The sequence below is a fragment of the Ptychodera flava genome, chromosome 19, assembly GCF_041260155.1.
Source record: "Ptychodera flava strain L36383 chromosome 19, AS_Pfla_20210202, whole genome shotgun sequence".
In the NCBI taxonomy this organism is placed as follows: Eukaryota; Metazoa; Hemichordata; class Enteropneusta; family Ptychoderidae; genus Ptychodera; species Ptychodera flava.
The window spans coordinates 28,044,867-28,189,045 of record NC_091946.1 but is presented as its reverse complement, the minus strand read 5'-3'; the positions used below and the strand labels follow the sequence as shown (position 1 = coordinate 28,189,045).

General features: G+C 37.9%; 12 protein-coding genes across 15 annotated transcripts in view; 8 read left to right on the top strand and 4 right to left on the bottom strand.

The window, feature by feature from the left end:
• Nucleotides 1–5,980, top strand: part of LOC139119151 (dynein assembly factor with WD repeat domains 1-like) — a 22,517-nt gene extending 16,537 nt beyond the window's left edge. The window contains exons 6-10 of the mRNA XM_070682807.1: nucleotides 685–899; nucleotides 1,655–1,872; nucleotides 2,381–2,457; nucleotides 3,034–3,196; nucleotides 3,847–5,980. Of these exons, the coding sequence (XP_070538908.1) occupies nucleotides 685–899; nucleotides 1,655–1,872; nucleotides 2,381–2,457; nucleotides 3,034–3,196; nucleotides 3,847–3,881 (708 nt within the window). The 3' untranslated portion in view covers nucleotides 3,882–5,980. The remainder of the gene's footprint in view (nucleotides 1–684; nucleotides 900–1,654; nucleotides 1,873–2,380; nucleotides 2,458–3,033; nucleotides 3,197–3,846) is intronic.
• LOC139119150 (dynein assembly factor with WD repeat domains 1-like) lies at nucleotides 5,969–24,913 on the bottom strand. Of its 2 annotated transcripts, XM_070682805.1 has the most exons (11): nucleotides 24,783–24,913; nucleotides 20,167–20,242; nucleotides 19,267–19,405; nucleotides 17,593–17,771; nucleotides 16,703–16,802; nucleotides 15,926–16,033; nucleotides 13,653–13,759; nucleotides 13,081–13,295; nucleotides 9,582–9,658; nucleotides 9,011–9,173; nucleotides 5,969–7,477 (listed from the first exon to the last, which is right to left on the bottom strand). In XM_070682805.1, exons 1-11 carry the CDS (start codon nucleotides 24,862–24,864, stop codon nucleotides 7,437–7,439), a joined length of 1,287 nt encoding a protein of 428 aa, XP_070538906.1. In that variant the 5' UTR covers nucleotides 24,865–24,913; the 3' UTR covers nucleotides 5,969–7,436. The 2 variants fall into 2 exon arrangements, with proteins under 2 accessions (XP_070538906.1, XP_070538907.1); XM_070682806.1 differs by lacking the exons at nucleotides 16,703–16,802; nucleotides 17,593–17,771 and having other exon boundaries at nucleotides 5,974–7,477; nucleotides 24,783–24,907.
• A 5,862-nt stretch (nucleotides 24,914–30,775) lies between these two features.
• LOC139118132 (uncharacterized) lies at nucleotides 30,776–39,191 on the top strand. Its single transcript, XM_070681427.1, has 3 exons — nucleotides 30,776–30,895; nucleotides 35,980–36,663; nucleotides 38,554–39,191. Exons 1-3 carry the CDS (start codon nucleotides 30,892–30,894, stop codon nucleotides 39,189–39,191), a joined length of 1,326 nt encoding a protein of 441 aa, XP_070537528.1. The 5' UTR covers nucleotides 30,776–30,891.
• Nucleotides 39,192–41,575, top strand: LOC139118131 (uncharacterized). Its single transcript, XM_070681426.1, has 3 exons — nucleotides 39,192–39,552; nucleotides 39,979–40,159; nucleotides 41,221–41,575. Exons 1-3 carry the CDS (start codon nucleotides 39,192–39,194, stop codon nucleotides 41,417–41,419), a joined length of 741 nt encoding a protein of 246 aa, XP_070537527.1. The 3' UTR covers nucleotides 41,420–41,575.
• A 7,957-nt stretch (nucleotides 41,576–49,532) lies between these two features.
• Nucleotides 49,533–51,280, top strand: LOC139118130 (neuronal pentraxin-1-like). Its single transcript, XM_070681425.1, has 2 exons — nucleotides 49,533–49,620; nucleotides 50,604–51,280. The coding sequence occupies exons 1-2, from the start codon at nucleotides 49,533–49,535 to the stop codon at nucleotides 51,278–51,280; spliced, it is 765 nt and encodes a 254-aa protein (XP_070537526.1).
• Nucleotides 51,281–53,907: 2,627 nt separating this feature from the next.
• Nucleotides 53,908–58,145, top strand: LOC139119149 (uncharacterized). The gene is made up of 4 exons (XM_070682804.1): nucleotides 53,908–54,022; nucleotides 55,047–55,377; nucleotides 56,319–56,466; nucleotides 57,741–58,145. Exons 1-4 carry the CDS (start codon nucleotides 53,924–53,926, stop codon nucleotides 58,141–58,143), a joined length of 981 nt encoding a protein of 326 aa, XP_070538905.1. The 5' UTR covers nucleotides 53,908–53,923; the 3' UTR covers nucleotides 58,144–58,145.
• Nucleotides 58,146–58,226: 81 nt separating this feature from the next.
• Nucleotides 58,227–58,721, top strand: LOC139118129 (uncharacterized). Its single transcript, XM_070681424.1, has one exon. The coding sequence runs from the start codon at nucleotides 58,227–58,229 to the stop codon at nucleotides 58,719–58,721; it is 495 nt and encodes a 164-aa protein (XP_070537525.1).
• Nucleotides 58,722–59,573: 852 nt separating this feature from the next.
• On the bottom strand, nucleotides 59,574–76,000 carry LOC139119148 (low-density lipoprotein receptor-related protein 8-like). 3 transcript variants are annotated; one of them, XM_070682802.1, is made up of 13 exons: nucleotides 74,428–74,515; nucleotides 74,160–74,314; nucleotides 73,400–73,513; nucleotides 72,637–72,747; nucleotides 71,998–72,114; nucleotides 71,231–71,347; nucleotides 69,628–69,744; nucleotides 66,585–66,692; nucleotides 65,582–65,698; nucleotides 63,737–63,862; nucleotides 61,754–61,879; nucleotides 61,139–61,319; nucleotides 59,574–60,179 (listed from the first exon to the last, which is right to left on the bottom strand). In XM_070682802.1, exons 2-13 carry the CDS (start codon nucleotides 74,257–74,259, stop codon nucleotides 60,077–60,079), a joined length of 1,437 nt encoding a protein of 478 aa, XP_070538903.1. In that variant the 5' UTR covers nucleotides 74,260–74,314; nucleotides 74,428–74,515; the 3' UTR covers nucleotides 59,574–60,076. The 3 variants fall into 3 exon arrangements, with proteins under 3 accessions (XP_070538903.1, XP_070538902.1, XP_070538904.1); XM_070682801.1 differs by lacking the exon at nucleotides 74,428–74,515 and adding an exon at nucleotides 75,781–76,000 and having other exon boundaries at nucleotides 59,575–60,179; XM_070682803.1 differs by lacking the exons at nucleotides 61,754–61,879; nucleotides 74,428–74,515 and adding an exon at nucleotides 75,781–76,000 and having other exon boundaries at nucleotides 59,576–60,179.
• A 1,457-nt stretch (nucleotides 76,001–77,457) lies between these two features.
• Nucleotides 77,458–83,712, bottom strand: LOC139119147 (low-density lipoprotein receptor-related protein 8-like). Its single transcript, XM_070682799.1, has 5 exons — nucleotides 83,248–83,712; nucleotides 81,511–81,591; nucleotides 80,149–80,259; nucleotides 79,087–79,236; nucleotides 77,458–78,341 (listed from the first exon to the last, which is right to left on the bottom strand). Exons 2-5 carry the CDS (start codon nucleotides 81,584–81,586, stop codon nucleotides 78,274–78,276), a joined length of 405 nt encoding a protein of 134 aa, XP_070538900.1. The 5' UTR covers nucleotides 81,587–81,591; nucleotides 83,248–83,712; the 3' UTR covers nucleotides 77,458–78,273.
• LOC139119146 (zinc metalloproteinase nas-39-like) lies at nucleotides 83,614–92,860 on the top strand. Its single transcript, XM_070682798.1, has 8 exons — nucleotides 83,614–83,755; nucleotides 84,423–84,663; nucleotides 85,621–85,872; nucleotides 86,660–86,802; nucleotides 87,752–88,013; nucleotides 90,079–90,201; nucleotides 90,654–90,771; nucleotides 92,534–92,860. The coding sequence occupies exons 2-8, from the start codon at nucleotides 84,462–84,464 to the stop codon at nucleotides 92,670–92,672; spliced, it is 1,239 nt and encodes a 412-aa protein (XP_070538899.1). The 5' UTR covers nucleotides 83,614–83,755; nucleotides 84,423–84,461; the 3' UTR covers nucleotides 92,673–92,860.
• A 1,870-nt stretch (nucleotides 92,861–94,730) lies between these two features.
• Nucleotides 94,731–103,076, bottom strand: LOC139119145 (treacle protein-like). Its single transcript, XM_070682797.1, has one exon. It carries the CDS (start codon nucleotides 103,074–103,076, stop codon nucleotides 98,244–98,246), a length of 4,833 nt encoding a protein of 1,610 aa, XP_070538898.1. The 3' UTR covers nucleotides 94,731–98,243.
• A 21,198-nt stretch (nucleotides 103,077–124,274) lies between these two features.
• LOC139118128 (GATA zinc finger domain-containing protein 10-like) lies at nucleotides 124,275–129,710 on the top strand. The gene is made up of 2 exons (XM_070681423.1): nucleotides 124,275–124,424; nucleotides 129,510–129,710. Exons 1-2 carry the CDS (start codon nucleotides 124,275–124,277, stop codon nucleotides 129,708–129,710), a joined length of 351 nt encoding a protein of 116 aa, XP_070537524.1.
• The last annotated feature ends 14,469 nt before the right edge of the window (nucleotides 129,711–144,179 follow it).

Genomic DNA, 144,179 nt, shown 5'->3' with positions numbered 1-144,179 from the left:
CACAATATTTGGACTGCCAAGGATACACACATATGTGTTCCTACATTACCGTCAGGAGGAATATGAACAAACAGACCTTTGCACCAGAAATGTTTTATTTGGAAGAGCATTTCAGACTTTCAGATATTTAAGAAAAGTATATATGTAAAAATGAAAGTGAATATGTAGTGCATATGTGTACATACATTGTGTACACATTGACTGTAGTACCAGACACATAATCAAAATCTGGTCAGCTGTTTTGTGATTTTCCTCACTTTCCAATGTCATCCATGACGTATCAATGTACAATTCAAATCATGTGTGTAATAAAACTCTGGGGTTTCATTTAGAGGAGGCATGAGGCGAACATGACCAGTAACTGTAACAATTTCTACTTTTATAGAAAATGGACACTCTTTGATAGCTGAAATGTTTCGTTTCCTTCAAGAAAGCCGCTTACTTTTGTTTAATGGGCCCTCTACTTCACAATTTAGTGGAACCCCAGAAAAATACTGAAAAGTACTCTTATACAGATTCAGAATACATGTATATACAATGTTCAGCACATACATGTATCCTGTTTGTGAAATGGAAATTTTATGACGTCACAAGAGCATTTCACCAATCCTCACTGATACATCAACTGGATACAATGTGCATGTATGTAGTATTCAAGTATTTTTCATATGTTTTGCTTTTTAGGTTTGTTTATCGTTTAATCCACAAAGCACATTAGTAGCAACGGGCAGCATGGACACCACTGCCAAGCTGTGGGACGTGCAGACAGGGGCTGAAGTCAGTACCCTGTCTGGTCACTCCGCTGAGATCATCTCCTTGTCGTTCAACACCACTGGAGACCAGATCATCACTGGGTCGTTTGATCACACTGTGTCAGTGTGGGACGTCAGAAGTGGAAGGTAGGCAGGGTAACACGCTTTGCGTCACATATTGAAATATCTTGAAATCTTCCCATTGTGACAGCCCACATGTACTAAATTTTTTCAACACCAAAGATGAATACTTAGCTTATAAATGTCATAATCATCATCACTGGCATCTCTTGAAGTCAATCGCTTCATTTGTCCCTCTAATTATCGGTTTATGAATAGCATGGGATACATACATACATACCATGCCTGATTATGGCACACGGCTCGGTCTCCAAGATACATGTACAGGTTGATGTTCATGATGTAGCTCTGCCTGAATGAGTCATGTTGAAATTTTCGTTGGCTAGGGTCCTTTCACAGTCAAATGAGCAGTTTTATGGCTTTGATGAAAAATCAAAGCATGAAGCTAGATGTAGGTTTTGGGTGTCAAAATTACACAGAGGTCTCAGATTGGAAAGTCCTCAGTAATTGTTGAAAATGAAAGTGAGTTCTGGAAAGTTTGAAAATTTGATAAGCCACCCACAAGTATCAAAAATTATGAAGTGATCGATCATGATATTGTAAAATGATATGTAGAAATGGTAAATTGTGAAAATACATGTAGCATCTTAAAAAGGTACTTTTGGACATAAAAAGTCCTTTGAAATTGCTGAAAAAACAGTTTTTGAAACTTCTTAAATTTTAAGTTAGTTTTAGTGTATGGACCCTGATTTTCGTGTGAAAATGGAGAATCTTTCAAAATGGGTTCCTGACGCTTTCCAAAATGTTCATCGCATTTACAGGCGTATCCACACACTGATTGGCCACCGCGGTGAAATCAGTAGCGCCCAGTTCAACTACGACTGTTCACTGATCGCCACTGGTTCCATGGATAAAACCTGTAAGATATGGGACACCAACCAAGGCCAGTGTATCGGTACACTCCGTGGACATGACGATGAGATCTTGGACGTCGTCTTTGATTACACAGGGCAGTATATTGCAACTGCCTCAGCAGATAGTAAGTCAAGGATTGTGTATTTCTCTGTAATTATTTGTCTTTGACCATGTAATATGAAAACTACACGTATGTATATATCTTCTGGACCTTTAGTTGGTAAAAGGAAAGCAACCCCACACATCATTCATATATTGGATTTTTGCATCTAATGTATGGTAGTTAGTATTTTTTGTTTCACTGTCTTGTGCATAAAACCGATTAGGCACGGGATTGTTAGGGGTTGGCCACCCGTCAGTGTTTGGAGCAATCTATTCATATGTTAATAACCATACAAAAGAATATACTTTCATGACAAAAGAATATGCAAATTATGCATTTTTATGTAAATTTATCATCCCTCTGATTTTCCAGGCTTTAGAGAACACTGACATAATTTTGTCTCGTGCATGAGAACGTCATCAGCCTCAGGCCTTACTGTTTACACATCCATAACCTGTCCAAAACCACCAAGCATAACATATACCAGTCATTCTCAAAATCAATTGTCATGTTTTCGGTTTTTTTACAGGTACAGCCCGAGTTTACAATGCTGTTACTCACAATTGTATAGCTAAACTAGAGGGCCATGAAGGAGAAATTTCAAAAGTAAGTTGTGATATGTCTCTCAGGGGAACAATTTGCAGCAAATAAATTGGTGAGGGACAGCCATGTTGGGGGGTTAGGATTTCATTAGTATAGTACATGCTGTCTTGCACAAAGTGTGCCTGACATGAGAGTGAAGAAATCAAAGTCTACAGACAATATTGTCATAGCGAGAGAGTAAACATTTTCAGTCGTAAATATGTGTTGACAAGGTACACATGTAATAGTAATAACCACATCCTGTCATAGCTCTGCCGTAGCCTTACAATGTTGTCGTTCTTCCCCACACATACTGGGATGCCTTCAATAATAACACTCAGAGCTGCCTAGCCAAGAAAAATGGTGCGATACATGTTGCTGAACAATGTCAGTTTTGCTATGTGAGCTTTGCTTGGCTAGACCATTGGTGCATATCAGTATGTGACAGACAGTTGGAGCTACAAAAGTCAACATTTCCTCAGAAGATGAGACAGACAAAATACCTATATTCTGCAGCTTCTTTAAACTCAATATCAGCTAGCTGATTAAGGTTTAATTATTAATATCTGATAATTCCTGTCCCATTTCTATCCATGACAGCTCACATTTAACCCACAAGGGAGTAAGTTACTCACAGCCAGTGCAGATAAGACAGCCAGGCTATGGAATCCACTCACAGGGGAGTGTCTACAAGTGTTGGAAGGCCATACAGATGAAATTTTCAGTTGCGCGTTCAATTACGAAGGAAAAACGATCATCACAGGTAACAAGCTGGTTTTAAAATGTTTCATAGTATGCTTTTTACTGGTGCACAGAAAATTGAAGGGCTTCAAAATAAGACCAAATAGCATTCTGCTGCAAATATTTACTGATATTAATAAGATGTGTTGACAGAAGAAACAAAGAATATTTTGATGACTCTGTTGTCAATAATTAAATGTTTTGCTCTGTGGTTCTCTTTCCTTTAGTTGACTTTCAATCGTTAAAGAGCCAGTAACTCTAACTTTTGATGATTTTGTCATCGTTTTTATTTTGTATGCTTAATCGCAAGTTTTCATTCTTCTCCAAAAGAATGTTGAACACCCATTATTTAGCTTGTCAACATAGCGTCTACATGTGTAAAATGCACTGTTATTGTCCAAATTTGAATTGTGGTCTGGCCCAGAATTCACTTGCCAACAGTAATGACACAGTTTATAGATGTACAGACTGAGTTGACAAACTGAATACTGTGCATATCAACATGCTTTGGGGAGTAGGACAAGAAATTATTGTCGACATTAAAAACAAAAAATATTCCCAAAAACCATCAAAAGTGTGCATTACTTGCCCCTGAATTAGGATAGTAGATTTACCCAGATTTTTCCCAACTTCTACTCAGTTTTAAAATTTTCATTTTTTTTTCGGCTATAGGAAGTAAAGATAACACATGCAGAATTTGGCAGTAAAAAGACTACAAGCATCAAGAAATCTCATGGCAAGACCACGCATCCAGTTGTATGAATCCATCCATCCGCGACAGTCCCAGAGTTAATCTTCTGTTTTCCAAGTTGAATTTCATTGAACGTCCATTTTCTGCTCACAGCATTGTATGACAAACTCAAGTTCAAAATTGGCAATAGCAAGTTCAATTTAGCTTTGGCATAACACATTACAAATACAAAGTTTTTGAGATCATTTTAACTGCAAGGTAGAAGTTCAAGTATATTGGGTTTACTGTTCAGCGAAATTCAACTTGCTGATATGAACTGTAAATTCATTGGACAAAGAAAATTAACCCTTTGAGTGCTGTAATTTTTCCCACCAAAACTTTAGTGCAACATTTTACCAATTTTCATTAATTTTTCTGTAAGTTTTTCCATAATTTTGGACCAAATGGACATCACATGTCATTGATTACAGTTTCTTATCAAAATTTTGGCAAAATTCTGAAAAAAATGACTTGGGTATATTTTGTAAAGGTGGCAAAAATTGACTTTGGCGCTCAAAGGGTTAAGGTGCCATATCAGCAAGGTAGTATACCGATATATGATGAAGAAGTGAACAGTGCAAGATTGGACAGACCAGAAACATTTGTTGTAGAGTCCGACGCTTTATCATGTTGAAATGAATACAGCATCATCCCTGCAGAATTCAACTCTGTCCAATAGGAGACCTGTGTAAATAGCCAGGTGTTGTTTTTTGGTTTAACATGCAAATAGGATATTTGTGAATTGATGTGTGTTTATTTTGAGTTGCTAAGTTATTGTCGACGGTTTTACGGGAGAGTATCAGAAATTTCAAACTCTTGTTTTCTTTGTCCTTTGGATATAGTCATATGAGTGTCAAAGAATTAATGTAGGGTCTCTGACAATTTTCTTATTAATTGCAAAACACGTGATCATTTGACACGAGCAACCAAAGAAATTATGCAATATTTGCTTGAAGGGACCATGATTTCTGGCTAGTTGCAAGGAGTCTGTTAAATGGCTGCATGCAGGGTAAAAGAATTGTCTGCCAATGAAAACCAGTGTTACATACATCCAGTATGGCATAGTAAGTTTACAGCGAGTCAACCAATTACAATATGTGTCTCATATTTTGTACTTTGTGATGTTCCGGTGACCAAAATGGTACACTCCTTTGGATTTTCTAGCAGCATGCAAACCTAGTAGGTTCAAATTGGCAACATACAGACACTATGAGCTTGTTTCATGTGGACATATTTAGTATAATAGGGCATGTGTCCATCTCTTAAACTAAATGCCCTCTGTTACCTATCTCGCTGATTGCAATAATTTCATTATTTTCTATAATATGATTAAGGACAGCATATTTTTTTCCTACTTAGTTTTGAGTGTTTTGTGAAGTACTTTTGTTCTAAAGAATATTTGCAAATTTCATTTACAATGTTTATTTTTTTCCAAACATTTTACTTGCTTCTCTCTCTGGTGTGTTTCCTGTACAACAAGATGTCTACAATAGAGTATTTGGCCAGGAACAAACTTCCTACAACAAATGGAACTGTAACTCTGAGAAGTGGTGTTGATTCAGCTGTACTGTAAAGCGCCCTCTGGAGGCGAACTGTGAAAGTGTGTAATGTGACGTGATTTGATATTTAAGATTTTTTTACATTTTATTTTTGTGAGAAAATGCTGAAGATTTTTGTCAATTTGCTGCCAATGTTCCATGAAGTGAAATGGAACTCTTTAAAACCTAAAATGTAATAGCAATATTTCTTTATGGTATCTCACTGGCAGTGTCACAGCCGTCCCTATCAATACTGGTGTTTTTGTGTGTGAAGTGCTTCATATCTTGTATGTCTTTGTCCACGATCCACACCTTCTTTCCAAAATATGGACCAGTCTGGTTGTTTTTTTATTTCAATAATGGAACATACCAAGTCCACAAGTATTGGTGAATGTGTTTGTTGTTGCAGCACACACAAGATTTTTACTGTCACAGTGCGGTCTCTTCACACTTCGCTACTTAAAATAATTCTAGGTCCTTATTTGTATAAAAATGTAAGAAACATGAAATAAAAAGACAAAATTTTCATTTGTGTAAATATTCTTTTGTCCTATTTATTCAAGATTGAATTGCCATACACACTGTACCAATCACGCTTGGTGAGTCAGAAAAGTAAAATAATTTTATTTGAATAATATTTCATCTCTACATACAGGGGGATATGTTGATGATGATGTAAATATTGATGAAAGAATGCTGTCAGTGTCTGCATTCCATATTTACTGAAAAATGATATGCTTACAACGCTTTAATAAATCGAGAATTGAGATAATCATATAATTCTGCAAGTACACACACTTGCTTATATGGACACCTATCTTATGTGGAATCAACAAAAAATTTCAGCTGTTGAATCTGGATATTTTAAGTGTCCCTGTAGTGTTCATTGTTGACAGGTTTCTCAACACTGTATAAAAAAGTATTGGGAAATGCTGTCAAACGGTCTGTTAAATGTAGATTTGTTCAGTCCATTTTGCACTTTCCACCACAGTACAGTCTTGTCTGGTGTTCTAGTGTCATGGTATTGGTACACGCTTTGATACAAAGTGGCACAGGGCCTTTGGAGCCTTATAGTAACAGGATTAATGGTTCTATGCTGTTTAAGATTGAATATACCATGAGAACAGATATTCAGACCTAAATTTTTAACAACTGTCTTGGCTTATCTACTGTCCATGTATTCAGTTTGCAAGCCTACCAAACAAATGAAATTCTGTGTTAGGCCTTTTCTTCAGGAATCCACAAAATTTAAATTATTCCTTCCATAGTATGAATATAAAAAGCAGTTGCCATTTCAAATATCTGTATGTATCTTTGAGTTCAACGTAATTAGAGCATCAAATCCTACAATTTGCACTGGGAACTGTGGGTTTATTTTCGACTATGAGGCAAATTGAGCAGCTAAGGTAGAATGCAACTTTGAGACAGATTTCAGACTCAAAATTTCACAATATGCTTTTGGCCTACCACTTAGTGGGCTCATTTAGAAGCTTATGCAGTTTATAAAGTTTTCACTGGCTTAGTTTTGTGAGAATTTGGAATCTTATTTTCTCCCCATATCAGCTATCATGGGGATATGGTGGCCATTTTGAATTTCAAAATATCTGTTAATATTTGGCAATATCTTGAGTACCTAAATGTGCAAAGTGACCCTCAATTTTTATTCTTGATTTTGAAGGAGAATGGTTGAAAATAGTTGAGGAAAGTTTGTCAATGAGCAAAAATTTATATGCAAATCTCGTTTTCGAAGTGCAAACTATCTTGAAGCTCAAACCTTTTACTTTCAAGGTTCACAACACCGAAAAATAAATCATACACCATGACAAACTGAAGATTGAACCAAATATAAGTTTACTTTTTTGGGGCTGAGAGAGAAAGTTCCAAGGTTCTGAAATTCTTGTCTCTTGGAAATATTTGTGCATGTCAACATGTTGAGCTGTTAACGATCCGACTTCTATTTTCGTCCCGTTTCCAAACGGCACAATATCAGATCTTTAAATCTGTTGCCATATGACGCAGCTTCCATCCTTGCAGCCTGGAAGACAGGAATATGTTACAGAAAGTTAGGAACGGCAATACATGTAATATGTAAATAATCAACTGGCACACTCTGCATGGAATATCCCATGATTCATTATGATGTGTATCCTCGGAGGTTCCTCACTGATGTCTGGAAAATCTCCATGTGCAGAGAAACTTGTAGACAAGTAATAAAAATTTGGAAAACCGTACTTTTGAGGACATGGCTGTGCTCAATGTCCGGTTTGAATGATTTGAAAAATAATACTTGATTGAGAGAGGAGATATCAATTTTGTGAAATTGTCAAACAATTTTAGAGCCAGTGATACACAATAATTTCATGGAAAGTAAGGAGTCTTTTGGCACCTGTTTTGTCAAACAAAAGGATATTGATTTCTTTCAAATAGATCTACAAAAGAAATTTGTATGTTACTTTTGCACTGAAAGTGACTACCTCAGTTGGTCATTACAAACTTCCCAAAAGTGTGTTATTTGTAGTCCCTGTAAACCATCAATTTTGTGGCCGTTTAATGGTGATGTTGAAATTTCTACTAAAAATCGGACTGTACATTTATTAGATATTATCAAATGGTCATTGTAATGACAAATGTTACTCTCAATATGCAAACTGGAAAACTTATAATTACATGAACCTTCGAGTGTACACATCATACAGACTTGTGGGTAATTTACTGTATTGAGTGGCACTTGAGTTGAAATCTTGAAAGTATCAAAATCAAGAAGTTGAAGTGTCACTGAGTGGATTATAACTGATGATGAGTGTAAACCCAGGTGGTCACAGACAGAATTTCACATAAAGATAGATTTGCGCATAGCCTTGGGGACAGAATTATTCAAATTAATAGCGGTTTGGTTTACCACATGTGTGGGCTCATTTTGCAGCTCATGGATAAATAGGATTAAATAAAGGTTTCAAAAGTCTATTTTTGTAAAACCAAAAATTTATCTTTTATTTCCCATAGAGAACAGGGATGGGCAGTCATTTTGAATTTCAAGTCATGATAAATTAATATTTTGTAATTTGTCTCTCAAGTACCAAAATTTTTATCTTCATTTCCTAAGGGAACAATATAAAGTTTCCATATAGAAACATAGGGTAGGCCAGTCCGGACCTTCTTTAATTTTCATTTCAATATGACCCATCAAAAGGAAATTTAGAAAGTCATGCATGATTATTGAAAATGAGAAAAAAGTTTTGGGTCGAAAGGTATTACATAGGTAAGGTTGGGGTAACTGAAAACACATATTTTTATTTGGCCTATATATTGTTGGGTACACATCATCAGAGCAATAGAATTTGGGATAAAGTTTAACATAGAAGAATTTGGGATATAGTTTAATATAGAGTCATCCATCTTTTAACGGCGACAGCAGTATACATTTGCCATGGTTAACCCTTTGAAGAAGCCACAATTTGATTGAATGCCACTTTTTTATAAGGAGTGTGGTCAGACTATATTTTTTACACAGATAAATACCATGAAGTAATATTTTTCATTTCATGTAAAAAGGATCAGCTATACCCACCTGTCACAATGGAATTCCCGATGTAGTCAAACTGACAACAGGTTATCTCATCTGGATGCCCTTCCAACACCTGGAGTGACTCCCCAGTCTGTGGATTCCACAGCCTGGCTGTCCTGTCTAGACTTGCTGTCAGTATTTTGTCACCTTGGGGGTTGAAGACAATCTGTGGAATGGAAACAACATAAAAAAACACAAATACTGAAAATAAACACGGCCAAATAAGCATTTGTACGGCATTGTGTAAAATCGCAAGAACTCAAAGTTTTGTTGTGTGTGGAATTACACCGCTAAGTCATTTAAAATTTTGAAATATAAATGAAAGATATTTCACTAGTTTTGAATATTGAAACCACTCACAAAATTGTGATGCCACACAAATATCAAACTACACTATTTGAGAAATGATAACTTTGCACTAGAATCTTTTTGATTGCATTTCTGTTTTACCATGATTTTTTATGAGCACCAAAAATGTCTTGTTTCTTCATCTTTAAAAGCAGAGAATTTCAATTTAAATTTAATGTTAAAAACCAAAAAAAATTCCTCATTCAAAGATCTTCAAAGACGTTACCTTTGAAATTGCTTGCTTATGTCCTGAAAGCTCAGCAACAATCTCTTGAGTTTCAATCTTGAAGACTTTAGCAGTCCCTGGAGGGTACATGTATTTTGGAAAAACATTTATGAAGTGTCAATTTTTGATACATTTATTGTACACATGATATTATGTTTAAAGTACCAAGATGTTTGTCAGGAAGTCAATGACAACAATAGTTGGGATATGTTCACAATTTGTCCATATTTATATCATGGTTTATGGAAATTTCTATAATTCTATATAATTCAATTTGAAATTTTGCACCACAAAAATGTAGTATCTACCGGTACAGACTACACTATAAAATTTGTAATTTTGCCAATTAAAAGATAGGAAAAGTGAAGTTTGAATGGTGATACTCAGTGGAATTAACTTTCAGATCATAAACAAAGGCTCTTACAAAATTAAATCTATACCACTTGGAACTGAGTTTTTACAAGGTCATTATCAATGTGAGCTAGTTTTTTAGCCCCCATAGCCATATGTATATATGGCAATGGAAGCTATTCTTATAGGCTAGGAAAATGTCTGTATGTCTGTATGTCTGTATGTCTGTATGTCTGTATGTCTGTCCGTCAACATCAAAAACTCCAAAACCGCTGTACATTTCATCTTGATATTTGGTGTGTACATGGATGATGGGCTGTAGATGAGATTTTGTTCAAATGAAGTTGTCATTGCCAAAAATATGCAAATTAAGTGAAAAAATGTAAAAACAGTCAAAATTGAAAAAACTCAATAACCACAGAGCAGATTACATGAAAAATTAGCATGTAAGTACTTTGGCTGACATGAAATGATTGTGCACATCTTGGGTCAGTATCTTGGACTTGCTATTTTTCATGAATTTTTTGTAATTTTCTCCCATTTTTGGTCAAAAAATCTCCTGCTCTGAAACCACAAGTCCGATTGATTTGAAACTTGGTATGGAAGTGCATAGGAGTGACCTTTCCCAAATTTGGGCAAATCGTGGTGAAATTTGCATATTTTTAGTTTACACGTCCATAGACTCCCATGTATAAGGCAGATCTCCATAGACTCCCATGTATAAGGCCACAAAAAATAAAAATTTAGTTTCTCATCGTATTCATATTGCAAAAAGGATGCAGTGACACAATTTTTAGTCCCCACGGATGAAGTCCAGTGAGCTTATAGATTGGGTCATGTCCGTCTGTTCGTCCATCCGTGAGTCCATCCGTTCACGCAGATATCTCGGATATTTTGACAAAATGTCATGTGACCTTGATGACCTTTGATCTCACATATATTTGTCCATAACTCAGTAACCACAAGTGCTACCACCCTTCATATATGGTATGATGGGACAGCTTATGACGCCACATATTGTACCTCATTAATTATGCACATATCTAATTTTGAGCGAGCCAATAGAGCTAGAGGTCTGATTTTTGGTATATAGGGATAACTGAGCAAAACAATTTTTTTGACAAAATGTCATGTGACCTCGGTGACCTTTGACCTCAAATATACATATTTGTCCATAACTCAGTAACCACAAGTGCTACAGCCTTCATGTATGGTGATGGGACACCTTATGACGCCACATATTGTACCTCATTAATTATGCGCATATCTAATTTTGAGCGAGCCAATAGAGCTAGAGGTCTGATTTTTGGTATATAGGGATAACTTAGCAAAACAATTTTTTTGACAAAATGTCACGTGACCTCGGTGACCTTTGACCTCAAATGTACATATTTGTCCATAACTCAGTAACCACAAGTGCTACTCCCTTCATGTATGGTATGATGGGACAGCTTATGACGCCACATATTGCACCTCCGACTGATGCCGTATGTTGTGGGTTCGAATCCGATTGAAACTTCCGAATGTACGCATTTATTATGCGCATATCTAATTTGAGCGAGCCAATAGAGCTAGAGGTCTGATTTTTGGTATATAGGGATAACTTAGCAATACAATTTTTTTGACAAAATGTCACGTGACCTCGGTGACCTTTGACCTCAAATATACATATTTGTCCATAACTCAGTAACCACAAGTGCTACTCCCTTCATATATGGTATGATGGGACAGCTTATGACGCCACATATTGTACCTCATTAATTATGCACATATCTAATTTTGAGCGAGCCAATAGAGCTAGAGGTCTGATTTTTGGTATATAGGGATAACTGAGCAAAACAATTTTTTTGACAAAATGTCATGTGACCTCGGTGACCTTTGACCTCAAATATACATATTTGTCCATAACTCAGTAACCACAAGTGCTACAGCCTTCATGTATGGTATGATGGGACACCTTATGACGCCACATATTGTACCTCATTAATTATGCGCATATCTAATTTTGAGCGAGCCAATAGAGCTAGAGGTCTGATTTTTGGTATATAGGGATAACTTAGCAAAACAATTTTTTTGACAAAATGTCACGTGACCTCGGTGACCTTTGACCTCAAATATACATATTTTTCCATAACTCGGTAACCACAAGTGCTACACCCTTCATGTTTGGTATGATTGGACACCTTATGACGCCACATACTCTACCTCAATAATTATGTGCATATCTCATTCTGAGCGAGCCAATAGAGCTGGATGTCTGATTTTTGGTATATAGGGATAACTGTAGGAGAGAAATTTTTTGACAAATGTCATGTGATCTTGATGACCTTTTATCTAAAATATATGTTTATGTCAATAAATAAGTAACCACAAGTGCTATGTCCTTTGTATTTAGTAGGATGGGAGACCTTATGACAACACACGCTTTACCTCATTAATTATGTACACATCTAATTCTGGGCAAGCGAATAGAGCTAGAGATCTGATTTTTTGGCATATAGGGATTAATTAGCAATATAATTTTTTTTTTCAAAATGTCATGTGACCTCGATGACCTTTGACCTTGATTATACATATATATGCATATTTCAGTAACCACAAGTTCTATACCCTGCAATTTTGATAGGTATTAGACCTTAAGATGTCACATCTTGTACCTCATTTATAATGCACATATGTATTTCTTGGCTGGCCAATACTGCTAGAGGTCTGATCTTTTTTCCCGATTTAGAACCATAACTTAGACATGCCTCATGTGTTTCAAATTGGGAACAACGACATAGACCTATGTGCCCATAGATCTCAACATATACACTCCAGTGATACTTCTTAATGACCACATTTTCCTGCCCCATCAAGACTAATACTCCTATTACAAGTGGGGACTATGTCATTGTAAATGACTTGTTGAGTTAATGGTTGTATCACAGTATTCGATATATCTAATTCTGTATTTTTTCCATTTTATATTCTGAATAATTACATTAAACATATTTCACTGTCTCCAGTACATTTCATTTAAGTATTTTCACTTCATGCACTTTATCCCTTTCACACATGTTCAAATATCTGACCAGAGAACAAACACTAAATAGTCCAGGATGGGAGCTACAGTGTCATTGACGCTATTTTTTTATACTTGACTCACCATCTGTGAACGCAACAGCCAAATGTTGACCTTTAGGGTCAAAGTTCATGTCAGTGACCTCGCCATCAGTTTGAACAGTAGCAATACATTGTTCAGAGGAGCTATCCCATAATTTCACTGTCTTGTCTTTGGATGCGCTGATAATTTGTTTACCGTCTGGACTGTACAGTACTTTTGTCACCTCAGCCTCATGACCAGAAAGCTTGTGAACACAACTTTTTTAAAAAACAGACAGACCAAAAAAAATACAAATAGCATGAAAATATAGCATAATATTTTATCCTTTTGAGTGTAATGTGAGCATAAAGTCTTTCATTCCACTGAAACCATTAACCTTCTTCTGCCACTGTAAAATACCAACGGTTGGTGTGTAAAATAGAATATCTGTCACTAATAATATTTTGAAATTTTCACGATTTTAATCCAAAAAGAAAACTGTAAGTTGAAGACACAGCAACGCTAACGATGCAGTGTTCTTTATATCTGAGGACAAATGTATCAAGAAATGTTATCAAGTTTACTAGGTTTTAGATAATATGTGAAAAAAGTGAAAGATGATTTTAATCACAAACCTGCCTTCCTTCAACTCAAATACTAAAAGATTCTTGTCATGTGATCCCGTGACAAGGTGTTTACCATCTGGGTCAAAGGTCAAAGTAACCACATGATCTGTGTGATCCTGCAAGGTCAACATGGATGAAATGTATTGAAACAACTGAACTTTACATGTCATACAAATTTTAACATCAAAGTTAATAATTTCAGTCTTTGTCAAGTGACATCAGTCTTTTTGGGGTTTTTTGGGTATAAATTTTTTCTGTGCAAAGCTACAGAAATGTATCACAGATAATCTATTTTATTTCTCAATTAAAAACTAGTACTGGCCATTCATTTTCTGATTTGAATAAGGTAGAATAAATTAGGATATGATTATATGAAATTATTAGTCAAAATATACAGCAAACATGTTTATAAGACAATTTCTAACAAATTTAACAGTTTCATTACACACGTTTATGATACATGACAGCTTTTGCCATACAAATTTCTGTGAGAGCGTTTGCCAGCTTAATGAGTTAGTGGGTGTGTGTGTCAATATGTACTAACTGATAACAATGAATTTTAAATTTGACGCCTAAACCAAGCATTGCCAGTGATAGGACAGAAACGCCGTTCCACTTATCACGAACAACCCCACCAAGTTTTGTTTATCGGGTCCTAAACGCTATTTTTAGTGCAACTTTCAGACATGAGCTGAGCAAAATCACAAAGTTTTCCAGACAAAGCATAAAGAAAATTTTCACTGGCGCTTGTCGCATGACTATGCTTTCTCAGAGAAGCAGGTCTTTAGTCAAGATTTCAAAACTTCAGTACTTGATGCTGACCGAATATGACTAGAAAGTCTATTCATCTGTGCAGTCGTAGCTCACGTTTTGCCGAACGAATATGGATTGCAACGGGAAAAAGTTTTTCCGTGCAACGTACGAGAGCTATGGCTGCTGCTACAGCAACATATGAGAAAGAACGATCATCATAATTCGAGTCTAGTTGGTTGAGTATTAAGAGAAACTTCGTCTCTTGAACGGAGAGATCTGAAGTCTGGTTTATGAAATCGAAAACTTTAGTGTACACAGTCCATCATAACAAACTGGTTTGTAACAGTGTAAAATACTGTCAGTAAAATGTCTCGGGTTTATTGGAAGAGAATGGAGAAAATTGAGACATGATTCTTGAAGTTGGCCGGCAATATTAGCCGTACAGCCGTACGAGTTGCGTACAGCCTACGTGTGTTCTCGGCGTTACATGGGCCACCGGCATGTGAGCATTTTTTCTGTTTGTCTGTGATATAGTGAATAAGTCAGCAATTAATTAGACTAAATTGGACCATATATATATCTCACATGGCTACACTAGGCTTACATTAGATGCAAGATAAAAACAGTTAACCGCCGGCTAAGTACAAAGCTGGGATCGAGGTACGGGCCCGGGTACGGGCGGAACGAATCCTTAATTTGTCACGGGAACGCTGGCGCTTACAAAAGGCGAAGTTGGCCAGTTTTGTTTTAGTGTTATGTCCCCTTGACCGAAATGTTCTGCACCTGTGAGTGCCGGACTCTTGTCCATAACAGAGGAAACATCTAAACAGTTTTGTTTATAGTCATGGACCATTGATTCATGTCATATCGTCGTACCGATCGACACGATCGCAAGCGTAGCACTCGTCGCTGACGTGTAATGCATACCATACAATGTCAGATTAGAGCGTACGGACATATGCGAGCGCGTTCATGTATGGCCGTGGTTTGAGGGACTGTGGGGCTTCAATACTCGAAATTATCGTGTGTCGGAACGAATTTCCTTTCATTTTCGACCAAACATGGTGACTTTGGTATTTTAACATGCACTTTTAATAGTTTCCTAGTATCCGTTTCAACTCAATGGACAATGGACACATCGTTTGGTGTCTCGTTCTCAACTATCGAAAAATCCAAGCCTTGTGGACTGACCAGACGGGAGTGCAGAGAAATACTTAGAAGAGCCAAGTGTAGAATTTGGGACTTGGAGGAGATAATTTGTTTGCGTTCCTGCCAGCCTTATCCGAAGCATTCTTTGTAGTTTTATCGCCCTCGTTCACGCTGAATATTCATAGACGTGGGCACTATACGGTTCTCAGGGCCTGAACCGGATAGTGCCCACGTCAAAATTTGTATGGCCAAAAGCTGGAATGTAGACTGAAAGATCTGTTGCTCGAGAGCACTCTCTGCGCAGAGAGCGCCCTCGAGCGACAGATCTTTCAGTCTAGTTTATGACATACAACCAGTAACTTTAATTACACCAAACTCACTGAAAATGTGAAAACTTCTCTTCCTGAGTGTATGTTCCATATTTTGGCTGTGCTGTCTGAACTCCCAGTGGCTAATAACACATTGGAGGAATTAAATGACAAGCAAAGCTGAAAAAAAGAAAGAAAACAATCGCTTAAGTCTTTATTATTTAACAGCATTACACAAGCGTTCAAAGTCATCATTATTTAGTATTTTAGCTATAATTTTGTTACATCATGAAGTATATGTATGTAGCTCAATGCTGGAGTGCTATGCTGTGCTGTACTCCACATACGATAATAACGGTATTTGCTGCCAGGGCAAGAGGAATTGACAAATCACAGGAGAAATGACTTGACATAAACCTCTGTCAAATTTCAAAAGTTTAGGCAAAAAAAGAATGTGCATCAATCTAGACTAGACTAGCTGCTATGGTCTTTTCTGCACATTCTATATATAGGAAAAAGTCAATGCTTGCTACAATGTCAATAATTAGCAAAAAATGTTAACATCTTTAGGATCTCAATCTTAGCACGCCTTAATTTTATTTCAGACAGTGAAGTTATTGCAATCACTTTTATTTTGTTGCTGTATGTTGCCATGGAAACATTCCTGTTTCAATCATTTTAATATTGGTAGTTGGATCTCGTGGGCTAAAAGGAAATAATCTAAAATAAAGAACTGGGTCACTGCATCATATTTTATACAAGTTCAAGGATGGCTAACAAATCTACACTTTTTGGGGCCCCAAAGTTTGCTCTCACAAACGTCCTGGCTAACAATAACAGTATACTTACAATATGGTCGTTATGTCCCTCCAGTGTGTGGACACACTCAGCTGTCTCTGTCTTCCAAAGTTTACATGTGTTGTCATGGGAACCACTAGCTATTACGTCCCTGTTTCAAAGTAATAGCTGTCAATTATCTTTATAAGTAGTCTTCACTTATATAAACAGTTTATAAGATATATATATTTTCACTAAAACTTAAGATGAGAATTTTACATGACTTAAATAAAGCTTGGATGAACACGAAAATTATATTGGTACTGTGTTCATCGAAATTATTTCAAGGAATTCAATGGAGAATCTAACAATAAATTGTTGCATTGTCATAATGTTGGGTAAGAAATTTAAATTGTCAAGTTTTACCTCAAACTTTAGCTTTAGCTTGTATCAAACCTAAAAACTACAAGTTTTGCCCTTTTTTATGGATATGTCAATTTTTTGAAATGTAAAACTTCATAAATTTTGATAATTTGCATATTTAGCAAACCCCTAAATCACGAATACATTAAATTTTTCGATTTTTGAAGTAGAAACTGTCTTATGTATATATATATATATATATATATATATATATATATATATAATATATATATATATATATATATATATATATATATATATATATATATATATATATATATAATAACACAAATTAGTTCAAGTACACAGTAATAATATCTGTTCTGTGTAACAGATATCATTACTTGGTACTTAAAGTAATTTGTTTATTATTTATAACGCTCTGCTTTAGCATGAAGCACTGTAATTTCCCACGAGCACATCTGTATACTTCGATATATAGATATACATATCTATATATATTTACATTTGATAACTGAAGATAACATTGTAATTGTCGAAATACTAGTTTTCGAAAAATTCATATCATGAAAACATACCCATTTTCACTAATTGCAAGTGCAGATATGATGTCTTCATGACCTTCTAAGGTTTGAGTTAGTTCCCCGGTTTCCAAATCCCATATTTTGCAAGTTTTATCTTGACTTGAGCTGATAAAGTATTTGCTTGATCTCCCTAGCACGACTGAAGTCACCACATCACTGTGCTCCTTAACTTCCTGATAATAAAGTCACACAGGAAATCATCACATCTCATTGTCTAGCATCTGTTCAATAGTTGCTCATGAAAGTTATTACGAGGCTGAATCAAGACTGAGCTTTCATTTCATTCTGAAATTTCCATTATATATATTATTGACATTCTATCATATTTTATTTTGATGAATCTTTCAACCCATCTGTCCTATTTGTGATTGAGCATGGTAGACAATGTCACATGAAAACAAAAGTTTTTACCAAATTTCAACAGGATATTGTGCTAGCAACTTGAATGCATCAGCAAACTGTCGAAATGTTGTATCTTCAAACAGTGTACGTTTGTTTCCATTCAAAGGTATCATAACATGTCATTTGTCATTCTTTACGATAATAATACTTCTCCCTGTAAGTTCATCCTTAGATAAGCTTTTCATAACTAGTATGAGAAAAGTATTAAACCTTTGAGTGCTGCAATTTTTCCCACCAAAATTTAAGTACAACATTTTACCAATTTTCATGAATTTTTCCTCTCATTTTTTTATAATTTTTGACCAAATGGACAATACATTATAATGGCTACAGTTTTTTATCAAAATTTTTCACAAAAAATCTGAAAAAAATTGACTGAGTTATATTTAATATAGGTGACAAAAACTGACTTTGGCACTCAAAGGGTTAATACTGATAGTGAATGTCTTGATGTTTTAAAATTTTTCTTCAATGAATGTGCATGAACACGTCCATTGGTAATGTAGCTCTATCTTCTTTCTAGAATTGACTTTTTGTAGTGGTTTTAACAATTTTTCCTCAGCATTAAATGTAATTTGTTCTGTCATAGCAAATTAATGTTACTATGTGATAGTACTTGTAAGTACATTATCATCTGCTTTATTTTTACGTTGATCCATATACAGAAATTTTCAACGTAGCCTTTAATTTGTTTTCCTACAGGGCACCCAGAATGGATGGATGAATGGATGAATAATGAATAAATAAATAAACATAACTGGACAAATTTTGAGTCAAAGTGGTTTAAGGCATGGTTCAGGCGTCAGATTGTCTTACCAGGAAATTTACTTACTAGATTACAATTTCAATGGAAACAACAGGCTATGACATCTTCATAATCCTCTTACAGACTAGAACAAACTCGATCCCTGGGATCGAGTCCCCTACCTTTAAGCCTTTGAGTGCCAAACTCAATTTTGGCCAAATTTATAAAATATAGCCCAGTCAATTCTTTTCGGATTTTAACCAAAATTCTGTCAAAAACTGCAGCCGATGAAATATATGATGTCCTTTAGGTCCAAAATCATCAAACTAATTGTAATAAAATTAATAAAATTCACAAAAAGTTGCACTAAAATTTTGAAGGGAAAAATTACAGCACTCAAAGGGCGAACAATACGTACAGGTGTTGACTACCTTAGGAGATCAATTTTAGAACCACTTGTGATTTATCAAATATTCGATGAAAGTAGCCTCAGAATGAAGCCCAACATTGACTGTACCTACCTTCAATAAACTGAAACTCTTATCAGTGTCCCTGGCAACTTGAAGTCTTTGAAGGAGAAATGTCAGTTCAACTTTCTTTGCTGGTGTTATCAATTTACTCTGTTGAGCCAGCTCATCTGCGATTTTAGAAACATCAGTCCTGCGTAGGCAAGAATTAATGTCGACAATATGAATGAAATATCTGGCTGTAGTAAATACTGTACATGTAAAGAAAAAGCTTATGGAAATTTGTGAACTGCAAAAGAATCTGCATGCCACACTTAATCAGGCAACTCGTAACCCTTTGAGCACCAAAGTGAAGTTTATACAATATATATAAAATATGCCAAGAAAATGTTTTCAGATTTTTACAAAAATGTTGATAAAAAAATGTAGCCAATGAAAATTTATGTCCATTTGGTCTAAAATTATCATAAAAATCAAAGAAAAATTCATAAAACTTGGTAAAATGTTGCATTAAAATTATGGAGGGAAAAATTTCAGCACTCAAAGGTTAGTGTCAAGAAGTGAGAACGTTGTTTTTACAAATGGCAAGACAAAAGACTCAATAAACAATTGTTACATAAATTAGTTTGACAATCTGGGTTGCAACAAAAGTGTCAAGCAAAGGAGCTGAACAACCAACATTACTTTAAACTCATCAAGAAGACACATAATAGTAAGTCCTAGGAAAGTTTAAAAAATTTTGAAAATACTGTAAATATGCACTGAACATACACGTGATGCAGTTTCTTTTTGTGGGCAAAATTTTCCCTTATAGGTGCGTGTTTTTTTTCTGATGGGAAAGAAATATGACAAAAAGCAATTGCAAATTTTGTTAATAAAATTTAACTGCAAGCGTTTTAAGACTTAAAACAAAAAGAATTTTAAGAATATTTATCGATGAAAATTTGAACTTACTCGTGGGTAATCTCTGGGATTTGAAGATCTTTACATTTGTCACCCAAGTTACTGTCAAAGTATTCCAATTTTATACCTGTCAGAATTCAAGAAGAAAGCAATGATTAATAATTAATGAGGAAATTATCCTTTTTGATTAAATGGTTCAATATATGTTAAAGGGGATCATACTATAATGACTGTATTTATTCAGAATACTAAGTGGGAAGTTTGCTGTAATTTTCTTGTTATCAGACCTTTAACTTGTAACTTTTACCAAAATTGACTCATAAATTCTTTAGTAAAATACAGTAACGCCATTTAAAGAAAATTCTTAATTTACATATACCATCCTTGAATTTCTGAAAAACCTACCACCCAGCCAGCCAGTGGAAAAAACAAACACAGACAAAAGACACAAGTGCATTAACATTATACGCTAAATTTTTATTTGGTTTCCTTTGGGAAAATGATATTTTTACTTGTAATAGTGTTAACATTGTGTTTGTTTCCTTAATTTTCTCTGAAAACCTACCAGCACGTGGACGGCAAACAAAAAATTTTATTTACAGTGCCTTAGTCTATGCAAAAATTGCATGTGCCAACATTTCTTTATGGTGAATTATTTGTCTATCCTGTAACGTGACTCAACAAAGTCTGTTTGCATCCAATGATCAAATTGCTTTTTAATTTACTCGTATCTGACTATTTCATGAATGCTTGTAACCCTTTCACCACCATGGTTCAGCCCAAACCCATTGTTATCGAGAGAGATGGTGGACTGGGTATACAAGGAATGGGTGAACACTGAGGTTAGTTCCTAAAGCAGATCTCTTTACAGTAAAAAAATAATAAATGAGTGAAAGTACTTTTAAGAACCATAATATGGGCTGAAAGTATAAAAAAATAAATAATAAATGAATAAATAAATACATACATACATACATGATGAAAACAACCAAAATACTAAATTTTTCTCATTGATTACCACAGGTTTTGTGATGACCACAAGTACATGTATTATATGGAATATAATTGAAAACAGATGATGAATTGCTTTGCTATTCTCAAATGTGATTTTTTCCAATTCCCATCTCCGCCCTATTACATTATTTCCCTATCTAGAGGATGAACTGTATTAATTAATATTAGCATGTTGTCCAATCCACACAGCTGGCTTGGTAAAAGTCAGGATATTTATGGTTATGAGGAGGATCCAACCTGAATAAATGCCCTTTAAACTGGCAAGTTGAAATAATGGTTGTACAAGAAGGTTACCAATAAAAAGGATTTACAAATTTTCCTTTTGATTTGCCGGAATAGACTACAGCAAAATAAAAACCAAATTCAGTAATTTATTTATTTAATTCATTGAAATAATATTATACCATCACAAAGTCAATACCCAGGATATTCATTAAGGTAGTATGCGCCTCAAAAGTGAAAGACTTAAACTTTTGCTCAAACTTTCCTTAAAGAATATTTCAATCATTCTCTTTCAAATCAAGAATAAAAATCAGGCGTCACCGTGCAAATTTTGGAACTAGAGAAACAAATTACTAAAGATTTACCCTTATTTGAAATTCAAAATGGCCGCCATCCTTGTGTTAACTCTATGGAGAAAAAATAAAATTTTTGGTTTTTGAAAAACTAAGCCAGTGAAAAGTTTTCTTATGCAAAGAGCTTTAAAGTGAACCTCCACAAGTGGTAGATCAGAAAAGAAATGAAACAGTTTGAGAGTCCAAATAGCTGCCCCCGAGGTGCGTTCTACCTTAATTAACCTCTAAAAAAATTTACAGATAGCAAAATTTTCACTGACTATAGTACTGTACTACAGTACCTATACACACAACACACAGAGTGGTAAATACAGTGCACTTAACAGAACAATGTAATGCTGTGCTTTGCAAATATACATCAAGTTCCCATAGAATAGTTCAAAAGAAGGCGACACTATACCATTGAGAAATTCCAGGTACTTTAGCACTGTGGCCACTGCGCTTGGTCAAATGTTTGCAAATTGCCACAAATTATTCTCATGGCAAAAAGAAGCAAAAGATTCCATGTGTAGACTTATCAAGAATTCTTGTTGTTATGCCATTATGAATTTTCCTGACGACTTCATGGTGTTTTCAAAAAAAAATTCCAAATAGTAAAAAAAATCCTGAAAAAGGGTATTTGCAAAATCAGGTAGTTGGGACTATCATCATAAAAGTTAACATATTGCTGTTATTAAGATTAATATTTTCAAACAAGAGGCAAATGTAACTTATAAAGGGAAATACTTCATTAATCTTTAGACAGTGCTGACATTTTTCCCACCAAAATTTTTGCGCAACATTTTACAAAGTTTTATTAATTTTTCTGCAATTATTTTGATAATTTTGGACCAAATGGTCATAACTTTTCATTGGCTACAGATTTTGACCAAAAGAATGTCTGGAACTGAAAAAAAATTTACGCTATTTAATAAAAATAACAAATATCGATTTTGGCACTCAAAGGGTTTGTGTACTGACTTTAGTTATAAATACCCACACATGCCAGGCTACCTTATCAAAATTTGTAAAATTGACTGCACAGTTGGAAGAGGGAACTATTGATTTTTTTCCCCACATGATTATGAAACAGTCTCAGTATTTGGTTTCAAAAGTGCAAGATTTACCGTCTGCACTATACGTTAAGATATACGGGAGAAGAAAATATAAAAGAGATACAGCTGACTGTAACTCTCAAAATTTGCCAGCCCTGCATTTTTACACATAAGAGAAAAAACAAGACACAGATTTGTATTTTGGAATGCCTTCTCTGTCTGTATATGGGAAGTCAAAAAGACCAACAGTGTGTGATATTTGTACTGATCCAGCCACTGAAACATGAACTGACCGTGCGTAAAACATCTCCCCTTACAAAGGTGGATCTTCACAGAACACAATACAATATGTAATAGGAACTGAGCAAGTTTGTCTCTGAAAATAATTAATCATATATGTATCAATTTAGGTTTATATTATTCTGATTTGAATCATGCATAAATTTGTAAAAAATTTTAACGTTAAATTTCAAAAAAAATATCTGACTAAAAAGGTTGGAAAACATATGTTGACCTCATGCAGGCACCAAATGACAGTCACATTGTGAAAGAAAGTTCTAAAATTACACACGAAAAACTAACTCTGAGAGCTAACATATTGTCAATACAGTTGGGCATGAAGTTGGGCAAAACTAAAGAATTCTTTCTCAACCATAATGTATGTTGATCTAGACTAGTCTCATCTGCTTATTTCATTTTTGTTCATAAAATGTGTATAAAAACCAACAGTGGATGTGCAATTGTTAATAATATGTTAACAAACATGTATGTTACTGTTTTAATTTTAATAAATTTCTTGTCCAGTCTAAATTTAGATGTCAACAATATTCCATTGGACATTATACATACGTAGACTGCATTCGGATATGAGGAGTTGAACTAAAAACTGTATTTTACAGATAGAATGACATGTCACTGGAATTTGCCACAAACATTACCTGGTAGTTTAAATGGAGCAAAAGCACAAACATGGCTTGATCAACAATGTGGGGGACACTGTATTGTGTTGCTCTCTAGGAGAGCTATAGTTGCCATAACAACTGATACCCTATATAAAGCCATGGAATCTCCATAGACAGAGCAACTATCAGTGGAGGCGTGCATTGTGCAAACAAATATTTAGACTTTGCAGTGTTTAGACAAAATGTCTGGACTCATATTTCAATAGAGTGAATGAACTATTAGCTTATCAGTTAGGCACGGAGATCACATTTGCCGGATCAATAATGTACCTTACCTAATGCGTAACGTATAAATCAGTGTCTAAAACGGTGGCATACCAAACACATAGTTTGACCAAACTCAGATGCACAGGAAAAAAGTATAAAATGCACACAAAAAATAAACAAGGATAGATTTATCTGGCATATGCTTTGTAATACATCGTGAAATGTTGCAAATTTAGTCAACAATTAGTTGTGCATGGAATCAACAGTGACTTGTAGAGCAGTCATGTTTTGAAAGAGTATTTGGGAGCGATTTTTCTATTTTAGGGCACTGAAGAGGGGCATGCACAAAAATATTTGAAATGCACTTTTGTATTATGTATTTTATTTGATCTTCTAATTGACGATGCACACTATTCCTGTAGAAATATTTTGGGAAACTGTAAAGCTAGTCACATTAACATTGTTTTATAAAATGAATTTACGTTTTACTTGTTTCGGTTTTTGATAACATGTGCTGGTATGTGCCACGAACTCCGCAGCAGATCCGGAACACAGTTACGGAAAGACAACCACGCCCCCACTGTCATGGCGGGCATGTCCACACTGTTCATTCACAGTTAGCAAATTTAATAAGTCGAGCCTCGCGCCTCCGTTTCCAGCTCCATGGTCGAGCGTTCACCGTAGTTTCTACTTTATCACCAAGAGACCCACTTGGTGTTGCCATGACAACAAACACCATCGCGACATTGATCTGTACGCTGCACTGCTGTGTTATCATCCATGCGATTGATACACACATACCTGTTTTGTTTACTTCGGTCGGTTGTCAAGCTATGTACAAAATCTCTAACACAGAAAGTCTTCATTTTGCTTACCTTGTGGGTCGTAATCAACCACGAACCTCTTAATTTTCCTGAAACCTCTGTGTTTTGCTGTGTTTTTGTCAGTCGAGGACATCTTTCTCCCGGTTTGAACGTCTCCACAGCAGCTAAGCAAACAGGTGGTCCTGTTTACTCCCTAGCTTGATAGCAATTCTTGTGACTTTTATTAAGTGTGTCACAGAAAGCAATAGTACTGAGTGTTGCGTTGAACACACGACAAAAAGTACGCTGAGCTGCGGTCTTTGCCGAGGGAGCGAGCTTTTCAGGGGCATGCAATGACTGAAGTTTTTAGAAAAAATGTGTTCGCAGACGGTCGGTAGCGGAAGAGGGCATTTATTTTATTCTATCCATAGATGGGGAACGGCATCTCTTTTTCATATAGTAGGGAGCCGTTATTATCTACGGCCGTTGGGAGGGGGGGGGAGGAATTTATCGGAAACTCTAAAATTTCGAGTAACCTCCCTCAAACCATGATGAATTTGGGGTTCGATTATCTCATGACGGTTTGAAAAGGTGAAACCAACAAAATGAAATTCAAGGTCACAACAAAATATAGATATAAAAGGTCACATTATAACCAGTATACAACTATAGGCCTATAGAACGGTTTAATATGGATGGGTGTCATGACAGGGTCCTCACCAGGATATCTGACAGGGTAGATTTTGAAAGTACAGAGGGGAGAACATTCGGGAGGTCGAGAGGAAAGTGTCAGAGAGGGTTGTCCCCTCTCTTCCTTAGAAAATTTTGAGAAATTGAAGTGAGCAATGGTGCAGTCTGGTGCAATCTAAGATGTGTTTTAAAAGGGTATTTTTACTAAGTAAAACTGTTAGAATACCCCATGGGGAGAGCGCGAGATGGGGCTTTCCCCCTCTGGCATTGGAAATTTATAGAAATTGATGTAGGAAATGGAGAAATCTGAGAGGTGTTTCTATTCATTTTGCACCAAAAATTTAGTACCGCCCTTCTTTCTCTACACATTTTGAGTAGTTTTCAATTTTTTGAGTGAACCCCCCCCCCCTCACATTCCTCCGACCCCCGGCCGTAAATAATGACGGCTCCCTTAGTGGGCGAGGAAATGTTTTTTAACAAACCAAACAGATCGCACACTTTAGTGGGAAGATAAAAATCATGTATTGATGAGAGGACGGAGGGGAAAGATTGCTATGAGAACTCTGAGAAGAGGAAACTAGAGAGTTCTTGTGGTGGGGTGAAGGGCATTGGGGATTTTAGTGCTGAGGGAGAGAAGGGACAATTGTGGGTTGGCGGGGAAGCTTTTGAAACCGTTTATATGGGGGAGCAGTTGTGAACAGCTTTTGCTTTCTCCTCCAAAATTGTAAGATGCACCAATGATTGAATGAATGAAACTATGGACGAGAGGGGCGCGACTGCTGTAGGACGGGATCGAAGTCACGGATCACCATATGTTTACCTTAAAACACTGAAAAGCAGGCTGGCTATACTGGTTGGCTGCACTGTATGTTATCGTTACATGGCACGCTTTTCAAAGACATTTTGTCAATAAACGTAACAACTAAACCAACAAACGATGCCGTACAAATATCTGGAGGTTGGTGGAAAAGGTGTAATTTTTCGTTGAACAGTCTTGTTGTCACCACAATGCACAAATAATGTTTTGAAAATATTCATACCTTATACTTAAACCAATATTATTTGCATTATACCGTCTGTGGTTCAAGCAAAGACTTTAGAGTTGACCAAATGTCTGCAGACCCCATCTTTCAATTCTCCTGAAAGCCTTTCTTTGATAGCATTTTGATATTCTCTTTTTCTGTTACGGCAAGTTTCTTTGAAAATTTTCTTAGCTTACATATATTCCCAAAAAAAGTCATGTTTGTATTTGTTTTTCTGAACTCTTTGTTTTTTTGAACTCTTTTAACTTATCATACATGGAGTAGTATACACAGGAGTTACGTAAGCATCCGTGTCGTGAAAACGAAGATTTCGGCACAGTCACCTGTGGTCTATTCCGCTCTGCGTCTATATATGTGCCCCATAGATGTGTGTACATATGCCTTCTCAGGCACATGTACACATCTTTATGGCTCGGCACATATATAGGCGCAGAGCGGAATAGACCACAGGTGACTGTGATTTCAGCGTTCCCTCATCCAGGCGATATTTCAACATTAAAATTTGTGTTACAATTTTAAAAGATACCATTGAGACTGGTAAAGGTACAGAGAGGTGGACTGTACAGGGTGTGGACGGATCTACTTCCACGTCTTCTGTTTTCCCATAGAAGGAAGTTAAAGTTTCTCTCAGCATACTTATGGAAAGGCGAAAAAAAGCAAACGATGAACTTTCCTGGTGAAATCGGGTGACAGCGTCTGCGCGAAAGCTGGTGAGTGTGTGTATTTGCGCGAGCGCGGGGAATCGTGGTTCGATAGATTTCGAAACGCGTATTCGTTTTCGAACATATCGAATGTCCATGGAAATTCTGTACTTACCGCATACTCATGGATTTAGCAAAGAAAAGAAGTGAATCACGTGGGTAAGTTACCGACTGTGAATGCATTTATACTGGCAAAGGTACATCACTTACATATTCTTGCTAAAATAGGTAAACATTTTGAGACCAGTGCCTCGTGTAATGAAGGAAAGGGTCTTGAAAATAATCTTGCGCAAATCAGCATCTACAATTTCGGAGGAAATATCACTTTATAGCGGCATTGATTACAAAATTGTATTCACCGACATGCGTGTGCCGCAGCGACCACCTCTATCGCCATCAAATTCATCTAACAGTCCAAATTGCCTTGTTGGTCAAATCGGGTATTCACTGAATGCGCTTTACAAACGTACGAGTGAGGTGATTGCGCATGAACTTTTGCAAGAAGCCGATATGAAGTTTGCGTTCGTTGAAAAGCATATGTAGGCCTATGTATGTATGACCGAAAGGTAATTTGAGTGTCTGGGTTTTTTTCTTTGTAGGGCTCACGTGTACACTCTTTGAGAAAATTTACAATGTTAGTACCTGGCGGGATGGAATAGACGGGAGACATATCCTTCCTTCTTACAGTCTGTTATCATGGAAAAATGAAGCTGCCGGATTGGTATAAGAGTTTGCTCATTATCACTCCGCTCTTGCTGAAAAGCCTGCAGAGTGTTTCTTCTCGTAAGTATGCGATATTTCAAGACTATTCACAACCAGAGTCCTGCGTACATCAGTGATCTACTCCAGCCCTATATTCCAACTCGTACACCCCGTTCTCCTACCAAGAAACTTTTAACATGTACAACCTAACCATCACCTATGGTGGCCGTGCGTTTTCATACGCTGCACCTGAACTATAATTAGAACGCGCTACCACTCGACATCAGCGAATCCCCCAACTGGGAAACTTTCAAAAGAAAAGTGAAAACGCACATGTTCTCCAGAGCATACAGAGTGGTTAAGTTATTGAACGTCATCAAAACACTTTTTTGGATTTTGGCGCTATATAAACTTTGCCGATTGACTGTCGCCCGATTTGATCATCGTGCCCTTACCCTACATGCACTGCGCTCTTATTTGTTGCAACACTGATTGAGATCGACATGGCGTGAAAGAGAGGTGAACTCTGAAAGTCACTGAGGAGTTGACATTATGGATCTTAAAAAGGGATGGTCTAAAATTTGGGTGGAAAAATCTGCAGAACAAATGCTCCGTCAGCAATTATGCAGTCATACCTTTGAAAGTGATTTCTGACGGAACGTTGTTAGTATTCCACACTGAAACTGGAAATGACTGTACTTAAGTCAAGATCAGCTCGACGAACACTTATGTTACACCAGCAAATTAGGGTATAGCATCATTTAGCTGACATATTCCCTCTGCATTTTCCCGTATGGCTTGGTAGTTAACGGCACCCAGCTTCCACCGGAAAGGTCGACGCCCATACCAACGGAAGAACGTGAGTAATTTTTGGGGGTTTTTTTATCTAACAAGATTAATAATAATTTTGGATATTAATTGGATAGTGAAGTAATGTCGGTTTAATCTGCAAATGTAAGCTCATCTGCTTTACTTTTTCAGTTATACCTTTTCTATCATGTCAAGTAATTTGTAATATTGCAACATTTATCTATAGCGCATCTAACACTTTTGAGAAATTTAAACAATATGAAGATTCAATTCTCCATAATTAGTTCCAATCGTGTTATTTCGAATACTGTGCTCGACAAACATTTTCAGAAATGTCGTGACATGTTTAACCAGCATTTTCGAAATTTTGCTGACATTTTCCCTCTGCATTTTCCCCACTAAATAGTTGACGGCAGTCAGCATGCCTCGAATAGGTCGACGCCCCTACCAACGGAAGTATCGAAATATTTCCCGCGTACATGTATCGGATAGAAACTTTGAAACAGTGTATTATATGAGAAGGAGAAATCTTCATATATTAATAATTGTTATTTCGCTGGAAATATTCCCCTGGTGGCATTTCGAAGGTGCACAAGTCACGTCCATCTCCCCCATCTCTCTCTCTCTCTCTCTCTCTCTCTCTCTCTCTCTCTCTCGTTTCTTACGATCACCAATTATTCGTCATTAACAGTGTTAACGACCGCCGCAACAAAAGATAAGTCGAGCTACGATTTTGTAGTCTCTAAAGAGCGTGAATGAAAATAAAGAATGCCACTTTAAATCCCAACATCTCTCTGGTTTACATACCTTTACAAGGTTAAGCCACACTACTCTCTCATCACGTTTTGCCTGATACCTACTTTAACGCTGCGCATATGACTTCCCAGTGAAACGTTTGAACAGCTAGACATGCATCACAGACACACACCCACCCATTCATCCACACACACAGACACACACAATACAAACAAATACGCATACATAGATACATAGATACATAGATACATACATACATACATACATAGATACATACATACATACATACATACATACATACATACATACATACATACATACATACATACATACATACATACATACATACAGACATACATACATACGACCCACTAATTCATTCTCTTTCTTTTCTTTCGACAGTTCAGACAACAGGTAAGTAAATGAAATGAAAAGACAAGTTTCGATGAAAAATAGGATTTAATGACATTGGTTGTATGACTGAGGAGCTAGCTTTTAAAAATGTAATCCGGACATGCGGTAACAGGTGGATTACGACAATAACAAAGAAGGCTAACTGATTTGGCCGACAAGTACTGTAATAAGAATTTCTAAATGAATAAGTTTGTGTTTTCAATTTTACTTTAAAAATATGGCGGACTATGCATTTTTTGCTATAGGTAATTTAGTCTACATCCGTCAAATGAATAGTTGTAACTTATACATAAGTATTGATTTATTATGATTTAATTACAATTATTTGGTCTAGTCCGCCACATTCTAAGGCTGTCGCTACTCAATACACATGGTAGCTCCTTGTTAAAAGTTGACGTGCATTATTCCATATACTTTCTATCGTGGGTAATGTGGGCGCGTCGAAGTGATCGTGGCTTAGAAAACGCTCCGAGTCGCAATACGGTCGGACAGCGCAGATAGGAAAAATATGACAGTGGAGAGTGGATGTGTAGTTGAGGTAGTATGTGCGTCGAAAGTGAAATACTTAAAGCTTACATACAAGCTTTCCACAACCTTTCTCTTACCAAATCAGGAATAAAAGGCAGGGGTCACCGTGTAAAGTTCCAAGAGAAAAAAAGTTTTGCGACATTTTAATACCGATATTCCAAATTAAAAGTGGCCACCTTCTCTGTGTCAACTGTATGGGGGGGGGGGGGTACCGGTATTTTTTTGGATTTTCGGAAAACTATGACATTGAGATTTTTGTTACTTCAAGACCTTTAAAATCAGCCCCTACAAGCGGTAGATCTGAAAAGCATTGTAAACATTTGTTAGTCCGAATATCTGTCCTCGAGGCGCATTCTACGAGGTTACCAAACTCTTCAATGTAACTTTTATTTTACTGAGGTCATACACCAATAACTTTGGCCACCATTCTTCCATTTTTCACCGGTAGCTTTTATACCAACGACCGAGAAGACCACGACAGAGACAACCACGCTTTTTGACAACACGACTATCGATCCCAGGTTTGAAATAGGATCCATGCGTAAGTACTTCCTGTTTATTAGAATTCCGAGCAGCGACGGCTTTGAGGTAATATGCGCCTCGAACAGCTCGAAAATGAAAGACTTTTGCTCTAACTTTCGAATGAATCTTTCGACAACTCTCTTACCAAAGCAACAATAAAACTTAGAGGTCGCCGTGCAAAATTTGGTACTAGAAAGATAAATTATCAAAGGTTCCCGATATTTTGAAATTCAAAATGGCCGCCACCTCTGTGTTAATTCTATGGGGAAGAAATAAAAATTTCGATTTTTGAAAAACTAAGACGGTGAAAAATTTTCTTTCATCAAGAGATTTAAAATGAGGCCCCACAAGTGGTAGATCTGAAGAGAATTGCTGAAATTCAAAAGCCCGAATTTCTGTCCCCGAGGCGTGTTCTACCCTAATAACAGGCCACTGAGCTTTCAGCAAAGGGTATTGCCGCAGCATGTCGAAATGTTTTCACGTCTGAAAACTTAAATATTAAAGGTGCACAGTGTTTGACAAATCGTAGTATATACCGAGACAAACATATCTTTTGGAATTAGTCCGTGATTTTGGATACAAGCTCAGTCGTCTTGTATAATGTTGAATTTCCATATAAGCTTACTCTCCAAGTCTTCTCTGTTTTACGAAAACATGATCAATCATCACGTCTTTTATTTACTTATTTACTTATTAATGAACCAACAGGTTGTCCCAATTACAGGTTCATTTCATAAAGAAAAGATACAAGATAAAAACGACAAAGAAAAACAAGAAAATAAAACCACTGCTGATGTAAATCGCGTCTAAAAGTAATAAATTACGAAAGATGTCTTAATTTTATCCATTAAAGGGACATAAGTTGTAACTTTTGACTAATTCTTCACTACTCTGTTTCAATGTATCAGCTACAGAATTTTACTATAATCCGATCATCATGACCAATGCCCGGTGTCCTGCTTGCCAACACAGCCTGTATATGTGAAATGACCATTGTTATTGTTGATAAATGTATTCTAGTCCGGACCTGAATACAAAATTTAAACAATAAAAATGCAGATTATACTCATATAGGGTATATTTATAAGCTAAATATTAGGAATTTCTCCATGGTTCAGGGATTCAAACCAGAAACTGCAGATGATACACAGAACAAACAAAATTAAAAAATGACCAAAGTTACAGCTAATGGATCTTTAAAAAAGTTTTCAAGTTGTCTACGTGATAAAAAGGAAAATTTTAAATATTCTTACGATGAGAAGCAGGTCTAAAAAGAAGTGTACGACGCAGAGCTATAGGGGGAGTATAAACATTAATCTGTGCAAGTACATCAGATATGTTGTAATAAGAATTTACAATTTTGTACAGGAATCTAATATCTAGAATGCCCGTCTACTCTCTAATGAGGGCAAACCATATTCTGCACGAATAACATTGTCCTTAGTACTATATTGCAGTGAAAATACTGTCCTTCGGCATATTCTGCTGTAACATTGTCAACCTTCACCCCACTGTATAGTGAAAATACTGGCCTGGAATCCATTTTGTACGGACAACACAGTCCATCACCCTACTTCCCTTGATAGGCCCGCGCTGTCCTTCACACAATCCTGGACTGAAATTACTGTCCTCGTCAGAAATATCGTCCTTCGTACCTTCACTGCCCTTCGTTTTAGTCTCTTTACATGAGGGAGCCGTCATATATTAAAACCCAGAAATTTCAACTGAGCAATAATGTACCCTCTCGCGTTTCTGTTATTTTGTGGAACGTTCAGAAAACGACGCCAAGAGATTCCACCCTGAAAAAAACCCACTTATGTCAGCTTAAGCGTTTCTGCACGTAAGATCGAGAGGTACGACGTACTACTGTATTAAAGTTGTAGGCAGTGACAATGAATTAGTCGTTGATCGTTGGATGAATAACGTTTTATGTCATGGTTTGACAGTATGTAGTAAATCGTAGGTCTAAAGCTTTTTTAATGGAAAGCAAAATACGATGTACCACATTGCGGCCGATGTCATCGTGTAGTTAGCGTTGAAGCAAGGAAGTGCCTCCATGGTTGAAGGAAGTTTGCAAATATTACGCTCATGATTAGATTGACATCGCTTTCGCATTATAACTTTGGCAAGATCTTAGAAAAAAGAAAAACACTGTAGTCTCGATTATACATTTTACGTTGTTGCATACTCCTACTGGCCGACTATATATATCAGTTGTCCCATGTTTTTATAAAATTGTACCACTTTTTTAATCTGGAGTGTTTTTCATTCTTTTCTGTTACCTGTGTATCATTTCATACTTTCACTAAACGCTTCAGTACAGTTCCCCCAAAAAACCGAGTATCCGCCCCCTTCTTCCTCTCAACATTTTGAGCAACGCCCTTCTAGCTTCCCATTTTTGAGTGACCCCCGGGCCGTAAATAATGACGGCTCCCTGATAGGGCTTTGCAACGGCGCAAGAGCATCATTATGCCCTGGTTTTTCGGAGATGGTACTGCGTGTTGTTTTTAGATTGCTCTCCTTGTAAACAAGTTCAACGGTATCCATTGCAAATATCACTATACGGTACGGAAAGGTTATTGTTATCACAATCATTCGAAGCTGAAAATTACGATTTCAAAGTCACTTGTCAAAACTGAATGTTGAATTTTCTTTTCCCCTTTTCTAAAAGGTTAAATTTACAGGCAAACACGCAGTACCAGTACACTCACTGTGGTCCATACATACCGTACTGCTTTGTTTGTACTTGCAGTTTCAGTTACAGGAAGTCAGCGCATTTCTCTGATGTGGCAGTGCAGGGTGGTTTCCCGGTTGAGGGTATGAAAGCGAAACTCTTCCCGCACTTCTGTGTGTTAGAAATTTCCCTTATCATCGATATCAATTTGCGATAGGATGAACTCTTTTCCCCAGGGAATCATGTCCGCGAGTGATTCGGCGATTTCATATTGAAATACGGAGAGCGACTCCGCAATTGCGTGTGTGCTGCTCAAAGTTTTCAACAAAAATGAGCCACTCCAACCGATCGTCGATCTGCAGAAACCTGTTCACTTCATTCAACCTATCAAACGTTATTCATAATCAAACCAAGTGCTCAACCACGTCATGGCGGTACAATAGCAACACATGACAATTTTGTAAATCCAATCATGGATTATTTTTTGTACTTTCGTTCAAAAAGGTGACAAAACACAATTTTTTTCCTGCCAACGCTTGAAATTAAAGTGCACTAAAGCTACGAATCCAACTTTTCCACTGGCAAACAAGGCTCTAAAACTCTGCAAATTCGTGGTATAACTTTGGTTAACTTGCATTAAGGGAGCGTTCAGTTATTATGGCCGGGGTTGGGCCGGCAAATTCTTCCTGCGCATCAGTCAAAATAAGTGAACCCCCCTACCGATTGTACTAAAAAATTGATGACCCCCCCTTTCAAGATGACAAAAATTTCATGACCCCCCCCCTTGCTTGAGTAAAGTTGCACACACAAACACCTCGGGGGTATGGAGCGATAGAATCCACTAAAAAAGAGCTTAGATTTTTTCAAATGACCTTCCTTACAAACTCAAAAGGTGTTGATGCTCAGATTTCCCCTTCTGACTTGCTTATATTTTTGAAATTACCCCTCAAAGGGGTTGGACAGAAATAACTGGTGGAACACAATATTTTTGCGCAAGTGTGTGTGTACAAAATTTTGATATTTGGATTTAATTAAAAATCAGCTGTTGATAATGTTGATTCACTATACATGGTATACATATATTTTCTCATACATGTATGAGAAATCTATGTAGTACTTTTTCAATGCAAAACTATATCTATGCATTTATAGATATTTGATAATTTACATAAATGTACTTAAATGAAATAGGGTTGTTACAACTGGCATGTGGACAAAAAGTTTGACCTTAGAATTTCACCAAAAATGTTCATCCACTATACATGGGAGTCAATGATAAAATTGTGAATAATTTTTTTTCCCATGAAAAACTTGGTATACTTGTGCATATACAGACGTTCAATAATTAACATAATTGTACTTGATTAGAATATGATGGTATTATGCGTACAAGAAATCTGATTACTGAATTTCACTGAAAATGTTCATCTACTATACATGGGAGTTTTTGAGGAAAGTATGAATAATTTTTTTCCAATACAAAAATAGGTAAACCAATGTATTTATGTACTCTCGATTATTGATATCAATGTACTAGATTAGATTAGGGTGGTAACAAATGGATGTGTTTGCCAGAAATTGGATTTTGGAATTATACCAAAATGTAGATTCACTGTACATGGGAGTCTATGAGGAAAATATGAATAATTTTTTCCAATACAAAACTATCAAAATCTGTATATTTAGAGACATTTGATAATTCATTTTAAAGTACTTAGTTAGCCTAGGATGGTTAAAGGTTGATATATGTGCAAGAAATTGGATTTTGGAATTTCACCGAAATGTTGATGCACTATACATTGGAGTCTATGAAAAAACTAGGAATAATTTTTTTACAATGCTAAACTAAATTAATTTGTGCTTTTATAGGTGTTTGATAATTGATACAAATGTACTTGCTTCAAATAGGGTATTTAAAAGTTCAGATGTGGACAACAATTATGATATTGGAATTTCACCTAAAAGTATTATTTAACTTTCCATCTTACTAGTAGTCTCAGTACAGGTTAAATAATTTCCCTGACAAAACTTGCTATATCTCTAATATGTAAGTAATAGGAATTGTTCATTGCCCTCAGTTCAGTGAGCTTGATTTACAATAAGACAAGCCTCAGAGTTGTCAAGTCAAGATGTTCATGTGACAGATAATTATACTTTTGTTCAGATTTACAGGTGAATAACTGCAGAGGATGAAATCATGCAACGAATCATTTTTATCTCCCAGAATATTTATGAACACTGAAACTGCTTTTTGATGGGACGGATACTTATGAAAATTAAGTGACCCCCCTCTGAGCTGTTTGAAAAACACATGACCCCCCCCCCCCCTGCAGTTTTCAAATTTGAGGTGACCCCCTGGATTTTGCCGGCCCACCCCCGGCCATAATAACTGAATGCTCTCTCTCTCTCTCTCTCTCTCTCTCTCTCAGACACTTGTGAACGCGAACGCTTGACCTATGTCAAAACCGGGATCATCCTTGGTGGAAATATATGGTCCTACATCAAAATGCCAGTGGTTTTCCCACCACTTACAGGGTATAGTCTGTGTTTCTGGATAAAGACTACAAGCATTCAAACCTACTTTCTTGACTACTCCGTACCAAATCGCCGCCATGAGTTCAGCATCTACCAAGACAAAAGAAGTAAACTTTTCACTATGTTCAGGGCAGGAAGTCGGAATAAGTACAGGTTTTCAACTGGACGGGGCGAAGTCAATGACGGTAAATGGCACCATTTCTGCACGTCGTGGTCCAGTGACTCAGGTATATGTCACACTTACAGGGAACTCTACAGATGGGGTACTTTCGTCTCTGCTAAGGACTACACCATTGAGGGCGGTGGCATTATGGTCCTCGGCCAATCGATGTCCTCCCACGGCGGAGGTTTCAGCTCCAGTCTCGCCTTAAAAGGCTCGATTACAGATATCAATATGTGGGATCGCCAGCTGACTCACGCCGAGGTGACTGGCGTCGTTTGCTACAAATTTGTATTCTGTGGCAATTTAGTGCCCTTTTCGGCGTTCATGAGCAAGCATCTCCGCATAGTGAAGTTTGAGCCGTTTCACCTTGAGCGAGATGCAATGGCCGAATACCTCGAGATGCCATCTTGTTCAGGTATGAAACTCAATGACAAACGCAGACAGCACACATGAGATCATTCTAATTTTACTGTTCTACACTCATTCACCGACGACACAGAATTTCGTCCAAACCAATGAACGAAATACATGACGATATTGGAAGCCTTAAGTTAATTAATTTGCGTACCGATCAATTTATTTGCATATGGCTTGATAAAAAACACCAGATCATCACGCAACTGTATTAATTCGATATACTACGGTTTTGATCACTTTGTAAGTAAATATTGCAATGAATTTGATATCAAAAGTCCCCTTTAACGATATTTGTGTTTAATGGGGGAAACATGTCAGAGATAAGATTTATGTAAGTAAAGAATAAAAGATGACTTTTGTTTTAGCTAATTTGCATATGAGCTTGTGATCAATACGGGGTTTATTTTTTCACGTGCAACATGGAATACTATGAAAGCCCATAAGGGACATTCTGTAAAGAAAAAATAATTTATCTCGTGCGCACGGAATAACATCTTGTGCCCACGAGATGTTATTCCGTGCGCACGAGAAACTTTCTCGTGCGCACGAGGTGTGTTTCCGTGTGCACGAGACATTTTTCCGTGCGCACGGAATACTTTAGACTAATATTTCAGCGCAAACATAAGGAGTCAGAATTACTGACCCAAAAATTCCTTGGTGGCCACATCAGTTACCTATTATGTATCAAGTATGTATGAGCATAAGTCGAGGTAAATAATTGTGAAATACTGGTATATCAACTTAGTTATTCAGTATCCGACTGAGAGAGATCTATAAACTAACAGACAGCATAACTTTCCTACACAGGACAAAGCCAGTACGCCTAGAATACACTATGGACTACAAGCCGAACTTGTAATTTTCTACATTTGATAGATTACTATCACACTGAAAACATAACTTTTTCAAACTCACACGTCATATACAATAAATTATTTCCGTTCAATGTCGATGATTTACTCTCATGTAATCACTGTTACGACCTTGTCTGAAAAATGAAGTAGTGAATAAACACGGGATATTAATTCACACATTTTTAAATATGAAAAGGTAGCATTTTTCAGTAAATTATTGCGTAGCCGAGCTATGTTGTAAGTAGAGGTAATATGACCAATGTGATTTTAATATCCATATATGCCTTCTTGTCACATCAGATCTCTTGGTCCGAAAACCAGTCGTGAAATGTTATACATTTTCGACGGAATATCATGACAACAACATATATAACAACTTATCAAATCAAAATATTCAACTAAAGAATTTGGCCTTCATTTCAGCATTTTTGGACAATGGAGGTTGCACTATGACTGTAAATTCTGAACTGTTGTACAATAATAACTTCTCCGGCAACTTCCGACAGCTGGCATAATTTAAATCTTCATTGATGTTGATGCCATGCAAATACCATTTCCAAATAGACATGATTAAGATAAGTTGCCGCTATATAAAAAATATCCCGATTAATAGATAAGATACATAATAGGTAAATGATGTGGTCACCAAGGAATTGTCGGGTCTGTAATTCTGACTCCTTATGTTTGGGCTGAAATATTAGTCTAAAGTATTCCGTGCGCACGGAATAACATCTCGTGCGCACGAGAAAGTTTCTCAACACCGTTACTGCTGCAACAACCAAAAACAAGTCACAGAATTTGAATCCTGGAACATTCACACTGACTTAGTGTTCCTTTCAAAAGCAGTGCCACGAACTGCACCCACGTGACGCTAATGTGAGGGGAATTTCGTTTTGATCAAAATGACCGCAATTTCTTACTTGTACAAAAAGTAAACAAAGGACTTAAACATTTTTACCGCCCAATTTGTAACAGGCCTCTGTAAATACAACAACAGCAGTTAAACATTTATGTTTAAAATTATTCTCCTATAGTCTGGACAACCGCAGAACCAACCACGACCGCGCCTCGTACAACATTGAATGTGACGATGGCTCCGACTACTACGCATACAACAATAGCTCCGACGACAACCCAGGGCGCTACTCATCGTGTAACGACCGTAAGTCAAGGCGGGTCATTAGCAAGTGCTTCTCAATCAAGTTATATTAGTACACCACAAAGTGGAGATGGCGGTGGCAGCGCAGGAACCACAGATGGTGGCATCACAGGAGGAAATGGCGGTGGTGATAGTGGGGGCACATCTGGAGGAGATGGTACATCTGGAGGTGACGGTGGCACTGGTGGTGACACATCTGGAGGAGGAGATGGAGGAACATCAGGGGGAGACGGGGGTACACCTGGAGATGGCAGTGGCACTGATGGAGGTGGTGGTGGCACCAGTGGAGGTGATGGTGGTACAAGTGGAGGCACATCAGGAGGAGACGGGGGTACATCTGAAGGTGGCGGTGGCACTGATGGAGGCACGTCTGGAGGTGATGGTGGCACTGATGGTGGCACATCTGGAAGTGATGGTGGCACTGATGGAGGCGGTGGTGGCACTGATGGAGGTGGTGGCGGCACTGGTGGAGGTGATGGTGGCATAGTACTGATGGAGGCAATCAGGAGGTAGATGGGGGTACATCGGGAGGTGACGGGGGTACACCAGGGGGTGGTGGTGGTGGTGGTGGCACTGATGGAGGCACATCTGGAGGTGGAGGTGATGGTGGCTGATGGAGGCATATCTGGAGAAGATGGGGGTACATCGGGAGGTGGCAGTGGCGCTGATGGAGGTGGTGGCGGCACTGGTGGAGGTGATGGTGGCACTGATGGAGGCACATCTGGAGGAGATGGGGGTACATCTGGAGGTGATGGTGGCGTTGATGGTGGCACCGGTGGAGGTGAGGTAGCTACCACTGCACGTGATGACGGGCAAGGTCATGTTACCCATGACAGGACAACAGTATCTGGAGGCTATTCAACAGAAGTGACAGGTAAATTACAGTGACGTTTCCAAAGCTATGTTGAGATGGGGGATATACAATCTCAGACCGCATTGTTATCAAAACATTTCATGTCTAAACATGACTTCATGGGTGCACTCTTCTTCTCATTCGTACCCTGATAATTAAATGGCCATCAGAGTTACGCAGAAATCTCGTTAACCTTTAATCTATGATGCAATATTTGGTACACGTAGAGTGTCAGAGGTGTTAAAGGTATACAGTCACCTGTAATCTAAATATGCCCATATATGGTCAAAGGGGTGTTCCTTGGTATTCGAAATGCCCATGAGAGGGCGCTGTTTTTAAAAAACGGCCACCCGCTTAAAATCTGTGATTGGTTAGATTTTCTCATTCCATGGTAACTGTAGCAAAATTGGAATAGGTGACAGTATAAGGGTTTACCACTTTCTTTAGATAAAGAAGATGCAGGTGGGCTGGACATCATTCCGATCGCAGCGGGCGGTGGAGGCGGTCTCCTCGTTCTGATCATCATCATAGTAGTTGTCGTCGTGATAAAGAAGAAGAAGAAGAAGAAACAGCGTGTAGCCGAGGAGGAAGGAGAGGAAGAGTTGGTGACCATCCAAACAAGCACAGTGTAAGTATGACAATTTGAACAACTTGAACACCTCGGCGTCGACAATTCTTGATTCAATGCGTTAGAAAAAAAAACAAGAAAAAGCTTTTCACAGGTCAAGTCGACTTGAAAAATATATCTAATTCGATATAAGGCCTTGTTGTGGAATCTTTAATAGGCTATGTTCGAATTTTTGGAAAGGGTGAGCGGAAAAGGAGGGTGGGGTGGAGGAACGCTGATACCGCATAATACAGGAAATGTTGACTTTGTTTACCGTTTCTTTATATCAATCTCAGTCATTTATTTCCGACAAATGACATAGGTAATAAGGCCGAATAAAACTTTCTTCAAGGAATATTTCAAGCATTCTCTTTCAAAATCAAGAATAAAAATCGGTGTCACCCTGCAAAGTTTGGTACTAGACAAACGAATAGCCCAAGATTTACCGATATTTCAAATTCAATATGGCCGCCATACCTGTGTTAACCCTATGGAGAAGAATGAAATTTTGGATTTTCGAAAAACCAATACACAGTGAAAAGTTTGTTTTTTTCACACCAAGAGCTTTAAAATGAACCCCCACAAGCGGTAGATCAGAAAAGAATTGTAAAAGTTTGAGATTCAGAATATCTATCATCGAGACGCATCCTACTCAATTCCCTTACGTTTGTAAAATATTGGTAGGACATAATTCAGCAGAGACAGATATTTGGACTATCTCACTTTTAAAATTGTGTTTTATAGTTTACCACTTGTGTGGTCTATTTTAAAGCTCTTAGAGTAAATGAAATTTTCAGCGGCTTGGTTTTGTGGAAATTTATTTTTTCCCCTAGAGATAACACGGGTATGGCGGCCATTTTGAATTCGGTAAATATTGGGTGATCTGTCTCTTTAGTACCAAAATTTGCACTGTGACCCCCCATTTTTATTCTTGGTATACAAAGAGAATGGCTAATTAAAGTTTGCCGGAGGAAGATTGGAGCAAAATTTTAAGTTTTATCGTTTTTCGAGGTGAGAACTACCTTAATGCATAGTTAGTGAATTCATTCATTTGTTAATGCAGGTCATTTCTATCTTTGCAGGATCACTACAACGACTACGATCTCTCACGCTGCGCCGAAGAATTTCCCCATCAAGCCAAAACTCGACATAAGCAGCGTCCAGAGCCCACCAGTTGCCGTCGCCCCAGAAAAGTTGGCGCCAATCAGGGGACCTCGTCGAGGCACGGTCAAAGCTGGCATAGCCGGCGGCGATTTTCCACAACTTCCGTCGATAGAGTAAGAGCAAGCCTGCAAAGAACGCTCTAATATCATATTCCTCTAAAAATCAGAGATATCGCAAACTTATTTTCATTCAATCGAGTCTTAAATATGATATTTTTCACAATTATTAAAAACAATAAATCGCAATTATGAAATATTGATATCACATACCCGAGTTAGTATTTCATCAGGATTGAGTTTCCCTTCTGCAGAGCAGCACTTGATATACAATCGCTGTATGTGTACGAGTTATGTATGCTATTGTCTTTTTATATACTAGTGTATTTGATGCCCCGGTCGGCCTCCCATATTACACATGACATGAAAAACAATCATAGTGAAAAAAAAATAATCAAAAGTAAGCATTACTGGCCCTTTAAGATAATACGCGTCTCCAAATTGAAAGACTTGACCCTACCCTAAAACTGTTCGTAAAGATACTTTTTAACCATTCCCCCTAGCCTGGTGAAAATTTTATTTACCCAGATGGCATCAAAATGAGCACCCCACAAGTGGTAGACCAAAATCGTATTTTAAAAGTTTGAGAGTCTGGATATTTGTCCCCGTGTGCGTCCTTTTCTAGAACATCCAACAGATTGTTGACGATCATTAAATTTTGGAGTTTTGTTTCACATTTGGAACGTAAGGATATCGAACGGCGAAGAGTGTCGGTACAACGTTCTGAGACAGTTTATCCTGGTTGACCAGTTCACACCAAGAGGTCAACACTCTCCATATAGAAACAATTAGGTTTGGGTCAAAAATGCAGTGTCGCTCGGTTTTAATGACAAGTCATTACCTCAGCCGACAACCCCACTAAAAGAGCCTTGCCAAGATCGAGCGCGTAACCTCAGAGAGATCAGGATATATAATCTTTATACATCATTTTCTTTTTCGTTATCGTGTGGCGTTTTTACTGCTTTCGTAGCAATATTCAACCACAGCATTGTGGAAAAGATCAAACCACGTGCGTTTCAATAATCACATTCGAGATCAGCACCTGTTCATATTTATCAGATCACACATATCATATTTTATCTTAATTTAGGTGGGTGACCAAGCAAAAGTAACAATATTGCCATTCTCCTGATACCAACAATATAATATATTGTTGGTATCATAGAGTAAACAAGATATATGAAGAGAAAAAGTAGTGTTCTTATTTTACTTCATGAAATACATAGTATAGGAGTACGCCATGCTCTTTGATTTTCTTCAGCTCGCACTGCCTTTCGACAAATTTCAGTCGAGCCGGAGCGACATGGAGGCAGATGATTAAGCTATTTCCTACAAGCGTAGAGTTCTGGAACATTTCTTTATAAAGGAATTTGAGACCGTATGAAGAAAGACTTGTGCTCTTAACCAGGCAATGAAGGCACATAATGATGTATCATCAAAGGCGCTGAACCGAAAAACCTGCGGAGTTAGTGCTTTTCGTAGTATTAAATTCTTTTGGAAAAACAAAGGAATAACCTTGACATCATTAATTGTGAAATCTAACGTATTGCCACCACTTTTTGAATATATTTTTGATGATAACTTCTCATTCTTAGTCCTTCGTGAAAGTTTCAAGAAATTGAAAATAATACAGTGATGCCCTTTTTGCACTTCTACAGAATTCAAACAAATTGGTCCGCACTCCAATAGAAGGGCCATGTCAGAAGCTGTAATTGTTGGTGATTTTTTTCCCCATTTGTGTTTTCACGTCCCAACCACAGTTTCTTTTTCTACACCCTTAAGCATGTTGAGATACACAATATTCAGCCTGTCAACTCAGCCTGTACATGTGTAGACTGCATTAGTTTTGTTAACAGGTGAATTCTGGTCCGGACTAGAATTCACATGTGAAGAATAACAGTGCATTATACATGACATATATAGACGCTGTGTTCACAAGCTTAACCCTTTGAGCGCTGTAATATTTCCCATCAAACTTTTTTTGAAACATTTTACCAATTTTCATGAATTCTTCTGTAATCTTTAGATCATTTTGAACCAAATGGACATAACACTTTATAGGCTACAGTTTGATATCAATTTTTTGTCAAAAATCTTTAAAAAAATGACTAGGGTATATTTTATAAAATTAAAAAAAAAAGACTTTGGCGCTCAAAGAGTTAGTAGTCGAGTCGGGCTTTGAACATGCTTTGTGTGGTAGAACAAGAGCTTGCAACTGACATTAAAAAAAAATCAAGAAAAATGAAAACAGGATTCATCAAAAGCTACAACATCCTACCTTCAAGTGTCAGAAATCCAAGAAGACATCTGGAAAACCGATATCAGCATCAGCGATAATCATCACAAACATATCGTTCGACCAAAGCATACTCTCGAGGATAATTCTGTCTATTAATCTGATGCTCGTCATGAGAAAGGAGTCAACTCGCCAACACCAACTCTTGGTATAAAATTTATTGTGCATCACACTGCAAAATTTAGGGAAATGCGCGCAATAACCTTCAATCAACGCCCATTTGAATTTAACATACAACATATTTTTTTTACACGAAGATTTCCAAGCTTCCACGGCACGGCGCGACGGGTCGAGCAGTGGCATGCAGAAAGAGTCCGTCCAACCTGGGACGAATATACGGCCAGGTCCAAGGTAACACAACATACTATATGACGTCATGCAGCCTCTGGTCGACCCAGGGCATGTGGGAGATAATCGAACGCATCCCCACAAGCACATGTACATAGCCTTCCAGCGCGCACGCGCGGACGTTCGAGCGATGATGGAACGTTACATTCTGAAGAGTGCGCGGTCTGTAGAGGCAAGCACGGAAAGAGTTTGAATTTTTTTTTTAAACAACCCTCAAAATTCGAATGTAGCTAGAAATGTTCAACCGTCAAAAAGGTTTAAAAATCCCAGGCTATTCCTTTTCAATGTTTACGAAAACGATTTAACAGATGAAGGTGAGTGCCAAACCGTGGAATTACCCGCTAACAGAACGGAGACAAAGGTGAAAGTAAGTGATATATTCTACTCTCATGGTTTTGTCACAACGTGTTAACGTTGATTTTAATTCTTTCTCAACTGTTCCAGTGTATGTTAATTCTCTGACAGTTGAAAATTTTCTTGGTTGTTTAAGACATGTTAATGTATTGGCAAATGGGCCCTCTGTGCATTATCCTCCAGAATGAGGTAACTAGTCTCGTCGACTTTCGACATGGCAGTCCGACTATAGGAAGAGTGTCCAAAGCATGGCTTCTCCACAGAAGACGATAACTTGATGAAAAAGTATACACGCGATTGTGCAATACCTTAGCCCAAGCTTAGTCAAAGCTTATATGAAGCTTGGCGCCGAAGCTTAGAACAATGTTTTGCGTGCCAACCTTAAATTAAGACTGGGACGCCCAAGATTAGCTGAAGCTTATCCTTGCACACCTTTGTTGAAGCTTAGGGCAAACTAACCTTTATAAAAGCTTAAACTTCCAAATCTTGTTCCAAGCTTGGGCAGTAAAGCTTGGGCCGAACTTTACGGATAAGCTTTTTATCATCCTCGTTTCTACTGTAGCTTTTGGGTCCCTTGACCCAGCATTTGACCTAAGGGTTATTTTTTGCTCAGTTTAGGGAGCCGATTTTGCTGCAGAGTCTTGCCAAATTATTGGTTTGAAAGTTATGATCCACATTTAAGTAAAAATATAGACCAGTAGGCGGGCTTTGGATAAAATAACCACGAACGCGTTGAAATATGTTTGCGTTGAGACTGACATCGCGACAGGAACACCTCTTGTCATCACTGTCCAGTACGCCCGGTACTCATGTCGTCTGCACAGCTGAAGAGTGCGGCTTCATGCTTGATCGACTGCATCACGACTTTTATGAATTAACCGCTATATGGCAAGTTTCTTGTTGACAAGGTTTAATACCAATGTACTGAATTATATCGAGTATAGCCAAAATGAGCCACAAAAATCCGTCTACACTTCTGAAAATACACGACAGCGAAGAGATGCACACACCACACTTTACGATTTGTAGTGACTCAGAAAGTTCGTGATCCTGTTCCTTGTAAGTTTTTGACACAAATCATATTACGTAGTAAAGATACTCCCACGAAAAACAAACTTTAATGTAGGTCGTTTAAACAAGTTTAGTCATATTTAGGCAAGCCAGTGACAAAAATATACGATCAGACGATGTAAATACCTTGAAATGGTTTATTCGTATATTGCAACAAAATGTACACAGTAATCAGTACAAGTTACGAAGCTGTACTCACTTCAGGTATTCCCTAATCCGCTCACAAATTCCTTTCTAAGATGATAAATTCGGCATATTGGACGTGTTAGGAAGGACATGGATAATTCTTGAAGATGAACTGACTGGCACAACTATACTATTAAATGTACATCCACGTTGCATTCGTACAACTTCAAGCGAGGCCGTACAGATATCTTTAGGTTTTCCTCCGGGAGCTGCGCGAGGTCGATTTTGACCGGATTTTGGTGGGCCTCGTAACTTTCATGAAGGGCTTTGAGTATTTTTCAGAGCTGAAAAATTACTCACTTTACACACTCCAGCCTATGTTTCACATTTAATTCGGTATTTCATATAAATATCAACATCCTTCAAATTATGGAAACCCGGATTGACATCTTAATAATTAAATCGTTTAATTGAAATTTTACTACAACCACCCAGTGAAGTGGAATGGCCCAAAAGCGGAATAATATCAACAAGTGAAACGGTTGCCATCACTCCTTCGCAACCAACTTCTATATGAGTACGGCGCGAATAAGGGGTGGACCATTTGATATCCTGGGGGGGGCTTGGAAGATTTGGGGAAAAAAAAGATGCCAGGTGGAGTTGCTCGAAAAAAAAAATCTGGCTTTAAGTGGCTGATGGAAAAACAATTATGGACCATTGCGACTCGGAAAAAAAAATCTTGGCAATTTTTCGATGCACACTGCAGCATCAATAAAAATCAAGCAGTAGCTCTGGAGTTTTATAAAGCATAAACCATTTCAAGCTTGAGGAACAATAACTTAGAATTTATTAAACGAGGAACTGAAATAAATACACAAACAAAAACACTGAAAAATTGTCAAAAGTTACAGCTACTATCACTGTAGCTTTCAGCAACTGAAAACAAGAACTGAAATTGCTCACCAGTGTTTTCCAGAAATGTGTAAATCTGAATGTATGGATTTTGTCAAAATACCACAAGAAGAGAGACAGCCTGCCATGAACTGGGTCAAGTGGACTCAGTCAGTCAAGTGGACTGTTCAACTTGCTAATATCACTCAAACCAGGACACTTGTCAGACAATGACATATTTTTTTCAAGCACAAGTAAATGCCATAAATGTACATGATTTTACAAATATATGTAGGATACCATCATCTCTTCTGATGACACCAGTGATGTTCTCAGAAAAGTTTTCACTGTAAGTTTGTTCAATGCTTATGGAGCCGTATTATTTATGGCCCTGGGGGGGGGGGGTCGGAGGAATCTGAGGGGGGGGGGTCACTCAAAAATTGAAAGCTACAAGGGGGGTTGCTCAAAAAGTAGAGAACAAGAAGGGAGGGGCTACTCAATTTTGTTGATATGTACTGAAGCATTTAGTGAAGTTATGAATTAATAGAACAATAATAGTAAAGAACAGCAATATATATGCTTGAAATATGTATGTTCATACCCGGTATTGTACACACACACAAACACAATATATATATATATATATATATATATATATATATATATATATATATATATATATATATATATATCATAATACATGTGGTTTCAAGTAGAAACTAAAATCTCATTACACTATGTGTTTCACATTATTGTGATCTTCAGACGAGAATGATCAGCTATTCGACGTGGCAAGCCTTATGTTAGAGGCTAGTACTGAGTACATTTTTCAGTATTTCCTGATTATTGATATACTTGCCTGATCATTCATGAGAAACATCTGCTTTCTATATTCTACATTGTATAGGTTACCGATAGGGGAAAATGTGTAAAGCAAGCTAATTCTGATTCTATAAAGTTTAAAACCAGTGGAATGCCTTGATAACAAACCCATCTTTTATTGCAGGAAAATAATAATAAATAATAAATGTGAATAAATGTATGTCTGTTGCTATTTTTTGATTTTCAAAAAATGTAATCTTCATTGAAATCAGTGAACTGGAATATAAGTTTTGGAATACTGTCTCAGATTTCTGTTCCTTTGAGTTTTTCATACAAAAAAAATCTGAAAAAAATACTCCCCAAGTGCCACCAAATAACACCATTTTAATCTCAATTTTTCAAAAGCTCCAACGGCAGGAGGGGGGACACCCCCCTCCTGACCTCCCCCCCCCCGATTGCGCGGTCGCGAGTGGTGCTTTTGCACCACATTTCCCCCCCCCCTCTTGAAAAAATCCTACAGAAAACACTGCATGTCATCAGAACACTGGATACAGACCTGTACATCAGCCCTGTCACGGCAATGGAACCTCTTCCGACACTGCAGACCTGTACACCACAGGGTTTAATCAAGGTCTGTACAGGGTCTATCACAGCAGCAATCCATTTTACTGTATTTATATTTAACTTTCCCAATTTTTTTTGGGGGGGTCCCTCAAAATTTCTGTAGCAGAGAGGGGGGGGTTACTCAAACGCGTCATGGTTGGCAGGGGGGGGGGGTTACTCGAAATTTTGGAGTTTCTAAAGCAATTCCTCCGACCCCCCTAGGCCGTAAATAATGACGGCTCCCTTAATGTAGAACTCAGTAATCAGGTTGTTTGATTTGTATTTTCAGTGTGTTACCCATGGTATAAATAAGATCTATAAACTGATACTTTTGTAAAGGGAATCAAAAATGTACATGTATTTACATATCTTTATTTATAGTTTCTTGATATAGTCTGTGTGCGATAGAACAGCATCTTGTTACTGGGTGTGAAAACCAAGCAAACAATCATTGCACCGAAATTTGGTAAAAAAAAAATATATCTCGAAGAAGGAAAGTGAAAAAAAAAAGTTGCCAGCATATGCCCTGTAGAAAAAAAAAATTCATGGTGAAGCAGGTGGGAAAAAAAATAATGGCTCCAATCTTCCAAGCCCCCCCCCCCCCAGGATATCAAATGGTCCACCCCTAATGAATAAAGAAGGGCCTATTTCTGTCGATTTCGTATCGAGTATCGAAATGCCGCCAGGGAAATGATCAAAACCAATGTATGCATGTATGATAAAGGGGTTATTATACATAATGCGTTTGCATTTTGGACACATCACTCGAATACAATACGATATCGACCAAAACTGCGTATCTGCGTTTTCCGGCGTACGTAACAGCTCCGTTGTTTGTCCTTAGGTGAAGGTTAAATGCCAAGCTTCACTGAAGCTTAATCCAGCTAGGCTTGATTTAAGATTTGGTAATAACCCTGTTCCAAGCTTTGGACACAATCCTTATTTCAAGATTTGCAAACAAGATTGGATTAATCTTTATCGACGACAAGCTTGGCCGAAGAGCACTGGCAAACCTTCACCCAAGCTTAGAGTACCGCCAAGCTTGGACTAAGGTTCTGCACAATCGCGTGTGTATGGCTTGTCGGGTACCGCGCATTAGAAGCGCTGGTGACGCTCCTTAACCTGTTTACTCAAATTCCCTTTAAAACAACCCGACAGGGAAGATTTTAAACTTTTGTCGCATTGTCCATGCTTTCGCCACGGAATATTCAAACTATTAGATTTCATAATCAAGAACAAAATCAGGGGTCACTGCGCAAAAGGTATGGATTTGAGAATAAAATACATAAAGTAAATTTAATACGAAACGGTCACTATTTCACTGTATGAGTAGACTTTAAAACGGGCTGCGAAAACTAAAAATCGTGATGGTGCCGGAGCTATCGTGTGTTATTCATTTTATCTGAACAAAACTTCTGTGTATAAACCTCTGCGTAGAAATCTGGCTACGATAAGAATTATAGACGATTAAAATCCGTCCTCGAGCTGCATGCTTCTATAGTAGGCCTAGACATATTCGAATTACACTGGCATTTTTGTTGCACATTGTTCTGAAGGGTATTTTTAGCAAAGTCTGCTTTTATTTTTTTAGTACAGAGAAGCCGCAAAAACCTTAATTGGATAAACATGACTGCTGAAGATGTTCAATTCTCATCTTAAGACGATGGGAGATTCTCCATTGCCCTGGAGGCTGATATCGTTCTCCGCGCTGACAATCTTTGTCATCATCGTCCATGCAAAGACTACGGAGGGTAAGTCGATATATCATGGCAAGTGTGGGTTTTCCAAATGGTTATGAGAGAGAGAGAGAGAGAGAGAGAGAGAGAGAGAGAGAGAGAGAGAGAGAGGAGAGAGAGAGGGAGAGAGGAGAGAGAGAGAGAGAGAGAGAGAGAGAGAGAGAGAGAGAAGTACATACACTATCATAACCAACCATATACTCGTATCTTTTACAAAAACCGTGTCAGTTTGAAGCCTAGGATAACTACCCAGTCCGAACAATGCATTTTAATGCGCCTCGAGAGTGAAAGGCTTAAATTAGCTTTTGCTCAAACTTTCCTCAGCGAAACTGTCAACGATTCTCTCACCAAGTCACTGGAAGAACAAAAACCCCTCCCGTCACAAGGGTTGGAAATAGGGGAAAATAGCCTAACATTTACCAATATTTGAATTTCAAAATGGCCGCTGATCCATGTGTTAACTCTATAAAGAAAAAAATAAAATTTTCTTTTGTCGAAACACTAAGACGTTAACACTTTTTCTTAACCTAAGAGCTTTAAAATGAGCCCCCAAAAAGTGGTAGATCAGAAAAGAATTGTAAAAATTTGAGGGTCAGAATATCTGTCCCTGAGCTAGGTGCATTTCACCTTAAAGGTATACAGTCACCTGTAATCTAAATATGCCCATACATGGTAAAAGGGGCGTTTCTTGGTATTCAAAATGTCCATGTGAGGGCGCTCTTTTTTAAAAAGTGGCCACTCGCCTAAAATCCGAGATTGGTTAGATTTTCTCTTTCCATGGTAACTGTGGCAAAATAGGTACAGGTGACAGTATACCTTTAATGAGAACGACAATCGGCATTCGTAGTTCTGCCAGCTGTATAAGCTTATTATGTACATAAAACTCGAAACGTAAAGCAGTCTATCTGTTGTTTACCAGGATGACGATTTCGGGGACTCAGGCTCCACACTAGTACCGCAGGATCGTTTGGTCATGTGTGCCGTCTTTGAATTTACAGGTTCCTGCGATAGGGGTGAATTCACTGGCAAATCATGGGAATTCCACGGGACCACAGAGTCCTACATTGTGGCACCAGGCTCGTTCCCGGACATGTCCGACTTCAGTGTGTGTTTTTGGGTGAAGACGTCGGACCAGCTGCAGCAACAGTTCGCGTTCTTCACCTACTCAGTTCCCGGGTACCCAAACGAGATCGCGCTGGCAGTTGTGAGCAATGACGTACTCTACCTGATGATGAATCATTCGCCTGATGATTTTGGCAGCCGCCTGTCAATATACGACTTTGTAGGAAAGTATAACATGACAGACGGACAGTGGCATCACCTTTGCATGGTTCTTACGCAAAGTGCACATTTCTTCGCGGACGGCCATCAAGAAAACTTTATCCTGGATGCTTTGGACACACCATTCTCAGGTGGGGGTATTCTGGTGATCGGACAACTATTGAACAGTCACAGCTCCACTGATTTCAAGTCCTCGTTCCCGTTCGCCGGGAGAATGTCCGACTTCAACATTTGGTCCTACACCATTTCACAAACAGAAGTTACAATGCTGAACAACCAGGGTCAGACGAGCCTGTGCGGGAACGTGTTAGCATACGCGAACTTTGTTACTGGTGACTTGTTCAACGTGTATGTTGAGGCCGAACCAAGTTTCGGTGGGTGTCTATGGGAGTGAATCCGACATTGATACCCGGATTTTATACGTATCCTATCGTATCATAGTATAGCTAAATTTGCATACTATGATTCCTCTTATTGGTACTACATGTTATCACGGTTACCTACCCCACCGTGACGTCACAGTTCGAAAAGAGGGAGTGTGAGAAAGTTTGAAAGACACGGTTAAATTATGCAAACGTCAAAGTCAAATTGACAAACTCGATGAATAATGAATGAACGAACGAATGAATGGATGAATGACTGAATTGACGAATGAATGGACCGGGATGATGAATGGGTTGACATTACACACGATGACAAGGGACTATGTGCACGAGGGCAGGTGACAGAGGCGTCAGAAGAGCAATTGTCTCCTATCTCGAGGGTACCATAGTTCCTTGTCTAGATTATGTCTTTATTACACACTGAGTCCATTTCTTTTATTTTCAAATGATATTCACATGCTTAATTTCAATGTTAGACGAAAATTCGTTAACAAACAGAACGATTTTCATCATTGAATGGCGCATTGCTATTCGAATTTTTGATGCATATATTTCTAAAAACCGGATTTCCCTATGTAAGTAATTTGATCAGTTTTAAGGTAGAACGCGCCTCAGGGACAGATATTCGGACTCGCAAACTTTTACAATTTTTTCTGATATACCACTTGTGGGGATTCATTTTAAAGCTCTTGGTGTCAGAAAACTTTTCACCGGCTTAGTTTTTCGAAATTCGAAAATTTTGTTTTTCTCCGTAGAGTTAACACAGGGATGGCGGCCATTTTGAGTTTTATATGCCGGTAAATCTTGGGTTATTTGTTTCTCTAGTTCCAAAATTTGCATGGTGACCCCCGATTTTTATTCTTGATTTTGTGAAAGAGAATGGTTTAACGATTCTTTGTGGAAAGTTTGAGCAAAAGTTTAAGTCTATCACTTTCGAGGTGTATACTACCTTAAAATAGCGAAGCTGAAAATAGTTCCGGGACTCTTTCAGTCAAATCAATGGCTGTGCAGCCCGCTACAACTTACAATCGAATCCTATGAGTCGCGCGACGTTTGCTATATGGAGCATGTAATAGTGATGATGAATAAATTTGGATGGATGAGTGGATGGACATTGATGGATAGATGGAAGGACTAATTGATAAATGAACGGAACAGCTTCTTCACCCGTAATGTGTTGCCACAACGGCAGTGTTATCAAAAACAGGCATTCACAACTAAAATACACACCCTAGTGATATAGCATTCAAATTGACCGAAACTTTAATCATTGTCGATGGGCAACCACATTAGATGAACGAAAGTTGCCAACGAAGCAGGGTATATGCCATAAATCAATTAAATATTTCATAACCATGAACAGGGGAATGGCGGAAAATCATCCTCTTTAGCAATCGCATATTTCCATATGGCCACTAATACAATATGTAGTGCTACTGCCGTTCCACGATTGGGGCTAAATAATCTTCGGAGCCGCTGCACATTGCCAGAAAAATTGCTTGTCCGCCTCTGAAGAAGGATAGATGCAAACTTCATTAGTACCGATACGCAATTCCTTCATGGGGGGGGGGGGGGGGGGGGCAGACTGTGGTTATTGTTACTGGCAGTAGGCAGAAACTGATAATGGCGGCTGTCAGATCAGAACGAACATAAAGACGAGTTTGATGTAATTGTTTTTCAGCGCCACCGTCGACTGCATTGACTACTGCGGTGACATCTGCATCTTCCAGCACAGAGTCACAGTCCACAGTGAGTCAACATGCGCCAGCAACGTTGACGGACGGTGAGTAAATAGCACAACTTTGATTACGGAAAAGTCGACAACTCTCTTACAGAGTAGACAGTCGTCAAATTTCACTGGCGTAAGTTTGGAATCGGAGGATGGGATATTAAAAGCCCATATCGGTGATATCAATATCGAGAGATACACAACACCATAAATGGAGTGTTTTTGCAAATTGTCCCATTCATACAATGTACATCTTCCTGGGGAGAAGGCGTGCGCTTTTGCTCTGCGACGGGTAAGACAAGAGAAATGAAATTGTCAAGACAGTGGTTTACCAAACGCTTACGATAGTTATATACACAAACATCCTTGCACCAACTGACTGCCAGTCATGCTCAAGCTCACAACTAACAAGCACAAAAACTTGAGAACTGTATTAAATACTGGTTGTTGGACAAAACGAAGACTACCTTAAATATGTCTGTGCACCCACAATATCGGGACAGGAAGTAATGTCAAGCGATTGGAAACAACCAGCCGTACTAATCCGTATTTAGCACAGGGAAGGCAGTCAGAAACGTTTAGTTTTTCAGTAGTTGGTGGAAACCCTTAAACTTTCAATTTCAAAAAATGGTAGCAATGGTCAGAAACGCTAGAGTTTCCAAAAAAAACTTCTTTGAAATTCGAGACACCTATACAAGTCGACCGGTCTGCTAACTCTGTTGGAACGGTAGATTGTTGACGCCCTATTTTCAGTTTTCAGCATGACTCTGGACCTAAACTGTCATATTTATACCGTGAAATTTGAGTACCCTCATTGCACTGTAATTCTTACCACACGTCAAATTAAAATGTTAATGATGTGCAGTTATAATAGACTTTTGCCCCTACTTTCTTAGCATTCACCTGTGGCGGCTCTTATGAGGGTATGGAGGGCGCTATCGCATCGCCAGGATATCCAGCGGCTTATCCAAATGACGTCGACTGCGAGTATCAGATACAGGTACCAGAAGGCTACATTGTACAGGTGGGTGAGCGGCAGGTTGTGAATTTGCACAAGTTTTGTAGAGTTATATGTACAAAGCATGGTGTGAAGGCTTGATTTTTTTCAAATTGATCTTTTACCCGAACAAGTCTGATTTTGGAGATAAAGACCAGTCCTGGTCGATATCTTTTAAACCAAGTTGTATAAGTGTAAGGATTGTAAGCTCGCTCATGTACATAGTTACCATTTTCCAAAGGCAAGAAGAGTCCGTTTATCTTTAAGAAAGCACAGTGTACAAGTATTTTGGAAAATGGCAAGGTTGTGCTGCATAGCTCCCCTTTTTAGACTTTCACCTATTCTTGACGCTCATTACTGTAATACTTTGTGATTCTTGCAATCATCTTAAAAGTAGACTGGTACCAGAGTCTCTTTGTATGTCATTTCGCCTGAATTAGCTGTTCAAATCCCGCTTCTTCGCTCATGGTTGAAAATTGGCCATGATCCACAAAAGATGTGTTCACGGTGTTGCCGTCATTGTACTTGTGACAATGAGATGGCAGTGTAGCGGGTAAATCAAATCTTTCCTCTTTTGCTGCCGCCGTTAAATGCCTCTTGGTCCTTTTTTTGTTTAAATAAAAATGAAAGAAAGTGATGATCATCCACCAACCTCTTGAAAACAGAAGAGAATTATGACCAATATACATTCAATCATCAGTTCAGGAGTTTGGTCTATTCTGAGGACTGTACTATATCTTCTTCCATTATATGTTTGATTTTACACACCACGTACATTTTGACAAAGATAACAATTATTATAGTTTAAAGCTGCCTTGAAAGTCAAATATAAGTACTTCACTTTGCAAAATGATTAGTTTACGACTAAAATTTTTCATGCAACTTCTTCGTGTGAACGTTAACCTAATATATCTATTTTCGAGCAGGTTTATCATGTGATAGTGATAAATGGCATTTCTAATGAAATGGTATACTACGTCAGTTTACATTAATCTATGTTTGTGTCACAAATGTTTAAAATGCGACTGTCTGAATTTCTTATACAAAAAAGCTCACCTTTGAAGATATTGAGGTAGAATATTCCAGTGATTGTGCTTACGACTACATAGCTGTTTACGATGGCCCGGACAGCTCCTCAGAACTGATGGGTATATACTGCGGAGTTGCCAACAAGATTGACAAGCTTCCTTCGGGGATTTTAAGATCGTCGTCCCGGAGCATGTGCGTGAAGTTTACCAGCGATGCGGGGATCCAGTATCGAGGGTTTAAAGCTACCTTTCTGGCAGGCGCTGTCATGGCATACACAGAAGGACGGTCCACATTTGCTCATCAGGTCTTCGAGAATAGCACATCCATTGACACAGCTATAACTGACAACACAGGTAACTTAGGAATCAGCCTTAACACTGTCTTATGATAAGAATCTACAAAAGGCAGTGATACTTGCTGTCACAGCAAAGTCGCAGACTGGCACACATTAAATAATTTTACACATATACTTTTGGGAAAAATATCATTTTGTTTGATGTTAGGCACAGAATATGTGCAGGGGGGGGGGGGCAAGGTATTGCAAGCGAAATGTTTAGATACTGAACCGGTATATGTGTTCAAACTGCTGTTCCAACCAAAACATAATTAGAGCTACCGATTTTACCACTGCCTTCATGGGTTAACCATTACATGGTACATTAGTTCAGATGAAGTATGTATGATGGTTCACGTTGCTTTAACAGCCATCTCGCTTTTTATCGATTGAAATGCACTTGTCCCTAAAGTACCAAAGATCTTCTCCTCACTTGGTTCTGCATTCCTTACATTACTAGGACCACAACGGTATAGTATTCTCATCTTTGCCGTTCATCTTTACTTGTTACTCATCAGCCCAATTGTTATCTGTACGGTGCACAACTTATTCTCCGCTGGTACTTATTTGTAGCATCCGAACTATGAATCAGCCTTTCGATAAAGCTTCATTTCTTCCGACTGCAAAATAGCTATTTCTATGAACTTTTCGAGGGAACACGATTGGAACTAATTTGGGATAATTGGATTTTCATATTTTTCAAATTTCTCAAAAATGTTACGTGCCCTATAGCTGAAGGTTGCGATATAACAAATTACTCACAAAAACAAGTGTGTAACTTAAAAAGAAAAGCAGATGAGCTTACATTTGCAGATGAAATGGACATTACTTCACCATCCAATTGACATTACTTCACCATCCAATTATCCAAAATTAGTTCCAATCGTGTTAGGGGGATGTCTATCTTTGATAAACGTCTCTAGGATTGTGATGTATTTTTCCTTTTCTTTGCAAATACAGGATTTGATATTAGTGGAGAAACAGATGTCACACCAATAATTGCTGGTTCCGTTGTTGGCATCCTGTTTTTATCAGTTGTGACTTTGTCTGTGTGGTACATGAAAAAGGTTTATCAGAAGAAACGCATTGCTGCTGCACTAGAATCAGAGTAGGTTGAAAGAATGTCTCGAGTCACCTTACCTCTTTTGCTACCAGAATTTGGTATATCCGCAATGTTTTTCAAAGGATATTTGGACCTCTAAACAGGAAAATAGGGGTGAATTATTGTTAACCTTCTAAACCCACATGACATATTGCCCATAACCTATAGTTACATCAGTAATGACACAAGTTCAAATGTTGGCTACATCACATATTTCGGACGCAAACTAATTGGTAGTTTGTACTATTTTCAACAGTGAAGTTCAAAAAAGAAATAAAAATAAACATCACAGAAGGTAGCCATCATTAAAGAAGAATTGTCAGAAGTTTGAAAGAACATTACGAAAATGAATACCCCTATTACATATAGAGACAGAGGAACAACAAATGGTTAATTACCATTGATGTACATTAAGGTAGCTACATACCTTTTAGACACTTTCAGATTTTTATTTTTTTCTCAATGAACACGTCCCAAACCCAATAAAGTATACATTTCCTGAAAGCCCGATATAGAGCTATCCGACCAAGCACAGTACACAGTCTTTATTTGCATAAGAGTCACGTGACAAGCGTTTTGCTGAACCTTCCAAAAACCGGTTTTTCCCGCCTTATGCAAAACACGCTGCAAGATTTCCGGTTGGAATTTCTTCATTGACAAGCCTTGACAATATCCTTCAAAACGGTGTCTGGGATTTTCTTTATATGCCTTTGTTTTTTTTAATGCGCTCTTAAAGGTGTTAGGTGCTTTTCAAGGAATTTTAATTATCACGCCATATTATTTGAATGGAGCCTCGGGAAAAAATCGCAGACACGGTTTTGAAGGATATTGTCAAGGCTTGTCAATGAAGAAATTCTAACCGGAAATCTTGCAGCGTGTTCGCATAAGGCGGGGAAAAACCAGTTTTTGGAAGGTTCAGCTAAACGCTTGTCACGTGGCTCTAATGCAAATAATGACCTTGTACTGTACTTGGTCGGATAGCTCTATATCAGGGCTTTCAGAAAATGTATACTTTATTGGGGTTTGGGACGTGTTCAATTGAGAAAAAAATAAAAATCTGAAAGTGTCTAAAAGGTATGTAGCTACCTTAAAATTCTAAATGTTTGAAACTTTCTTTATATTACTAGACTGAGTTGCGCATGTACTCAACAGCCTTCTGTTTATGGGTTCTCTTTCTTTAATATTGAAAAGTTAATGCATCAATAGAATGGATGACAACAATGTTAAGCTGTCTGGTAACTAAACTGTCTGAACCTTTATCTTTGTTTTTCGATATTTAGGGAAGCACAAGAAGGTGAAGGGGCTGAAGGAGCTTTGCCTGAAGAGGAGGAAACTGAGGACACGTATCTCTTCATGAAAGAATCTGCAGAGGGTATCCAGATCCCTACTGATCTCCTGACTGCCAAAGAATCAGCTGAGGGAATCGAAATAGGAGCAGAAGGTCATGTCCAGAAAGCGCCTCTACCGCAAGCACAGCCTCTGACAGTTCCTGCAGCCATTCCACAGCCACCACCTCTTCAGCGACGTGGCTTGCCTCCACTCGGTAGGCCAACTCAGGTTGCCCCTGAGATGTCTGTGGAAGGTTTCTGCCACCTCTTCAGCAGGCTCCACTTCCACAGATCCAGCCAGCTGCACAGCAAGGAATGGTGTCACCAGGGCTTCCTGCTCAACAACAAGCCTTGATTGGCCAGCAACTCTTGTTGCAAGGACTACAACAGGGGGTTCAGGACGAGGCTTCTGCGCAGACTGCAGCAGCTCTTGGCATGATGCCATCTCCCTACGGCATGCAGGACCAAAATCAATTGCTGCTGCAGATGCAGCTCCAGGCAATGAACCAGCTGCGGCGACAGTCCGTAGCCTCTGCGGGACTGCCACTGCAACAGCAGCCACTACCACAGGTTGGTCAAGCCATGGGACAATCTCCGGGCATTGCACCGCTGATGGCAATGCAGCCGACACCAGTGAGCCCTGTAGGGATGGCTGGCCTTCCTTTGCAGCCACAGCTGCCCCTTCCGCAGATTCAGCCACAACTTACTCAAAGCCAGCTCACACAGGAGGCAGTCCAACAGGCAGGAAATCCACAGACTCCTCAGCAACATGCGACTCCTGACCAATCACTCCAGCAGCAGACGGAAGGTCGGGTACAGGGTCAAAGTCCACAGCAACAGCAGCAGACACAAGAGACAAATTCATCCGAGCCATCAACAAAAACTGATACGCCAGCAGTCAGGACAAGAGGAAGGAGGAAACCAAAGCAATAGACTAAAGAGAGATGAGAAGCTCATCATTTATTATTAAATGCCCTATGGTTCTGAACCGGGTGGAGAATCATGGTTCTGTAGAAAATTGTAGTGGGAAAAAGGCAAACAACTTACTTAAAACAAAAAACCTGTTATTAAATTATTGGTCTATCATACTGTGAAAAACATATGTGTTGATCTCATCTGTAGGTTTTTTACGTTTTACTGTGAACACATTATGAATATTAAGATAGAACATGCCTCGCGGACAGATATTTGACTCTCAAATTTCTACAATCCTTTTTTCATCTATCACTTGTGTGGGCTCATTTTAAAGCGCTTGGAGAAAAATTTTCCCCATTTTAGCTTTTCGAAAATCCAAAATTTATTTTTTCCCATAGAGTTAACACAGGGATGGCAGTCGTTTTGAATTTCAAATATTGCAAAGTGTTTGGTGATTTCTTTTACTAGTTCTAAACTTAGCATGGTGACTGAAACATAATTTTTCAGAAAAAAAATACATCAACACCTACATCTTTCATACTAACTGAACTTGAAAATGATTGTCTGCATCAGGGAGCACAGGTGGTGGTAAAATTCTCGACCCGTGACTTATTTTGATATGACTACATTTGCCTGCTTTTCTACACTACCAATGCACAGTAACTTGTTATGCACATAAAAGATGTGCACATAACACAGTCAAGATCATCTCAACGAGCGGGCAAGTCTCCTAAACCTGGTTTTATCTTTTTTTTTCAATATGCCACATGACTACATCTAAGCCAATCATAATGATCAAATGATATGCTACATGTAATTATATGTAGTATGGCCATCTCAATAGCCCTATAGAGACTTTTTGGTCCTTGGAAACAATAAAATATTGAATGCCAGGCTACTATAATTTTGCAAGCTTTTGCCTTACTGTGACCATATGGAGTACAGTACAATAGTTAAACTCTTATTTTTTTAAATTTCATACCCTTGAATTTTGTGCTATACCTGTGATCCCAATTCATTTGCTGTGCTTTTAAGTGAATTTGTGTTAATCCTTTTCCTCAATGTTCAAAAATAAACATTACTTGACAAAAAATATATCAACCGTATGTGTTTTCATTTCGATTGCCTGCCAATTTCAATATGATGATGGTACTTGTAGTTTAAGTCAAGTAATGGGCATATGATGGTTTTGCGACATGCTATGTCGTCAACTAGCTTCCAAACAAAGCAATACAGACTGACACATTCAATACACAAATTACAATTACTGCAATGGTGTATTATTTTATTTCAGCACAATTTTCTCCTTAATATTCATGCATGGATTGTTTGTGTGTGGAAGTGATGTCTTTTATCAGCGTCTTCAGATTCATCTAACTGTAGATGCTTCCTCTTGGAGGAGGGGGCTCATACACGGCAGGGCCTGGAACGCCTGCAGTTGTCATTGGATAGCTGATGGGTGCTTGTACTGGATGCCTAACAGGGGGATGAAAAAGAAAAAATGTTGTAGGTTGGGTTAGAGGCGAATCATCTCTGTAACCAGTTGGAGGATACAGTCAAGTGTAACAGGCAAGGTCTGTGGTTTCCTGTTGTGAGGACACGAAATGTCTATAATTTCATTTATTACATGGCTCACCAGTCAATAATAGATTTATTATATGGCTTGTGTATTGAATGTTCTACACCAAATAGAATTCAACAGTGACTTGTTATGACATAGCTGGCCGCTTAGTTGTCATTTCTATAAGTGACCTGACACCATTTTCAACTTGAGAACATCCACATTTAAAAATGTTCAAATTACATGTTTAGGTGATAGTATAGGAAATATACAAAATTATGCATAAACATTTACCATGAAAAAAACAAAACACAAAAGTAGTTTAGTGAGGAAATGTTTTGATGAAGTACACATATATATGAAAAATTCTACATTTTGAGCTAATTTGCACAAACTGAACCAAGACTTCCCTAGCATACTACATTGTTAATTTGAAAATTGTCGAAACAGCAATATCAGAAAAGTCATGTTTGGCCAATAACCATGAGCAAATTAGCAGAAAAAATTCCAGATGGAGAATTTCATCAGCACTTGAACAATGTTGAATGAGGTCATCCCAGGCGACCTAAAAACCAGATATTATTGCTACTAGGTGGGCAATTTAAGAGATGAAGATTTTCAAAGAAATATGAGCAAAAAATCCAAAATAATAACATAATGCAAAATTTATGCTAACTTTTACAAAACTGAGTGATGGCATTCTCGGTAATTTACATATCAATGTCCCTACTTGTAGTCATACATCAAAGTATTAGAGATTGTGAGAAACACTCTTGGAACACTGATTCACCGAGCCATTGTTGATTATGACCTGTGGCTGGTACCTTTACTGGAAACTTTCAGACCCCTTCTTGATCTACGGCTGTATACTTACCCCATGCCAGTAGTGATGTTGACAGCTGGGGCATGATGAGCAGCCACTGCAGTGTGTGTGGCAATCACGGTTCTCTGTTTGGCCTTTTGCTGGGCACAGCATACACAGGCCACTACACAGGTGATGAAAACGATAGCTCCTATTACTGAACTGATGATTATGATGGTCACCACTGCCCCGACTTCATAATTAAAGAACACACAAACAGAGAAAGCTATCAGATATCTAAATGCATCTTTAAATTGTCTACCTATCTATCATTTTATTTACTTTATTGTTACCTTGATGGAATGCCACAGCAAGCCATGGGTGTGTGTTTGTGTGTGGGACATGTATACTACATATGCTTGCCACTTTTTCATCCACAGTACAATTATTATAAGCGCACACACACACACACACACACACACACACATATATATATATATATATATATATATATATATATATATATATATATATATATATATATATATATATATGTTGTTTGGACAGGAAAAAAAACATCAGAAGTACCAAACTTACAAATGACTGAAAATGCAAGAACAGAAAAAAATTTATTGACACTGTCAGATAAACCTTCAAAAATATGATCTCTGTTGGTATTGCCCTTACTTGCATCATCAACAAAACACATGCTTTCATCACTACCATCAAAACAGTCATAGTCGCCATCACACACGTAGTAGAATGGTATGCAGTCCTGTGATGTACAGCTGAACTCATTGAAGTCGCAGTTCTCTGTAAAAAATTAGAGGTCCATGTTAACTACATAGACTCTGGATAATTTTGTGGACAATTTGCATAGATTCTGAGAGTTGCAAAATGATTATTAAATGCATTAACGCTAATTTATTGTGCAAGATTGGGAAGGCGATTCATTGGAGATACATCTTACAAGGGTAAAATGAACAACTTTCCCATCTGCAAATGTGGCAGGATGGTTTGGCAGCTTCGTACGTACTATCAAACAACAAACAACATTGTCATGCTGCAATGTACTCTGGCTCATGAATGTTAATTTGTTGACACTGCAAAGACTGTCTGATTAACAATAAACACAGATACACACCAACATAAAAACACACAAACGTACATACATATGTACCGGTACATACATACACACAAATGTACACACAAACATGCATACATACATGTGTACATACATGTATGTACATACATACATGTACCAGTGTTCATTCTAGGATGTAAAAACAAGGGGCCACTATGGGCCCCTACTCCTGTCCCAAGGGGGCCATTTTAGAAAATCGGGGGCCATCATCATCATCACACATGTAAAACCCTTGAAATTTCTGCAGAAAATACTTCAGTCTATCAAGTCAAGAAAAGAAGAAGAATAGAGATCGGGCCCCCCGTAACCAAGCAAGCCTATTGCACAGTTGTCCCGCGTACTTACCGTACACAACAGGCCCAACAATGGCAACAGCAAACTAACCATTTGGTTTGATTCAATTGTTTACGTAACTTATGTGATGAATTATTGATATGTCGGACTTGAACAACTGTACAAATTGCTAAGGACTTATAGCTCTGCATGGCAGGGCTGTGTGTTAATGGCGTTATACGGCCTCCAAGCACAGTGGTGGGAGGCCGTATAACGCCGGTAACACACAGCCCTGCCATGCAGAGCTACTAAGGACTGTGATTTTGACTGTGGAAAAGATCATGATCAAAGCTTAGCGCACCGGTAGGATTTCTCCGAGAGTGGCCCCCGATTTGCACTCATCGACAATTATCATACACTGATACAGCACGACAGTGTAACCCGTATGACCTAAATAAAGTGATCGATACATCAACTTTTACACATAACTTGTATGTAAATTTACGATCATTGGTTCTGACCAAAGGGTTTTACACTGTGTTGTTCTATGCATAGACCTGGCTACTCTGGAAAACGAGATATGTTCGACCTAAAATGTGTTGCTCTTCAAAACGATCACCTGGCCGAGCATGGATGCTTTCCTTGCAGTGTTCAACGTTTCGTTTGTATGTATGGTAGACGTTGCAAACGCTTCAATTTAAGGAACTGCCTGATCATCCTGGGTTCATCAACTATGCTGGCGTTAAAAATCTGAGTGGCGACTAGCTTTTCACCATTGTGCAGCAGCTAGTGCTGTTGTTTACAGTCACCAGCCATGCCACATGCCCACGGCTCCAATACACCGTTGCCCCTACATCAGTCCTTTCTACCCAGCTTCCTATGCACCACCATATATGTTGTACTGGGTATTGAATTACAAAAGTCGATGGGTAACTGAATCGTTTTACATTTCACACTATGACTGAGGCGATAACTTTCGGGGAGCCCATACACGAATGTATGAACTACGTGAACTCTGCGTGATCGATCCATTCATATAATGTTGCGCCCCTAGTGGCGCATCAAACGTTGAAATGAGGGCCATTAGAGATTTTATTGCGCGAATTGCGCAATGGTGTGTCCTAGAATTAACTCTGACATACATGTGCCTGCATGTGCCCATGCATACACACACTTACACACATTCATATGTGTATGCAGATACAGACATACACACATGAACAAACAGATACACAGGAACACACATAACTCACCAGAACATCCAAAGCCCATCTCATCAGAGCCATCACTACAATCGTCATAAGCATCGCACACCCAGTCACCCGGAATACATTCACCATCACTGAGACATGAAAACTCATCTTGAGATTCACAATATCCTGTAAGAAAATGAAAACAAACTCACAGATTATCTGCCTTCCTTGCTGTAGCCTTCATTCAAGTTCAACAGTTTGCTCACACTATATAATCTGTGAAATGGTTATTTCAAAAACATGGCTGCACATGGATGTTACCTCAGAAGATGGCAATGGGAAGACAGATATACAGCACCTGCTACATGTGGTTCAGGATGTGCTTTCTCTTTTTGAAACACTTGACATAACTTTATTGGTTTTGACTCTGTTATCTTGTGATTTGTACTTCATCCATTGTGTTTTATATTTGATACATACATAGTTTGTGGATGTTGAGTATGCTAATGTAAGGTAAGCTTTCAGACTTTGGATTGGTATATGCCTGCTTCCTTTTCCAGATATGTAAATTAAACATTATTCATTCACTAAGTTTTGCTTTCAAATAAATTTACATAATCATTTGCCTTTCTTGATCAACAAATGTGGGACACTGACAAATATGACATTACCAGCGATGGGAATATGTTATTGGATAATCGATCATTCAACATTTATAAATATTGATGAGCAGAGGAACATCACGATTTTGACCTTCAATATACAGGACCTACTTTTTGCACATCCACAAATTTTTGTTGATTCTCCTATCAATGAATGGGAACTGATTGGGTTCTACCCTTTTACTGCCAAATTTTGGTTATACCCCATTGTTTCCCTCATGAAAGTTGGCCTGCCATAGGAAAAACAGGGAGGACAGGGTGAATATTGAGACTTAAACACAGAACTCTTTGCAAAGACTTACACAACAGATGTTGTCAGTGATACATGAGACAAAAAGTGTTGTTGCTTTTCAGAATGCTAGTATATGATCTGAAAACAGTGATACCATGTCTTGTCTCAAAACTAAATTATTACATTTACGGTGAGCCCACTTAACGGTCTACGACATCCTCGAAAGATCATCTCACATCCCGATGAAAAACTCTGATTTGTAATTGGATGGTGAACTACTTTGATTTGGATCAAGGATATGAAAGGAGTGGAACCTCCTTCGGATATGAAAACTCAAACTTAACGCATATGTACTGGTACCTCTGACTATAATGGCAGGAAATGTGGATTAGTCTAAAGATCTGCTCACGTACTACTGGTATTATAGCTTTGTCAATATCGGTGATGTTTGTGACGCCATTCGTATGATTATTACTGATAATGTATCTGATTATCCAGCATTGTGGCCCTAGGTGTTTTCTTTATCTGCAAATTTCCTGGCATTTCCAAACTTATAAAATGATAGCAATAATGTACCCCCTCTCGGCCCATAATGGACTCAGGTAAACTTTGCACTCTATAATGTACCGGTACTTGGCTTGCTTAATTATGTCGTGCAAAGTTTGCTTTTGCCCCATATTGACCAGGAGGGGGTACATTGTTGTTTAACCCTTTCAGGCCTGACTGTCTAGTAACTTACCAGAGCTACCCCTATATAAGGGGGCTTAGGCCTGAGCGGGTTAAATATCACTAATATCTTTTATCTTTTAGGGTTTTCTCTTGTACGCACATGACCTTCTGACATAATGTACCGACAGACATCCTGGCACTTCTGTCATAGTCTGCCATTAAATGTAATAGAAAATGATAATGCATGGGATACACATGTTACCAACAATCTAAAGACTCTAGGTTGACCCAAGCCAGGTGATGAGATATCTCAATCGCCATGATATGGTCACTGCAACTCACCACACATGTCCGGAGCTTCATCGGAATTATCTGAGCAATCCATCATGTGGTCACATACCCAGCCTTCAGGGATGCAGCTGCCATCACTACATGGGAATTCATCCGGAGTGCACATTCCTGCAAAAAACAACAACAAAATATCACTACAACCGCCGTCAACATGGCAGGAAAAAAAAGAGTCATCGTTGTGATAGACTAAATGTATATGCAGTCCTAATGAAAAAGTAGTGGTAGAGTTCACAAAGATTATACAGTGCTGGAAAAATGTTCAGATTTAATTCTATACAGTTCCAGGTACACACGTGTGTGACAACTAGGGTCTAAATTTTATGCTTGTTATCAATACCTGATGTAACTGACAGGTGCAGTTTTGTATATACCAGGACAGAGACTTCTTAGGGTATGAAATTTTTAAATCCTTTTTTTTGTGCCATATACATGTATAACCAGTACATGTACTATGAAAGCATTACCTGTCACTGGGATTTAATATCACTATTTTAATGTTGTTTTACAGTTTCACAGGTGTTTAAATTCACTAAATTATCAGCTACATGCATATGTGTGTGTGTGTGTGTGTGTGTTTGTGTGTGGGTAGGTACACGTATGTCATGTATGTACCAGTATGTATGTACATGTATATGTATATATTATACCTACTGTACTTATCTGTCCATCAATCTGTAGATGGATACAGTATGAGCATTAATTATTCACCAGGATTATATATATATATATATATATATATATATATATATATATATATATATATATATATATATATATATATATATATATATATATATATATATATATATATAGACATGACATAAGAAGAGAAAAAATCACCAAACTTTATGAAAACACGGAGCGTTTGCTCTCCCTTCATTTCACTATACATAACAAAAAGTGACTAAAATATTGTCAAAAGTTACAGCTGATATCTCTTTAAATAGATAAGGAAGAGGCAGAAATATTCTGATTTACATTTCTTGTTACTCACCTGTACAGGTTTCATCCCCTCCATCAGAGCAATCATGGCCTCCATCACAAACCCAGTCATCTGGTATGCAAGCTCCACTTGTGCATTCATACTCATTGCTGTGGCACGCTGATGAATTGAGAGAATATGGTTTTTACTCCCATAGCCATATGTATATATGGCAATGGAAGCTATTCTTATAGGCTAGGAAAATGTCTGTATGTCTGTATGTCTGTATGTCTGTCCGTCAACATCAAAAACTCCAAAACCGCTGCACATTTCATCTTGATATTTGGTGTGTACATGGATGATGGGCTGTAGATGAGATTTTGTTCAAATGAAGTTGTCATTGCCAAAAATATGCAAATTAGTGCCAAAAAAGGCGTTTTTGGTAAAAAATCTCCTTCTTCATAACCGCTGGTCAGACAGCTTTGATATTTGGTATACAGGTCCCTAGGGATACCCAACTTTGATTTGTTCAAATTGTGATGAAATATGCAAATCTGTATTTTTAAGGAATTTTTTTGTCATTTTTGGTCAAAAATTTATTTCATCAAAACCGCTTGTCTGACAGCTTTGATATTTGGTATACAGGTCCCTAGGGATAGCCCAACTTTGATTTGTTCAAATTGTGATGAAATAAGCAAATCTGTATTTTTAAGGAATTTTTTTGTCATTTTTGGTCAAAAATTTATTTCATCAAAACCGCTCGTCTGACAGCTTTGATATTTGGTATACAGGTCCCTAGGGATAGCCCAACTTGGATTTATTCAAATTGTAATGAAATAAGCCAATCTGTATTTTTAAGGAATTTTTTTGTCATTTTTGGTTCAAAACTTTATTTCATCAAAACCGCTCGTCTGACAGCTTTGATATTTGGTATACAGGTCCCTAGGGATAGCCCAACTTGGATTTGTTCAAATTATGATGAAATAAGCAAATCTGTATTTTTAAGGAATTTTTTTGTCATTTTTGGTCAAAAATTTATTTCATCAAAACCGCTCGTCTGACAGCTTTGATATTTGGTATACAGGTTCCTACAGATAAACTAAATATGATATACAGAATATATGATGAAATCTGCAATTTTGTATTTTTGGTGCAATTTTTGCCATTTTTGGTCAAAAAATGTGTTTCTCAAAAACTACTTGTCTGATGCCTTTGATATTTGGTATACAGGTTCCTGGGGGTTCTCTTAGTGTGATATAGTGAAATTTGATGAAATCTTCAATTTTTGTATTTTTGGTCAGTTTTTGCCGTTTTTGGTCAAAATATTTGTTTCTCAAAAGTTACTCATGTGATAGCTTTGATATTTGGTATACATTTTTATACATAATTATGATGAAATCATCAATTTTGTATTTTTGCAGCTAATTTTGCCATTTTAGGTCAGGCCATCCTGAAATGAGCTATCAAAGATCTCAACCTTCTTCATCAATACATATGTCACAAAATGTTGCTCTCTTCATAACACAGCAGAGCTCTGTCGACCATTGGGTCGTTTGTTAGCTCCCATAGCCATATGTATATATGTTTACAAGTTTACATTTTATTGAAAATCTCAATAGCCACTGAGCAGATTAGATGAAAAATTAGCATGTAAGTACTTTGGGCTGACCTGAAATGATTGTGCACATCTTGGGTCAGTATCTTGGACTTGCTATTTTTCATGAATTTTTTTGTAATTTTCTCCCATTTTTGGTCAAAAAATCTTCTTCTCTGAAACCACAAGTCTGATTGATTTGAAACTTGGTATGGAAGTGCATAGGAGTGACCTTTCTCAAATCTGGGCAAATCGTGGTGAAATTTGCATATTTGCATTTTTTGGCTATTTTTTTCATTTTTGATCAAAAATTTTTTTTAACTCTGAAACCACACGTCCGATTGAGTTGAAACTTAGTGTAGAGGTTTTTACGGGTGACGTCAGTAAGATTTGATCAAATTCTGGTGAAATTTGTATAATTTTATTTTATTTGGGGAATTGTTTCTATTTGTGATCCAAAAAATCTTTTAGCTTGATATTAGCTTGTTTTGATAACTATATGGGAGCGACCAGTGACATTGTCACTATTTTTATATTACAATACCTCTTGTATTATTCAGCGATCGTGATTGGCTGAGAATCACTTACATGATATGCACAACTATAGCCTGATACCGTATTCTGGCACAATTTGTGTGTCATTTGTACATCAAATTGTCATGTTGGTTGGATTTCTGTATAGCTATAGCGTCAAAAACGGTACACTGAGTTAAATCAAGCTGTACTCCCAACAAGGTACAAATCCATACTTTCTCCATTTTTTAGACATTTAAATTTGACCATCAGCTTCAGCTATGGTGACCAAGAAATGAACAGTTCACTACTGCAACTCTTGATTACATTCTGCATAAAAGTTAAGGTTTGGAAACTGAAGTGTTCCTTCGGTTTATTATTGATAACTTATGATAGCACGGGCACAATCACAGTTTTAGGCTGGTGGTCAGTAGTACCTGGCATCCCTCTGGTGGGCAACAAGTGATGATTTGTCTTTGCTATCAAGCATTATCATTGAACTATTGCATACAAATGGGAGTTTTTGGTCAATAGTGCTAGTTATAGATGAGCTGGTTCCACCAAAAAAACCCTCAGTATGAGTTGCGGTTGGCTTGCCTATTCATGTGGAAAGAAACTGTATGTAGACTGATTTTTATGTGGAATGCACTTTAGGGACGGATATTTGGACTCTCATATTTTTCACAATTTTTTCCTGTCTTCTCCTTATGGGGCTCATTTTGCAGCTCTTGCAGAGAGTTAAGTTTTCAACGTCTTAGTTTGTGAAAATCAAAATTTTTTTCTCCCGATAGACTTAACATAAGGACAGTTACCATTCTGTGGTTAAAAGATCAGTAAATAATGAGTAATTTGTTTCTCCAGTGCTAAAGTCTGCATGGTTGACCCCTGGTTTTTGTTCTTCCTTTGTGAAGAGAATGGTTGAAAGTTTCATTGAGGAAAGTTTGAGCAAAAGTGTAACGTTTTCAATTTTGAGGTGCTTCAGCCAAAAATTGTTACAATTCTACTCACAAGATCCTGAACAGAACAATTCATCTTCGCCAAAGGAGCAGTCGTCTGCTTCATCGCATTGCCAATTTTCCGGTATACAAGTGCCATCAAGACACTGATACTGATCTGCCAGACAAGCTGAAAATCAACGGGAAATAACGTTTACTTTTGTCCCAATAATCATTGTTGCACCTATTTTTGCATGTAAATTCATCTGTGTTGGTAGCTAATTACTGTCAATTGAACTTTTGATCTCAACACGCTATAATTTTTAGTACCTGAAATTTTCGGTTGCAGCTCTACAACCTTGGTCAGCAGAATAACTGATCTCAATGTCGTGACCTTTCGGACATGTGACATCAAAATATCTGTGTTCAGCCATCACTTAATAGAGACAGTGGAAGGTATAAATTACCAAAAGTCTATGACCCAATTTTGATAACACGTGTCCGAAAGGTCACGACATTGAGATCAGGTTATTCTGCTTACGAAGGTTGTAGTGCTGCAACCAAAAATTTCAGGTAATAAAAAATCTAGCATGTTGAGATCAAATTCACAGTAATTGTTGCACCTATTTTGCACAGAAACTGTTATATGTTGAAACTGAAGTTACTTTCATATATTGCATAACATTTCACTACATTTAATTGAGTGTGATTGAATAATGTTTTTGTTCCAATATTTAACACATACTGGTATGGTGACTCAGGATATTGCGGCTGTTTGTCTGCGCAAGACAATTATATTTCAAAGTTAATGGCAATTTTGTTTCGAAGTTATAAGTCACTATTTGAACTTGAAATTATGTGTGTAAGTCAGATTTTACTGCCATGTTTTGAGTGTTTATCACTGGCTCTTGCAATCTATGCTAGAGTTTGGTTATATCAGAAAACAAGCAAGCATAATGGTTTGATGCTGAGTGGTGGGTGTGCATCACTGCCTTGCTTCAAGTGAAATATCTACCGGTAGAAGAATGTCTATCAGAATAGTTATAAACTTTCAGAGAGGATTTGCTTAAAATCAGAAACAGCAGTGAAATGTCACACTCTGAGGGTTGCACCCACAAACTATCCATCAATTTCTTGATTTCACCATATATTCACACATGACCACAAAGTCAAGTATTGACCATTTTTGGCATCATTTTTGGACATTTAAGCTGTTCAACCCACACTTCCCTGTAAACAGGTCCAAAATCACCAGTGATAACAATGGCTTTGGGCTAAACCATGGTGGTGGTGAAATGGTTGACATAAACACAATGGCATTTAACCCTTTCACCCCCAGTTCCCTGTATACAGGTCCAACTTTTCCATAGAAAACAATGGATTTGGGACAAACCATGGTGGTGAAAGGGTTGACATAAAGCACCGTTGCCACCATGTAACATTCAAGGAGTAGATGATATTTGAAAAGTGAGAAGAACTGATAGCTTTTTATGAGTATTGCTTTCATAACCAACAGAAATGTAATCCACTGTAAAACCTCTGCTCCCATACAAACACATTCTAATGAAGTCAAGTTAGTTCGAATGACAGATGAATCTAACAGTCATCATATTTTTTTGACTGTTATACTTTTGCCTGAAAACTAATTTATACTTTCAAAAAACAGGACTGACTACCATCAGTATCACAGTTGAGCTCATCTTCACCACGGGGGCAATCACTAAAATAATCACATCTGTTGTCCGCTGGAATGCACGATCCGTCCAGACATTGATATTCGATTTCTGTACATTCTGATGAAAAGACAAAACAAAGCAATACTGTAATTAAATATAGTGTCAATAGCACAGTGCTCCCATTTGATCAGGGCTGATTACTGTACCTATAGATAAGACACTAATCGGTGATGGTAGTTTTGCCATCTGTCAGTGCAGAAACTCTGTGCAGAAATGACTACAGTGATTGTTCTCTGTCATTTCTACTCCCATTTAATCAGTTTCAAGTAAATTTTACATATTTGATGAAGTTAAAAAGGTTTTTCTGTTCCTGAAATTTACGTTCTCATGAAGCACAAATCACAAAACGTGGTAGACGATGTGAAGTTCAGTTGTAACACTTGCACCATCAGATCATACACCAAAGTTCCAATGTAACAATATGCAGCAAAAAAAGAGCAAGGGTTTGGATATCATGCTGTTTCTTTGTAGATTACCCATCAAAATATGTATCACAAGGACATTACAGAAATACGTCTGACTTATGGCTTCAATAGGCTGGCTTGGCCGTCCCCCAGTTAGTTGGTACTGCACACAGAAACAATGACTTTGCTGAACAACCGTCAGATAACCAAACAGAAATATTACAATATACTCTGGTGGTTCCCAGATACATATCAACTTGCATGTATAATCAGTAAGTACATTTGCAATAAGCTTTGACTCACCTTGGTAACAGTCAAGTTCATCCTCACCATAGATATGGCAGTCAACCACGCCATCACAGACCCTACTGTCTGATATACATGAATCATCTGCACATTGAAATTCACTTGGTGAACATGCTGTGATGAGTGAAAGGCAGATGAAATAACATTAACGTGACTTCAATCAAAGATAAACTTGTAAGTCTGGTAAATTGTTTAGAATTTGGCTATGATGATACTGTTGAATTGTCACACACGGTGGGTTCAAGCATGGACTGTGCTCCCAAGGATCTAATAGGTGGTTCAAGTATTTACAAAGGGAAGGATGTTTCTTAACAATTTTTTTGGCCCTCATGAAATTTGTGAAATTTCTTAATGTAGTTTCCATTTTTACAGTTTCAGTTTTCTTGAAGCAAGAAATGTATAAACAATTACGTTGGCTGAAACTTCAAAGGAAAGCAAGCATTTGCTAATGATGGCCAACAAATCACATATTGCTTCGGGGTGTAGAACAAGGACTTGCGATGGATATACAAACCAAACACTGTGAAAATATCATCAAAAGTTCTGGGTTTTGCTCACAGCATCCGACAGAATACAATGCAGGACTTTGTGACAGCATGCTTGAAGACAGTCCTGGTAACCAACTGTTATTTATACCTGGTACACAGTGTTCGTCTTCCCCATGAGGGCAGTCGTCTACGTAGTCACACTCCCATGATTCAGGTATACACGATTCATCATAGCACTGAAATTCATCACTCCCACAGTCTGTCAACAACAAAAATCATATTTAAAACTCAGGTACTTAACAACTGATTGGCTTAGCTCTTATCATATTATTAATATCTGAGGGCTGCAAAATGGTTAATCAGTATATTAACCTTGTGCAAAGTTAATGTGTAATGTAGATCACTCTAAGCATGTCTCAGGAACATTTCTAAAATTCTTAACCTGTAAACGTTGTTATCATGCTGGAGTGACAGGCAGCCATACTGGATCACATCACAAAATCACTCAACAGGTACTCTGTGTTTGCGTTATTGGACATTGTAAGGAACTTGATAGGTGCATATAATTCATCATGTCCATATGCATACTCTGTCGCCAAACTTCAAAAATACTTTTTGTATTACCGGTATGTTCATTTCAAGTTGTACCATGTCATCAGTAAATAATTACACAGTATAACTAGCAAGTGGGCATGCCCATGGAGCTAGTGGTCAACTTTTTTTCATTGGCAGGATCATTTGAACCATATCAGTATAATACTGAACAGGAAAGATTTTGATACAAAATGGCCATGTGGCTATGAACATTTTTTCCGCACAAAACATTGGATTCTTTGCCATGCATGTCTGCATTATGTAGATTATGTACAAGATGCCTGTAAATGTAGTATTTTACTTTCATCCGCATTTACCTGCTCTGCAATTCAGTTCGTCTTCCCAATAGGAGCAGTCATTCCAGCCATCACAAATCCAAGTTTCTGGTATGCAGTTTCCATCAAGGCATGCAATTGTACCACCGGAACAAGCTGTGAGAAGCAATTTAAAGATCACTTACCACAACGATGGTAACCGGAGAAGTCGGCCAGTTGCGAACTTGGCCAGCACCGGCGCCGATCAACTCGGCCAGTGGGAGAAGTCGGCCACTCGCAACAAAGCAATATGTTTGCATACGCATTCTCTTCACAGTTAAATACTTAACATGCCAATTTTTAACTTTTTACTACCATAATTTTTGTTATTTTGTCGGTTAAATACTACTAGGAACATTCAGAAAACAACACGAAGAGGTCCCCCGTCCACCCTGCAAAACATGTACGCTTCCTTAGTGTTTCTGAACATCCGCGCGTACCGTATTAAAGGTCAGGCAAACATTATGCCATTTCTTCAGTAAAATTTACAGCTAGATCGCGTTCGCATTTAACTTTGGTGGGACTTCAAAAAAAGAAACACTCTTGTAGATCATATATTCTAATTGGGTGCATACTGTACTGGCCGAGTTCGCCCACTGGCCGACTTCTCCAACTGGCCGAGTTCTCCCACTGGCCAAGCTCGCAACTGGCCGACTTCTCTTGTATTCATTTTTCAACTGAATTTAACCTATTGATTTACACTATCTATATTTTTGTACATACTGTAACATGAATGAGTGCAGAAAATCAACATTTGTCATACCTGATGCTGTGACTGTTGCCAGGCTGACTGCTGTAAGTATCAAACCCATGGCAGCAAAGAAATGGCACATGGTCTTCACAGTTTGGCTGGATCTAGACATGGTTCTAGCGTCGGTTGGTCAGAACATTACCTCAGTGACTGATATGGCAGTTTAGCTGTTATGAAATTGCCAATATAATAATCATTAGAAAAGATTACATTTGGACAAACATGCAAATAGGAAACCTCAAACACATATCTCAGGATATGCACAGTACGTGGTACATACCAAAACATACTGTAATGATGCTCAGATGCTGCAGTCATTCAACCATGGATGTACAAAAATAGATTCAACCAACGCGACGTCAAATCTTCTTGTGTGTTAATTGTTGTTATCATATACCTACATTCACGTGCCTGTGTAAACCTATGGGAAAAGGCGCTCTTACAGGTTTGTAATAAGTTGCCGTATCACGCCCAGGCACACTTTGCCCAAATAAGGTAGTGTGCGCGCTTTTTCAAACTTTTTCGTTGTGGTTGCTACGCGCGTTGCTATCCACGTACATTCCATTCGAAAGCACGTCAGCGCGAGATTCAACCCGTTTCCATGTGCTTCGCTCATAGTTTTGAAGCAAATTGTAGACAGTTCGAATCTTATTCCGATCAAAATTGGTTTAAAACAAGTGCTTGATAGTCTCCTCTCAATGTTTTGCTGAGAAAGTGTATTTTAACGAGCAGGATCAACTACTCATCTGTGTTCATTCTGTAGTGACATTGGCGTTCGCATAGAACAAGCTCGTGACGCGTTCCATAACAGAACAAATGACAACATCGTACATATTAATCCGCAAAGTTGCGTGGCTCATGTTTTTTTTTAATTTACGCCCATAACTTTAACAAAACTTTATTGGTAAATACTGAAACATATCACAACCGTTCAATAAGGTATATGATAAAACATTTACAGCCCAGATACGGGTTTTGCGGACCTCGGTCGTACGGCGTACGGGCCCTCGCACGCTCGGGCCCTTCCGCCATACAACCTCGGTCCGCAAAACCCGTATCAGGGCCATAAAGATTATTTATCCATATCAAGACCTGTCATGGAGAAACAAGCCGCGTTTCCAGACAGATTATGGAAGGACTGTGCTAGTAGTGTAGTACTGAGCACTACACTTCAATCGTGGACGTAGCATTTCATGATAGTATTTAAAGCCGGTGCACGGCCCGAGGGCTACAATTACTGCAACCACGACAGGGAGGGCAGATTTAGCCCCAGCTATGGCAGAGAGAGACCTTCGACTCTTGCACTGTACCGGTAGTGACAGTGTACCTGTATGCCCGGCTCGGCCCAGGTAGTGCAGCGTGTGCATGATACCGGGAAGAGCGTCCATGTAAATGTGAGCTGTGCATGTGACAGGTACCTGTTATTACGTGTTGATGCACAGTCACTTGTGATCGGTCTATTCCGCTCGGCGTCTGTGCCCCCATAGACGTGTGTACATATGTCTCAGAAATCCCTCAGACATATTTACACACGTCTATGAGGGCATAGACGCCGAGCGGAATAGACCGATCACAAGTGACTGTAGTTGATGCTATCAGTATCATGTGTTGTGTACAACAAAAATACACTTGCCTGGTAATTTCAAAAAGCGCGAATTTTGTCAAGCCATCGGAGTCGTTTTTATCAAACAAACCTTGATCCAGTAGATGACCGATTCGCTCGCGATCTAGTGACCGTGGATTCAGTACACTGTCACAACATATCAGATTCATTGTCGATTGTCGAGAAAGATTTTCGGAACCAGTGACAATCGACACACTCACAAACTTTTCTTGCTGCTAGTGGGCCTGGTGAAGACCCCCTAGCTCGGGGCACAGTCAAAAGAAACCAAATAGCGCCATCACACATCCAAAATAAATGTGAAAATTCATGACAACAGTACATAACAGCACTGCCAGTAAACGCAGAACAACAATTCATTTCCGGGAGAATGTAATCCGCCGAAAAAAAACAATTGCACTGAACAAACAGGTGATGCAATACAACAAATGAAGAAATAAAGCCAACACAACTGTTTTCGTAAACCGTGACATTTTTTGCATCATGATTTTAGCAATGAGTGAAACGAAAGGCCATTCTGACTTTTTGGCAATTAGGCATATTTGATCTGCCCAATTGATATTTGCTTTTTTTAATGCTGTCCACAACCAGGTATGTTTTTTCAGAGTTAGACCCTTTCTGAACTTTTACCATTCCCTTCCAATTCTACCACACAGAACGTTTTTCAAGGTTGCTTTTGACCCAAGGACAATTTCCAAGTACTTGATATACTGATACCTCCCTATTATGAACAATACTTTGACATTGATAAAATCTGTGATTTGTCTACTCAATGGGGGGACAGTGAGTAAATAACATTAACAACATACATATACATAATATCATAAATAATGCATAACCATTAAGGCGATACCAAAGGATTCAAATTGCTAAGCAACGGTTGCTCAGGGTGTAATTTCCAAAATCAATCAAAATGCAAAGTTTTCATGGTTTTCTTTGCATAATAAAGATTTACAGAACTATACGATTCCAAAGATGCAGGTTTGTCGCGTGATTGGTCAGTGACGTCACACATTTACAAATTTTCACAGCTCTACTTTTCAGCTCCTACAAATTTACACCAAATTTTCCAAACTTTCAGAATGTAACACATGAGATACCTGTTTAGAGCCCCTAGCATGGATAAGGTTATCTGGTCAAGCACAATTTTTTAACAGAAAAATATCTACTGTATCATTTGTGACATTTTGAAGGGTTTTACGGCGATATCTCATAAATGGTCCGGAATTTTTAGAAACTCATGCTTATCTATATTCTCATGTATGACTTTAATATTCCTACCAAAAGTCAGCTAAATTGGTTTACAATTGAGAGAGTTGAAAGATTTTGAGCATTTTCAAAACACCAGGAGACAAACACCCATAGAAAACAACGGAACAGTAAGATTTTGCACGTGCAAAAGTGCGCATTTGGAACGTTGCCAGCGATAGCAACCAAAGCGCGCTTTGAATCCTTCGGTATCACCTTAAACCTTTCAACCACATTCGAGAGAAATGTCCACAGTGATTTTCGGTTAATTAATATGCTGCAGCATGCCAATAAAATGGGAAGTCAGGACAAAATGAAATTGAGTGTTGACCTTTTTTAAAATAAAACAAAGAGTCAGACACTTGTGTAAATCTGTCTCCTGCCAAAGAGCAATAACCTTACAATCACAATATTTATGAAAACAATTCATTTTATTGCCTTGATGTTGAAAACAGTAAAATACAATATCAATGACCAAGTGCACAAGCAGGGTAAATGTATTTTCAGTTGACGAGCAAATCTGACCATTTACAATTCATAGAGAAACATTAAAAATATAATCACATATAGAGACAATTTATTCTAGAAAATTATATCAGTTTTGTCCACTGCTGTAGCAAAATAGCACACTATAAAACATGGAATTACAGATAAAATATGGCTATGTGTTGCTGCTTCTTCGTGTTAAAATCACATGAGTACATTTGTGTTACATATTGTCATTTTTAACTTTAAAGTCAAAACATAAACTTCTTTGGTGCTTTTAAATATGTAAAAAGATGATTTCACAGGCATAAAATTAATAACTGCATCTTTTCATGTTAATAAAGTAGACATTATGTACTTTACAAGTTTAATGAAAAATTTAAAACATTGACAAAGTTATTCCAGTTCAAGTTCCTTGTAAGTATGATAAAACTATCAATTTGTCATTCAAATGCTCTAAATGGGTAATCAATCGAAAATGCAACAACATCTCACTAAATGTCTCTGACCATCCACTTGCAATTTATATTTGTTTTGCAGAGTCTCGAATGTGTGACAAGGAGAAACTTCCTGACAAATTCTAATTTCAGTCTTTTTATGCAAGACTTCATCAAAAACGAAGAACTCAACTCTTAAAAATCTGAAAAATTCATAAATATACTGGCCTTTGACCTAACAAACTAATCACAGGCATTTGTATACTACAAATCAAACTTTCAATGCCTTTAAAAGGACCAACAATATATGCCATATGGTGGACAAGTGAAGTCTCTATACAAAGATTACAGTTACCATTGCAACAAGGAAAGAAAGTCCAAACCCTGCAGCTTTGATGGAATCTGTGGGTAAAAAAAGAATGTAAAATTAGCACCATTCTTTCCTTTGCTAAGTAAATTCAGCTCCTTCCCTTAATGATTATTTGCATAGAGTATCATGATATGAAAATTCAAACTCTAAAAAGTGAAGAGAAAACACTAAAGAGTTGCATAAACATGTATGGGAAGTAAATGGGTGGATGTTAGGTCCAACAAAAGTTCAGAGAAAATTTTTCTTTGTTATCCTGTATTGCAGCTTGTGTTTAGCAATTTTGACAATGAGATGCTCAATAAGGTGTCTGGTATCCCATTTTTTTAAGAAATCTTCTATTCATTTTTTCTGGTAGTGTCAGTCAATTAATACAAGTGTCATGTAACTTTTGAAAGATGTATATTGAAAGCAATCGCATTCTGTGCAACTGTCCACTTGTTTATTCTGAATTGTTTAAACAGTTGAATGGTTTATACAGTTGAATGGTTTATTGATCAATAGACAATGATTGAACAGAAAGAATGAGTAAAATTGAAATATTCATGTTTGAGATACACAAATGATATTAAACTTCTTGTGCAATCTTAATCAATGACAGCCAATATTTCAAATATGTTCTGGTCAGAATTTCTAGAGGAGGTTTTCATTCTTTCCATACAAAAAATGAATGTATGGTGTATTTTTTCATTTAGTTGAGCGTTCTACCTGGGATGAGTATGAAATCTCACTCATTCACTCTTTATATTGTTCTTTTTTCTCACACTTTTTGATACATACTTGCCCCATCCCCATCTTCATCTCCTCCGCCATCACCACCATCACAGCCAGCCTCATCCTCAGCAGAATCACAATCATCCCAGGTATCACAAAGCCAGGAGAGAGGGATGCAGGTACCATCATCACAGTAGTAATCATCAGGGCTGCAATCTGAAGGAAATGGCAATAATGGTATACAGTTTCAAAAAAATTTCACTCTCTTTTATTGCAACAAAGGATAATGCATGCCCAGAACATTTTCACTTTCTGAGTATAATTCATAGCCAGTAATGCCACTGTGCTAGCTTTTGTACAAAAGACTAATAAAACATCAGTATCATAAAGCAAGCAAGCAATGTCCATGATATAACAGTAAGTTGAACAAGAAAATGTGGAATCAGTCAAAGCAATCAAATATTTCATAAATACATGCATATCGCAATGTTGGGGGAACATTACAGTTGCTCATGGGCAAATGATTTTCCACCGAGTGTCTAGACTATCAACTCCTATCTATTGAAAAAAATATTGATTTATAATATTAACAGTTGTAATTTAAAGAAGAATAAAAAATAAACATATCTAAAATTTCAATACAGAATCCAGACTTTTCTGCTGCATCAATAATGCTAGATTAATTTTGTCGAATTTCTCCAGTTAAGTCTGCAGTAATATGTACTTGATGAAGAAGCGCTTTTGATTTTCAATTTCACAATGGAAGCAGCTGTGAGACTACTCATCATGTATTGATATACTTGTCTTTAGTAATAGATGTAAAGTAGCTTTTTTAGCTGCTAATATTTTCCATGTTAGTCCAGGCAAATTCAATTTCGGTACAATGCTTATTCCCTTTGTCAATATGGATATAAAAATCAGGATTGGTGAGTAGGTATACAGCTGCATTGTATACTGGCGGAGAGTCTAAGCAGACAGTAGTGCGCTTAACTTTCACTTCGAGTGAATCATTGCTTGATTTATTTATTCAGACTTGCAGCCTTATGGGTCTGAAAACTCCTAATGATCAGCGATAGCTTCAAATTTTAACTTCAAGTATCATGTGCGATCATAAGATGTTGAACTTACCACAATCTGCTTCATCTTCAGCACCAACACAATCTTCGAAGTAATCACACTCCCAGCTAGCAGCAATACATGTCCCATCATCACACACAAAATCATCAGCAGGACATGTTGCTATTGATGAATTAAAAACAAGGAGAGGGTTCATCTGAGAGCAGTACTAGCACCAACAGTAGTTGTATGAGCAACAGATTTGAAATATTCAAGAACTTTGTTTGAATTGCCTCAATGACAAATAGGATATTGCTTTTAGCTTTTTCCCTGAGGAAATAGCGATATGGAAAATTTCCAGATCTTACAGTACCACATAGAGTGACCAAGGATAGAAATAGTGAATTTCAAAAACAAAAGCGACCAACCATAAGCAAATATATGTGAGACTTTGGTTCAATACCCTATGGAGAGAATTATATCTAAATCAATAGTGCACTACACATTATACTTAGTGAAAAGATTATATTGATGTCAAATGTATGTTAATATAGAAATACCAAAAGGTGAAAGCGGATTTCAAAATCAGCAGAGCACTATTGAATGAAAAATCAAAGTTTTAGACTGGTATTGTAAATAATTAACAGGGATATGAAATGCAATTTTAAATATTGACAGTGCTTTTTTAATGATATCAATAATTTAATTATTTCATTTGTTCAAATCTCAAATTTCCCCTGTCATCTGAACGCCTTTAATTTCGGTGTTATTGTCAATTTCAATGCATGTTGAGGTATTGGCTTTCTTTACATGTTGATCTATGGTTTCAATGTTTACAAGCAATATTTGGCTGTCTTTTTTTGAAGATATATTCCCTTTATGACAAGTTTTACCACGTATATTCTTTAATTTGGAATACACTCTTCATGTCTTTGTGGAAATTTTGAAATATCTACACTTTATAGTATCTTGTAAGTCTGTCATGTGTATGTACATGTAGTTGTAAATGAAAGAGTTGGGCACCTGTTTCCAGAATGAATTAAATGTAACTTCTGCACAAACTTAATTGTTGCATGAACTTTTGTGTTTAAAACTGTATACTCCTGTCTTCTTACGCTTGCATTCAGAAGAATAATATTTACTTTCTCTGGGAATTTACAAAATGAGTCATTTCTTTATAGTATTGAAAGAAACCCATATATTATACATATTCAAAAGAAACTTAGATACATCAATGCAACTTAGCCCATGGTTAGCGATGATCTTCTCACTGAAATATTTTTTTATAGTATAAATACAATCATTTAAACTGTGATACTTGATTTAACAGTAGACTACACAATTTATGGCAATCAAATTCATCGGTCACATACTTTGGCACCAATAATTCAACTGTGAAATGTAAAACAAGTACTTAGTATAGTTTCTTATTACCTGTTACAATATTGATTTGATATAGTAGGAAAATCACAGCAAACAGCCAGAGGACACCTGATCCTATCCTAGCCATGGCTCCTATGTTGTGATAAAATGAGTAAAAATGGGTTCTTAACATATCATTAGTAATCTATCTGGCATGTTTGATGATATCATCACACATACTGTATCTTCTGGAAAGAAAAGTTGGATGACCTTTTGTTATAATCTGTGCTCAGACTTAGCAGCCTCAATGGTGTATACTCAAAATGAAAGTGTTGAATGCTTTTTAAATTAACCACCATACAGATTTGATTGATGATTCTGATAGTAATTCAAGTGAGCTAATTCCTATTGAGAATTGAGAGAGAGAGAGAGAGAGAGAGAGAGAGAGAGAGAGAGAGAGACTTTCTGAAGCAATGGTGAAGAACAATAACACCATGCATTACTGATATTTTATTTGTAAACATCCTAGATGTGTCATTAGGTATTCATCAAAACAGCCTCCTTTACTTCTGCTAATCATCAAAATATTCCTTACAGCAGACAAAACACTTGTATCAAACAGCTGTGGTAAAACTTTAAATGGAAGCTCTTATCATGTAAGAGCAAACTGTTTTGGTAATGGATTTTCAACTTTCCTTCAACAATAGATTGGTGACGGCAAGAAGTTTTTAAAAAAAACCAGGCAAACTACTTGCAGCCTCAAGACAAAGCCTGGTGCACCGGTGGAGTCTACCAGTGTCATAGCTTCATGTATCAAATATAATTTTGACTTTATCATACATAACTTTCATAAGCTCGATTGCATCGCAAATTATTATAGAGTAAAGTATAAGATTATTGAGTGAAGTATAGGAAATATTATTAGCTTCAGTGTCCACTTTCTTTGATCCCTCGCCTTTTAATTAGTCACTGCTATCATGATTCAATGACGGAGAGTATGCAAGAAGGGAATCGGAAATTCATATAAACATTTTTATTTACGGTACCAACCAAATACAATATTAATTGAATAGTCACAAACATTGAAGTAAGAAATGTAGAAAGGGGATACAACATTAGGTATTTCTTATACATTTTTTTTCTTTTCAGTACTAATATTTTATAATAACATAATGTCATTAACTGTAAATAATGTCATTGACTTGAAACCGTCGCGCAGCCAAACATTCGAAAGGTCGCATCCGTGATCCGAACTGTCACGTTGTCCAACATCAACACTTCACACTATTTAACTTTCATTTTATATACTGAAGGAAGGAGGACAAGGAACAAATTTCGTTTCTGAACGTATGCGATAATCTGAGACAGTCTCTCCTCGCAAAAATTGTTAATTTCTCGCCCAAAAGTGACTCTAGTGCGCGCGTACGTAAGCCCTTCGCAGCTGCACTGCGTATCGAAAGTGATTCTGAGAACACCGGCGGCCGTCGTGTATCGAACCACAAGCGATTGTGGTTCTACATGCCAACTTTCACCGAACAAAAATGTCTCATACATGAAGAAGGAAAATGTCTGCAACCTTTATACAACAAAAATCTTGCAAAATTTATGTTTGTTGTTCACGATGTTACATATTCAGCCTCAGAAAATTAAGGTGATACACATTCAATGGATTCATTTTAAATTTTTGTGTATCGATTTTGGACGAAACAAATACTGTTTTATTACATTTCCGTCTGTATGGTCCAAAAATGTGGAGCTATAAACGAACGATGATAAAGATGAAATAATTTCGGACTAAATATACCTTACCTGTTATTTTAGTGTCACCTGTGCAGAAATATTGTAAAATTTGTCTATGAATGTGCACCGGTGGAATATTGTCGTCTGCAACAGTCTGGCCGGCCGCGCCGCTCACTGAATTTGAGCTGTTCACGTGATATGACGTCACATCGATATTAGACGCTGAAGAACTTGTTAATTTTTGCGAGATAAACCCACATTGTTACTGTTTCACAGGTTTTATATTAATTACTTAAGCGGTCACACGTTACAGGTATAGTTACAGAGAATTTCAACAGTATTTCTTCTTGTGCTATAAATGTGGGTCAAAAGTTGAACTCTTCTATTCTCGCACTTTCTCGGCAGCGAGAGTGTGAACCACATGATCCTTCGTGCGGTCACATGTTACAGTGACCTACATATGAACAAACGCAACTATTAGATACGCTTGTGCTCGTCTTACCTACCTATCGGTAGTCAATAGGAAATTAGGATTACGAAATAATGGCAAACAGGTTAACAAAAACATGTGATCAAGGTAAGCATACATCACTGCAGAGGTTAATTTACAGTCAGAAACTATTCGGCCAGGCAATTGCAGCCTTTGCCACTTCAATCATGTACAGTTTATGTTACATGTATCTAGATACTCAGGTGTCAATACGTAGTTTTTGAAAACAAAGGTGAAACATAGGGACCGTGGTGAAACTTCGATATGAACTAACTTCGGTAACTTAGTGTCCCTCTCTATACCGTGTTAAAAGTACTTTCAAGGTCACTGTAGTGATCAGATGTAGAATTATTTCCATGTCCACTGTATTTTTTCTCGCACATCTATGATTTAAGCGTGTGTGTACCGAAAACAAACTTTACATAAAGTTTTTGTGGTAACGACGATATGCAAACAGTTTGTAAAGGTTAATACGCCATTTCATGCCGAGTGTGATGTTCTCCTTGTTCAGCATGAATTTCAAACAATGGTATGTTTAGCTCTATGTGAAGAATGGTTCGTTGTGGCCCGCGTTAAATTTCAGAAATGTTCAGGTGTGCGTATACGTAGTGTAATAAAACAATACCACAACATTACAGTCAGTGAATCTGTATCTGGAGATAAACTGGTAACGAGGTTGTTTTGTTTGAGTGGCATATATGTTGTTTGTTGAAATGCATGGTCTATTACAATTGGTAATTTTATTTTGATTTAGATGATATTGCCAAGTGTCACCAGCCAATGAAATCCAACCATGCACCACAGCATCTCCCGCCACATAGGATCAGCATGCCTCCTCATTGCTATTTTGCTGGTTTCCATGGTAATCACTGCCTGCCCGCCAACAACTGATTCGTTTATAGATGATGGAGAAAATTACATATTTTTCTCTCCAAGATGGCCCAGAAGTTACCTCAGTGGTGAATATTGCAGCTATCATATAAGCACCATACCTGGTAAGTATTCCCATAAAACTGTTTGTCCCTATTGTAATATAGGCATAATAGATGCACTTTCTTGGCCTATTTTTAGGAAATTAGTGAACAGATATGGTCATGCTGTTGCATTAAAGTTAAACAAGCATTTCTTTAAGCTCTCATTAACATCTTCAGACAAAAAATATGTTTAGCAATTAAGTTACAGTACCATAATTTTTCCCACCAAAATTTTAGTGCAACATTTTACCATTTTTTGTGAATTTTCCTGTAATTGTTTTGATAATTTTGAACAAAATTGACATCACATATCATTGGCTACTGTTTTTAATCAAAAATTTGGCAAAACTCTGAAAAAATTGACTGGGGTATATTTTGTAAAGGTGACAAAAATTGACTTTGGCACTCAAAGGATTATGGAGTTAGAAAGTAAGTTTCACATTTTGCAGTGTTCTTATGTAGCAGTCTGTGTAATCTCCAAGGGACCCCACCTCCGGCAATACGGGACAAATGGTCGGGATTAGACTGTGTTTATCATGAAATTATGCCCAACGGGGTGGGGCAATTGCCTCATTTTGATCCCCCTGGTCACTTTCACGGACAAGTGCAGAATTTATGAATACCCCATCCATTTGGGGTTGGGAAATGTGGAAATTTACTTGTTTTAGGCGGGGTTGCCCCAGGGGGTGGGGCATTTGACAATTTTTATCAGACTAATTTCCAAATCCTCCACTGTGTCCTGAGGTGAGGGGAGTGGGGATTTGACATTGACTGCTACATTATTTGAAACGGTACCTCTGTACTTGAGTTGACCATTTCTGCACTCATTTCAAATAAAGCATATTGTGTCAAACTGTGTTTGCAAGTTCAAAGAATAAAACATGCCGAGTTTGATTTTAGATGTTTGATTTGTAACTACGACTGTAGTCCTGTCATTAAAAAAAAATCAATTGATATAAGGTAAAAATTATATTTCAGGGAATAACATCTACTTAGAGTTCCTAGAGTTCAAAGTGGAACCCCACTCAGCATGCATATACGACAATGTCAAAATCTTTGATGGTGCCTACTTGACAAACACATCACTGGGTACGTACTGTGACCATGAAGCTCCTCAGGGTATACTGAGTTCCCACAATCATATCTTGGTGACGTTTGAAAGTGATGAAACGGCAAACGATGATGGTTTTAGAGCAATCGCTGTCAGTGTTGCTCCTGGAACTAATGAAAGTAAGCATATTTTATACGATTCTTTTCTCTTGCAATACCTTATTCACACGTTTGATTATTTTACCCCTTGTGTATACCATTGTTGCAGATGTCTAGTATTGAAAATTTCATGTATTATTTTTTTTGTAGCATATGCTTGAATTTAGTAAATGTAAAGGTTTAGCCAAGCAGTCATTTTAACTAGCTTTTAATCCTAAGGTAGTTTGTGCCTCATAAATGAAGCAAACTTTCATAATTCTCTTTCAAAATCAAGAATAAGAATTGATGGTCAGCATGCAAATTTTGGTACTAGGGAATCAAATCAACCCAATGTTTAGTGATATTTGAAATTCAAAAGGGCTGACATTCCTGTTTTCTGTCTACGATGGGAAATAAAATTCCTGATTTTCACAAAACAAAGCTGGTGAAATCGTTATTACGTCATGAGCTTCAAAGTAAGAATCCACAAGTAGTAGGCCAAAAGAATATTGTAAAGGTTTGTGAGTCTCACAATATCTGTCCCCAAGGTCCATTCTACCTTAAAGACGGTGACCAACATGACACAGACATTCGATTTCTAGATGAATATTATACTTTATAGTGACAGAGCAAGATACATAGAACACTTCCAAAGGCAGAGGAGAATGGTTCTTATCATGACCATCATTTTTGAGCCCGTAACCACTGATATCAATGGCTATTGTGGATCTGTGGACCTGTATACTTTGTTTCTGTGTGGGGGGGGGGGATGGAGTGTGAATGGGTTAAATTTATTCAGTTTTTAATTCCCCTACCTTTTGCTCTTCAGGTCAAAACACCAACGGAATTAGTCTAACTACTTTGAATGCAGAGAAAGGAACTATAACATCAGCTGGCTATCCGTACAAGTATAGAGCTTCACAGAATGAACAGTTTGTAATTACAACGACAGAAGATTCTAGTGTGCTTCGGGTAATATTTGCGTCCTTAAGCTTTGATGATGAATGTTTTTGCATGTTTCTCTCTGCCCTCTGTTAAAATAGGCACAGTATTGTCCATGGTTATTTGAGTGTGTTAACGAAAATTTTTAGTTTTGGTCATTTTTGCCACAAAAATTTCAATTTAGAGAAGATTGCAGATTGGGCCAAATAAAGTCACAGCATTAACAAATAGCTTTCACTCTGCTTTCACATTTACTGTACTAGTTATTTTAACATTTCAGCAGCAAAATACATTTTATAAAAAAAGTGAAGTTTCCTGACAGACACGCAAAAGATGGCCTTCCCTTTCAAAAAAGACAGAGAAATTACACTTAGCTATGTTAACTTTATTAGCATTTAAAACCAACAGCATTTTCCACGGGAGCCAAAATTAATATGGCTTTATAATGTGTAATAAATGTGTAGTTACAGAGTTGCAGCAATATTTTGCTTTGCTCCCAAATGAAATTTTCTGCCACTACAGGTAATCATTGCATGAAGTAAAGGTGATAGGGTGCCATGCACTTGCCTATTGCCTAATGCCAAGAATAGCATGCACAACAGTATACTTTTTCCACTGGTATGATTACCTCTCTATGCAGCTGTATGGACATGATTTCTCTCTGATGTTGTGTTGGTTTACATCATTTTTCATATTGATTGTTAATCCTTTGAATTTACCTTTTCAATGTAATTTTGTCAAAACTTATCTCACAACTGCTGTGCTTGCTAAGCCTTTTATCAGCAAATCTGGTACATGTTCATCCACTTTTTTGCAATTCAAACTTTGAACTTTGTTGAGGAGAATGTTGTAAAATACAATTTTGTATTTTGTCTATTGCAGTTTCAAATACGATTGGGTTATAAGCTTACCAACTAATGCTTTAATACAAAATTCCACTCCTGGTTTTGTCACAAAGCTATATTTTTTGTCTCTTCAGCTGTTCTTCCTTGATTTTGATGTGGAGCCAGCCTTTGGCTGTAGATTTGACTATGTGGCCGTGTACAATGGCAACTCAACCAGTGAGCCAATGATCGGAAAATACTGTGGAGAAAAGATCAACAGACCCCCAAAAGTCATTCAGTCTTCGTCTGAGTCTCTGTGCATAGAGTTCATAACAGATGGCTCTGATGAGTATGGGGGATTTCTGGCAGATTTTAAGTCAGTAGCTGTCGGATCTGTGATAACCAATATTGACAATGGTAAGTTGGTATTATTGCCGTGGTGCACATCACCTCTCTATTTAGTAGAAATAATTGTATTAATGGCAGGATTTAATTAAAATATTGAATTCAAAAGTACTTCTCTCATGTGTGCTGCATGTAGTCGGAGGCTAATGAAAATTTATCTTTTGTCGGTCCACTTATTGCTGGTTGCTCTGATGTTTGAAGGTATCAAGCCCAGTATCTCTAAGAACTGATATTTCAGTTGCTTTGAAGCCTGTCATCGTTAACGTTCACTACAAACAAACACTGCATAACATCAACAGGGTAATCTATTAGAGTCATCTAACCAGTTCTATAACAAAAGATTGCAAGCACAGTGAATGGTCACATACGTTGTATTTTTACAAAGGTTTTTTAACCTTCAAGGTTGCTGAACAAAACCTAGGGGAAAGAAAATCACATGAAATCCTATTCCCTGTAATGATTACATCATATACCTTCCTCAAGAGGACTATAATCAATAAACCACATCAGTTTCTTTTTTCGGAAAAATAAAGGGTAGAATGTGCCTCGAAGACAGATATTCGGACTTTCAAACTTTTTACAATTCTTTTCTGATATACCACTTGTGGGGGTTCATTTTAAAGCTCTTGGTGTAAGAAAACTTTTCACCAGCTTAGTTTTTTGAAATTTGAAAATTGTATTTTTCTCCATATAGTTAACATAATAGAATGGCGGCCATTTTGAATTTTAAATATCGGTAAATCTTGGGTTATCTGTAGCTCTAGTACCAAAATTACACAGTGACCCCAGATTTTTATTTTTGATTTTGAAAGAGAATGGTTGAAAGATTCCTAAAGGAATGTTTGAGCAAAAGTTTAAGTCTTTCACTTTCGAGACGCATATTACCTTAAACACAGCAGAAATGCTTTTACAGCACATACTGGTAGACTGTAATAGCTCATGTATGCAGTGTTATTTGCTAAGGTTTTAGAACATGAGTAAAGACGATGTGAATGGTTGTAACAATTGTGTGTTGGCATCATTCGAATGACTACTTTTAGGTTACAAGAAGGTTTACAATGGTAGTGGAAATCCGATGGTGTTTCTTGGCTAACATGCATTCAACAAAACACATGATTACACGTAGTTATTATTAGAATACATGTTACATACTAAATGAGTACGTAGCACGTGTTGTAACAATTTCTAAATGCTTTCAATGAAACTCCTTGATTACACATACCGGTAGTAATTGTAATAATAAGTGCTATATATATACATGTACAGTACGCAACACGTATTATTATACACCTACGACTGAAACCCATGAATTCTTGTTGTAAAATAAGTTTCAGTATCAGAGGACGCTGAGTTTATAAATAACATTGACGTGAAGTATACAGTAACTTTTGGTGTTATTGGATGCTATTTGACCTTTAACTTCATCAGAGCTTTACTCCAGTGCAGGCAAAATCAGAGAAGATTTCAGATCTTTTTCAAAAAGTTTACATCTATTTAAATGATCATTAGTGAACAATGGTCAGTCCAAAGCCTGTAAATTTCTGTGAAAATATGCTTCTGAACTGCAGTTTCTAGTGTGTGCACCCTGCTTTGCTTGTTGAATTTTCTTTCAGTGTGCTTTAGCGGACACGCTGAAAGAGTTCTAAGTCTGCTTGCAATCACCTGACACAGTGTACAACAGCATTCTCAAACCGCTTAATATTCAACTTTCCTGGTACAAGTTGACTAAAAAGATGTACAATAATAGAATATTCACAAAATACAGGGGATTTATTCTGAGTACATTGTACAGTGGAGGTGTTGGTTTGTGACAATATCTCCAATATACTATTTACTCGGACATATTGCTGGTGTTTTGTGAATTACCTAATACATGCATTTGGGAGGGGGCTGTATATAATATTACATGTTGCCTAACTGATATCATGCTCTCTGAATCATGAATGGACAAGGAGCTAGATGCTTGTCCATGTGCTTGAAATCTGTATTTTATCTGATTCGTGAATGAAGATGATATAATTATGCTTAAATCCTCTCATTCCACTCCTCTGTTTCTGTTTATTGCCGACACTTTCAGATGATGGTAGCTGTGATTTCTATCAGTTTCCCTGTCTGAACGGTTTCTGTGTTCACGAAGGTGTGATCTGTGACGGCATCGATGATTGCGGAGACAAGTCTGATGAGTTTTGTCAGGCACCACGTAAGTCAAAGATTTTGCTTGATATGTTACTCAACTACAGGTAGATGATTCTTTGCACGCTCTCCCTTAACCTGTTCACCCCCAATTCCCTGTAAACAGGTCCACACTCACCATTGATAACAATGGGATTGGGTCAAACCATGGCGGTGAAAGGGTTTTAATTTACCCTTTTGATGGCCTGAACTCTTAGATGTGCAGCGTGCTCGAAAGGCTATATCTGGTCTGTTGATTGTCACTATTCACAGCAACTTAGGGAGACGCTGTACATTAATAGCCCCCTGAATTTGATACTGCCATGCACATACCCCAATCTGATTAAAGTCCGACGTAGAGATGGGTCAGTCTTTTATACTATCGGACTACGGTCTTTATTTTTCTACAGTCCTTCCTTCACTTCATCTGAACCAGCGCCATCCATCATTTGGTTAGTGTATTTGTTTGTCTTGTTTCAGGGATTGAGTCATCAGATGCAGGGGCCGCTGTCTTTGTTGGATGTTTCATCGGAGGAGCTGTGATCTGCATCCTTGTGGCCACCGTTATGTTCTTCATCAACGCTAAAAAACAAAACAGGTAAGCTGGTGGCAGGGTCAGGTGAATATTTTGTGGCTCAGACGGGAAGTGCACACTGATGCAGCTTTTCTCTGAGTTCACAACTCTTTCATCTGTGTCTTCTCTGCATTAATTTCTCAAAATTTTGACAATAGTGTTGTAAAACCAAAGTTGTCCGTAATTAATGAATGAGGTACCATTGAGGCTATTGGTATTTCTTTTTACTTGGATTTTTTAGACTCAATACCATGGCAAAGTTAGGGTCACCTGGGTGCAGCTTGCTTATCAGCTTTATCTCAAAACAAATTTGCTAACTTTATAATACAGTCAATTGAAAACTGTAGACAGATACCACATCATTTAATCATTATCAACAAGGAGTAATCTGACAAGCAGAGGTTGTGGACTCTGACTTTCAGAAAAACAAGTGTTTTGTGTTGTGGATGAATGGAAAATTGTTGGGCCAACAACACGTCATGGGGAAGGTTTTCTATTCACAAAAATGTTTCAATGGATTTTATGTCAAACTTTGGTACAGAGACAGACAAGTTAATGTTGGCTTTGAATTTCTAGATTCTTTAATTACAGTTTCAGGAGTGTGACGTTTTGGTTTCTTGCAATGGTCTGTATGAACGTGTGATACAATTGCACCAGGCAATGTTTACCATAACACATCAATGCTTTACTTGAAACCTTTCATAGTAACACAAAATTGTCAATGTGTTGTCTTTCAAGCACAGAGAATTTGACTATGTTCGTCATTCAATCATACATATCCTATGCATGTCCATGACACAAGTACATGTACCATTGCAATGATTAGTTGTGTGCAGATACCTTTTTATGTTCTTTCGGTATTAGAATTAGGGTGTAGAGTTTTGTCCTCCAAAAATGCTGCAGTCAGTAATGACAACTGCATAATATTTGCACTGTAAAACATATGCTATTTCAAGTTGTAATTGCTTTCTTGTACAGCAATATATGACTGAATTACACAAAGTTTAGACAGACAGACAAAAAAAGTTGTGATAAATTGATCAAAGTTGGTAGTAACTTGTGCAAGTCACAGAAAATTGAAATACTGCGTATGGATTCTTTCTGTTGAAACAAAGTTCTGAAGATTTTTTAACCTTCAATATTTTTCATTCATAATGTTGGCAATGTCAATGACAATATTAACCCTTTGAGTGCCTTTATGAAATGTAACCCCGACAATTTTCTTTCAGATTAAGGTAGAACGCACCTCGGGGACAGATATTTGGACTCAAACTTTTTCAATTCTTTTCTGATCTATCACTTGTGGGGGTTTATTTTGAATCCCTTTGAGTAAGAAACACTTAAACTGTCAAAGCTTTTTGAAAATTAAAATACTATTTTTCTCCATAGAATTAACACAGGTGTGATGGCCATTTTGAATTTCAAATATTGGTAAATTTGGGGCAGCTTGTTTTTCTTGTGCCAAACTTTGCATGGTGACCCCTGATTTTATTCTTGATTTTAAAAGAGAATGAATGAAAGTAATGATTAATTGAGGAAAATTTTAGAGAAAGTTTAAGTCTTTTACTTTCAAGGTGCATACTACCTTAATAAAAATTTTGATCAAAAACATAGCCAATGAAAAGTGATGTCCATTCGGTCCAAAATTGTCAAAAAAAATTACAAGGAAAAAAATCATAGAATTTGGTAAAATTTTGCACAAAAATCTTGCTTGGAAAATTGTAATTCCGCACTCAAAGGTTAAAAGTGTAACATTCTCTGTCATCAATATATTTCTGTTTTTCAGGGCCAGGGCTCACACTAACAACTTCACAGAAGCTGGTGTAACAACCAGCTCAGTTCACACAGCAATGCCATTGGCACCAGGCCAGCACATAGAGAAAGGAACTGCACTGTCATACATTACATATGCTAAACCCAGATGAATTATGACTGACATGTGCCAGAAATGAAGTAAATCACAGCAAATGTGCCTTCTTTCAAAAATATTTGTGTTGTTATGATATGTAGTGTTAGGATCGAGCTCACAACTTGACACAATGTTTGAATATCTGATTACATCCCCAGTGCTCTCTTATGGGATTTTCTGGGTAGACAGTCCACCCTTCCATTGCCATGGTTTGGCCCAAACCCATACTTATCATAAGTAATTAGGGACCAGTTTACTGGGAATAGGGGTGAAAGGGGCGGGTTGCCCCTTTTTTTCAGTGGCAGTCTTGCCATACTTCTATAATCATGGCAGTTCATTCTCTTCATCACTCTGGATATTGGGCGTCCTATAAGTTGATATTTACTGTGGGTGAGGCAGAAATTTTATGATATTCAGTGGGCGGGGAGAACATTTTTTATACTAACAGTGGGTACCAGAAAATATGTAAAGGGAGGGGAAGACATGATGGTTGATAGAACTTGAAGGAGATTTAGCACCTAACTTTGAGGGGAGCAATGTTCTAAGGGTGTACTGCTACAAGGTATACTGTATACTGCTCACACAGTTTGGCGTTGATCTGGGTTGCCTAGTGTGGCATCTTGTGGGCAATGGGGCATTTCAGTAGTGGGTAGAGGGCAGTGGGGAGTTGGCATTGTTGTGGGGAGAGGGGAGTGGGGATAAAAATTCAGTGGGAGGGCACACTTTCCGTGTATGCCAGTGGGAGGGCAATTATGAACAGCTCTACTTTCCCTTCCAAATTTTATATCAAGGTCAAAAATAAGTAAAATCAGTATATTAGTCTTCAAAACATGTTTTGTGATGATTTTACAAAATCAATGAAATTTGCCAGGTGGCGGCACCTGTTAACTACAGTAAATAAACAGAATGACCATGGTTAAAGGTTACCCTGCATCTTTTCAGCCAAACTGTAATGATGGATGGATTGGACAGAAAACTTTCAGGAAAGAAAAAAATGCAAATGTGTTGTACTTCAAGCAATGTAATAGGCCAAGAAAGTGTTCTACGAAACCTTCATTCATTACGTAATGTGTTGACCCATTTAGGGCTGAAGGTTAAGTTGCGAAGAGGAATCTGTTGATGTTTTGAATTGTGAGAGTAACCCATTGTGAAGTGGATATGTATTTCCAGTGGAGTGGAAGTTGACAACAAGCTGTTTGATAATTGCATGTTTCTTTTCACAGCTGTGTTCAATCACAAGCTCCAGCTACATTCAAACTACGAAACTAGTTTTTTGACAGCACCATCAATGGTTTGGGAGTGTTTTTTTAGCCATACCTCGCAGTCAATGGTGATTCTATACAAGGTGACTTACATCACTGCCACATGTAACATAAAAAATCATGCATGACAATTTATTTCTGCCTCAAGATACTTAAATATTAGAAAAACTTGTCCACAATTTTTTTGCCAGAAAATGTATCTAATATTCGTTTTTCATTGTTCTTTGATTTTAAATACAAGCACAGTCATCCAGTAGGTACCATCATACAATCTTAGTAGTCTTTGTTTTAAGAAAATGAGGCACATTACATTTAGCAAGTTGAGGTAGTGGTATAATCATTTATATATTATTGCCACAGTAGGTGCACTCTTATGGTTGTTGACACTTTCGCTAAGGTCTGCACACATTTTCTGTACCTATGTCTATGATATCACCTAGGCAACCGACAATGTATATAACATTTTTTTCACCTCTAACAGTACTTTTATTGCCTGATGGCGTTATCCAGCTCCCCTGCCTAAAGCTGGGTGGGGGAAATTACAATAAAAACAAAAGCAGATTCAAGTCTGTCGTAGAGGGCGCCACGTCAGAGGATCATCTTTGGCTGTTGTAAACAGGTTGACTGTGCACAAGGCTATGAGACAGTGCCAATTGTAACTATCAGACATGCAAAATAAGGTGTGTAAAAGTCATTACTTTTCACTCATAGGTGTCTACTTGTGTGTTCTATGCTACATGCATGCCTTTAAGGACACTGATTTTCAGGAGTTGATCACACGATGAAAAAGAAAGAAACGGAGCACACAGTAGTCTAGCAGCCAACTAATATTTATTTCAAAATATCCTGGAAAATATAGTCTTATTATAATAAGCCAAGCAAAGAACTGTGTCAATATTTTCAACAGTAGATGATACCAGTGTTTGCAAACACAACTTTCAGGCTATGAAGTTACAGATATTATTATTAAAGTAGTCTTAACACAGTGCACAGTGACCATGGAAACACCAAACACTGAGTTCAAAAAAGATCAAAAGACAAAATTGATTTATAGAAAAATTTGTTTACAGATTATGAACAACTAGGAATTGAAAAACTTATGGTTGATGGGAGCTTTGCTTATCTGAACTCTTAACTACATAAAACAGACTGAGTTGAGTTGAACATTAGTTCTCTGGCAAAAAAAAAATAAACATGGTTACAGAGGCAGAGTTGAACCCCTGATAATTTTGTGATGAGAGTTAAATTGGAAACCAAAAGAGTCTACAATGACAACACTGGCGATAACTTCAATTGATACTTTCATAGCTTGCCCTATGCAAGGACGTCTATTTTGCTTTCTAATGTATTCATCAGAGTTGAGTATTGTCTCCAGTTGATAAGATTGCAGAAATGCAGATTATATCGTTTTATTCTTCTTTGAACAAATCAAATACTGTAAATAGCTTACTTCCTTTGGTCAAAAATCATTGACATGTGCATGTATACTATAGGTGCAATCGCCGAGTGAATGTAGTGTACCACCAGGAGCAGAACAATAAACTGATATATAGAATATATATACTCAAAACAAAATTCATTAATGGTTAAGGCTACAGTTCCTTCACATACAACATTACTATCCAACCCAATGATATAGATACAATGCAGCAATGATAAGCAAACAGTGCAACTAGCAACTTTTAAATTTTTTTTGTGTTTTTTTGTTGTACTTGTAATCCAGTTACATAAGAAGTCAGTACTATAGAAAATATGGAGAAATAATTGTTAAAATACAACTTTTACCGACTCATGCCAATTAAAACCAATTCCCAGGCTCATATGCATCTACATCTACATATAATTTTAACGAAACAATGTTTTTTCAAGACTTTGAATAAAAAAATAAAACCTGGTTTTCAAACAGTCATAAAAATTTGACAACACTTATAGCAACTTGATGTTTTCTACTTTTCAAAGTATTTTGGATGACCCAGTGTATTGCCATCACTTGCAGTGGGTAGTTTTGCCTTCTGTTCATGGAAGACCTCTAAGCACATCAAGACTACAGTCTACAGAATTAGTATGTTTTCTGCAAGCAGATTCTGGGTTGTACATCTTTTGAATACTTTGATAAGTAGAATTGCTTATAAATGGCCCTACAATAATTCAAAGTGGGGAAAAAGAAGGAAAGTACTAAACCACAGCCATCTTATAATATTCTAGAAGAATGAGGTGAATACAGCCTTGAAAGGGGCCAGCATCGCATTCACATAAGCAACTTAATAAACCTCTTCAAATTTTTTGTGTCATAATTCTAACAAAGAAGTGAAGTGTCCAAAACAAATAATGGTCAACTATGCTAACACATGGGATGTTTAAATCACACCAATTTAAATGTAGTATACATGGCCTGCAGTCAATATTGCTAAACAGGTAAAAACTGTTTGGACATTGTTCTTATTACGGGTTTACCTTGAGAATGTACAAATAGATTCAAATCAATAAGTTCTGACAAGCGATGCTGCTGTTCACAGTGAAATAAAGTTGTGAATATAACATCAGTACTATATCTGGTCAACCTACCAAATTCCTACAGAATGATATGCATCATAAAATTAATCTATCAAGACTTATCATCATACAATATATATTTACAATTTATGAAAAAATTTGGCAAACATCGTTTGGAAACAGTTGGAGCCAGAGCTTGATTGTAGATCTCAAATATCATTAGATAAATAGGAATTGATGGCACAATATGTGTTCATGCATTTACAAACGTCTCAAGTCCTATGAAACTGATCCATTAAGTTGTGATAAAATGTATCAGTTACTCTTTTTTCACTCTTGAAAGGGACAATGATCTCCAGCTTTTATATCATGACATAAAGTAAAGACAAACAAACAAACCGGCAATAAATGCTAAACTAAGACTGATTAAACATATCAGAATATTTGAGCAATATTTAAGCAATAAAGCATGCCCAGTGACAGTATACCAACAATATATGAACAAGTGATAGCAAATATATGAAGTGGACTGGCCAAAATCGAGTGATATACTGTCGCTGGGTATGATTTATTGCTATTGCCATATATCCTAACAGTATATTGAAATTATGGAATGGAATGTCATAAAAGTATTTTTGCACTTGCTGAGAGATTGCACATGTGCCTACCATGGTACATGTATATAGCAAATATACCACGGTTCTTTTCACGCTTTGAAAAATCAAATTGCTGCATTTGCGCCATCAATATACTGTTATGAGATAATATCTATTTATCATACCAGTATATTGATAGTGCAAATACAACGATCTGACTGGTCGAGATGCGGAAAGAACCATGGTATATTGGCGTCATACCACGGCAGGCATACGCGCTAACTCTCAGCTTCAGTAAAAATCCATTTTTGATGTTCCATGCTAGAATTTCAGTATACTGTTATGATACAACAGCAATAAATCACACCCAGCGATGGTATACCACTTGATTTTGACCAGTTCACTTCATATATGTGCTCGCTATCGCTCATGCATATATGTCGTGAACTGGTCAAACCTCGTGGTATACCGTCACTGGGCGTGCTTTATTGCTTAAATATTCAATGCATACAAGGATGAATGTTTGTAGGTTTTTGATCTGCACTTGAGAAATTTATGAAAAATTTTAAAGTCAACATTTCTGAATAACTACTGTATTTATCTTCCTCAGTTTTCTTCTTTAATCAGACATGTTAAAGTGTTCTGTAACATGGCTGAAAAATTATTATGACTGAGATGCCATTTTTTTTAAGTTTTCAAGTAAAAAATGGATACTGTGAAATGTGAAAGGTAGAATTGAATATGATGGATAAAGCCATGCTGATGTCATACTGTGGAGTTTTTTTAGAAAACTTAACAGTCAGTGTGAGTGTCATCTTATGAAATACACAAATTAACATCAATGGTAAGTATACATAAAATAGGCTTATATCTTACTAACACTTAAAGGCATACTGGTAACATCGATTTGTACAAAAATCTAACTGGAACACCTGTTTATGCAGTTCCAATTTGTAATTCATAAAACTATGCAATATGCTGCCATTTTACCAATTATGATCAGTGTGTATTCTTGATGTATGGACACTTTACATTGGGTACATTGTGTGTGACTCCAACAAAGAATGTACTCTGAAACCTCTTCAGCTCAGGTAGTGAATATATAGGGTTCACGATAATTTAAACATTGTCATCATTGTTAGAAGTCCACCTTTAAATTGTGTCAAGATTGAGTTAAGTCTGTTCATGTTTAATCTTGATAGTTTTTTATAAAAATTTGGAACTTTCAATAAATGCTTATAAACTGGTATTTTTTAATTCCAATTTTTTCACTTTGATCGGTTCAATGTCAATATCTTGCTGAGATCTTGTCTTTGATTCAAGACGAGAACGATTCAGCATGAATGTTTTTGACTGTTTTTCAGATTGTCGTCTTTGCCTGTCATCGTCTTCAAATGCATAGCTGTGACGTACTGGTTTTTCTTGGGCTCTCCTCCTCTGTGTTCGTTTTTGTCTTCTTCTGATGACATCTGGGTCAGAATCACCACTCTCACTTCTGGAAACGGTTGGTTCTGAGTAGCCCTTCTGTAGACGCCCTCTTCTTGTCAAGTCTCTGTCATCAGAAAATGATTTGTATCGCCGGTCATACCTTGAGGCCTGTGACTGTGATGAGTATAGGCTCTCATCGTCATCATCGAAATATCCAGGAGACGGGAGTTCTCTGTCCCTGTTTGATTCAGATAAAAATGAATTTTCACTTAGGTTGTCATCAGTCATACTTCCAACATTGTGCTTTCCTGTACTTTGATGTCCTTCTATTATGGGTGATAACTCATCTTGCTTTTTGTTGTTATTTTGCTGTCCTGCAGGTTCTTGAGCTGCTCTTGGCCTGTCATATGCATCATGTTGATCTGGTCTATGCTGATTATTGTCCGTCTGAGTCCCCTGTGTTTTTGGTTCATCTTGTTGGATGTCTGGAAGACTTTGTGCCTTTTTTGATGAGTAGGAATAGAGTGGTGCCTCTTCTTCCTGTTGCTGGTGGTACACTGGCACCTTTTCAACGACTTGATGTGAGACAGCTGCCTGTGAAGGTATGTGTTCAGGAGCTGTTTGGCTGGATGCTGTATTTGTATATGTTGGCTCTGGCTTAGATTGCCCCTGGTTTCTAGGAATCATGTATGAATCATCATGTACAGCTTGTTTTGCATCTGATGGAGTATCATAAGTATGTGGCTGATGTAGCGGCTTCTGTTTTTCAGCTGATGCTGTACTGGAAGGTTCTTGTGTTGGTTCCTTTTCCTTTGGCGTGTCAGGGTCTTGTGGTGGCCTTTCTTGTTCTTCATACTGAAATACACCATGCGGTGGAGGTGATGGCAATGGTAATGATGTGTCCTGCAGTTCATCTGAAGAAGTAAAATTTTTGGGTGGTGGTGTTGGTGGGGATGGTGGAGGTGGTGATTGTCGTTCATTTTCTGCTTGGGATTTATCATCATCCAATAAAGATTGCTGGGATTTTTTATGTTCCTCATTTATGGTGGCATACACTGGTTCTGGTTTCTCTTGTTTTGGACTGTGCCCTTGCTGTGGGTACTGCTCTTCACTTGGATCTTTTGCTACGTTTTCTGATCCCACAGGGACAGACTGACTGTCCGTGGCTGCTGTTTTTGACACAGAGACGTTCTCTTGTCCTGGTGTTTTAGCATAATTGGCTTTTGTTTGTTGTGGCTCGTCACCAAGTAACTGATCCTTGGATGCTTTTCTCATGACAGTCTTGGCCTCTGATTTCTCAATTTGTTCAGCTTTTCCAGCTTCTGATTCTGGCAGTTTCATCAGTGTGGCCCGCTTTCCCGTACTTTTGTGGTCTTTTTTCCTGTCATAGTCTGATTCCCTTTTTGCTTTGTCTTTCTGCTTTGATGTATAGATATCCTCTTTCTGCTGTTCCCCCCTTTCTGTCTCTGGTCCAGGTGTCTCTGCATCATGTTTTGCATGCTTCTTTTCTTCTCTCTCCAATGTGGATGCTTTCACTGCCCTTGGCTCGTCATATCCATGCATTTGTGCTTCAATTGACTTTCGGTGTTCTGTCTCTCTGTTTCCTTTGCCACGTTTAGCTACAACTGCCCCAGCTACAACTGCTTCCTTGGGTGGTTTTTTAGACTTTTTTGAGAGGGGTGGTGGTTCTGCATCAACTGCCATTCCTGTTGATTGGTACTGAGGGTCTTTCCCTTTCTTTCCGTACACTTTCATTGGCTTGGCACTCTTTTCAGGCTTCTCACTCTTGACTGGCTTTTTAGCTTTCTCACTTTTTGTACTCTTGGCACTAACTCTATGTTCTGGTTCCTTTTCAGGTTTTTTGGTCACCTTCTCAACTTCTTTTTCAGTCTTCTTGGCTTGTTTTGCAGCTTCCTTTTCTCTCTTCTTGGCCATTTTCTCGGCCTTATGTTTTGAAGGTGATTCAATCAGAAAATTGAATATTCCAAGCTTTTTCCCCTTCTTTTGTTTTGCTTTTTGATCGCCCTCCTTTGGTGAAGTCGGTGCCTTTTGTACAGGTCTTGCTGGTGGTGTTTGCCTTGTATCTTTTGGCTTTGAAGCTACTGCCACTGCAGCAACCTTTTTCTTCTCAATGTTCACATTTCCTTTGTCAGCTGGCTGAATTTCACTGATTTCCTCAGACTTGACTTTTTTCTCAGCAGTATCCACTTTCTCAGGGCTGATGGTTTCTTTTTCAGCTGCTTTGCTTTCACTAATTTCTGGTGTGGCATCTTTCTCCTGTGTGATGATGTCTGGGGATGCTGGGGCAACAGTGTGTTTGGATACATTAGCTTCACTTTCATCATCTATGCTGTAGATCATAATGCTTTCTGGTGTTACTCCCATACTAGTATCCTCTTTCAGTTCTGAATCATCTGCATGAATTGTCTCATCATCTTGAGAAGATATTGTAACATTTACTTCTAGAGGAGCATCTGCTGGTGGCTCAATTTCTTGACTCTCTCTTTGTGTTTCATTTATACTACCAATGACATCAGGTACAGATTGTTCAACTTCTTGGTCACCTTGTTGCAATGACTTAGCTGCAGCAGTTACTGCTAATGGTGTACTTGAAGGCATGGTGTCAATATTTGAAACAGAGATGTTCGAGTCTTCGAATTCGGCACTTGAGTCTTGTAAAGGTTCTTCTTCTTCAATAGTTTGGTCTCCCAATGTTGAATCATCCCCAGACTGTGTGATTGGCTCCTGCTTACTTTGATATGAAAGTGCCACACTCTTCATGATAGCTTGAACCATGTCTGCATCTTCCTCGATGTCTGGGGATTTGTCCTCTCCTTCACCTTTTCCCCCTTCACATTCAACCGCAAAGTAATTTGTTGTGTCTACAATATTTGTAGCAGGTTCTTCTGTGATATCAAGCTCCTTCTTTTGTCCAGGGATAGCATGGGCATCAGGTTTATCATGTGTTTCAATCACAGGCGTTTCAGGTGTTATATCAGGAGGACTTGTAGAAAGGGGTGGAATCGACAATTCTTCGTTTGGTGTTTCCTCTTTTGTTGGTGAAGGAGGAGATTCTGGAGTCGGTGAAACAGGAATATATTCACAGGTGGCATGCCCATCTTCACTCCTGTCTTGTACAAGAAGCAACAGTTTTGATGGTGGTGGCATATCTGGCAATGGTGGCTGCGGAGATTCTCCTAAAGTTGATTGCTCAGAGATGCTGTCATTAGGAGGTCCTTCATCAGTTGGAGAAACTGGAGGAGAAACAGGTGGAGGAGGTGGAGGTGAATGGGGTGGTGAGATTTTTACTGTGACATCTTCCTGCACAATTGTTTCTATGTCTTCTGGTCGAATATGGGACTGTTCTGCCATTTGAATACTGTCATCTGTTATTGGTTTATCGCCATCAGCAAATTGTGGAGGGGGTGGTGGAGGTGAGTGTGGAGGAGAAGACGACTCTAAGTGTCCAGCTGTCACGTCTCCCTTTTCCTGTTGTTTTGGTGGTAGAGGAGGTGGAATGGATGGTTTTTGAGGAGGTACCTTAACTGGTGATTCTTGTCTATCTGATGTTGAAGTGGAAGATGATGATGATGAAGAAAATGAAGAATGTGAAGAGACTGAGTCTCTTCTTTCTCTTTCTGGGTCAGATGTTATCACGACAATTTCTGGTTCCTGTGCAGCTTGTGTTGATTCACTTGGATAGGATGTAGCGACTGTGAATGTTAATTCAGGATGTGTCTCATCCGGTATACATTCTTCGTGTTCACTATGTGTTTCCATAGTTTCTTGCCCGCTTCCTTCTGCTGGAGTGGATCCATATGGTGCAGAAGAACTGACTTTGTCTTCCTTGTCTTTATCTCTAGTTTTAGATATTAATGGGATTGCAGCTGCAACAGCTGCAACTGGCTTCACCCCACTATCGGATGGTTCTTCATGTTCCAGAACAACAACTGTTTCATCTTCCTCTGGCTGTTTTTGGTCTTCCCCTGTAACAGCAACTTCTTCCTGGGTTTCTTTTTCCTTAAATTCACTCATCTCTTCTGGTTGTTGTTCAACTGTCATTTTAGTAGCAACTATTTCATCGCCTTGCATTCCCTCATCTTTATCAGATATTGATTCTGCTTCCTCTGTGCCTGAAGATTCCTTTTTCTTTGCGTCTGAAGAATGTGTTGAAGCAGAGGAGGGAGAGGCAGAACCAGCAGATGATGATGAGGAGGAGGTAGATGAAGAGGAAGATGATCTAGAGCGCACCTTCTCTCCTGTTGAATCTGTTTCCTTTCTTTCAATATCTGTCTGTTGAGGAAGTGGTTGTGATGCAATAACACTTTCATGCTCTTCTTTTGGAAGTGGTGGTGGTTTCAGTGGGTAAAAGTATGGGTATTTATCTTCAAATGCAGGTTCTGGTTTCTTAGTCGGCGCCATCAATACCTCAATTGCATCATTAACATTGTCAACACGCTTAAAGTTGGTATCAGGTGACCGCTTGTAGCTGTAGTCAGGTGACATTTGGTGACTTCCCGGGCTTTCACCTTCACTATCACTTGTACTTTCAGGAGGAGGATCCTTACCCATCAGAAAATACTTTTTGTATCTTTGATTCCTTCGGGCAATGGAATACCTTCCTTCTTTGTACCTCGACATAACTAGACTCTAATTAATGAAGCTTCATCGGTCTCTTTGTCTGCAGGTGACTGGTTTGGAGATGCTCCACTCTTATCCACATTCAGAGGCACTGCGGCAGCTTCCGTCTCTGCCCCTGGTTTTGATACAGTTGTTTCAGCTGGTGATTCAGCCTTCTTGTCGCTTGAATAGGGTCCTTGCATTATAACAGGAACTGGCACAATTTTTGTTGGCTCGCTGCCTTGTTGCAATTCACTCACTGTTGTTTTCTCCATCTTGGGGCTGTCTTTGAGTTTGTCTGTCTTGTCATCATGAGCTGCCTTTACAGGATCGCCTTCACCACCCTGGTTTATAGCTGCCACTGCTCCAGCAACAACAGCTACAGCTTTAGCTTGATTCTTGCCTGAATCTGATGTCTGATCCAAATCTTTTGTCTCAATAGGGGCTGGTTCTGGCGAATGATCTTCTGCGTTGTCTGCATATGGAATGTCTGCATCACTGCTCATTGTTCTGTGACCATTTTGAGGAGCCCTGTCACTTTCAGGGTGATCATCTTCAATATTAAAGATGACTGTATGCTCTGGGTCGTCTTCAATTGACAGCCAACTATCACGATTACCAGATGTATTCTCTTCCATTTCTTCAAAACTGTCTTCAAAGTTTCCCTCATTCTGAGCAACATCACTCAGTTTTAACCTCTTTACTACAGTTTCTGAATTACCTACATCTCGTCCTTTTTTCTTCCGAATAAGAGGTGTCGGAGCTTCATATTCCCTCAGTTTGGTTGGCCAGAGACCAAAAACTGATTCCAAATGGCCAAGAGTTGCAGATTCTTTAAAGACATCATGCAATTTGACTTTAGATAAGTTCACGAGTCTCTTCTGCTGGTACAGATTCACTGCCTCTGGGGAGAACAATGTTGGATCCAAACGCACTACATTACACCGTGGATGGGGTCGGTCCTTGTACCACTCAAATTCAGCAAGTCGTTGAATCAAGGCGTCAGGAATGTTGTCCCAAAAGCATGGATATATTAGAGGCCTGTCCAGCTGGATGGGTATGATGAACACTCCTGGAAGGTAATCCAGGTCTTGCTTTGCCTGGAGCATGCGACTTAACAGTACAGCCCGTATGAAATGCCTGGTGAACAGAATCCTCTGTCATAGTACTCTGATATGGAGTCCATCAGTTCAAACTGCAAAATGCAATAAAGTTCGTGGTTTTTAACCACTGCATCCGCAATACCCTTGCAGTAGCGCAGGTGGCCATTCTTGCCAACTTCCACCATCCAGCAAGATAAGTTATATTCTGAAGTCACAAATTGTATCTCAGGGAACTCTCTCCTCAGAATTTCCCAGATTTTACGAGAGAATGGCATCCACTCGTCGGTGACAATGTCTGACGAAGATTTGGATGCCTGATCATGTCTGGTGAGATAAAGTTTCAGTGAATTGGCTACATGTCCGCCATCAACATTCACAATGTCAATTTCTGGAGCTATTTCGTGGAGACTGGATGGTTCCTTTCCTTTGTTGCTACCTCGCTTGACTTGCGTACAGTAGTCTTCATAAGATGTTTTGTCCTTGCTCTGCAAGAAAAACAAGACATTTTAAGTAGTGAGTTTTGTAAAACAATATTGTACAATTTCAACCCTTATTTGTTTAGTTTATTCCTTAATCCGACGAATTTATTTGCAGGAATGTATCACGATGATCTTAAAAGCCTATTAATAATTCTGTTGGTTGGTTGTCATTTCACTTAGTTTTCCTCTGAAAACAAAAATAAAAAACATCGCGTGTACATTGATATCTTTTACAGAAATGCCAAGATTTCCTATGTTTTATGATTTGTTTTCTTCATATTATTTGTTGATAGTGAAATCTGGACTGCATTTCGATGGCACACTGCTGTCCTGAAAATACTCTTACATTCTGGCAATCCCGTGTGATGGCAAAATTTGCATGTGAACGACAGAGATTCAAATGATGTAAGAATAGTTAGAAGTGCAGTGGCACATTTTGGTAATGTCACTGTGAAACATCTGAAAAACATCTTAATTCATCTTTTTCTCTCTCATCATTTGTGAAGCAAAACCAGAGGAAATGAAGAGAGTAAGGAAGACATTTCAAGATGGCAACTCTGCCGTGACTTGTAAGACAGAACAAAGAATACTTTAGACGAATTACACTAGGGAAATAGTGCACCATGACAATGCACAGGGAACACGAGTCTGCTTCCAATATAGGTTAACAATGGGATTTTATATTTTTCTGCGATACTGAGAAAATATTCACAAAAATATCCACCTCCATGCCATTTTAACAAAAATGTCCATCATAAAACTCGGGACCGTTATAGATGTGCTGTGATTTATACACAGAGACCAACAATAAAAAGTATTTGATTTATCAAGTAGTGTAATTTGGGATCAAACATTCATAAAGATATCATGAGGAATTTCTTGTACAATATTAATCTAAATTTGAATTGCACCACGAGATCTGTTTCAGACAAGTCATCGCTGATGACACAGTCCCCGCTCGGACCATTAATTGCCATGCACGTGCACACTACAATACAATGTCTGTGTGCCAAGTTTGAACGAAATCTGTTCAGGGATAGAGTTATTGTTCAAAAACATGAAAAAATTGCAACAAAATGGCCGCCCGGGCGGCCATATTGGATCATATCGCGCAAATAAATTGACATGCATATATATGCCATAGTACTTTATCTGTGTACCAACATTGAATGAAATCGGTTCAGGGATAATTGAGTTATGGTTCAAAAACATGAAAAATTCGCAACAAAGTGGCCGCCCGGCGGCCATATTGGATCATATCGCGACTAAAAATGGTGTTTTGATCAATATAACGAAGCCAGCCCTTAAAATAAATATGCAAATTTTGTCACTACTTCAATTGCGACTAAACATGCGGACTAAAAAATGAACGAAATTTGAAAGCCTTCGAAAAAAGTTTCAAAAATGATATTTTACCATATATTTGGAGACATCAGCCCCTTGCATCGGAGCATCCTTAGGAATATATATGTACTAAATGTCAAAATTTCCCAAATTGTAAAATTTGTAATGTCTTTCAGAAAATATCCCGAATGTTCAAAGGGTTGACGGACACTGGCTGGCAGTCACCTATCTGGTCGGTTCAACGTCGTTGTTAGCGGAACTATTATACCGGTAGTTGATGTTCGTCTTCTATTTGATAAGCTTCGTGTCGCTTCTACTGTCTATACAAGAGTCTTCTGTAGATAAACCAGGCTAGAATTTTTTACCACACGCAACCGCCTGCTTTATATTAACTCGGTAAAGGGCAATTTAGAAGTTCAAATGTGCTGTCTCGCCTCCTCTTACCATGAGCCATACACGACGAGAGGCAATATTTTCCTCGGATGAGTAAACTTATTCTAATAATTATGCTGAACAGATACGAGGTGTGAAATCTTTCATAAGGCGCTTTAAATAAAATTCTTTCTTTGACCTCCGCGTGCTGATAGGTTTTCAGAGAAAATTAAGAAAACAAACACAATGTTAACACTATTACAATTAAAATATCAATTTCCACAAAATTGGGCTTATATTAATACACTTGTGTTTTCGTCTGTGTTTGTTTTTTTACTGACTGGCTGGTAGCTTTTTCAAAACTTCAAGGATGGCAAACAAAGAATTTTCTTTAAATGACCTAATAAATATGAAGAAATGTCTTTTTTCAAGTTTAACTTTTCACGGGAGAAAGCTTCTTCTAAGTGGCTCTGAGTAATACACGAATCGCTACATGGCCAAATATGGTCCTACTCCAATCTGCTACATGTAAATGCACTGTTGACATTCAGCACTCATATGTTACCACCATGACACAACTGTATTACAGTTCTGTCATGGTGGTCACCTGACAACAGGTTATTCTCAGGTCACTACTGTTACTTTGTTACCTGCCGGGACATGTACTGAAGTGCTTACCGATCGCTGAAACGCGTTGTCATTAAAAATTAAACAATACACAAAACCTCGTTGAGTACAGAGTAAACAACCCCTAGGAAAAATTATCGACATTGTTTGACCTTATATCAAAAGCCATATAAAGGAGTTCGTTTGTGACCTGTTCTGACACCTCGTTCATGGAGACCCGGACTATGTAATGTCGGAGGAATTAGGCTGAGGGGGCGGACTATCACAGGAATCAGTGACGCAGATGAACTGACATTCCTTGCGATGTTTAAGAAAAGACTCATACCAACGTTCCTCTATCACTAATGACATTCTTAAGTTTTTTTTTATGCTAAATTAATCGATAATGTTTGAAAATTCCCTGATGAACTTTGCTATTTTAGCTTGAAGGCAGAATACAAGTGCTTCGCGTATTTGTTTGGAAATTTGGCCAACTGTTATCAAAGTAGTGATCCTCACATTGTAATTTGTCAATGTAATCCTTGTTCAGTTTTTCAGGAATAATCGACACATTTCCTTTCGACAAAAGAGGTCGATGTTTTGGGCTGGTTGTTGTTGTTTTCGTCACTCAGTCTCGAAGCTCCGCACGAAGTTTGGTGAAACAGAGACAATAGAACCGAAGCTCGCTCCTACTGTCTATAGTTCAAAGTAAACCAACAATATTTTGTTCCTTAAATGTAACATAAATGATGTGAAGGAGGCATAACAATGGCGTAAAAGTCGCCAGGACTGCATCTGTGGAACCTTATTTGTTTACAATGTATTTGGTGCACAATATATAGATATATGACGTCAACATAGCTGCAACATTTAAAGTTTACGATGTACATTGTGGCAATGTTTGAACTGTCATCAATCGCCAATGTGTTTAGTGGTCATATTGTGTTCCATACGACCTTTGGGCGCACGCAGTTACGACGACCCCTCCCCCTTTTAACAGAAGCAAACGTGTTTACACCTAGGGTAATAAACTAAGGTCAAATCACGTCTGAAAGATAGATTCTTAACGGATGACATACTGTAGCGACATAGATCGACATGGACAAAATTATAATGACTCTACCCAGGTCACCACCCAAATATTTTAATGACACACTCTAGTGAAATAGTATAGGTGTGATCCATAGGGATCACTCATAAATTAACCGACAGTGTCAAAACCTTTTTGTAATTTATGACATTGGTCAAATGCCTTGAGATATCACACTGACTTGCGCAACTATCTTATATTTTCACCATATCACCAGATTTTTATTTTTTAATGGTTTTATATGTTTTATGGCTAGGCTAGTTTCATATCAGCATTTGGGGAAAATGACACTTACAGCGACTGTGTTGTTGTTGTTGACGTTGTTATTGTTCTTTACGATGGTAATTATGATAGTGATGATGACAATGACGATGCTGGTGCTTTAGGCCTACAGATGCTAAAGGAAATGAGTAATACATTTTTACACTGACATAATTTCTAAATGGCACGTTCATGTTTTGGGTGTGCTACGCTAAATATCTGTGTAGCCAGTGCGACACATTTTGTACAATATGAAATATTTTTGTTGACAAATGAGTTGTACTCCGGACTAGAACTTAAGGTAGCAGGCACCTTGACAGTGAAAGAATCAAACTTGTGCTCAAACTTTCCTCCGTGAAATTTCAAACACTCTCTTATTATTAATTCAAATCAATAATAAAAATCAGGGCTCGCCGTGCAAAGTTTGGTACTAGAGAAACAAACTGCTCTGCATTGTAATATTTCAGGTTCAAAATGGCCGCCATTCTTGTTTTAACCCTATGAGGAAGAGAAGAAATTTAGATTGCGAAAAAAACTAAGTCGGTAAAAAAATATTTTCTCACTCCCAGAGCCAAAGCGGTAGACCAGAAAGTATATAGAAAAAATTGAGTTGAATATTGTCCCGGCAGGGCGCATTCTGCATGTAATTACACACATATAGGCTATATGATGACAGATGTTGTACTTTGCATTTGGACATGATTTTAGAAGCAGAATTCATTGGGACATTATTATAAAATCGGAATGAGAAAATTTTAATTATGTTTTGTAACAATGACAAAAATATCGGAAGAAATTCATCTATACCTACGGCATAGACAGTTGAGCTCCACTGTCTATGGTTACAGCTAAAATAGTGCACCTCGGGGACAGATATTCAGAATCTCAATTTTTTCAAATACTTTTCTGATCTGCCACTTGTTGGGGTTCATTTTAAAGCTCATGGAGTAAACAACAATGTTAATGTCTTCCGAAAATAGAAAATTTTATCTTTCCCATCGAGGTAACACGGGGATGGCGGCCAATATGAATTTCAAATATCGGTTAGTGTGAGAGAGTGTATTTCTGCCGTGCCAGACTTTGAAACTTCGCAGCACCGTATACGCTGGCCATGCCGTCACTCTACCGGTATGCTGTATACTGCCACCTTGCTACTGATTATAACATATGACCTGACGTTTTGAAGAGGTCAAACTATCGACAGTGACTTTGAAATCTCAACCAAGCTCGGGGATGTCCCATCAAATTTCATATAATGCAATCACAAAAGTCTGTGCGCTCTTTGCGACTCAAACAACGTGTCGGCCCATGCGTAGTTTATTCGTTTCGAGTTCCACGAGTTATCCCTTAGATTGTAAGCCACATCTCGCAGATGCCGTGTGCTTAATTTAGCTCGGTAAAGTCAATACTGTGTACATGCCATAAAACGCCTCTAAAGTTAATGATTCTCACATATTCAATGAGCTTCAATCCATAATTGGTTTGTGTAGAGTTCGGAAAATATCTGTAATTAGTGGTAAAATAGTATAAAAATTTAAGCCTAGGTGACGTAATTTGAATGTTCAACCTATGATTCGGACTTTGGTAACGCACTCTTGGAACTGGGTTCCTCTCTTTGTATCATATGTTTATAATTTATCTATCATTTGAGATGTCGTTTATTTTACTGAACATCTACAAACATAGGCGTTATTTTTGTGATGATCTACATACACCTACTTCAACATGTTTGTGATAGCACAAGCCTGCAGCTCAACCCCAAATTGGCAACCAGATAAGAAACACGACCACGCAATTTTATCTACCTAGCACAGATAAAACTGTGAAGACTCAGAGGTTATTTAAATGCGTTATATCTCTGTTCGGTAGCGTTTGAATTAATGGTTTCTTTCAACCCTTTCGCCACCTTGGTTTGGCCAAAATCTATTGTTATTAATCGTGATGTGGACCTGATTGCGGAGAATTTGTTTTGAACACGTTAAGTCGCCTAGGATGTGTTATTTTTGTGTAAACACGAACCACAGTTGGCGGCCCAGTGACTTCGATCTCTTTTGATTGTTTTCGTGACGTATGTTGACACTTACAGTACGAGTTCCATCTCTAACGCGATAACAGTTCAATTACAGCACCGTACAGCAACGGTATAACTGCACGCTAAATCAACAGTTGTGTGGTTAGAATGTACAATTTAGAATGTGGCGTGGCGATTGATTTGAGAGGAAACCACATATCTGGAATGTACTGCATGGCTTTGTGTCTCGTAGGCGTTTTTTTTTTTTGTAATTCAGAAGCGGATATCCAACGGGGTAACACGTCAGCGTGAAAACCTTGCTGCGTCAACTTCCTGTATTTGAACTTCAACAAAACAATTTTAGAAACTTTGAATATGCCTTAGCATAACTTGAGAGTCTAGAAGCACAGTCACCTGTGGTCTATTCCGCTCTGCGTCTATATATGCGCCCCATGGACGTGTGTACATATGCCTGAGGAGAAGACATACGTACACACGTCTATGGGGCGCATATACAGACGCAGAGCGGAATAGACCACAGATGACTGTGTCTAGAAGCAATAAGCTGCTCAAAAAATCAGCCTCTCTTCCAACCACAACTGTTGCATATTTTAACTTCGGGTCAGTTGTACCATATTAGGTAAACAGTGTGTAATATTCACGCAAGCAGGTTTAAATTTTTAACGTTTATACATTTATCGCAGTCGTTGTTTCCTGTAAAGTCGACATTTGCAAACCTAAAAACAATTGTCTTGTATTTAACCTTAACAAGCTTGCTTTGAGACTCACAACGCATCTAATATTGGAGTATGTTGTGATTATTTCAAACGGTGTCTGTGTTACGACATCCTTTCATTTCCGACTTCAAGAAATGACAAAAATCAGCGTCGGGGAAGTATATATAATTTTTTTACAGCAGAGCATATGCAGTTAAGTCAATAGGTCATAGGTTTTGACGGTACGGAACCAAGTTGGCCATTAAAATTATCGCTGATGTAATATCTGCACTAACAGATATTGCCACCTGTTGAATCGTATCCCGTGACCGGAACAGGTAGTCATCAAAGCTTGTCGTTTGATCGACAATTGAGGACCTTGAATTACACAACGGTACATATAAGTCAACTTGGTTGAAGCCTGTGATGGTTGGCATTATTTGCATTGTAAGGTTATCTTCACTTCTGGGGTCAGTAGGTCAACCAATGGATGGCTGTTTACTCGTTAACGGTAAAAAAAAAATGCAGTCGTCATTTTTCCCCTCTAATTTCACGCGCCTAAGAAATACATTGTGATAATTATCAATTAATGACCAGCCCATCTCAGTTATATATCAAACGCGGACAATATGAATGGGTTTGCGAAATCGTTTTATAATTCGCGCCCAAATTAACCTAATTAAAGTTTTGTATAGTACTGTCGGCACACAATGGGCTTAAAAGTGCATCCTGCTTTCGCCCAAAACTTCGTTCAAATTTTCTTCAAGGAATCTTTCAACCATTCACTTTCAAAGTCAAGAATAAAAATCAATGGTCACCGTGCAAATATTGGTACTAGAGAAACAAATTAGCTAAGATTTACCGACATTTAAAATTCAAAATGGCCGCCTTCCCTGTGTGAACTCTATGGAGGAAAATAAAATTTTCGATTTTCACAAAACTAAGACGGTGAACGTTCTTCTTAATCAAAATGCTTCAAAACGAATCCTCACAAGTGGTAGATCAGAAAAGAATTATAAAAGTTTGAGAGCCGAAATATCTGTCCCCGAGGGCAATCTACCTTATCTGAAACTCAAACGTCGTGGTCATGTTTGCCGCAATCAACTTTGCTAATAGAATGTCAATAGTTGTTTGATAGTTTAGTTCGTAATAACGATTTAAGTTTCGAATTGCGCAAATAGATTTCTAGGCTGCTATTTAGTTACGTCCGTGATTTACAACATAGCCATTGCGCTGACAATAGGATAGGTGTTCGAAATTTGTATTTAATTGTAAGGACCCCTTTGTGATTATATATTTCTCGTGAGTTTGCTAGATACACACGTTAAGTCACGTAAACAACACCCCAACATTACCGAATAAAAACTGGCATGCAGACAAGTTGGGTGATGAATTGCCCACGTGGGTGATTTATATAGGCCGCGTCGGTTAATCAGCGTCTAAAAATGTATTTTGTCATACCAATATGGCGACATTCAAATTAATCCGAATCAGTGGCTTCTCGATTACATTATTTGTTAATTTTTCTTTGTTCGCATCCTAAATTCACAAAAAATACTAAACTCGCTAATCCTTGGAATATTGGCAGACGCTACCTGCACTGCCGTTACCAAACTTTGGTGTCAGCAAGAATGGAATGTAAATAGTGTGTGTTTTTTGAAACCTGCCTTGCGGGTCACAGTTAAAGTATAAGCCATTGTTGGTTTAGTTCGGTAAAATATTCCAAAAACGCCTGACGTGTATTTTGTTTTCCCAACCGACTTCTTCTCGGAACCCGTTGGAAGTTACAGGAAGCCTTTTGCCCACGCGAAGCCACATTTAGCCCCCTTAACGCACAAGACGACACTCCATAAACAAATGACGGACAAGGAACACTCGAGAATAATTGAAAAGAACGCTATACTTACGTAGTCGCAGTATTTTCTCATCAAAGAAATCGCCATGTTCCCGTTTGATGCTATAACCTCGTGATCCTTGTCGTTGTCCGTCATTTTGATCGTACGCAGGGGTCAAGTTCCTCCCCGTCGGAGGTCAACCCATCGAAAATTTCGCAGACGAAGACAGAAACGAAGCAGATTCCAGGCGGCGGGTGAGAAATTTCCCGTGGTACTTCGGTGCAATATTTCACTCGGTACATAGTTCGAGATGTTGACCGTAGTTATTTGTTTGTTTAGTAGCGGTTATCTCATAATCACAGCTCAACATTAAGCGTCTTATATTTTTCCGTTGACCGTCTTATTTCGCTCCACTCACAACTAACCGACTCGCGAATTTACATTTACGAGTCGTCTGTAGAATGCAACAGGTGGCCTCAAACCGCTTGTTCAGGACGACGAGTCCTGCGTTATGTAGAGCGGGTGCAAAAAAAGTCAGCCCAGACGATGTGTGGGCTACACACTCTGGCAGCAGAGCTTCCGACCTGGTACCGTGCATTTAATAAGTGACCAATCTTGTAAAATATTAACTTAACGATTGACAGAATGTCAGTCCAGTAAACGCTCGATATCCATTCTTTCGCTACCTGGCGCCTGATGGCGCACATCACAGCCCAGTGCTGAAATATCTACTGGATCACGCTGTCGAAAAGATTTCGTCAATGAGATACAGGACGCTTATTAGAATAATATTAAAAACATCGTTAACCTTCGTATAGCCTTACTGTGTTTGAGCCTTTACAGTTTCTGTCTGCACAACACTTACTTACAGCACCAGTCTGTCTGTTGTCTGTCTGTCTGTCTGTCTGTCTGTCTGACTGTCTGTCTCTCTCTCTCTCTCTCCCTCTCTCTCTCTCTCATCTCTCTCTCTCTCATCTCTCTCTCTCTCTCTCTCTTCTCGTCTCTCTCTCTCTCTCTTCCTCCCTCTCTCTCATAAGTATAAAACAACTTGTTACCTTATGAAAATATACTCAGTAGACCATACTATTTTGTCAAGACGCATGATAAACTAATGTTCATATATGTATAATTTCAATCAATAATTTACAGTCTCTGCGCCATGTCACTACCGGCAACAAAAAATGACAGTTGCTTTTGATGTACGTATGTATGAGCACCAAACCATCATATCCGGCCAGCATCCTACATAAGCTTGAGTACGTTTCTTTAAATAATTTTTCGAGCCATTCGACCCGCTCAGTTCACTCAAATGATTGGTGTATCATTCCGATCTGATCGCTTTGTCAAACTTATATTATTTGCATGATATAGCTGCAGCAGGCATAGTATAGCTTGTCAAGAATTCGGACACCGTCATCCCACCCGACCTGGAGATATTTGAAAGCTATGGCAACAAACAGAATAGGAACTTTACAACCTGCAGGGTAGTGCGAAACTCCATTTATTTTGATCTCAAGTGTGAAATTTTACTGTTTCTTTAACGATTGATTCGTCGAAATTATTTCCAACTTTTGGTTCCGTGCTGAGATCAGAAACAATGTTTATGTAATATGAATATGCAAGAAAACTTGAACATGATCGTGGCAGGTACTACTTTCGCGTACCATGCATCTTTTCGAAGTTACCTACCTGCGTGTCTGATTGTTACTTTCCACGAATTCCCTGCACTGCAACTAAGCTGTGAAATATTGTCCGAATTCCAATACAATGTGGGTATATACCAATTAATGTCGTCCTTATCTAATCGCACATAGCACAAGATTTTACATACAGAATTTTTTTTTATTTCTCGGACTGAATGCTTGGACTATAAGACGTAAGAATAAACCGGATGTCCACTGTGTAAAATAGTGAATCGAGTGTAAAATATTGTGAAAATGTAAAGAGACAATATCTTGTGTGAACTTTATACGGGTGATTGGATAAATGATGAAAAATATTACGACAGAACATTCAATGTTGTTCCCAAATATACCAGTAAGTTCGACGCTATGACGCACTGTAGCTCTGTTTCCATAACAACAATCAAGAAATATTTCCAAAAATAATACCCTGAACTTTTCATATTACTAATATTTCAAGGTTTACCATTGTTTCTGTTTCCCGGCGGACATTCTACATTTTACAGTTTTCTCTCTTCCATTATATATAAGAGCGTGAGAAATGTGAATTGTTTAATCCGCTTTTTCATAGGCCTGGAGGAGTTTTAACCACCGATTTTGGGGGTAATTTTTTATCGTTTTTAATATATGCTGATGGCTTAGAGACAAAACTGTACAAGCTTGTAATAATACCATGTGTGTTTTTATGAGATCAAATTACTAGTATAGTCCAAATTTTCTTTTGAAACGAGGTCCTTTCTTATTTTTCGAAATTCCCTTTCTTTAACCAGTGACCATTGGAAAATTTTCTCATATCCTGTGTGTCAGGTGTTTTTGAATCTATGCCTCCTGTGATCTGTAAGTTGTTTATTTGTCGGTTTTGTGTTTTTTTCTTTTCAATGGTCCTTCAATCCCAATTATCTTTCATAAAACTAGCATTGTAGAAATACATCATGATGAATATTATGTGCCTTTTTTCTTCATTTGAGAAACCCTTTTGATCAAAGTGCAATGTGATATCGAAGGACAATCTTAATATGTATTCACTGCTCTCGAGTTTTAATGATGTCTTTAAGCTATTGCACTTTTTCATATTCAACAGTTTTGAATGTTATGCTTACATATTATATATTTAGCATTCCATTCTCAGGTGATTAGTGTCAAAAGAGATGTGGATATGCTTGAGGGCGCTGTTATTTGCGCACACAACTAAATTGGAAAACGAAATGTATGTCAAGAGGCTAGACGCTCGATAATCCTCACAGTTTTAATTTCTTAAAGTATTTGCCATGTACCTCAGACGTTGTAAAGTCTTAATACGTGCGGTAACCATGGAAGTGTTCCCAATTCAATTTTCTCGACATTTTTCGCGAATTTGTCGTTACTTCTCAAAGTCCATGCGGCGTCAAGGTCAGGGTTGAGTCGAGTCGAAGATAAGTGACATGTGCAAGTGTATGTATGAAGTTAACTTTTCATGGGGGCTTGAAAAGAAATCCCTCTAAATCCTACATTCCTCATCATTAACAACTGGAAGAATTAAGGTCCTTGCCGCATTACACGCGCCTTGACCTTGACTTTTATGAACGATAGAATCATCTTCGGGATCAGGATTTGAAATCATAGAGTGAATAGTTTTGCTGGGTTTTTCCTCGACTCTACTCTGTAGCAAAACTCTCAGATAACACACTAGGCAACAGACCAAGAACAACCATCAACTAAAGGGCGCGATGTCATATCATTACAAAAAATTCAAACATTCGGAAGACGTAAAACTATAATTTGCGACGTTCAATAACGCAACATCTTTAGTTTAAGCTGCTTATGTCCCGACGATTTTTCATCTATGACACGACCCACCCTTTGTGTTTAATTATCTCAAAGCGTTGATTAGAGTCCGTTTTCAAGTATTTCTGAGTAAACCAGGGCAATATTGGTTGATCAAGCTAGACGGATAAATGCTAAACTCGTAGTTCGTCGACCTTTCAGTCGACACCTTTATCGTACCCTGTCTGCACAGTATTAAAAGAGTGCACAGCCCGTTCAATAATACTTACCTAGAATCAATGGTGCGAGTAACGTGAACGATTACTTTCGTTCCCACGGCGGATTGGAAGATATTGCGAAGACAAACTTTGTATTTTTGTCATGACTCACGGAAATGAACGAGTCAATGCAATAATACTGCGCATTCGTACAGCGTCGTTTGCATTGAATGGTTTCTGAGAGACCAAAGCTCGTTCAATCCAACCAATTTCAACAAACTCGAAGCAATCCCTTCAATTTTTTTACAATCGCTCAGCAATCTGTGACCAATCCTTAGCGATCTCCATATACCAAACTTCCTACACGTCGTTTTTCTGAGGCTTGCGTTCAAAGTCTGTGTGTGTGTGGGTGGAAGGCAATGTATCAGAACCATCGGATGAATGATGCAATGCATTTGTTGAATAGCCAAGCAGACTTTTGAACCGGATTCGTAGAAGACGTAATTGAGAAAGGGATTTATCATCGATGAAAACAGACTGATTTGTTTATGTTTGCGACGAAACTCATTCCTACTTTCCGTCTATAGATTACTTTTAATTGCTTTGACGCTTTTCATTTTCATATAGATTCATATTTGCCTGAATCAGATCATTGTAAATCCCGTAAGAATAACAAAGACCTCAAAAACTGCAATCGGCCATATCAGAAATTGTTCGGCCGATGTCAGTAATGTTGCCAATGCCGTTTCCGATCACGTACCGCGTTTTGCAACTTTTAGAGATATTGATTCACATATCCCTATAAATGAGAAAGTCATTTATACAAATTGTGGTAATTTTTACCGTATCAACGTAAATGACGTCATGCACGGTCTTTCTAAGCAACCCTCGGACCAAATTGAATCAATTTGATGCAAATAAGTCTCTTAATACCCTATTTTAAATATCATTCATTCAGAGTATTTCCACATTTTCAATTGTCTGCTAGTACGGGAATTCAAATGTGAAGAATAGAAACAGAATTGGTAAGATATAAAATATATGCAGCAAATTATCGGAGAACAAAAAAGAAAATGTTTCGCCGACTTGTGCAATAAGCACGTTTTAAGCAAAGGAAATCCCATCTTACGTTTCAGCATCCATTACATACATTACAAAATTTAACTGTTCCCGTCTGGTCGTCGACAGGACTAAATGCTTTTCAAGAACACTGCTATCGGATATTGGAACAGAATCAACTAGCTCTTAATTTATTTTTTTTATTTTTGTCATTTTACCCTTTTGAGCTTTATAGAGTTTTACTGGGTGTTGCATGGGTTTTAAAACATTTATTTTAAAATGTTATTTTCGTAATTTATGTATATTTGTTTGTCACTGTTTTAATGTTAATTGCCTAAATTTGGATAATAAAATTGATTTTATATTATATATATATATATATATATATATATATATATATATATATATATATATATTATATATATATATATATATATCCACAAGTACTTGTGATCAAGGCCCTTTACAATTATTATTACCCCGCGTCACTGGACCTAACTTGATACCACTCAATCACTCAACTCCCTGGTAAGCAAACAACAGCTCACATATGCAGCCAATCAGTGTAGCAGAGCTAAACGCACACATTACAACCTCTGTCCTACACGAGGAACCCAAGGACACAACACCATAGCCATACCGGGGCCTGAACTCAACTCACCATCCTGTGATCGTGCGTCCACTGCTCTAGCCACTGGCTATGAATTATATTGGAATTCTTGTCTCATCTCAGCCATGATGTATATATATATATATATAGAGAGAGAGAGAGAGAGAGAGAGAGAGAGAGAGAGAGACAGAGAGACAGAGAGACAGAGAGACAGAGAGAGATGCATGGATGTGAATTACATGCAACATGTTGTTTATCTCAACTTTTGATAAATGTCTGTAATAGGCATTCGCCATTAGTTGAAAACTCACCGGGGAAATTATGTAGCGAAAGCCCATGTGCGACGAAAAAATCAACGGACAAATTAAAACTAACAGGGTTTTTGCTGAGACGAGAATTCCAATCATTATCCATTCACAGTTACAACATATGTTGACTTAACTCTTAAGGTCTGCTAGAAAAAAAATAAATATGCTTCTTTATTTATGGGAAATTTATACTAATTCCTGTAAGACGTGAAATATAATTAACTTTCTACCGGGTAAAAATAACTTTAATAGGCGTTGTTCCAAAAGAATGAAAGATTTGTCAAGATATATTTGCATTCCATATGATTTTCATTACACATGTAATTAAAATACTCGATAAAAGTAAATAAGGGGGTTTTTAATTTTCTCGAAAATTTCGAAGGAATCTATAGACGCCGAATATGGCTTTCATGTAAACTACCGTGCAAGACTGTTTCTCATTAACCATGTTGATAAGCTATATCCTGGAATCGACCGCAAGACGCCGGTAATTGGAATTTTCACAGAGATAACAAAGTCGTTTGACATTCTGTGTCGCAACATCCTAATTGCAAATTTTCAACACGTTGGCGTGAGAGGGAACCCATTAAATTAATTCTCTGTTTATTCGACTGACAGGTCACAAATTGTTTCTGTAGATTTGGTTGATTGGAGGAAGTCATCTGTAACTTTTTGGATTCCGCAGCCATGATCAACACTCGGCCCTTCACATTAATTTACATCAATGACTGCAAATTCTTCTAGTTATTTCAACTTAGAGTTGCAGACGATTTAAATTTGTCTCATTCTTTTCTCTTCAAATTTGCCTCTTTGAAATAAATTATTTTTTACGAAGGTTGTAGATTGATATGATGCCGCTAGCCTAACTTTCAATGTCAACAAAACAAAATATACTTTATTTCATGGTAAGTGTAGCTTTATATATTCACACATGGCGTTCCTCATGCAAATGTTCTGACTTTGAATCAAGTTGATAACGTAACTTGTTACAAATATTTGACTTTCGAAGAGTATACCCACATAGTATTGTATAACCCGGGAATAATTTTCAAATGAAGAATCTTCGTAAATCGTCATATGTTATTCAGCACATTTACTCTTTAGTAACGTGATCATCACGTGTCAATCACTTGATCAGCTGAGCTATCCCAGATCAAAACCTATCGCAAAAAGTACCTTTACTCTCTACCACATTGCATAACTTATTATTATATTTTCTTATTCTGTGACCTCAAGTAATATAAGAATATGAAGACTGTGGAACACTGATCATCGCTATTTACATGTTACCATTTTAACCACTGGCAGAATAACGTGTACGCGATATATTACATTCTTTGTATATGGTTTAGATAACACCCTGATTGGCTAATGAGAACAAATATCCATTAGAGATCTTTTTGAAATGTACTCACCAAATGTGGCATTTTTCATATTACACGGTACCGGTGCTCAGTGCTGTTCCTCCGTTTGTATTTTCAGATCGTAGGTCGCAGTTAAAATACTAGCTCTGGGTTCGGTCAAAATTTATCTGTTGACTTCCTAGAGTAGCTCTGCGACCAGACATTTCGCTAGTTAATCTGCTGGCACAAGACTGTGGAGTGCATTGTGCATGCATACATAGTGCCAGCCTTCAAATATATATTCACCAATACTTATGAGGTCATTTTTTATGAATAAGTACGACGTAGACTTTGTTTATTCAGCGAAATTTCTGCAGACACTGATAACAGCACGGCCATCATTCTCGCGGAGAAATTAATACCAAAACATTAGATATTGAATGGATTCAAATATGATATAATACCCCAATTAAAAGTTGTAGTTTTACACATGTTTATAAAATTGATCTATCGTCTTTCTTTGAAAAGAGCGTGCATTCTTGTCAATTTGATGTACAACAAGTTGCAATTATTTAATATTCACAGTACAGGTCGATTCGATTGAATTTATTTACTCAAATGATTTATGCAACTGTATGACTTCGCTTGGAGCTTGAAGTTAACAATCACTATTTGTAGCAAATCTCATCAAATTTTGTGCAGCCGTTCTTAGTGTATATCCATTTTTCTTAGATCATTAATTATGTAAATAAGCATAAAATATACTAGCCACACCCACCAAAAGCTAATTAGTTCTTGTTACATTAATACCCAAACAGAATCTATGTACCAGATTTGATTCTGATATGATATGCCGCCCTTGAGATATCGCGCCAACAGACAAACAGACAGACAGGGAGACAGGCATCAGTGCTAGATTAGCTCACCTGTGTGAACACGTGAGCTAAAAATCTGTTTCAAGGCCAGGATTGAGTGGCATTATAAAGGAGGATGACTTTCGAGTGTTATCTGTAAAGGTCAACGTTGGGCTTTGTGAAAGAAGTATATCACCTTGCTCGTGATATCTCTGACCTTGCTAATGACACGGATAATTCACGGTACAATGATTCGATTTGATTAAGTGTATTCTAAACACAGCGGCGTACATGCCCTTCAGTGGTTTATCGAACGAAACGAATTTGTAATTGAAAAGAGAAGGTGAAAACTACGGGGAGCAGTTTTTATTTGTCTTTGGTCGACCCTGGAGCAGCAAGTCTATAGATGGTGATGATGAAACGAATCATGCAAAACTGATCTTTATTTCTGAATCGTCTAAAGCACCATATTTTTGTACTAAAACTCTAAAATTATGTAACAAGCAAACATAGCCATCAAAAGTTAGTTTTTCAAAGTCGACTGATTACGCAGGGTTTGACGATGTAGCGGCCATCACTCATCTTACAAAGTCTCACGTTTTATCATTGAATTATCATCGAATTACTTTACGACATTCTCCCTGAATCCCTTTTTAATAAATCTCAGATCAACCAGGGCATCGCAAAGGGATTGATCGCGTACGCTGTTTACCTATAAATTCACCAACCTTATATCAGTGTTTCTGATGCATTCTGCTCAACCCAGATTAAGCGTGCCATCGCTCCGTTCCTTCAACAATGACTGATCGCTCACAGGTGCGGGAAGTGAAATTGAAGATCATAACTTATCATTTCCTCAAGCAAATTCCCATCATGACAAAAAGGGATTTGATAACCGATTCTGGACAAGCGACGTTTAATTTACTTCACATTCGTGCACAGTCGTTTTCGCGTTGAGAAAATTACCAGGGGACAACTTTCTTTTACCGTAAGCAATCTCATATCAAAAATTCCTGTTTTAAATTCGTCTGTGTCTCACAATGTGTTCACCATTGTTCAAGATCAGTCCAATCAGCATGATCAGCACCAGATTGTTACATCCCTAACCAAACAGCCTCACGGAATTTGAACAGGAGTGGCAGCTAGACTACTAGATGAAGGGACTATCCTAGAGAAACCTCACTTTTCTCTCAGTAATATCCATTAAGGAAATTATTTCGTTTTTGAAAGTGTCGCCGTCGCAACCTCAAATCATCAAATACCCTGAGCTGAATGCGAACTTTGCACTGTCATCTCATGAAGTCGAGGTCAAAGTGTGGATCTCCGTGGTAACACGGCAGCCCATTTACTGCCCTTTCGGGATGTCAATCAATTCAGGAATAACTACGGTGTTTTAATCCTTTGAGATTTGATTGGCAAGTTCTCATTATATTAGTGCTGATTATCGCTCTCCTAAGTGACTCCTGGCGAAAGGTCAAGAAGTACTTGGGTCAAAAACGCAAGGCGGGCTTAAAATCCATAATGAAATATGGGAGCGGGGTTAATGGCTTACATTTGAAATACAAATACGTAAATTAAATACTGATAATCGTGATAAAAACTTGCTGAGCGAGGAATCATTCGTGCATTATTGGCTGTCTTCATTTAAGTGCCTCCGTCTCAGGTACGCATAGTACCAACTGCAAGTCGGGAAGGGCGATACACACAGACTTTTGGTATGACGCATGCGCATCTGAGGACGTGCACTTATCCATCTTAGTTTACACAATAATGCATACATTTGCGACATGATAAAAAAACATTTGCTTCCACAAATAGGATATCTATTTTAAGAGGTTTTTGGTAAACCCTACAATTGCGGGCATATAGTTGTGGCGTAATTGTAAAAACACATTTTCACATCGCCTCACCGAAGGGAACATGTAAATGCAGTGTGTACAAGGGCATACAAACACCTATACAATTGCGAAATTTAGTCATACTATAGACAGTACAAAAGGGACTACCAGCTATAATTTAATTGAGAGTGTTTTACAATGTTCGAACTCAGAGATGAACCGTCGGCTGATTAATGGTTTTTCACAAACAAGCTTGCTATTTTATTAGAAATTCGCTCAGTCATTGATGTAAATATTTGCTTAACATATTATTTGCACTAAAGTTATTTGTTAAGGCTAGACTACAATATGGCTAGGACAACATGCAAAATATACTTGGTCGGTATTGCGGTTGAACTCAAGTAAGTTAATGCAGGGGTGTTGTACCCACCAAGCCAAAAAGGAAAGAAAATGATCAATTATCTTTAAAAACCCACCAGATTTGATGGATATTTGGCCTAATTATTGAAATTATTAAATTCTTTAAAAAAGTCTGCCTTAATCTTGACGAGTTGAGTCACGTGACGAAATCTGATATTTCCCGCCAAAATTTACGTCTTATTAATTTTAATATTCCAACCGTAACCCGTTAATTTTCTTGATTTTCTCTGCACTTTTGGAAACAACATCTATCCTATTCTTTCAAAAATACATGGCACTCATGAAACTTTGTCTATACTTCTTCTCTGACATTCAAAATATTCATGTAAAACGTCAAAATATTGTATTTGTTGTTTTTTGTGAAGAAATGTTATTCAAAATTCAATAATTTTGCATCTGCCACTAGTTTTAACACAAGTTCCTATCCCATTTTACATTAATTGGTCATAATATTTAAAAATTTTGATGTTTAGCGGTTGGAATATTCAGTTTTTTGCAATATACAATTTTGGCGGGAAAATAACAGATTATGGTCACGTGACCTGATAGGTAATATATTATGATACATTGCAACTAAATCGAAGCGAAACATATTTGTGGCAATTTTCACAATTTTCTGACCAGGTCTGATTAAAAAGTATGTTCAAACTGATTTTACATGTATGTAAGCCTATGCCCATTCATTAACATACCTGAGAAGGTAATCGTCTGGCTGATGTATAACAAATATTTGGTAAAACAGTTAGATAAGCTTTCCAATGTAACTTTTGAAAATGAGATCATTTTCCTTTGGAAAATAAAGTTTACCTTTTCAACTACTGTCAGTACAAAGTATGTGGGTTGAAGCGACAAAACCTAATTCCAAGGAATGCATCGTATGAATCTTGTATCCCTTTAGTAACATCATGATACCAGGTGGCTTTCTTACATGAACATTATTGTTCAGGATTACTTAAGGTGGTATTCGCTTCGAAATTGAAAATTTACAGTTTTTCTGAAATTTTCCGCAGGAAAGTTTAAGTAATTTCCTTCAGAATCAAGAATAAAACTCAGGGTAAACGTGCAAGGTTTATTTGGTAGCACAGAAACAAATTACCCATCCGGCGATTGAAATTCCAATGGTCGCATCCCTGAGTTAACTCTAATAGGGGGATGAGATTTTCGATTTTCTCAAAAATAAGCCAGTGACAACCTTATTTACCCCATGAACAACAAAACAGCCCCACAAGTGGTAGACCCAAAATATGTCATAAAAATTATAGAGAGTCCAATATCTTACACCGAAGTGCATTCTAGTACCTTAAAGACAGATTGGTTGTATTTTAGGATGCATACAAAAAAACCACCAAAACAACAACAACAACAACAACAACAACAACAACAACAACAACAACAACAACAACAACAACAACAACAGCAACAAAACATACAGTCGATGAACAAACTCGATCACCAAAATCAAGGTCTTGTACAGAAGGTATAATTGTACTTACCATCACAAACATCGTCATCAGAGACAGAAGTGAATACTTGCAACACGTGTAGACAAGACAGGAGCAAAACCTCAAAAGTGATGTGACCCAGGCCACTCCGATTTATCAAAGAATTGATTCCCAGAATCGCCATCCATGTCGACCTTTACCAATTTTGATTGATTCCTTCGAAAAATGATGCACAATTGTTACTATACTTCTTCCTTATCGCAAGTTTCCTTCTTTCTAAATATCAGCGACCAAGTTCCTGAAGCTCAATGTCGTAATGTCTGGAGTACAATTTGATAGTGAATTTGGCGTTTGTTTCAGTCACTGACTGGACATTCAATATCACACACTTTAGTTAAAATTTTGTAAAAATCATCGCTCTTGTGTGGTCGAGAAAATCCAAGGAACAACAAAAGTGGGGTATCATTTGGAATTTTATAGGGAAAGCTTCCATTCCTTCAAAGTCTCGAGTCATAGACGAAAATCCTGTAGATATCAATGACATATCATGAATTTTGTGTTCAAGAAAGTACTTTTTCACACACGGAGAATTTATGATGGTATTCTTTGATATGATGAAACATATTGCCGTAGAAAGAGGTATGCGCGAAGAAGGCTTGAGAACCCGCATTCGTCCATGTGGAAGTGACATCATGCTGTTTGCTGACGCAGACAATTCTGCAACATGATATTTGTAATTCTGCCCATCGGGTTGGGCAGACATCTGTGACAGAACACTGTACATATAAAAGCATGGGCTTTCCATTTCACAATTCTATAAGAGTACACTTTAGTCTCTTAGCATTTTGAAAATTCTTCAGCACGATGCACCATTCATTTTTTTTCCTTGTTTCTTTTGACGATCATATTTCGGGTTTGAAAACCTTCATGAGAATTCACTGGCTGCATGTAGCTTATTGCTGTAAACTAAAACCCAAAGCCAAAATTTTATGAGTAGCAAATATCTACAGTTTTTTATTTATAGCCTGTGACTTTGACGACGAGTAATCTCTCCTAAAGATTTTATTAGTTGCCGATATACCATTCTCCTAAGGTTTAGGATTTTTAATTTAAAAGTATTATGACGTATATATATTACACTCACCACTGAGATATTATGGCCCCTACGTGTCAACATATACGCCTATAACTTATATGGTTGATCGTACCATATAAAATAAACCAATAAACATTAAGTTAGTCTATGGCCTGTATAGTTGTTTCGCAACCTCTATTAAATCTCATTATAACTACATCGATCATCAACGTATAGATAATATTATGTGAATAAAATTTATGAATAAAACATATCAACATGGATTATCTTTGTTATCATTTTAAGCTATCGTGTCGAACCAATTATTCAAAATGTTGGCAGTCTGAGTAGCTATAGGGCAATTGATAATTTGTCGCCAGACATCTTGAGAAATCAAGCCATTTATCATTTGGTAATCTCTCCTGTTCTCATTACCTGTTCGACCAGACATGATGTGCGTCGCATATCAAGTTACTCATTAAGTTCCATTAGCTGTATCTTCTGGCGATTTTTCCGTTAGTTTTGATTGAAATGATCACTGGCTCATGTTGAATAGCCTGTCAAATAACAGAGAATCGCATATTATTCGGAATCATTACGTGCCCTACAACAAATAACATGTGATTTTACAACGAAAATTTCAATTTTTGTCCGGACAGAAAATACAAACTGTTGACACGCGAATGTAGGCATTCTTCTGCACCTGCGCGAGCTATTTACAGCAATTTCAAATAAATATTCATTACTTATGCCCGGTACTTACGTCGTAGTCCATTGTCCGAGCACGTTGCGTAGCCAGATGTCTGGCAATCCACGACGCAATGTTGTTTTTATCCGGCAATAAACGTGAACTTGTACATCTGGTTGACTCGCGAGCGTCACAATATCTGTCGTTATCCCCACCAGCACGGCTGAGCACGCCAGACGTCAACAAACGAGCTCGGAAGGGCAATACGTTTGAAAAAAAAATTAGCTGTTTTATGTGGCTGTAACATCACTAATCATGTTGTTTCTTCGTAAAACAACATTTTGCAACAAATATGAGCCTCCAACTTGGAATTTTCCGAGGGATAAAAATGGTCAAAAGTTACAAATATGGCCCTTTAAACAAATCATTCAACGGTTTGTGAGGAATATTTATGGAGTACCGATAAATTAGGTAGATTCTGCTGAAAAAAAAATGTTCAAGTTGTATATATTGTAATTTTCTTTCGCTCTCCTGTATTTTTATATTACTGAAGTACCTGTGGCAAATAGGCAGAATCGTCTGCGTCACTATCGCTGCATAGGAGTGATAGAGGTCGTGTGGCAGGGTCACTAGGCCCGTCACGGTGATTCCCACGTGTACGTGTTCAAGATGGAATGCGCATCGAAGACGGGTATTCGTACTCTCAAACTTTTACAATATTGTTTTAGCTTACCACTTGTGACGGCTCATTTTGAAGCTGATGAGGCAAAGACATTTTTCACTGTTTTATTCTGTGAAAATCGGGAATTTTATTTCTTCCAATAGATGTAAAATAGGCATCTTAAATTTCAAACTTCGTTTGGGCTATTTCCTTCTGTAGTACCAATACTCATACGATGACCCAAAATTTTCATTCTTGATTTTGAAAGAGAATGGTTGAAAAATTGCCGTAGGAAAGTTTGATTAAAAGTTAGAGTCTTTCACTGTCGAGGCGCGAACTACCTTAACAGAGTGTGCAAAGAAACAGAGATTTTACAGAGCCTTCTCAGAATAAACTTGTACATACGCTCTAGAGATTCCGTTCTGTCCTTGAATGTTCCATGCATGTAGAAAAAGAGAGGAATTCTGCCGGTAAGATTATCTTAAAGAGTAGAAACTGACTTGATGTATCTATCTCTGAAGTTAGCTGGAATGAAAGACAGAAAAGTGGCAGACTGTAAATCCCAGGTTCTCGCATTAGTGCCTTTTGCCATTTACTATTACTTGATGTTGGTTATTTGTTATCCTTTTGTTGTTGTGTCCAAAGCTGATAAAATCTTTTATAGACAAAAGAGGAAGAAGGAACATCTCGCCAAAGAAAATAGTCGGTAAAGGATAACTGTTCATAAATCACGGTAACTCACTTCAGTAACTATGAAATCACAAAAACAGCTTTAAAAATAACATGACAAATATCATGAACTCTTTCGTGAGATGCGCACGTAATAGCCATATGTCCTAATGATCAACAGAGAGAAGAGATTTTGCAAATACAACTTCTTACGTAAATCACTGGATTGCAATATATCTCCTTGACAGCTTCGTATAAATCCCTTTGCAACGCTGAAGATGGCAAAACATGACATTTCCTTAAGGTAGAACGCACCTCGGGGACAGAAAATTCGGGCCTTCAAATTTTATCAATTTTCTTCTGACCTACCTCTTGTGGGCTCATTTTGAAGCTCTCGGTGAAAGAAAAGTTTTCATGGTCTTAGTTTTTCGAAAATCGAAAATTTTATTTTTTTTCCATAGAGTTAACACAGGGATGGCGGCCATTTTGAATTTCAAATATCGAGAAATCGCAAGTTATTTGTCTCTCTAGTACCAAAGTTTGCACGGTGACCCCTGATTTTTATTCTTGCTTTGGTAAGAGAATGGTTGAAAGTTTCACTGAGGAAAGTTTGAGCAAAAGTTTAAGTCTTCACTTTCGAGGTGCATATTACCTTAAGTTTTAAAGTTTACATTGCGTGCTTCCTATAATATTACAGAGGCTAAAAATACATTGCGTAAATACACTAGCAAATGAAAATTTATACTGGAAGTGGTCTGTGATGTTCTCAGTCGAATCGACATACTGTACGTGACAACGAGGATAATGTATACGAATTAAATGAAATAAAAATGTACTTGCTGGCTACTATGAAACAAATTTAAACGTCTGAGCCACTGACCTTTGACCTTTTTTATATTCGAAGTAAAAGATTCCGTCATGAGTAGATGAAAGTCTTTACCGCTCGGTTCTAAACCCAAGCACGCATTGAGTAAATATTTTTAGAGCTTTCGACATGGTAATGAAATCAGTGGATGAAAGTATTGAATTAAAGACAGTTTGAATTATCTCAAGTATTATCTAGAGTGTATGCTACCAGTGGGAATAATTGTATTAAAGTTTAAACCTCGTGTGTAATATTATCTCGACATTAATGCACCAGAAACAAATTGCCACCTAATCCACACACTATGAATGAGTGAGAGAATGTAAGCTTTCTAAAGGTTGGCAAGTATTGAATAATCTGCCACCGTTATTTTAAGGGATTATCGCAGAGTAACTCATTGTAGCGTGGGATACATTTTGATGACGTGTACCGACGGCCATCGCTGTGTGCACACACATTCCCGACTCCGTTGTGGTGGGACTGTGTCTGAAAATGTTCGGCTCCCGAAGGTTTTCTTCTGTTGCGAGTCACTTTCTTGAAAGGAAACGAAATGTTCGATAGCAGCCGTGAAACATGTGTAAGGGAGTGTGTTCCCCCATGTGTAATCCAACCGTCAGAATAGCTATCCTGCATGGCGATAGGTTTTCTTATCGTCGGAAAACTACCTGAAAGCAATTTCTCCCTTGATCTCGCTTCAACGCGAAACACTAAATCGGTGTACTCAGATAAGATTTTCCCTCATATTCTTTTTACATCCCGCAGATAAAAAAAAGTCTTCTTCTCAAATTGTTAGATAAAGTGTTCAATGACAAAATTTGGCGTGTTCAATGCGTTACACTGAGGAGTATAGATAACTATGTAAAAAATAAATAAATAAATAAATGAATAAATAAATAAATAAATAAATTTTGATGTCTGTATGTAAGTCAATTTCCAATGAACATACGATATTGTCAGGATGCGTGTTACAGGAAAAACACATGTTTGCCTGTTAGGCTTTGCAGATTGAAAATTATCTGAAACAGTCATGCACAGCTACATCTTAGTAATAGTAGTTTCAAGGTGAGACAAATGAATCGATATCGTATTCCACCGATGCCTTGATGCAAGATTTAGACAATTACTGCAACCAATTTAGCTAATCTCCGGTTACCCTATTCAGTCGATAATCAAGGAACGAGAGAGCTCACAATTACCAACTGACAGCTCCTATATACGCAAAGTAGATTATAGGACGGATGTTGGTCTAGACGAAATCGTTCATTATAGCCTGAGAGCAATAAAGGGCAAGGTCACCTCATTAGATTCACGCATCAACTTCAAGCTGAATGGATTCGCCGTCAAGGTACCATATGGACACTAACACAAAGAAGGAAGAGGGCACAGAGGAGCGTTTACGTGTATATATATATATATATATATATAATATATATATAATATATATATATATATATATATATATATATATATATATATATATATATATATATATGCTAAACGTTGAGCATATAAAATAATATTACAAATACTTCAAGTACATAGTAAAGTATATCTGTAAATAAGTTACGATGCATGAAACTTAATAGATATAATAACTTTGTACAGGAGTAATTTGTGTAATATATATATATATATATATATATATATATATTATATATATATATATATATATATATATATATATATATATAATATATATATATATAATATATATATATCTATATATATATATATATATATATATATATATATATATCCATATCCCTTTACATATGTCAAAGGGAAATAATTAGATATTATTCGCTAATATTTTCTTCGTTCAGCGAAGGAAAATACGAGTGACGTAATGACCGTGTCACCACGAGTCGAAGACGAGTGGTGACACGGTCATTACGTCACGAGTATTTTCCGAGCTGAAGAAGAAAAATATTAGGGAATAATATACTTATCACATGCACAAGCCAAGAATTCGTTATTTTTTGCAAAATAAAATAAGTTTTCCATGACGATTCCGCGTTTAAACTTTTGAACTACTTTAGGAATAATATCAGTACGCCGTGCACAAGTTGTCAATCATTTCCAGTCGTCCGTCGTGTGCTTTAGCGCTCACGTTCGTTCGTGTGTGGAGCAAATGACAGCTCTCGGTCTACACGTAGGCTACCTTCCGCAAAGTTATACTCTATTTCAAAGATAGCATAGTCCTAGAAATTTATCACAGACGAAGATACGCTATTTTTCGGGAACAAATATCGACTGAATCTCGACGGCGCGAACACTGTAAACGTCGCGCCTGACCCTGTTTGCAATGCGTACGGAACCCACGGTATACGCGACCAGCTTCGAGTTCGTTGTTTCCGCAAATTATTCACGTAATTCCTTCGGAATATACAGGCGGTACACTCTTGTGTTTACATTTTTCGGATTAGTAATGTCGTAGTCTGTGAAAATATCGATTTCATTACATGACTTTTGATCGTGGGAGAAACATCGGCCGCCATGTTGTTTGTTTACATATTTACGAGCACACCGAAGATCGACAAAAAAAAGGTCCGACGCACCAAAATTGATGACATAGACGCGGGTTGTCGTGACGTAGAACGACCAGAGAATAAATCCCGTATTTTTTGTTCGGAGACGACAAACTTGGCTTGTGCATGTGATAACAAGTATTATACCTTAAAAGGCCAGTAGCTGTAACTTTTGACAACTACAGTTTTATTCACTCCCCAACGCATACTCAGATATACAGTACTGCACCTTTGAGTCCATAGCTGTGATGGTTGTTTTTGACGGGATCTCGTCTCTACGTCCCACGCTGCGTGAAAAGTCGTCGAAGTCAAAATCAGCACGTAACCGACAGAAAAAACCGTCAGAAATCCACCACCGTGAAGCTATGTACCCACAGCTACGCAGTGCTTACCTTGTCAACTCAGTCTGTACGTGTGTGGGCGGCATTGTAATTGTTGACAAGTTGCTCAGACTAGAATTCAAACGTACACGTGCAGATAACAGGTGCATTTTACACCTACAGATGTTGAGTTGATAAACTACATGGTAGACGTTCAAACATGAAAAACAAAATAGCCGAAAGGGTCACCAAATGTTACAGATACGGGCCCTTTAATTACTTTTATCTTTATATCGCTATTCTTTTGCACCATGCACTGTACTTCCCTGACAAGACGCCCGAAAGTTCCTATTTCCGAGTGATCTTAAAATTCGTGTACAATTGTGCAGACCTTGGTTTTCAAAATATACTATGGGAGAATTCATAAAGACGAAACTGCGTTAAACAGCTGCCATATGGGATTTTATTGGAACGAAAATAATGCACTGAACATAAGACTAGAAATCCATGTGTTATAAATGTGCATCAGCAACAGATATTCAGACTTTTTGGTTTTGGCTGTAGGGCTCATTTGAAAGCTCCTGGGGCGAGGGAATCTTTCGCCGTCTTAGTTTTGTTGGTGAAAACAGAAAATTCAATGTTTCTCCATAGAGGTAACACAGGGATGGCGGCCACTTTTGAATTTCTAGTATTGGTAAATGTTAGTGGTACCAAAATTTGCAAAGTTTTCCATTTCGAGACGCATACTGGCTTAAGCGAATTTCGACAAGATGATATGTCTAATTTTGAACCTGAACACCAATTTAGATGTAGATTCAGGATGACATTCGAGCTTTTAAAAAATACCCAACCTTTATCGTTGAAGCAACATTTCCATAAACATACAAAATGTCACAAATACGTTCTCTGCGTGTTTGTGCGTCGCGTTGTAGGTGTCGCCTGGTAGTGATTGGGCGTACATTGTCGTCGCCGAATTGGAAACATCTTTGTAAGATGCGTCGCAGGTGTTGGCGGAAGTTTCTGCCGAGGAAGGCGTAGAGAACAGGATTAGCAGCCGAATTGAAATACGAAAGACACAGCGCGACTACGTGGATAGTAAAGATCAAGTCGTAGTTATGTTCTGTTTTGCTGTAAAGCATGTAGAGCCTGAGTACATTGGTCGGTCCCCAGCAAATACCGAAGAATATGATGACTACTAGCACCATAGCGGTCACGTGTCCACCGCCGCTGCTGTTCGTGTCCGTGTTGCCCCTTCGCTGAAGGCTTTTGCGTCCGTTCACCCCGGGTGTATCCGTTCGCCGCGAGGGGTCGTCCGTCGTTCTCCTGCCCCCGCTGCACTTCTGCATATTGGCCGGCATCTTTGCGGTGTTCACTCGTAAGGCTATACTGACGTTGCTGGTGCCGATAACGGCTAGCGGCAAGAAATACATGACGAGCACCTCGTAAGTCGAATAGACCACAAACTTCGTGTCGCGGTCGACAATATAGGTGCAGACCGGCGACATGGTAGACGGGTTAAGCACAACGCCATAAAAAAGCACCACCGGCAAATGCATAAGGCACGAAGCTGAAATAAAGACAGACAAAAATGAGTCTGGATTGTGCACCGATACCTTTTGTCGATGAACATGCTTGTATTAGTTAATTTTCGGCTAGCAGAAGACGTCTATTTTGTACTGAATAGAAATTCTGGCTACCTTGCTGCAACGTATAATATGAAACTTAAAACACACGCCCTACACAAGTACACGTCTCATAAGCCAGATTGAAGAGGTTTACGATGATTTGCTGTAACTCGTCAACTACACGGCAGGTAGATTTTTACTGCTCCAACGCAAGTCAAATCTATTTCGTTGTCAACTCCTGATCAATGAATAATATTATCCGGTCACGATTCGGTCAGTGCATGCGCAGTACATCGTTTTCTAAAAAGACAAAGTCGTTAATTTTGTACGATTAAAAATTTATGTGCTACGAAAGTTTACACAAAAAGACATGGAGATAAAAAGCAAATTAGAAAACAACAGAAATTAAAATTAACGGACAATTAAAACTGACAATTGCCTCAATCGCAAGAATAAAAACTAGGTAGAACAGACCAAGTAGCGCGTTCTGAAAGCAATTAAATTATCTGTGGGTAAAAACGTGTCAAATCGTAGTCCTGGCTTTTAATTGAGCAACAAAGCAATTGAAATACTGACATCATTAGCAGTATGAGTATAATCTGTAGTGATAGTGTTTAGTCTACCGACCACCCGCCGTTGACGGCAAACCGTCTCAAGGAAGGGTAAATCTGTACCATTATCCTTGATTCTGTTTTCACAATATTGTTTAGTTGCGCTTTCTCTTTCTGTGACAGACCACTAAGCTAAACTGTAACATTACTGAAAAGATAGTATTCTTAGATAACAGCTCTGTGAAATTGAACCATTATTTCTTTACTACCAACCCTTTTCTCCATCATTGCACGATTTCCTCAATAGACATCGGCCATTGTGTATGTAATATGTTTGCAATCTGCCGCATTTTCTTCTGTGTCGCATATATTTTCTTTTCCACGCTTTTGACAAGAGCTCAATTTATCCCGAACGATCAGTTCATTCTTCGGAAAAGAATCACACGGCGCGACTCCTGCGGTGAGGGCGTGTTACAACCGATAACGTAGTAACTAACCGATAACGTATCAAACCCGATAACGTAGTAAAAATTAACCGATAACGTAGTAAATCAACCGATAACGTAGTAACGAACCGATAACGTAGTAAAATTTTCTGACCGATAACGTAGTAAAAATTTACCGATAACGTAGTAATTTTTCCTAACCAATAACGTATCAACAAATTTACCGATAACGTATCAATGAAACAATAACGGATTAAATCAACTGATAACATAGAAACTCAACCAATACCGCATCAAAACAACTAATATTATTATTATTATTATTACTCTTTATTTATAGAGGGTAATCTGAGTTACAAATGAATTGTAATTTACATCAGAGCCCTCGTCAAGAAAGCAACAAATCAATACAGAGTAATTAATTATACATCAACAGAAAAAAGAAAAGATACAACGAAAGCATCTAATCCAGTGATGAACCCTCATTAATGAATTTTTGAAAAAGAAAATTGCGCAATTGAGATTTGAACTGCGATAGTCTTTCAACACTTCGGATTGAAATAGGAATATTATTCCAAATCGTTGTGGCTCGATAAATGAACGATCTCTGTCCAGTAGCTGTTTTGAAAATTGGAGCGTATAAATTCCTGTTACTAGAACTACGGGTAGTAATATTACTCACGTCAGAGATATAACGGAACTGGTGTAAGTAATCAGGTGCAAGCCCATTCAAGATTTTAAAGGTCATTACAGCAATGAAATAATCAATTCGAAAGTCAATGGGTAGCCAATGAAGGCGAGAGAAAAGTGTACGTGTAGAAACTGTAATGTCAACACCTAAAATAACCCTGGCCGCTCTCTTTTGAAGCCTGTAAATTCTTTGTAAATTACTCTTTGTGGTGTTTCCCCATACAGTACAGCAATAATCGAAAACAGAAAGAAAAGTGGCATTGTAAACTAAAATAAGGACACTATAAGGAGTTAAAGGACGCAGCCTTTGCAAGACTCCTATTCTCATAGATAATTTCTTACACAACTTGTTTACATGATTCCCAACTTAGAGTACTGTCATTTCAATACCGAGAAGGTTGTGACTGAAAACATTTGAAATCTCACAGTTGTTTATACATACATTAATTGTTACATCTGACTCTTTTAAATTTTTAACCTTCGGGTTTGACGCTACAATCATACTCTTTGTCTTTGTGGTATTGATGGACATCGCATTGTTGTTAACCCAGGTAGAGATAGGTAGCACATCGTCCTGAATTGTTTTTTCAACTTCATCAATACCATCTCCAGATACACATAAAGTTTGATCATCAGCAAACATGTCTAAGTTACACATATTTAGACACAAAGGAAGGTCGTTTATGAAAATCAGAAATAAAAGTGGTCCTAAAATGGAGCCTTGAGGTACTCCACATACAATTGGTAAAATATTCGATTTCCCCCTAAGTAGCTGGTAAACTGACTCCTATCAGTGAGGTACGATCGAAACCAGCTTAAAGAGGAACCAGTGACACCATAAATAGAAAGCTTTCAAATGAGAATTGATGATCAACAAGATCGAAAGCTTTACATAAATCTAAAAACATCAATCCATTATACAAACTCAGATCAATATTATTTAAAAGTTGATCTGTTAGCTTAAGAAGTGCAGTGTGGCATGAATGAAATTGTCTAAAACTAGACTGCGAGCTGTTTGAAGATAATCATAGAAACTCTTGCCTCTCAAGAATCTTCGATAAAGCAGGCAGAATGGAAATGGGCCTGTAGTTATTCAAAAGTTGTTTTGACCCACTCTTGTGAACTGGTACAACTCTAGCACATTTAAAACATTTCGGAAACGAACCATTTACAATTGACAAATTAAATATTTTCGTGACAGAATCAGCAATGCTGGCAGCACCAACTTGGAGAAGTTTCGGGGAAATGTTGTCATTTCCCTCGGTCTTATTGATATCTAATGAAGAAAGTTGATCCATAACAAAACTACAGGAAATAGGTGGGATTTGAAAAGTGACAGGGGCAGGATCCATTTGTTCAGTTACCCATGCTCTAATCAGACTAAAGTCTGGCTCAGTGTGAACACTTTGGCGATAACTATTTACAATACTTGTAAAGTGGGTATTGAACGCATTTGCGATGGCCTTATTGTCAGAGAGCAACACATCATTGTGAACAATACGGGGACTTTGGGAAGTGGAGTTTCCTTGGGACAGTATTTCATTAACAGTACGCCACACAACCGAAGAATTCCTGGAATTTTCTGTAAAAACATTTTATAATAACGACGTTTTTCGGAGGCAATGGTGTGAACAACCTTATTTCTAAGAGATTTGTAAAGGAACCAGTCATCAGGCGAGTTTGAACGGGAAGCCTTGACAAGATTGAAGTCCCTAGCGTGCATGAGATCTAAAATATGTGTAGAGAACCATGGTGGCTGTTTTAGCCTTTTAACTCTTCTGACATTGTAGGGGGCGTGGTTGTTACAAACAGAATTAAAGGAATTAATCCACTCATTAAAAGTGCCGTTGATGTCATTCTATTGTCAACATAAGGCCAGGAGACTGAGTTCAAGTCTCTGGTAAAATTATCTGGAACGAAATTACGATATTGTCTGTGCTTAACATATATATGATCACCAGTACCACCACAATTTCTGTTATGGCGTCTAATTACACAGATAGGGTAATGGTCAGAGAGACCTACTTCAGGTACACACACAGAAGAAATATGAAGGGGATAGTTCACATAGATATGGTCTAAAAGAGAACCAGAAACCGGCCGGGTAGGACTATTCACAAGTTGTTCAAAGTTCAATGACATCATACATCTGTATAAATAGTGATTCTCCCCATTCGATGCAAGAAGGTTAATATTAAAATCCCCCAGTACAATCATTTCCTTATTTTCAAGTTGAGCCGACTCAATAACAGATTCGATTTTGCGGTCAACACAAAGGGATGAACTTGGTGGTCGATAAATACCCATTACCAGGAGAGGGCGAGCATGATAAATGATTACCTCGAGGATAATCGCTTCTACATCATTGGATTCAAGATCAAATCTCCGTATAAAATGCACATCAGAGGCTACGTAAGCTACAAGACCGCCGCCCATACCAGTAGGACGGTCTTTTCTACAAATGACGTAATTAGAAATTGCAAAGTCGGAGTCTTGGTTCAAGTCACTTAAAAAAGTTTCGCTTAAAATAAGAATATCAAAAGGTCTCTCATTATGACAAAGCAAAAGGCGCAGTTCATCAATCTTGTTGGTAATGTGTTGTATGTTCCAATGAGCAATGCGCAAACCTTTACCTGTGGTGACATTGTGAAAGGGTAGATATAACTTGTCCAGAGACGTATTAACGCGACGACGGTTGAATATTCGTGACTTCAGATTGGACGGCACACTCTTCTTGGCCCAATTCCTATGCTGTAGGGCAATCCTTTGCCTTGTGACCGGGATAACCGCAGGACCAGCAAGTGATTGAAATCCCGTGTCTGCATACTCTGCTCACATGACCCTCTTCGCCACAATTGTGACACTTGACGTTAGAATGGAAACGTCGCTGATCTGTCTCCCGACGCAGTGGGCACCTGGTTCTAACATGTCCTGAAGTACCACAGTCGAAACATCTAACAGTCGGTTGATTACTGTTTCGCTGGCGGGGTTCGTACCTGTCTTTGTTAGCACCGATGTTGTTCCTATGATGATAACTTACGGGTTGCTGATTACCTGGGTGTGGTCTCGGAGGCCTTGGTCGATTACTGACATTGGTCATTCTTGAGTATTCATTGCGTTGATTGAATGATTTACCGGGGATAAACATCTGGCCGAGTTGTGCATTCTCAAGCATTTTCCGTATTCCTTTGACACTCAAGTGGATGCCATCACGATACAGTAAAGATATGTCTACAGAATTGTTACGAAATTTGAATGTACAGTCATTATCGATGAATGTAACACCTTCGCGTTGGCAGAGCAGTGCCAGGTCATGATTGACTTCATCGATTTTCCCTTGTACATCTTGAGTATCAGTTCGTGGCGGAATGCTGACAACTGTGACACGATCATTACATAATGGTTTGGCGAGTGTTAATAAGTTGCTATAGTCCGATATTATCGCTTCTGTTGTGCTCATATTGCTTAGATCATTGGTTCCAACCTGAAGAATCATTTCGTTGTAAACAGAATCCTGGTTTGCAGTTGACAGATGGCTGGAGATGTCATTGATTTTCGCTCCCGGGATAGAAAGTACCGTAGCATTTGCAGATTTAGGTGATATGTAGCGAATTAAAGAGTCTCCTATCAGAATTGTCTGTTTTTGTCTCGCTTGTTGACGTTGTGGAGGGAGCACGGTATTTGCGGGAGCTTCGTCGAAATCAGTTTGTGTTTCTGTTGTGATTTTCCTCGGCTGCTGATTGAACATAGTTTCCGCTGCATGTACCTTTTCTAAAAGTTCGGCATTTGCTTCACGTAGTGAGATGATTTCCTCTCTTAGTGCGTTGTTCTCTTGGACAGTAGCTGCATACATATCACGTAGATAAGCGGTGTTGTCTTGAATGTCAGCGATTTTAGTTCTCAGATCAGCGGTGGTTTTGGGCAGATTTCTGCAGTCAAGACATGGCCAAAAGAAACGATTTGCCTCGTCACTATCGATGTCCAGACAATCAAGGTGAAACCATTCATAACAGAGGCTACATCGAATCATTTCGCCTTTATCAGATCTGTCCATTTTGCAGTTTTCCATGCAAAAGGTCTCAGTATTGACTTTAACGGATTCAGTCTGTTTCTTTTCACTAAGACGTTTTTTCTTGGATTTACGGGATTTTTTTCCGTTGTTTGACTGGTGAGACGAAACTTGTGCGGATTCTATGGTGGTGGTATCGAGATTCTCAGCGGACATGTTCGAGTCAATGGTACTGCTGCTGAAACTTTTTACTAGAGACTTGATTGGAGATGTAATAAAGTCAAGGACAGACGAAGTCGACGATGCTGATAATGGTGAGGATGGATTAGTTTCACCACGATCAAGGCGTGCTTTAGCACGGTTATTCAACGCGTTACCAATATAATGACAGGTTGTTTTGATGCTATCTGCTGACACGCTTGGCAGAAGTAACGCCATCTCAGCATTCATTTCTTTAACGAAAGGCCATTTACTGAAAGACTTCAGTTGTTCAATTGGTAATTGGTCGACTTTAGCTAGATATTGGCTTTTAATTCTTTTCTCGATCTCAATCGGTACAATGCTCACAGAACCTTTAGATATTTTGAAACTGCATGTTAACAAGGTACCACCACCATAGAATCCGCACAAGTTTCGTCTCAATTAATCGATAATATCTGATTAAGCGATTCATGGCAGCGATAGATTGATCGCTTTATAGATAGATATTAGATAGACAGACAGACAGACAGACAGATAGATAGATAGATAGATAGATAGATTGATTGATAGATAAATAAGTCGATCAATGTATCGAAATGAATCGATCACACAAAGGATAGATCGATCCTATCTATTGATGTTTGATAGATGGTCGGTCGATCGATCGATCAATCGATCGATAGATAAATTGATAGGCAGATCGATCGATAGAATGAAGGATCCATTAATTCGATAGAAAGATCAATGAAATGATAGATCGATCGATCTATTCGATAAATTGGTCAATAGATAGATCTATAGATCGATTTGTTATCACATTGTCTCGTACTCAATTTCTTTTCTCCTATTTATTTTTTTCTGTTTAGCGTAAATTGTTACAATTTCTGTAGCAAATCAATCATGTTTCGGCTGTTCTCATGGTTTTACGAACGACTAAGTTTATCTAAATGTTGTTAAACTACTGAAATAGGTTGGGGAAGTTGTTTCTAATTTTGTTATAGTAGCTGTACAGTTTAGTTCTAGTTGGGTAAAATTCAAAGAGATAGTATAGTACTGATGAAACAAAGGCAGGGGAATGAGCGGCTGTTGGTTTACACAGAGAACCCTACCGAGAAAGAAAACTATAATGTGTATGTATCGACTACAAATCAGACAGAAAGTATGGTTGTAAAAGCAAGATTAGAAACAACTTTCCAAACCCATTCCAGTAGTGCAGCAACATTTAGATCAAGTTAGTCGTTCGTGCTGCAACAAAAGTTATACAGGCAAGTCGTGGGTATACTTTGCTTCGCATATAAATGTGATTATCACAAAACATTTTTTAACAAAGTAATCGGACCAGCTACAAAACAGAAGACCTGTTTTCCCTGGGGACTGATTTTGGCCCTAGCAGACCAATACCGCAATCACCGACAGCCAACATCGCAAATTTCGCACACATATTGGATACGTCGACCGATAGAAGTAACTGCGTATTAGTGATTAACCAAAGAATATTAATGATTTATTCGTAAAATTGACGATTTTCATGTTATTGAAAATCTCCATCGGGTGTATTTGAAAAAGGTAAGCATATCAGTGATTGATATGCCGGAACCTAATATAAATATATGAGTGAACTCTGGTAAGGCCAAGAAAAATAAAAAGTTTGTTTCTCATCCTATACATATTGCAAAAATGATACGGTGACGCAGTTTTTTTTTCTTCTCAGTTTTTTATTCTTCAACCAACAAGAACGCGCATAAAGAAACGTGAAAACGACATAGGAATGCACCCAGAGATAAATGCACAGCAGTGTTGCTTTAGTATTTTTGTATAGCAACAGTTCTGTGGTTTGACTTTTAGTGCAGCAATGCACAATTTTGTCAGCTTAATATAACAGTGACATATGTGTACAGTTCTGAATGAAATGTTAGTGTCAGTTATTTTGTTTACGGTTCTGTTTTATACAGCACTGTGTTATGCGCTATCGTGGCGTATTTTTTCGGGTTTTTAAAACTTCTTTCCTATGAGCAGGAAAAAAATTGTTGACGTGGCGGGTTTGAATTGTGACGCGCGCGAGGATGAGAAACTAACTTTTTATTTTTCTTGGCTTAAGCGTTTTTTTTTCTATCAGCACTATAATATGTACGACTACTTAATAATTTTGCGATGTCTTCGTAGTCCTACTACGGCGCGCCAAATGTTTCAAAAATATTTATCGATGCAGTGCAAAAATAAACTGTCTTTCTCAATTGAAATAAAAATTCGGTCTCATTAGGAAGGAAATAAGTAAGAAAAGTATAATAAAAAAACAAAAGACAGAAATGTCATTTAATACTTCATTTTAACTTGAGAAAAAATCTTTAAAGCGTAATTAAGAAATAAATAATTTTCAACGATTTGAAAAAGTCATACATCCATATTTATCGACATACATACACGTATAATAGTTCGCGAAAAAGGTGCAATGAGTGCTGATTTTACAAAAAGAAAAAAGAAAATATGTTATACAGTGATACGTCCACAAAATTCACAAGAAAATCACTAAAAATCACTACTACCAATCGGAGAAAATAGCACAAAAAATAAAAATGTGAACCACATACAGAAAATAATTGTAAAAGAATCAGACAAAAAAAGCCATGCATACATAAAATTATTTATGTACTTAAGAAAATTAAAAAGCACTACGTCTCATAATAAACGTATTATAGATAATCAAAATATAATATGAATCACCAGCCGCTTTGACAGTAAAGAGAGAAAATCGGAGAAAACATTCGGCAGTGATGGCTCTAGACAAAAGTGGATCTCATCTACAAAAAAATAAAATAAAATAAAATAAAAACGAAAAAAATAAAAAAATGCCGTGAACATAGATACAAAAAAAACGCGTGGGCCTGTGGAAAGAAAGAATAAATGAGGACTCGCCACAGCAAAAAAACGACAAGCCCGAAATTACAATTATCTTATTCAAAAACCTCATGGTTCACGTTTCCTTCGATCGATGAATCCCGAACAGCGGGGAATCCGATCACCACATACTCCAATGTTTGACGAAATATTACTTGAGCATTTCAGTGATAACGTGACATCTGAAACCTAGCTCTGTTTGGCTAGGCCCTGCTCTACTGGAAACCATACTTGATGAAATGAAGTGGGCAATATCACCTAAAGAACGTCCAAGTTAACAGTGAATAGTTCCAGAGAGTCGAGTTAACTGAGCCAATTTCAGACAGTCCATAGGTCAGATCACGAGCGAGACGTACAACCCATGACCCTTCATAGCAACACTGCGAACATATCGATGCCTTAGGCGCGGTATGGCAGGGAGCCCACTGCAGGCCTTCCACCGAGCCGCACTGTCATCGCCGTTTGGCCTACATGATTTCTACACAGTTTTTATACGTATGGTTCGATACATCGGGTTCAAATACCATGATAATAAACCACCTCGTTGTTTGCTAATTCCTCGTCTATCCTCAAAGATCACCCAAATCATGATAAAATGAATAGTTTTTAAGAAATCTGCCGCGTGTTGAGAGAACGTCCATCGTTTTCCGTGTTCGACAAGACGAGCGACGCAACTGTACAAGCCTTACGACTACGAGTATGGCGAGAGTGTCCGGCCTTCGCAACGCCAGACACTCTCACTATACTCGCAGGGCTAGACCGGCACATACACGACATGTCGATCCCCATTGCAGAAATCTTTATATCCACACAGTCCAATATATGGAGCTACGATATTTGTGCAGTAGCCTATACATAGCTCTGGGTGGCAGGGCAGGGCTGTGAGTTACCGGCGTTATATACCGCCTGGCCGTATAACGCTGGTGTTATACGGCCTGGCCGTATCCGGCAACTCACAGCCCGGCCTTGCTGCGGTTCCGTAGCCCTACCACTCCCTTTGCTGGTTGTGTTGAGCTACAGTGTACAGAGAAATAGCGGCTGCTTGATCAGTGTTTGTCAAGTCGGGCGCGGGTGCGTTCGCGTTCTACAGGTACTAGTGAAAACGTTGCCTCGAATTTAAACGGAGTGTTTCAACCCGAGTATTTTTGCCTTTGCCACACTCCGTTTAGAGGATAAACCCACGGGATACGTGTGTGGTTCGATACATAGCGGCCGCTGCTAGCTTTGCATGGCAGGGCTGTGTACGTGTTACCAGCGTTATACGGGAGGCCGTGTCACGCCGGTAACACACAGCCCTGCCATGCAGAACTAGGCCGCAGCGTGCTGCGTGGTATGCAATTTTACTATGCATACCCACATGGCGGCCGCTGTGTATCGAACCACACGTAACCATGGGCTAGCGGCAAGCCATCGTTTTGTTGGGGTTTGGGCACAGACTGTCTATGATTTGCGAGAGGCGGCCCTACACTTTATAGCGAGGGGATCGCTGGTTGCCGGCGTGTGACCTACTGTACTAGCGACGGGACCGCCGGCTGCTGGCTTACCACCTCGAGTGTACATTGGAGCGAGGGGACCACTGGCAGCCGACGAACCACCACGAGTATTTTGTCCACTTTTAACCAAAACTGGTAACTGTTTAATATAGAATGGGACGTGTCCGGTAACTTGGACGTCCATGAGATGATATTGAAGACTAGAGCTGAGAGTTATCGCTGAAATACCCCAAATATCATGTCCAACATCCGAGTGTGATGATCCAAAACCCTCTGGCATTTAGCCCTGCGTACGATGCTGTGTGTTCCGCTACAGCTAATCGCCCCGCTCACCACGGGGCGATTAGCTGTAAGCGGAACACACGGCATCGTACGCAGGGCGATCTGGCATTAAACTGTAACAATTATGACGTTGACAATTATTCAATTTTCATGTTGGGCTTTTTCTGCGGGGTGTCCCACTCTGTTTTCTTTTCTCGAACGGGCCTCTTTTTTTTCTACCGAGGGGTTGTTTTTTTTTTTTTGGTAACCTCTTTTTTTGTGTGTGTGTGTGTAACCTCGCTTTGGTTTTTTTTTCCAAGCTGACCTCGTTTTGGTTTCTTTACAGCCTCAACACCGGCGCGATCTCGGTCGACTTTTCAATTGTGATTCTCTTTCCTTTTTTAGTCAGACCCGATGGTGGTTCCTTTCGTTTTTTTGGTAGTAGTGCAAGTACTATTTGTGGTTTTGTTTTTAATCATTTCAATATTTTTTGTGTGTTTGCTTGATTTTTTTTTTTTTTCCCTTATAATCAGCATTCATTGCACCTTTATATCTAATACACGTGTATGTGTACGTCAATAAGTATGGGAGTGTGGTATTTCCAAATTTTTGAAAAGTTTATCTTCTCATTACGGTTTAAAGAATATTTTGCAATTAAGCATTACATAACATTCTGCCCTTTATTTTCTTCCGTAATTCCATCGAATTTTTATTTCAATCGAGAAAGACGGTTGCACGTCATCTTTATCTGTACAGGCACATTCAAATATTTAATGACACGTATTTTCAAATGAATGCTATTTTTATGAAAAG

Excerpts from the sequence above, each read along its gene's own strand:
- LOC139119148 (XM_070682801.1), bottom strand. The coding sequence starts at position 74,259 with ATGTCTAGATCCAGCCAAACTGTGAAGACCATGTGCCATTTCTTTGCT. Across the intron at positions 66,693-69,627 it reads ATTGTTCTGTTCAGGATCTT|CGTGCCACAGCAATGAGTAT; the intron begins GTGAGTAGAATT and ends TCAATTCATCAG. Across the intron at positions 60,180-61,138 it reads AACATCACTACTGGCATGGG|GCATCCAGTACAAGCACCCA; the intron begins GTAAGTATACAG and ends TCCCCCTGTTAG.
- LOC139118129 (XM_070681424.1), top strand. The coding sequence starts at position 58,227 with ATGCCATCTCCCTACGGCATGCAGGACCAAAATCAATTGCTGCTGCAG.
- LOC139119147 (XM_070682799.1), bottom strand. The coding sequence starts at position 81,586 with ATGGCTAGGATAGGATCAGGTGTCCTCTGGCTGTTTGCTGTGATTTTC. Across the intron at positions 80,260-81,510 it reads TCAAATCAATATTGTAACAG|CAACATGTCCTGCTGATGAT; the intron begins GTAATAAGAAAC and ends ATTCATCAATAG. Across the intron at positions 79,237-80,148 it reads TGAAGATGAAGCAGATTGTG|ATTGCAGCCCTGATGATTAC; the intron begins GTAAGTTCAACA and ends CATTTCCTTCAG.
- LOC139118132 (XM_070681427.1), top strand. Across the intron at positions 36,664-38,553 it reads CGAGATGCCATCTTGTTCAG|TCTGGACAACCGCAGAACCA; the intron begins GTATGAAACTCA and ends ATTCTCCTATAG.
- LOC139119146 (XM_070682798.1), top strand. The coding sequence starts at position 84,462 with ATGCACCACAGCATCTCCCGCCACATAGGATCAGCATGCCTCCTCATT. Across the intron at positions 84,664-85,620 it reads TCATATAAGCACCATACCTG|GGAATAACATCTACTTAGAG; the intron begins GTAAGTATTCCC and ends ATTATATTTCAG. Across the intron at positions 90,772-92,533 it reads AACGCTAAAAAACAAAACAG|GGCCAGGGCTCACACTAACA; the intron begins GTAAGCTGGTGG and ends TCTGTTTTTCAG.
- LOC139118131 (XM_070681426.1), top strand. The coding sequence starts at position 39,192 with ATGGGGGTACATCGGGAGGTGACGGGGGTACACCAGGGGGTGGTGGTG. Across the intron at positions 39,553-39,978 it reads CTATTCAACAGAAGTGACAG|ATAAAGAAGATGCAGGTGGG; the intron begins GTAAATTACAGT and ends CACTTTCTTTAG. Across the intron at positions 40,160-41,220 it reads ACCATCCAAACAAGCACAGT|GATCACTACAACGACTACGA; the intron begins GTAAGTATGACA and ends CTATCTTTGCAG.
- LOC139119145 (XM_070682797.1), bottom strand. The coding sequence starts at position 103,076 with ATGTCGAGGTACAAAGAAGGAAGGTATTCCATTGCCCGAAGGAATCAA.
- LOC139118130 (XM_070681425.1), top strand. The coding sequence starts at position 49,533 with ATGGGAGATTCTCCATTGCCCTGGAGGCTGATATCGTTCTCCGCGCTG. Across the intron at positions 49,621-50,603 it reads CCATGCAAAGACTACGGAGG|GTTCCTGCGATAGGGGTGAA; the intron begins GTAAGTCGATAT and ends TTGAATTTACAG.
- LOC139119149 (XM_070682804.1), top strand. The coding sequence starts at position 53,924 with ATGGAGGGCGCTATCGCATCGCCAGGATATCCAGCGGCTTATCCAAAT. Across the intron at positions 55,378-56,318 it reads AGCTATAACTGACAACACAG|GATTTGATATTAGTGGAGAA; the intron begins GTAACTTAGGAA and ends TTGCAAATACAG. Across the intron at positions 56,467-57,740 it reads GCTGCTGCACTAGAATCAGA|GGAAGCACAAGAAGGTGAAG; the intron begins GTAGGTTGAAAG and ends TTCGATATTTAG.
- LOC139118128 (XM_070681423.1), top strand. The coding sequence starts at position 124,275 with ATGCATACAAAAAAACCACCAAAACAACAACAACAACAACAACAACAA. Across the intron at positions 124,425-129,509 it reads ATCAAGGTCTTGTACAGAAG|TCGATAATCAAGGAACGAGA; the intron begins GTATAATTGTAC and ends TACCCTATTCAG.
- LOC139119150 (XM_070682805.1), bottom strand. The coding sequence starts at position 24,864 with ATGTCCTCGACTGACAAAAACACAGCAAAACACAGAGGTTTCAGGAAA. Across the intron at positions 17,772-19,266 it reads AGAGTTTCAGTTTATTGAAG|GAAGTTAAGGAGCACAGTGA; the intron begins GTAGGTACAGTC and ends CTTTATTATCAG. Across the intron at positions 13,296-13,652 it reads TTTGAGTTGAAGGAAGGCAG|TTGTGTTCACAAGCTTTCTG; the intron begins GTTTGTGATTAA and ends TTTTTAAAAAAG.